General features: G+C 37.2%; 2 protein-coding genes across 5 annotated transcripts; both read left to right on the plus strand.

The window, feature by feature from the left end:
- The first annotated feature begins 29,301 nt into the window (after positions 1 to 29,301).
- Positions 29,302 to 54,576, plus strand: LOC148846642 (centrosomal protein). Its single transcript, XM_088954492.1, has 2 exons — positions 29,302 to 29,558; positions 54,175 to 54,576. Exons 1-2 carry the CDS (start codon positions 29,358 to 29,360, stop codon positions 54,358 to 54,360), a joined length of 387 nt encoding a protein of 128 aa, XP_088810618.1. The 5' UTR covers positions 29,302 to 29,357; the 3' UTR covers positions 54,361 to 54,576.
- A 3,940-nt stretch (positions 54,577 to 58,516) lies between these two features.
- On the plus strand, positions 58,517 to 120,260 carry LOC148846643 (Transducin/WD40 repeat-like superfamily protein). Of its 4 annotated transcripts, none has more exons than XR_016102244.1 (14): positions 58,517 to 58,944; positions 59,031 to 59,170; positions 62,076 to 62,228; positions 74,798 to 74,928; positions 90,614 to 90,847; positions 91,034 to 91,212; positions 104,886 to 104,986; positions 107,714 to 107,887; positions 118,001 to 118,056; positions 119,041 to 119,098; positions 119,180 to 119,300; positions 119,372 to 119,479; positions 119,581 to 119,786; positions 119,869 to 120,260. XR_016102244.1 is itself a non-coding variant. In XM_088955035.1 (13 exons), exons 1-13 carry the CDS (start codon positions 58,935 to 58,937, stop codon positions 119,625 to 119,627), a joined length of 1,512 nt encoding a protein of 503 aa, XP_088811161.1. In that variant the 5' UTR covers positions 58,520 to 58,934; the 3' UTR covers positions 119,628 to 120,260. The 4 variants fall into 4 exon arrangements, 2 of the variants coding, with proteins under 2 accessions (XP_088811161.1, XP_088811160.1); XR_016102243.1 differs by having other exon boundaries at positions 58,647 to 58,944; positions 62,058 to 62,228; XM_088955035.1 differs by having other exon boundaries at positions 58,520 to 58,944; positions 119,581 to 120,260.
- The last annotated feature ends 18,322 nt before the right edge of the window (positions 120,261 to 138,582 follow it).

The following is a 138,582-nucleotide window of genomic DNA, read 5'->3' on the forward strand; positions in this document are numbered from 1 at the left end:
TGTAATTAAATAGGTTGATGAGTTACTTTTGTTTTATGTTATTGATTTTGTTAAATGGGGTAGGAAGTTAGATGATGTAATCCCCATTTTAAATGAGGTAGGTAGAGATACAAAATTTGCAAGGCTGATGACTGCAAATGATGATAGAAGGAAAAAAAAAACTAAAAATTTTGTATTAAGTATGAGTGCAAATCATAATTACAATAAATAAACGGATGTTAAATTAAAATTAAAAGCAAAATTTATATCCATTCCAGATTTACATTGCAAACCAACAGAGCCTTAAGGATATCAAATCCTTCTTTCAGGCCCCTTTATGGAGGAATCATGCATGATGACATTCGTCCCCCAACTGAATGGATTGAGTAGCTTTTGTTTCTATTATATTTTAAGCTAGCTAGCTATATATTATTCTTTAAATAGTTAATGGTTACAAGTTATAATGATTCAATTAATGGAGCTAGTGGGAAAATTAGCAGAGACTAGAGAGGCTATTGAACTGAAACTTCTATATCTTTTCAATTAAAGGTGAGAATGTTTTTTCAGCCCTTCCAATTGAGTTTGGAGCTCCAAAGTACATTGGATATTTTCTTTTAAGTTTTTAAACCAATTGAGCTGAAGCAATGGGCAATATTTAAAGAAACAAATTTTTTTCAAGTCTTATTACCTAGAGATTACCTATGCTTTTTTAACCCCAGATTTTACTCTAGGTGGAGGGGTGGCCACTTTATAATTTTATTAACGTTATCAAAAAGATGAAAGAAAATTATAGAAAAGACACCATCCACGATACCCTAAAAATAATTAGTACAAATATCTCTCTTTTAAGCTCAATACTGGCCATTACAAACTAGAAATCAAAAAATAAACAAACTTAGGCTGCATTTGGCATTCCTTATTTTAAGGACTTATCTTCTTTTTTCCAGTTAAAATGTCCAACACTGAGTTTTTAACTGCAAAAATGAGATAAGTCCTTAAAATAAGGAATGCCAAATACAGCCTTAGATAAGCTTGAGATAGATCACCAACAAAGTTATGAGTTGAAATAGTGAAAACTTATGTGAGAGCCTATATGGATATGAGAGTGAATAGACAGGAATAACATAACAGAATTCATATACTGGCCCCCTATAGTTGGGATAAAGCTTAGATGATGAGAATGATGATGACAATGACGATGATCAACAATGATGACTGATATAATGTAGCAAAAAGTGTCAAAAGATGAAGAACAAATCGTCAAAATTAACCCATCAATAAAGTATGGCAAGAGGATCATTATCATTCAGCTTTCATTGCTAAATGATCCAACTGACCTAGTCCATCTATTGTAATGCCATGTTGGTGTATTCACCAATATATTCTCTTTATTACCCAAGATGAAATTCTAAAATGGACAAGAATGGGTAGAATGAGAAACCATTGCTATAAACCAAACACTTTTTTTACTTCTACTCTTGAGGTTCAGATTTTTCTTATTGTTATAGTTATTTGAAATGTTAATTTCCCTTCTTTCCAGATTTTTCAACTGCTAGACTTGCTAGTTTTTATTCTAGCTACTGCTTCCAAAACTATTCTACAGTAATTTGCATGAAAAAGAAAAAAAAAGAAAAACTGCTGAGTTAGATATAGATATCAAAGTGAAAACAAACTAACAATAATAACTATACCTGTTGGCATGACCATAGACTTATAATATACAAAATTGATAAAGAAAACAAACTGATCTAAGTTTAGTGTGTTCATATATATGTTTTTGACATGGCCTTGACCAAGACAAATTTAATAATGTAGTATGATATTTATGATATTTTTTTAATTAAAAATTTTTAATATATAAATTTAAATGAACAAAGTGCAACATATAGCCAGAGATAACGTAAACAAATAGATCTTCAGATTCAAGTTTTAAGTGCAGCCCTTTAAATCCAGCTCTGGTTCACTTACAGCAAACTGATCGAGCAGACAGCCTTACAAAGTATTTTTGGCTAGGGCCGCAATTCAAAAAGGATAGCTTCATATGAGGAGGTGCTTTATAGTTTAGACCAGCGGATTGGTTTCACATAGGGCTTGTGACAACATATATAGCTAGGGTAATGAACATGTGATTTAATCATATTCCATTCATTTAACAACAAAAACAATATCTCCTTATAAAACTTAATTGCTTTTTTTCTTTTTTGTATGATGAATAATTTCTAAACTAAAGTATAAAATTAGGGCAAGAATCGATCATAAGGTATTTGCTCATATAACTATCAATCAAAATTGTTCAATTTGTCATCAGCAGAAGGTACCCAAAAAGAAAATAATCCTAATTATACATGTATAATTAATTCCCTTATTCTTTAGATTTTCTACTCTCTAATAACTAGAAAGATTAATTGGGTACTAATATTCTGATTCTTATTATTTATTTATATATGTGACAATGGCATTGCATAATTAATCAGGATTTCCCAAGTGAGTTATGGCAAATTAAACCCCAATCATTTAATTTTCATAAAATGAAGTTATATATTAATGGTATGATGAGTTGGTGGGGCCACATGGAGGGCATATGTATATGTTTTGGGTGGGGTCCATCAAACTTTCCCCTTCTTTTCATTATTATATTCTAAGGATAGAAACACTTTATCATGGGGTTACAACTCGGTCGCCCCATCACCAACTGAGCAAGACTATCTGGCACACCGGCCCCTCCCCTCCCCTTCGTCTTTCTCTTTTTCATCATCTAACTTTTTCTTTACTGTTTTTTTGTTTACGAGTGCCCTTTATTTTTGCTTTGCTTTAAAATATCATTTTTACATATCGGTAAAGACACATTAAGCACTTTAATCATTACGATACAATCTTTGACCGGTCCTCAGCTCGCTCCCACACACACACAGCTCCGGTAGATCCTCTCCCTCACCTTCTCTCTATATACAAAATATAAACCAAACCCCTTACGTGGAAAGATAAGCATTTTCTGTTTCTCCTCTCCCTCAGACTCTAATCAAGAAAGATGCATTCAGACATGCATAAATCATGTGTTCCTACCAAAGTTATACATTTATATTATGTGAAAGACATGCCAACCTTTACTTGGTTCTCTCTAGCTTTGGTGGGCTCTCTACCTTTAGTGGGCCCCTTGAGTTTTAGAGTTTTACACCTCAAAACAGGAGAGAGAGAGAGAGAATTACACCTTAAAATAAAATAAAATCAATATGAATTATGAATGAATGAATGAGGGAAGGGGGGAGATGGAGCTTTTGCCGAAAGCCCCTTTTCACCTTTACCAACCGTCCTAGACATTATTTACTGCATCCACAACCATAAGGTTGTTTGTGGATTATGAAGAAGCTAGCTTTTCATTTTTGCATAAAGAGATTCCAATGGCATGCAACTTCTTTCTTTTAGGAATGAGAAGTGGTACTCAGTCATCTGTTACTAAAGAGACTTAACTTGAATCAGCAATAACAAGGCAACAGCGTTACTTTGATTATATTGCAGATGTTATGTGTTCTAGCCTCTAGGGGTGTGTGTGTGTGTGATGGCAGATGGACCATCGGTTGCTTCAAATTTTGCTTTCCTGAATCTTAATGAGTTTCAAAGACATGTTCCCTTTCCCACAGTCTTAGAGGATAAAGAGATGTCGATGGTAACATGGAGGTTGGCTAGAGCACCAGATTCTCAAATAATGGTCGGCTATGTGTTGCGTACAAAGACAAGTAAGCAGATTCTTCATGCATTGGCAGTATTAACTATGAGATGTAGTGTTCATGGGATGAGATGGAACCTGCTAAAAAGAGAGGATTGGATCTTCTTTTGTTTTTGTCCCTTTTTAGATCTTTCATATGCTGTTGTTGAATATGTCTTCTAGGTCACTAATCCAAAAGTTTTGGGCCTACGTTTTTTTGTGAAGTTATTAAACCAACAAATTTTGAGGTTACTTGATTGGATGTGAGGTTGCATTTAAATATTAGCAAGAACATAAACATGATTTGGTGTATGGATTTAACATTATAAGCTTTCTAAGGAAGCAATTAATAATCAGATTTTTGTTTCAAAGAAATAAGTGACTGATAAACATGTATGTGCATTGCACGTGGCAATTTCAAAGGATGAAGATGATGATAAAATTTTAGTGTATTTATCAAAATCCATGTAAGGAATGCAAGTAATTTAAGCATGATGTGTTCATAGATTTGTTGCCTTATTCAATGTTTTTGTTAGCCCCAAACTTTACTCCAGGTGGAGGGGCAGCCACCTTATATTTTATTAAGGCTCAGTTGGAAGGAGTACAAATGCAAATATGTAGAGTGCAAAACCGTATATTTTGCATTATTTTGTATGTATTTGCACAGTATATATTTGCATTTGTACTCTTTCCAAACTCAGCCTAACCATTACCAAAATGAAGGAAAACAAGAACCCACCTTGCCCCTAACCCAACAAGATACAAAAACTCCCTCACAAACTCAAATTCCCCTACAAGAGGAATAAAACAAATAATGAAAGGGAAATTAAGCCTCATTACATAAATGGATTCTTGGAATTTATAGATCTTGATTGTCTTGAACAATCAAAGTTATCATGTGGTCCGTTAAGTTAGAAAGATAATTGTAAATAGTCATAGAACATTTATCCACTCCCTCATTAGCAAGGCAATTGGAAACTCTGTTAGCTTCCCTGAAAGCATGATGAAATTTAATATTGAGACCAGTTGAGATTTCTTTTATTTGTTGTGTATAAGAGATTAAAGGAATGAGAGATCCATCATATGGATGGCCAAACCCTATAGGAAGGTTGGGCGAAATTTCAAAAATTTCTTCACTCCCATCCAGGAATCCTATTCTCAATTTAGAAAATTGCATTTTCAATGTTCATTCTTGTAACCAAACCAAACCAAATATAAAACCAAGATGAGGGGGGATATAGCTGATACTGAATCCACGCAAGAATGCTCCTCCCAACATAGGTGTTCACGCCCAAAGAGGGTACCAAATCCTCCATCCGCTGAAGATGACACAGCTTAGGGTAGGACAGGATCAATAGGTAGTTCTTCACCAAGAACTAGTGATTCTTCAGCAAAAATTGAATAGAATAGTGAACACAGCTTCTAGATTGTTTCTTCTCACAAGAAACAATATCAAGATCCAATCTTGATCTAATCCAAGACTTAGAGTTCGAACAGGGTGGGGTGGCAAAAGCAGGAAGAAATAGAGCAGAAGGCAAGAGCAGTCTAACTGTGTTGACTTCTCTTTGTATTCAGCGAATGTGTCTGTGGAGTTTTGCCCTACTCTCTTATTTATAGCCTTAAATAGAAAACTTCCTAATCCCATTAGTTTCCTAATCCAAATCTTTAATTTGGATCTGGACACTTTAAGTGATAAGGATAATCCCTTATTTTATTTGTAGATAAAGATCAACCTTCCTAATCAAATTAGGAGTTACTTTGATCCAAATCTTTATTTGGATCTGGACTCTTTAAGTGGATAAGAATAATCCCTTATCTTATCTGCAGATCCAAATCCCAGATCCACCCCTATTTAATTAATCTAATTAACCTAGTTCAAAATGGGCATTTAGGCACATTAAGCTTTTAGGCTCACTTCCACTTTAATGATGGCTAGTTTGACTCTCTTTGTATGGCGAGGGACCCTATCATTGATTTACACATCAGCCACATGTGTTCAGCCTATCCTTTGTTACAAGGCTTGGCCGAATTCACTATTGAATACAGTGAACCCCTAAGTCCATCACTATGGGCTCTTAATGGGCACAACATATCTCCAAGGTGCAGGGCAATATTGAAATTTTGGTTTGGTTCAAGGTTTCAAGAAAACCCACACTGCATGTACCTCAGGTCTCACCCTGACAGTTGAGACAAGCCACCCCAACCAACTTGGCAGTACACCAGTGTCAGCCTTAGCAGGATAGATCTCCCCAGATCTATCCAACGGCTGTGAAGATTCTAAACTAACACGAGTCTCATATGTGTCCAGTTTAAGAGTATTACACAAAAATACACCATAATAACATGAATCAAATATGTACTTTATTCATTTACAATAAATGTCATAATGTACATCATGCTGATTGGAGCTAAGGGCATACACTGCTAACATGAGTAGAGAGTGTGGCACTACATCTTGCAGCCGAGGAAGAGGTCATCTCTTGTCGGGCAGTGTTTGATCATTATGGGTTGAGAGGTTAAGTGTAAGACCATTGAGGGTAATCCCTAATGGGCTAATCTTGCATATGCCATAGTCCTTGGGTTTTCATAAGGTGACTGGACCCAAAGACCATTTAATGTAAATGTTGGGCCCATTAAGAGCCCATGGTGATGGACTCAGGGGTTCACTGTCTCCTATAGTGAATTCGGCCAGGCCTTGTAACAAAGGCTAGGTTGAACCCATGTGGCTAATGTGTAGATCAATGTTTGGGTCTCATGCCATACAAGGATATCCAATTGGGCAGCAGGTTAAGAGGGATAGTGAGCATATAGACCTAATGGGCCTAAAGTCCATTCGAACTGACTTAATAAGATTAATTAAATAAGGGGCGGTTCTGGAATTTGGATCAGCTGATAGGATAAGAGATTATCCCTATCCACTCAAAGAGTCCAGATCCAAATAAAGATTTGGATCAGGAAACTCCTAATTTGATTAGGAAGACTGATCTTTATCTGTAGATAAAGGGATTATCATTATCTCTTAAAGAGAGTCCAGATCCAAATATAAGATTTGGATTAGGAAACTCCTAATAGGATTAGGAAAACCTCCTTTTATGGCTATAAATAGGAGAGCAGGGCAGACCTCCAAACACACTCACTGCCTGCTGAATTAAGAGAGAAGACAACACACAGTTCAATTGCTCTTGTCTTCTGCTATTTTCTTCTTGTTCTTGCCACCGCTACCCAGTTCGATCTCCACCTGTGGGAGTGATCAAGAACCATTTTTGATATTGCTTCTTGCTAGAAGAGGCAATCTGAAGTTGTGCTCACCAGCCCCCCACTACATTCTTGCTGAAGAATTTAATTCTTGCTGAAGAGTCGTCCTACTGATTCTGCTTCACCTTACACTATGTCATCTTCAATGGGAGCAAATTTTGGTTTTCTCTTTGGGCATGAACACCTTCGTTGGGAGTTACTGTTACTCCATATCAAGTATATCCCTCTCCTCCCTTTTGGTTTCATATATGGTCCGGTTTGTTTCAAGATTAATCCTTGAAAATGTAGTTTTCTAAAATAGAGAATGTGATTCCCAGATGGAAAAGAGATAAATTTTTGAAATTTCACCCAACCTTCCTGCATGGTTCGGTCATCCATATGATGGATCACTCATGCCTTCAATAGATACATTTTCAACCAATTGCTTTTACCTTAGGGGGCAGATCTACTAGAGTCTAGACTCCATTGGTCTCCATTGAGTCCATCTCAACTCTCATGGCATCTACCCACTTCAAGGAATCTATGTCCAATAAGTCATGGGATCCTCCTCACTAGTCATGGCTTCCACCAAGTAACCTTCTTGGTCATAGTCGTAACGAACTAGAGGCCTGGATTCCCGGGTATATCTCCTAGTTTGGTTATTAACTGGAGCTTGTGGGATGTCTCCCACTACTCCTGAGCTCTCTTCATCAAGAACAACTTCTTGATAATGATTGTTCAAAATGTAATCTTCCTCCAAGAAATGGGCATTTTGAATACAAAACACCTTATGTTCTCCTGGATCATAGAATAAATACCCTACAAAGCCTTTTGGGTAATCTACAACTAGGCAACGGATAGTCTTAGATTCCAATTTGTCAGCACTTGTTCTTTTAACATGTATTGGACAACCCCAAATCTTCAAGTGTCTTACACTTGGTTTCTTATTGATCCAAAGCTCATAGGGAGTCTTCGGAATGGATTTGATTGGACCCCTGTTTAGCACGTATATCGCAGTCTTTAATGCATAACCCCAAAAGGATGTGGGTAATTCTGAGTGTACGAGAAGTGATTGGACCATATCCAATACTATCCCATTTTCCTTTAAGTTGTCCTTGAATTCATCAGAGAGATATTCACCTCATTGATCTGATCGAAGGGCCTTAATGTGTCTCCCCAATTGTTTTTCGACCTCTTGCCTGTATTCTTTGAACTTTTCAAAAGATTCTAACTTATGTCTCATTAAGTACACGTTACCATACCGAAAGTGATCATCGGTAAATGTTATGAAATAAATGTATTGATTACATGTCCTAACATTCATAGGACCACATACATAATAATAATAATAATAATAATAACAACAACAACAACAACAACAACAACAATAATAATAATAATAATAATAATAATAATAATAATAATAATAATGATGATGATGATGATGATAATGATGATGGTGGTGGTGGTGGTGGTGGTGGTGGTGTTCTTATCAAAACCTATGGAGCGTTATCCAATAATGGGTGAACTGGTTTAGCACTTGATTTTTGACTGCTCCAAGAATTCTATATTGTCACTAAATTTGCTAAAATGATAGAAAATCAGTTAGAATACCAACCTATGCCAAGATCAATCAAGTTGGTTGTCATTTCTTAGATAAGTAATGGTTGGTTACTATCTATAATCATTTATCCTTACTCTAGCCTAGATTATTACAATTATCAATTTGATCAACACAAGTGAAGACTAGAGTAAGGATTCTACTTTGTCTACTTTAGAATGGAGATTATAAAACAAGAAAACCAAACATACAATGGAATGTAGAACACATAAAGATCTATAGTGGTTTGATCTTCCTAACCTACATCCACTCCCCAACCCCTTGAGAATTTCAACTAATTGATCAATTTCACCATCACCAATCAAACCCTACATCATATTAGCTTTCAAAGAGCTAATCATCACACCTAACCAAATTACATAGGGCCTACTCACACCCAATAACCAAATTTCATTGGAGCAGGCCACACCATGATTAGACTTTTTTGGTGTTAATCAAACCATTAGGAATGGCAATGGGGCAGGTTCGAGGTGGGGATCATATTCCTCGTATCGAACCCTGATTCTGAAATTAACCCCCACCCCCATCCCTAATCCCTGTCGAGAATAAAATTTGTCCTCCATCCTCATTCCCCAATGGGGATGGGTTCCCCACGAGGACCCAAATCCTCGAAATTTGTTTAGATAATAGTATTTTTTTTTTGAAAAATAAATTTATTTAAAATAAATAAAAATTTTAAATTATCAATAATGTTTCAAATATATATATATATTGATATATAATATAAATAATATATATAATTGGGGTCGGGGTGGGGTGGGGTGGGGACCTTAATCCCCATCCCCATCCCCACCTTGCCAAAACAATCGCCATTGCTGACCCCATCGGGTTGGGGAAGTCAGTCCCCGTCAGGGATGAGGAAAATTGCCATCCCTGTAAATTATCACTGCACGGTGTTGGCCACACCACATACAGACATATTTTACAATTAAGCACACACAAATAAATGACTCTTTATGGTTCAATATGCAAATTAAAACCCATTCAACTCATATGCATATAAGTTAGGATTCCAAACCATGCCTTTACAATTACCAAGTTCTACGTATAGCTTGAGGAGTCCCTTCTTGTGGTGAACCTTCCTCATTTCATTTTAACTCTTCTAGCAGAAAGGTTGGAATTCCTTTTGGATGATTTAATCTGCTAAAAGTTGTTAAACTCATAAAAGGAATTCCACTTTATAGATTCTAGCAATTGATTACTTTTCTACATGATCTTCCATATCATTATCCTTCAAGAGAAAAATCGATTAAAGTCTTTGTCTCAAAGGAAGGATTGAGAGAGAGAGAGAGGGAAGATTTTCTCCTCAAATGCTTGGTTGTCAGTTTCACCAAAGAGTGCCTTGATATTAGAGAGGTTGAAACTTGGGCAGCTCAGTCTTCGTGGAATGTAACTAAACCAAGCATTTGATGAGAGAAAACTATATTAAAGTTTGTCTTAGAGGAAGGCTTGAGAGAGAGGGGAGATTTTCTCCTTAAATGCTTGGTTGTCGGTTTCACCAAAGATTTCCTTGATATTAGAGAGATTGAAACTTGGGCAGATCAGTCTTGGTAGAATGTAACTAAATCGAAAGTAAGAATTTTGGGAGAGAATAAAGCTCTTCTTGTGTTTTATTCTAAGGTTGAAGTTATTGGAGCTCTTTACTCCAAGATAACCTGGTTCAACAATTAATGTGTGTGCCTTTCTTGGCAGAGTCCAATGAGATGTCCTAATAGATAGAGTTTTGGTTTTGCCTAATGGTGGATGCGAGCTTTTGGGATTCCTCTCCATGTGTGGTTCCCATCTACTTTTAAAAAAGTTGAGAATGCATTGGGAGGCTTTGTTGCAAATAGACTTATTCATGGGCTAGGCTCAGGCTTGGCTTTTGTCAAAATTTGAATGGGGCCTACCCAAAGCCTGAGCCCAACATAGTGTAATGTCAAGCTCGAAGCTCAACTTGTGAACATGTCTAGTTCCAGCTGACCCAACCAATTGGTCGTGGAGTTCTATTGATTCCATGCAATTGCTTATTTGGAGTAGACCAATGAAATACATCCCCAAATTTCTTAAGGTTGTAGTCAAGGGAGTGAGATACATCTTGTGAATTGTTGTAGAAGATGCTATCCTTCAAAAAACCCTTCTACTTTGTAGCTTGACATCGATGATGGAAAAGATCGAAAGAGTGGAGGTTGACAGTACTGGCAAGATAAATTTTAATGAACCATTAAACAGGGGCACAACCAATGGGATATGTTGCAGATGTTGTCCTCAAAGAAGGAGGAGAAGAACCTATGCCCCCAATGTCGTGTGTCATGATGACATACCAATGGAGATTATTGATAATGGTTCGAATCCACTAGCACATGGGAAGTTGAACAATTTTGAAATCGTCCCTTTTTCCTCCCCACTAAGAGATAATTTTTAGTGCGTGGATCAAATTTTGAACAAGTGCCTTTTTAGATCTCCACTCAAGTGAGTCTGACGGTGCATCCCATGGGTTTGGTTTTTTTTCAACTCCAACCCGCCACCCATTTATATAACTGGTTTCTAGTTTGTGCCCCTCTCCACTTTCTCAATGCTTAATTCTTGTGAGTAATATTTGGAACAGAATTAAGATTGACACTCTACCCAAGCGTAATGGATGGTCAACCTTTTGGGCAAACTCAGGTTTTAAGAAAGGAAGCTACTTCAACATTAGACACTGAATGAAAGGAGTTTTCTAATTTGGGTGCTAAGGATTCATCTCCTCTATGCCCTTAGGTTGTTCCTTCTACTAACATTGAAATTCCGAATGACGGTAGTAGCTTGAAGAAACATGTGGAATAGGCTATGGTTTTGGAAAATTTTTTGGAGTGACATTTGTAGATAATTAGGAAGATCATGCCCAAGACTGGATCAAAGATGAGAAACTTGCAGTCAGGAAGCCTCATTCTCAAAGTCTAGTTTGTAGCTCAAACTCAAGTTCTAATTCAAAGTCGGATAGTTTCCTGTCGAATTGCTCCTCTAATCTTTTGGGTTATCTCTCTAGTTGTATAAAATCCAAATCATTAGCTAATTTTCACATGGACATGGTGGTGAATCCTTATAATTGAGGAGGTCGTAGTATAAGGAGGAAGGGGAAGGAGAAGAAGAGGAAAAGGGTAACTCTCATTCTATTGGGTTTCTAGTCTTGGATGTCCTTTTGTCAACTCTTATGTGTTTTTTGGTTGAGCATATTGCTTGAGGCAAGTCTATAATTAGGCTTGTAGGTTTAATCTTGGACTGTTTTTTTGGTTTTGTTTCATGTAGCTTGGGTCTTTATTTTGTCAATTCTATTTTGTTTTCTTGGGCCTAATCCAAACGGGTTAGGATCTGGTTGTTCAAAGCCCTTGGCCTTGGGTGTTCTGTTAGAGGTCCATTAATTCTTTTTCTCTTTTTTTGCTCTTGTATACACCTTTTATACCTTATTTTCTTTATAATACATTACCTTTTATAGAAAAAGAGAGAGAGAGAGAGAGAGAAATCAGTTCCCTTGGAGTTTTTTACCTCAACCTTCTTCTACCCATCCTAAATTTGCTTGATCCTCTTTTCTTAACTTACTCCTTTTTTATATACAAGGTACCATCCTTCTTAGGAATCAAGGTTTTGGTTTTTATATTAAGACCTTAAGAGAATTTTTGTCAAATTTTCACTTATTTTACAGCTAGTTTTCTTGTAAAAGTTTACAAAGGGATTCCTTTTTCAACCATTGTAAATGGAAAAGCAAATAATGTTATGGTAGTGTATTTAATGTTAACTAACTCCACTCAAGGGTCATCCTGTTGAGGTTGAGCTCTTTATCCCCGTCATAATTCAAACGTGAAACGACTCCTTTTTCCATAGGTTGACTATTGATAGTCATGAGTTGACTCTTATGCTCATAAGTTTACTCATAAAGTCTACAAGTTGGCTCATAAGGCTCAGTTTGAAAAGAGTACAAATACATACAAAATAAAAGGTTTTGCACTCTACATATTTGTATGTATACTCCTTTCAAAATGAGCCTAAAATTTGTAAGTTGACTCTCAAATCCTAGAGGTATTTCTTTTCTTAAGCCTTTGACTAAGGAAGACTTAAAAAGTATCCAATAAAGTTAAGGGTCGGAGTCCAAGGCCTAAAGGTTGTATTTAATCTCCTAAGTCTTGGTATCCCTCTTTTGTCCATATGAATCATTTCACACAAACTAACCCTAAAAGGTTAAATATGGCATTAAAGCCAAATTGCATCAGTTATTAGCTTCAATGAGTTGATACTTAAGCAATGACATTCCTTCTTTATCATGAACTACTTAGCCAAAGTAAATCACATCTTTGAAATACAAGTAGTAGGTTTTCTTCTTTTCCTTTTAACACGTGATCAACAAGTAATCTTCTTTTCCTTTTTAATTGTCTTGCTTATTTGACTTGATTATAGCATAAGCAACATAGCTTCCTTTTGAAACATCTAGTGTCATTAACTTCTATGCCACTTCAAGATTTAAGTAGATTGTTGATTTCTTAAAATTAAATAACTAATTAAATATTAGATTGTACAATGATGAGAGTAGAATTTATCACATTTTTATCCCCAAATATTCTGCCTTTCATAATTAATTAGCACTAGTTATCAAATAGTATAAAAATATCGTTTCCACGGGGATTTAACAAAATAAGTATTAGAACTACAGTCTTTCCTAATTATTTGGACAATAGAAATTCAGATTTAAGAGTAATAACTATTGAAAATAAAAATAGAAAAAGAAAATAAAAGCAAAGGCAATCAATAACCGAATATGCAATGAGTGAAATCGCTAGGACCAGTATTCCACCTAACCATTCTAATGAATATTAATGGATGCAATTAACCAAGATCACTTGCCATTCCCATAAGCTGAAGTTTTCCCAATTTTATTTAATATTCTTTCCCAAGATATATTAAACCTATTTCTATCAAGTAACCCCTCAATCCCTCGACTAGAGTTCTCAATTATAGGAATGCATTAAGTTCAAATGAATCATGTGTATATATCCCTATATACCATTCAATTCACACCATGAATTATGTGGTCGAATATATAAATTCCTCTCCCGATTCATTCATATAAATTGAATCAATTAAGAGATGGCCACTCCTAATCGCATTAATCAAATAATTCATAGACTATATAGAAATCACGATCATGGATAAATCATAATGATAAAAATATATTCATTATCATAGTTAGGCTTTCCACAACCCTAGCTAAAAACAAATAAGTTCATGATAAATAAAATAAAGCAAACAAGAGGAAAGAAAGAACTCATGAATTCGCCCATGGTGCTGAGATCTCCTCTTCTTCTTGTCGCCACCTCCTTCTTGAAACTTTCTTGAATTCTTGACCCTTTCTTGACTGATTGCTCCTTGCTTCTTGATTCAATCCCCAAGATTGAGTGATGCCTCAAGCTATTCCACCCCCCCCCTTCCCTTTATATAGCTTAAAGGGGAGGGGGTGGTCTCTTACTTCCTCTTGAAGTTTATCTTACAAGAATAAAAAGTCATATTCTAATCCTACTCTTATCTCTTTATCTTTCTAAGATTACATCAAGAATTTAGATCTGAAAGGACTCCTCTCAGTTTCTTGTTCTTGGATTCGTATTAAACCTCCTCTGCGAATTGGGCTTCAGCCAGGCTTTTCTGCAAGTTGGGCTTCAACTACAGATTGGGCCTTCCTATGAAATTTCAGTGACTTTGGGCCGGATTTGACTTCGATTCAAGCCGAATCTGCAAAAGCCCAAAACATGAAAGTTGTGGCTTTTTCTCTTATCTTTCCAATGGATCTTGAATCAGCCCATTCGGAGTTCAGATATGCGAGTTAGGCCCAGATTACTGAACGATATTGAAACCGTAAAAAAAAATCATCTGATTTGTCTTTCTTTGCTCCTGATGCCTTTCTTTCATGCCCTGAACCGAAATATAATAAATATGAGTCTAATTAAGTACTAATTCAGTATAAAAGACATAATATTAGGGGATAAAATATATGATAGATTTTATTCCCATCATACAACCATCTTCTCCACTTGTAGGCCTCTTTGGAAATATTACACTTGAAAAACAAACTTTTAAACATTCAACTATATAAAGCACATTTGATAGTACAAGATTCAAGAATTAGTATCAAACTTGATGCATTTGCTGTCATCAAAAACACATTTGGCTTCTACACAACAATTGAAACATGGTTTTTTGGTGCATGTATTGCATTTTAACTAAAGACCTAGCTTAACATCTTCTGGCTTGTAATTTATATCAATGTTTCTAGTTTTGCATTTGAGTTAGACAACTAGGTTGATATTAACCTATCACCCTAACAAATTTTTTAGTATGTTTCAATTGAAATTTCTTTATTGAAAACTTGTAATAGGTTATAGATAAGACATTAGTTTTCTTTTTTCCTTTTTTTGGTATTTTATCCATTTCCATCATTTATAAAAATAATTCTCATTTCTTACACATTTTAATATGAAAGATATATAATATTAAAGATATGCTCAAATTTTATAATATTTTTATATTGTTATTTTTATTGTTTAATTTATGATATCACAAGTGACTTGTTTGACTAAGAGGAGAATGTTGTTTCAATCATTTGTTAAAACATTGGATTTTTATCAATGTTTTTATACAATAGTCAAATCAATTGATTAGATTAATTGACCTAACATGTAACTAGACCAAGATTTTGGGTCCACCTACCACCAAGTTACTGATTGCTTAATTGTAAAAAAACAATGACTTAGTTAACAACATGGTGGAGTATTCCCATGTTAAACTAGGTAGTTGTGGCATCATAAGGTAACACATTTGACCTAGTATATGTTTGCATCAAAGCTTCAGATATAGAAAACGGTGTTGCTGATGTATGGGTTGGAATCACCATTTTCTAAGAAAATTATGTATTTTTTTTTGTTTGGAAATGTTGATGCCAAGTAGGACGTTTCCTGGAGCAACAACAATGTTTTTGTTTGGTACCAATGCTCCAAGAAATGTTTTCAACACTAGTATCTATTATCCAGTGCTTCTACTATGCATATATTATCTTAGATCCAATAGTGGAAAAAAAAAACACATATTTCATCCTATGGTTCCAGTTGTTTAATAGACTATAAAAAAGAAGAAATTTGGAAAATCGTGAGGAAAATGGAAAAAAAAGTAGAAAATTTACATGGAAAAAATAAAATAAAAAATCATACATTAATATAGAAAAATTCTAGGCAAATGGAAAAAAATAGAGCAAAGTATGAAAATTAGAAAATTGAATGAAATTGCACGGAAAAAATAGAATATATATATATATATATATAAACATAAATATAAATATAAATATATATTTATATATTCTATTTTTCATATATAAATATATATTTATATATTCTAATTTTCATGTATAAATATATATATATATATATATATCATGCAATTTTATTTAATTTTCTAATTTTTATATTTTGTTTATATTTATATATACATAAATATAAATATAAATACAATTGTAAACACAATTAAAACACAAATATTGTTCCATCGATGTGAGTATCAGATATGGAAAAAATGAAGATCAAACTGTAATTAGGTTTGATTGTTTCAAATCAACTTGAAACAATTCCAAACTAAAGTCTCATTTGTTCTCAAAATTGATGTCAATTCAAAGATATTCTTAATTATTTTACTTATAGTAAAAAAATTAAGAAGAGCAAACTAAAAAAATAAAAAAACTAAAAAAGTCTCCTCTATTTAAAAATTATGAATTTATATATACTAAAATTAGATAAACAGAAAAAAAAAACAATGATGAAAGAGCAAACTGAAGTCTCCTCTGTTTAAAACATGGCGTTTATAATGATAGAATGGTGAAGGAAACACGGATCTGTTTTTCCAAGTGATGAAAGAGGAAAGGAACTTGAAGAACACAAAATTCTAGTGAAAGAAAAAGTATGGTGACCAAACAGACGGTAGAACTTATCTCAAGCGTTCTGTTTGATTCTTTAGTATACAGGTACACCTCTATTGACTGATTGTGCAGGTGACCTCTAGTGACTGGCTGCACTCGATCTCTAATGGTTGAAAAAAATGAAAAAGAGGGTTAGGGTTCATTAAAAGAAGAGGAGAAGCATTTACGATATGCACCATATAAATTCAAATAATGACCACATTGGGTGCCACGTCACTACCATCTCATGTCCCCATTGGTAACGGCAAGTTGCAGCTCTAGGAAACGCCAAATTTGGCATTGCTCTAAACTACACCTACTCGAAAGAGGCGTTGCTCTTATTTTCATACTTATTTTTGTTTAATATAATAATATATAATAATTGAGATATGCTCAAAATAATCTATAAATTTTCTTTGTTTTTGTTTATTATCTATGTTAAATTTTAGTATTTAATTATGGCATCTTATGTTAACCTATTTGACCCAAAAGAATGAATTGCTTACTCGCCATTTCAAAAACTAGTTTCATTTTATAAGTTGATTTAAAAATATAGGTTTTTTATACTTTTAAATTATTGTTCATATATTTAATTAGTGAAATTTAATGTTAAAAAACATACAATTTAATGAGAGAAAATGAGACATTATTTTTTGTTAAAAACTAATATTTTAATATTCATTTTTATATTATCTTATTCATCCGTCTCAAGTAAAACAAATATGATTTGTGAGGAGAAATAAATGTGGATTATGTTTTGTCAATAAAATATTGTTTCGATATTTCACAAAAAAAAAAATAGCACTTTTGTCAAAAATATCATATTCCATGTTTTATATAGTTTTGAACACAGTAAAATCAATGAAGAGATTAAGATGGTTTTTTGTTTCATTGTCAATTATTTAAAATTAATACCATCTCATTACCATATAAGCATTTATTCTAAAATTTTGTATGATAAATCATTTGTTAAATAAATATTTGCCTTATTTGTGTAAAAATCAACCATTGGGAGAAACTTTATTTTAATGTTTCCCCTAACACCAACGTATTTTTTTTATTATTTAGCTTATAAGACACCTAATTAATAATGCCTAATGGCATCTAATGATAATTAACTGTCTAACAACATCAAAAAAAAATTATCAACTACTTTTTATTATTCAAGATAAATCTTGTACAAAATGTTTATTAAATAAATACCCATAATACTAATAACCTCTAAATAAAATAGGATGGTCTTCCAAATGTAAAAAATCACAAAGGTAATAACTTACCTTATAAAAACAGTAATATAGAGGTACATTTTATTAAAAACTATTATTTTTGTCAAAATATTATAAACTATGTTATAAATGGTTTTAAACACGATAAAAAATGATAACCTTACAAATGTAAAAAAAAAAAAAAACACACAAAAATAATAATTTACTTAAAAAAATGAATGTGTAAAATGTAGTGAAAAATGTCACATATAGGAGAAACCGATGCGATTCAAATAAAAACTTCAACTATATGTAACTTTAAAACTTCAATTATCTTTAACCTAAAAAATTGAGTTTAAAATCACACATAGTATTTAAACAGCTAAACATATAACTAAATAAAACATAAACTTTTAAGTTTGACTATTATAGTTCTTTAATTTCAATCATATCAATTCTCTTCAATAAATATCAAAATTTAAATTATCTATAACATAAAAAATAACTATGTTAAATACCATATGTTTAAAAACTAAATAAAAAATTAAGGTTATATTTGATACCATTGCCACTTGTACTTGTAATGTTTTATGTTGTTCAATACAAATTTATGAGAAAGCATATTATCACATCACATCAAATAACCACTTCCACTAAAAAAATATAAGCATTAGATTAAGTGATAACGTTTATAGTAAAAACACCAACTTTGTATTGATCAACTTATAATATTGCAAGTAGAAAGGGCAATGGTATCAAATGAAATATAAATAAGACAAAACTCTCTTGCATTTCTTCTTCTAAAGTTTTGGATGGTAGATGTGTAATGGTTCCTCCTAAAAATTTAAGATTCCTCATACAAGTAATACGGTATTATCATCTATAAAAATAGTCAAGATTTTTTAAAAAATATAGTGTGATAAGAGTTCTAATGAATTGGAGAATGATGTTTAAAGTACAAATTAATATTAAAAGATGAGATTTATAATGACAAATAGATGGAAAAAGAAAATAGCTCTTGCATGATTGGTGTTTTACAAAATGACATGGAATTATAAAAATAGAAAATTCACAAAACGAGAAAATTATGACGGAAATTTTGAAATGTGATAATTATTTATAAATTATTTATATATCATTTATAAAAATATACACTTTATATATGTGATATATGTGTATAATATAAAATGCATTATAAATGTAACATACACGCATGCATGTTTTAAGAAATGCCAATGGATTTAGTTGATTTGATAAATGATTAGTCATGGAGATACAAAAAGTAGTATTGAAATTATTTTGAATTAGTTGAAGGTGTATTTTAGTATTGCCATTTTAATTACTTTATAGATATATTAAAATTATTTTGCTATCATTTTTTCATTAATATATACACAAGTGACTTATCTAGGCAAATGTTTTTTGAGTAAAAATTTCTTCAATAATAAACTTGGTTACAACATTCTTATACGATATAACTTACGTAGGTAAAAATAAAAATAGAATAGAGAAATCAATATCAACGTGTTGTTAAGCAATTTACCCACCCTTAATGAAGGTATTGGTTATCTAAGTAACTGATACTCTTTAAAATCTTTGTTTATCAAAAGACTCAATATAACGATATATATAAACATAAATATAGTGATTAATTACCTAGTTAATCAATTTACCTTCCATGAAATACTAGCAAATAAACAAGACTCTAGTAAATAACTATTTCTTTAGTAAATTGTATTAACAATTAAATATTTACTTCTAAATGAAGTCTTGAATTACCCCAAAAATTAGTTTTGGAATATAGAGAATTGTTAAAAATAAGATTTCAATAAACACTAATATTTAAAATATAGGTATTTCTCTTTGTTTAAAATATATTCTATAAAGTTTAAATATTAAAATCGTTGAATTATCACTTTATTGATAATATTTTTTTCAAAATATATAGGTCTAATATATCTTTGTCGCATTCTTATTGTCGCTCTTATTATTAAAGAAATTTGTCTTCAGTGTATCGGACATTAGAAAATCATTTTTTAATCTCGAAAAAAATAATAGGACTGAATTATTGGTTATTTTTTAATTAGTTTTATTTAAAAAATTTGGATGAGGAGTTTAAATAAATGATGAAATGAAGTTTTTTAGTATAAGTAAAGTTATTATAATGGTGTTCAATTAGTTGATTTGAACTAATTAAGGCATCCAACTAATAATTAAATATTCTTTAGTTGAAAATAATAGATTACTATCTTTGGAAATAAATTTTTTAGTCATAAAAAGAAAAAAAAAATTGTAGTTAATTTATCCTGTGCAAGATAATGAAAAATGGGTATTTATACAAATAGTGTGTAAAATAATAGCAAAAAATTATAGTTAATTTATTATGATGGAGGGAGGTTGTACCTTGTGCCTCTCTAATTCTTAATTTGTATATTTTTTAACTAAATAATTTGTAATTGCATGTGTATTTTGTTTATTATATTAAGTTTTCAACAATCTTTTATTAATTTTATTTTATTAACAAGTGGTTTATATATGCATTATGGAACAAAAATTACTTAGGACCTAAATATTCCTTCATTTTATATGCTTAAGGTAGTCATACATCTAAAGAAAAATTACAAGCAAAAGAAATAAAAAATAATTAATTTAATAATTAAATAAAACACATAAACCAATAATCATATAATATATACTCATTTATTATTTTTTATAAAAAGGGAAATGTCAAAATGAATTGATCATAAAAAAACTTTAATTATGTAGGTTATTAAAAATGAAAATATGAAGAATATCATTAAATAAAGTGGCTTAACCAGCATTTAGTTAATGCACTTATTGGCAGAAGAAGAAAATAATACTAATATTTTCATATATATGCCTTAGTATGAAATGATAAACACATTACGTGATATAGGGTATATCACTAACCATTAAGGCCTCGTTCAATTATTGCTATGTTAGGGTGGGTAAATTGGTCAACAGGAAAGTATGTTCTTTTGTAAATTCATGTGGGGCCAATGGAAAATATAGATTCCCTTGGATAACTTAAAGGTCATTTACTTAGAAAAATCTTACCCACCTCAAATATGGGTAAATTACTTTCCCATCATGGGGTGATTTTTTTCAGTCAAAAATACTCCTATTAACAAGCTTAGGGCAAACCCCAAACCTCCTGTTCAATAAGAACATCCACCACTAGAGAGAGCCCCATACATTTGCGATTTGTAGAGAGGCTTCTATTGAGTCGATCGGTAAGTCTTTTTACTCCCCATTTTTTTTCTTACAAAGATTTGTAAGTTACGATATAATTCTCCAACCACCACTCATACTCATGTTTATAAAACAAAACCTCCAAAATTTTTCATTTAGGCCAAAAGGGTATTATTAGCAATATTGTAATATATGAGCCTCTTATTCAGGAAAGTTGGTGAAACAAAAGAACTTGGGTAAGTTGGAGTGCCTCATTTACTTGTATAAATTTCAACAAAAAGAACATAGATAAATAAACTTACTTGGGTAAATTTTACTTGAAAAACACTTACCTAGGTAAGTGAATTTATCTAGATAAGTAAAGTAGTGGTAAACAAATAAGGCCTAAGTTTCTAGTATTGTAGTATCAAGTTTTAACATTAAGGTAAAAAAATTATATTTAAAATACTTAAGAATGAATCACATTAGAGCTTATTTGCTAAAAAATCTCAATTAAAATGATTATCGTATATCATACTAGAGTTTTTGTTATATTTGTTAGAATGTATCATTTTCTCTAATAGTACCAAGTTTTTTGTCAATCCTATTTATCTTTAGTTCTTTGAAAATATTACAAAAACAATGAAATATTCATTGAGTCTTAAAACTCTTGCATACCTTTAAAGGTTATTGTCAAATGCTATATCTCTTACTTGTAGAAATTTTTATGGATATCTGATACTATTCTAAATATGTTTTTTATGTTATTTTATATTTTTTTAATTTATAGACTATTATATTAAATTAATATTACCTACTATCGTTGGGCACATGAACGTCTATTATTTGGTTGTCCTGAACCATTCATCTTTAGTTATTGTAAAAATGTACCATTTACAAAGTGTTAGGTGCATAATTTTAGAATAAGTCATCATAATAGCATTTTGTTTTATCATTAAGAACTGAACTTGTTTTATATAGAGCATGTAAATAGTTAATACTAGTAATGGTTTTCTCTTATTTTTTATATACGTGTATTTATAATCATTTTGGTAGGGGTGGAAGTGACCTTCAATTGGGAATAATCATGTAATGGCTTCAGAAATATCCACAACCCTACTTACAAACTGCATTTCTGACCAAGAAATCCACCTTCATGCATGAACCCCTAAGCTAACATCGGTTTTAAGGGAGTTGTCTAGGGTGGAGAAATCACTTCGAGTCACCATGAAAGCATAAGGGAAAAACTAATAGGTATCAATCTATACGCATAAAAAACCACATGCCGCGCTAGGATGAACTACATTAGAAAAAACATACTCGAGTTCCACCACATGTACAATAGAAGGAAATCTAGCAACCCTACTTGGTAGGGCCATCATCTTTATTCGTTACATCTATATGCCCATCTTATTAATCAGTGGGCCCCAAGTCCCACCATCCAAAAGTAACATGGCACCAAAGAGATTGTGCGTGTCTTATCTGAGTTCTAAGTGTTTTGCCCCAAATTGCATGTGTCTTATCCAAAGTTCTAGGTATCCTACATCACTCTAACATGTTTTATTTGACACAAGCGACCCTTATATGAAGGCTAATTGAGCATTCATTACACATTTTTGGCCTCATTAATTGCTAGTTTTAGCACCTCGAACAACTTTGCAAAATACTAATTTGCTCATTGGAGTCCTTAGCCCAAGACCTCAAATCGGGCCCTCTGACATCGTCATTCTTACAAATACCCCACTGACCTCCAAGTTCTTGTAAACACTTATAATCTTCATCAATTTGAATGAGGAAAAAATCGTACCAAAGATAGAGAATTTATGACTATGAATTAACATAACTAATGTGTTTTAATATCGTAGAATAACACTTTCCAAAAGATGTATAATGTAATTTGGGGTAAATAAATCCATACCTATTGATGTACTTAAATGGAAAATGTTTAATTTATACAAAACAAAATATTAGATTGCGAAGATGAAATATCAAATAAACATATGAAACAATTTGGCGAGTGGCATTAATCATTGTGTATTGCAGCATACTATAAAATTGATAATGGACAATTTAATTAGCCCTATCAATCCAATTATCCACATAATGGTAAGCCCATATGTATTAGTCTTTTTATAAAATATCTTGAAATGTTCTTTCAATTTAATTACTTATTCATTTAAAACCTCATCATAATCTCATAAGATATAAATTTCATTACATATTAGTCTTTGCAAGTGCTATTTTTACACTATGTCTATAGTCCTTGTCATAATATTCAAGTTTTTTTTGTAAAACATACATTACTATTTCTTTGCATATATCTATCAATCTCTTATATGTTAGGAGTGTCTCTACTTGAAAATTTTTTGAGGATCTTAATTCTTTTTTAATATTTCTTTAATGTTCTTTGTACATAACAAATTATTTTTACGTTTAAACATTAATACTTGTGATGAAACATTACTCTTGATACTTTCTTTAAATTGTTGCATTTATTTTTCTTCTTATTGTATTACTTGTGATGCATGTCTTTGCATATAATATACTATTTGTTCTACATCATCATCATCATTATCATCTATGTTAAAATGCTCAGGTATTATTTTTATGTCTTCCTTCTTTTTCTCTTCCTTATTATCATCCTTAGGTCTTAATATTTTTTTATTATTTTTTATCATTTTATTGTTGTTTTTTAACAACTTTTTTTTGAAATATTTTTGTATTGCTTTAAAAATCTCAATTTAGTACTTGGGGAAATTAATAATATTTGAATATCTTTTGCTAAATGATGTTTCAAACGGGTAACACTGTTACTCATGATAACTAGCTCATGAAAGTTAAATTTTGTATGAAGTTGATTTCTATCAATCCTGATGCCATATCTCCAACCAATATCTTATTCTTGTTGACTTTTAGGTATCATGTCAATAACTTAAATGACTAAATTCAAAATTCCAAGTCTTAAGCTATTATAATTCATATGCATTAAAATTAATTAAAATTTTAAAATTACAAGATAATAACTAACAAAATGATTCATAAGTTATAAATAATAAATCTAAAAAGTAATTAAGAAACACTTAAAAATTATAAAATATCATATTAACATTTACTTTGTAAATCCAAGTGTCTATCATGTTAATATGAATCATATCCACATTCAATTATTAAATAAACTATTTAATTTCAACTTTCAATTGTTACTAAACAATTAAATTAGATTTCATACCTATAATTTTTGCAATTTTCAAGTGATATTAAAAATCCTTTTTTTAAATGTTGTAAACATTTTTTGAAATGCTATATGATCTAATTAAACAATAATTTAATCAAGCAATTGTGTAATATTTTTAATCTAGTTATATAACAATTATTTAATCAAACCTTTTTATAATTTTTTAAACAATTATTTATTTCTTATTCAAATTATTATTTTGTATTTTTATATAAAAAATTATAACAAAAATAAAAAAATAAATATGTAACAAAAAATTTAGTAACTCTATGAATATAATAGGTCACCCATAGTTGCAACATAGTAAATATTTATGGTTAGTTCACAATAACACATCAGAAAAGAATAAATATTTTCTATTTTAAAAAGTACAAAAAAATAAAAATTAAATATTTCATAATAAATTTAAAAAGATCTATGAATATAGTAGATCATCCATAGATCTACAACATAGTAAATATTTATGGTTAATCACACAAAAATTAGAAAATAATAAATATTTTATAAGAAATTTTAATAAATCAATGGATATGGTAAATAATTCATCCATCTATATCACAATCATTCTTCATAGGCATATTACTCCAAAAATATATCTTTTTTGGCATTTGATATTTTTTGAATTTTCTTCAAAAAATTATATAAACTTACTTAAAGCATCAATAGGTATAGGATTTTTAACACAAGAAGAGTAATATAAAAGCATTTCAAATGGTAGGATAAAGGAGACATTTCAGACATGTTAGCATCCCACTTTGTTGATTTCCCACGAAATTCTCAAGGAAAAAGCCTAAGAAATATAGGAAAAAACAAAGAGGAAAAGGTAGGGGCAGGAGACAAACCCTATACGAATTGATCAATAAAGAATGGAAAGCAAACCCATATAACGCCGGAAGAAAATCTCCCTTTTATTGATCAGTTTGCCAATTACTAATTTCCTCATTTTATTTGAAAAGTAAGTTTCATTATTAATATGAAAAGCCCAAGGAAAATTCACCCCTAGCTAAATTTTGTAGTTTAACCTTAACCATCTTGAGTTAAAGCAATGTGACATGAACTGATTTAAATCCTAGTGCCACAGACCTACTCTCCTCTAGCGTTTCGGCACTTGGGCAATAGTCCATTGCTCCACAAGTCAACCTTCCCTACTTAGAGCACTCTCCTGGCTCTTAGGACTAAGTAGCTCACTAACTCGTCCCTCACACTAAGGCACACACTTAGGCAACAAATGCATAAAGCACACAAGGAAAGAGAGGTTGAAAACTCAAAAGAACTCATTGTATTGTTCAAAAGAGGAATACAACACTTGAATTCTCAATGAATGCAAATAAGGGAGGAGGTCCCCTTTTATAGGCACTTCCACCTCCTTATAGGATTTCTCTAGAATATGAATATTCTAAGCATGCTTCTAGGCTTCTCCTTCTTCTAGATTTATCTTAATTTCCTTATGTATATACAAGAAAGATCTAAAATAGTGTACAAGTATCTATAATGTCCAATGATCCTCATGAGTCTTTTAGAATGCTTCTAAAATATCCTTAAACTCTCTTAAAACGTCTTAGGGTTTTAGGAAGCTTCTAGGATGTTCTTGAAACCTCTTCCATCAGCCCTCTTCATTGAGTCAGGTCACATAGCTTCAATATTGGTACCTCGTGGCATCCTCCCCCACCACCTAATCTGGTGATGTCATTGTTGCTTTCTCATAGTGTTGAATCAAGTGTTCAAACTTCCAAAGGTCTCCCGCACGTTCCCAACTTTCTTTACTATCTAGCAAGTCCTTCCACTTGATGAAGTACTCCTTGTAAGGTGGCACACTACATCTTCTCACTATCTAACCTGTTAGGATACATTCAACCTCTTTGTCAAATGATGTAACCACGGTCGTGGGCGCTCTCTTAGAGACACTTCGAGTAGGGTCCTCCATGTATCTATGATATGGCTTGAGGTAGCTCATATGGAAGACGGGATGTATCTTGAGCCTGGAGGGTAGTTGAACTTGGTATGACACCTTGCCCACCTTCTTGACAATGGGAAATGGTCATTCATATCTTCTAACTAACCCCTTGTGCACCTTCCTTAGGGACTTGAATTATTGAGAGAGTAGTTTGACAAGCACCAAGTCCCCAATGTTGAATTCCACGTACCATCTCTTTTGGTCAGCCCACTTTTTCATCTTCTTTGCGGCCTTGGCCAAGTAGGATCGAGCGAAGTTCGCCTGTTCCTCCCAACTGTGGGCAGCACGGTAAGCTATTGGACTACTTTCTATGTAACCAACCGCAAGCGCCTGTGGTGTCATTGGTTGTTGTCCTATAGTAAAATCAAAGGGGCTTTGGTTGGTCAACCCAATCCTCTATAAGTTGTAAAAGAACTATGCAATGTCCAACTTTTTAGCCCAATCCTTTTGATTGGCACTTACATAGTGCCTCAAGTATAGCTCTAGTATGGCATTAACTTGCTCGGTATAGCGCAACTTTGAACTTAAGAGTTTGAACAACTCCGTCCAAAACTTGTATGCGAATCGAGGGTCATTGTCACTAATGGCACTCTTAGGTACACCCCAATACTTCACTATGTTCCTCACGAATAGGCAGTCAGTCTCCTCCATTGTACAATCAGTCAAGGTAGCTATAAATGTAGCATACTTAGAAAATCTGTCCACCATGACCATGACAGACCCACACCCTTCTAACTCGGGCAATGCAGAGATAAAGTCCATGGAAACACTCTTCTATGGGCACTCAGGTGTGGGCAAAGGCTTCAATCCACCAAGTGCCTGTTGTTCGATCCACATTGTCCTGTGGGCACACAAGGCATGTCTGAACATAGGCCTCTACATTATATAACATGTGAGGCCAATAGTAAGCTACTTCAACCAAGGCTAAGTTGCAACGTTGACCGGGATGTCCAACCCATGGAGTGTCGCGACACTCTCGTAATATCTCTTTTTGTAGGTTTCCCCATTTTGGCACATAGGGCTTGTTCCCCTTGGTATAGAATAGTCCATCTTGCACCCAACCCTTCTTGGGTTGCCTTGAGTAGCTCTTTGGCTAGCACATCTTGCTCCAACCCTTCTCGTATGCGGTCTAGGAGAGGGCTCTTTGGGACATTGATGGCCGCTAATCCCTATAATGAGGCCATCTCAGCCTTTCTACTCAATGCATTAGCTACTTGGTTGGTCCACCCAAATTTATAGGCAAACTCTATGCCAAACTAGACCATGAAGTTTTGCCAACAGGCTTGCTTGGGACTCAGCTTCTTTTGGGTTTGGAAGTAGTTGGTAGCAATGTTGTCCATCTTTACTGTGGACCTACCCCCAAGCAAGTAGTGTCACCAAGTTCTAAGACAATGGACAATGGTATAGGATGCCCATCTTCGATAAGTACCCCACCTACGACATAGTTTGAGGCATCTATTTGTACCTCAAAGCTCTTGGTAAGTTCAGACAAGTGCAACACTGGCTTCTCTATCACAACCTTCTTCAGTTGCTCAAAAGCAAGTTGACACCACTCAGTCCAATGCAACTTAACATTCTTCTTCAACAAGTCAGTCAATGGGGTGACTATCCTTGAGTATCCTTGGATAAATTGCCTATAAGAATTTTCTAAGCCAAAGAAATACCGTAGCTCTATGACTTTGGTTGGTGGCTCTTAATCCAAGATGGCCTTGACCTTGGCTTGGTCCATGCTCAGCTACCCTTAGCTAATCTTGTAGCCAAGAAATGCTACCTTTGTCTAGGCAAATAAACATTTCTCCCTCTTTAGATAGAGTCGGTTTTTCCTCCGTAACTAGAAAACCTTTCTTAGGTGGCCCACATTCTCCTCCATAGTTTTTCTATAGACCACTATGTCATCTAGATAGACCACCACAAATTGATCCAAGTAGGGGCAGAATATCTTGTTCGTCAATGGACAAAATGTGGTAAGAGCATTGGTTAAGCCAAATGGCATTACCAAGAACTTATAGGAGCCATACCTAGTCAGACATGTAGTCTTTGGCTCGTCCCCTTCAGCTATGCGGACTTAGTAGTACCTTGAACGAAGGTCCAACTTGGAGAAGTATTTGACTCCCCCAAGTTGGTCGAATAGGTTAGCAATAAGTGGGATGGGATACTTGTTCTTGATTGCCACTTTGTTCAGCCCTCGATAGTTTATGCACAACTTGAGGGACCCATCATGCTTCTTCTAGAACAACACATGGGTTTTATATGGGGCTTTTGAGGGTTGGATGTAGTCAGCATCTAGCAATTCCTTCAATTGTTTCTTCAACTCTTTCAACTCGGGTGGTGCCATTCGATATGAGGCCTTAACTGGTGTGATAGCCTCAAGCTCTAGCTCAATCTTGTGCTCCACCTCCCACCTAAACAGTAGCTTCTTGGGTAACTCGTCTGGCATTGCATCTTTGAATCCTGCCAGCACATTCTCAATTTCCTTAGGCAACTCTTCCTTTCTCTTCTTGGGCCTCTTCACCCACCATAACTGCTAGATAAGACTCTTCGCCCTTCTTCGAGCCTTTTACTAGTTGTAAGGTTGATAGCATTCTTGGGCTTGTGCCTAAGCCACGGGTAGCAAGGACCATGCATGGGGCGCTTTTCTCCATGATGCACATTGAGTTGGCATGTGGCATGGGCACAACCTTCAGTTTATCAAGGAAGTCCAAGCCAAAGACAACTTTGAAGTCGTCCATAGGTGTTGACATCTTGCCCTTTCATGATCCGACTTGCAAGTCGACCACTAGGCACACACTTAGGCAACATGGGAACAAATCACACAAGGAAAGAGAGGTTGAAAACTCAAAGAAACTCATTGTATTGCTCAATAGAGGAATACAATACTTGAATGTTCAATGAATGCAAATGAAGAAAGGGTCCCCTTTAATTGGCACTTCCACTTCCTTACAGGATTTCTACAGAGTATGAATGTTTTAGACATGCTTTTAGACTTCTCCTCCTTCTAGACTTATCTTAGTTCCCTTATGTATGTACAAGAAAGCTCTAGAATAGTGCCGGGCCGGGCCATGGGGCCACCTAGCCCATGAAGAGGTTTATTGCTGAGTTTTGCGCTCTATGGACAAAGCCCAGGCACCACCACAACACATGAATTTTGCTAAATGGACAAAGCCCATTGGGCCCAGTACGCATAGTTTACCGGACAGATAGCCCCAATTTATTTTTGTGCCCTTTAGAGAGTTGAATAGTTGAGAGATACAAAACGAAGGAAAGAACAGGGTGAGCATCTGCGAAGGGGATGTCAGTACTGTGGGAGAAGAGCGAGACGTGGCGATGGATCGTTCGGATGACGCGGGATTCGAAGCCGTTCTTCCTAGCGTTCGCTACGTTGTGCGGCGTCGTCCCTGGTGTCATCGGCTACGGCGTCATGCAACTCACCAACTCCCGCAACGGACAGCTCGAAGCTGAGCTCCGCAAAAACTCTCGGCCCGAGTCCCTGGTAATAACCAATCGGATTTTCTTTTAACGCTCCTTTTAGGGTTTTGAATTTTTCCGAACGAAATTATTTAACATCGATTCCTGGCTTCTTGTTTCGACAAATTTTGAAGATTGACTGCAAAATTGTTCAAGTAATTTATTCTGTTCGAATCCCTCTACTTAATACTTATGTTATTGAACTTAATCAGGGAATAAGACTTCTATGGATGGATTCATTATTCATGTGTTGAATTACTTTATATATCGAAGAGTCAACTTTGTGGGCTTACTAACTCATGCCGATGAGCTTGGCAAATTAACCTTGAAAGTTTAAACGTTAGTTGTTTTTATTAATTATGAAGTAGTTAGAGAGTTAGTAGGTTGATGGGATACTACATTTGTTAGAGAATTGTAACCAAATATGGCCTTACTTGTTTCACTTTCTTGGATGCTATAAATTCATTCTGTCAGTGAGTTGAGTCATGAATGAAGAAAGATTTTATTTTGGAGGCCAAACATCTTCGAAGTGTTTAAGGAGGTCGGACACCCTCAAACTGGTCTTCTCCCCCATTTTCCCTAAATTTCCCATTTTTTTCTAGTAGTTTAAGAAAGCATATATAGTTAACGTCTAATTGTGAGAGGACCAAGACAATGGTAGCCAGTTGAACCCTGTAAGTTGGATCTACTCTGGCTGCATCTGAAACTCAGAATGAAAAGAGACCAACAGTGCTGGATGGAAGTTACACGAAGGAAGGTGCAAATAACTTTTGTTGGAATCTCTTCAATTTTTTAGTATTGAATGTACAAATTACTGATCTAGAAGTTTTTAAGTAAAGAATTTAACAAGAAAAAGAATTTTAATTGCCCCTCGATTAACATGGATTCATGCTCTTTAGTGTAATGATATTGGAGTTACGGTCTTCCATAAAATCTCTGAATGGTACAACATGCCTGCTGTATTGAAATTACTATTGCCTTTTTTTTTGGGGGGGGGGGGTTATATTCTGGATCTAGTTCATGTAAACCATTTATCTGAAAATGGGTTTGATATGATTTGCATCAAGAACTTGGAGCAATAGAAAATGGTTGAAAAAATGAAAGTAGTAAATATCATCTGCATCTCCTCCTCTTCCCTCTTCCCTCCTTTGTAAAAAAAACCAAAAAAAAAAATGAGAAAGCTATAATATAGAGTGGCATTTCAAGTGTCATATCTCACTCAACTCAGCCCTAAATCCCAACTATTTTGGGTCAGTTATATGAATCCTCTCCCGCCATTATGTTCTATCAAGAGCCATGTTTTCTGTCAAATTGAAGTCTTTAAATAATTTTTTACCACTTAAGATCACATTTTCTTTGGTCTTTCCATAGTTCTTTTAGAGCCTTATACTTGCAACAATTCATCATGTGTCATACAACTGATGTTTATTAGTCTTCTTTATTCCCCTATAACACATAAAAGATAAGCAGAAGATTTCTCCCGTGGATTATGAAGAATTTCTTCTTCTAGAGTTATTCCTTCACTTTCCGGATTATAACTAGAGTGGATATGACTATGTTTAAAATGTCGTTGTCAGTGGAAATGCCGGTCATCCAAATTTAAGAAACATGTTGGAAATATCATATGGAAATATTGTATGCAAAATATAGAATGATATTTTATGAAATGATAAAGAAGCATAGGCACACCTTTTTAAATTATTATCTTGTTCCAAATCATTAAACAAAGACAAGAAACTAAGGTTATTGACAAAAGAATGCACTTTGAAGTTGCCCTATAAACCTTAAGATTCATAGCTTCGTGATAGAATGAGTTAAAGCAAAATTTAAACTCGTAGAAAATGTAAATGGTTGTAATAGATTAACCAAATAATTTGTTACACAATAAAAACTAATACTTGCCTTCATGTTCGAAATGAATATTGAGCTAGCTCAGAGTGGTAATCACGTAAGTTAGGTGGGTAATAACATTATCACCAACTTATGTTATAATATTTTCTCTTGTACTCTACATAATGCTAGTAGTGTTCACTGGGGAATATGTTGATTCCAGTAAAATTTCATGTTGCTACCCATGAAAGTGAAAATGGAAACATGTTGTGGAAACTATTTCTTGTACTCCACATAGTGCTGGTAGAGTTCATTGGGGATTATGTCAATTCCGGTAAAATTTCGTGTCGCTACCCATGGAATTGGAAGTATGTTGTGGAAATGTTTGGGAAATTAGGGGCATTTTAAACCATGGATATGACATAAATTCAATTAGTTGTCTATCCAAAGCTTGGTCTATGAAATACAGAAACTAGTTGTTGCATGTTCTCAGACGATGTTAGTGCCGTGGACGTTTGAGTGCAAGGCACTTGACTACTATGATGCTCTTTCCTTGTATTGTCTGATAGTCAATACATGCTTCTGGTGCTTCCATCCATGGCTATTGGGAAAAAAAATCCAATATCCCATACCCCAACCAACAACAACAAACCTACCACAACAAATCCAGGAACACAATTAATCACTAATGACACAATTTGTGGCGCAAACAGATAGACATGTAGAAAAAGTACAGATGTAGCGGGGATCTCCAGCTTTGAACAAACTAAAGTTGAACTTCGATGGCAGTTCGTTGGGCAATCCAGGAAGAGCAGGCATAGGGGGTGTATTCAGAAATCCAATTGGCTTTGGAGATTCAGTTCGGGCTGAAACATGGGCTCTGCTACAAGGAATGAGACTTGCAATATAACTTGAAATTAGGGAATTGAAAATCAATTCAGCTCCTTGGAAATACAGATAGTGTGATAGGCTTTCGGGGAACTTGATATCCTAGAAAAAATGTTCAATTCTACTTTCAGCTAGGTAAGGACTACCAATGGGATGGCAGATGTATTAGCAAAACAAGGAGCTGATAGGCCTCTTCTATTTTGGGAAAAGTTGTAATATGATGTAATTTGAGATGGGAAAATGCTTTCATGATGCCAATAAAAAATGCTTTAATGACTGTACTAAATTTTATGAATTATTAATGAAATCCTTTTACTGATGAAAAAATGACACATTTTGTGGCTTTAACCCAAAACAAAACCAAATCAAACAACATTAACCAATAAGGATTCTCTTAGTTTGGTTATTCCTAGATTTACAAATTACAATGCCTAAAAGTGGAAAGATCCAACAACAGGCACCCTTAAGTATGATGGTAGCAAGTATTTCTTGGAATGGTGACAACTGACAGCACAGGAAGCTGTGTAATTGTTTGTTCCACCAAGAACCTCCAAAATTGTCAAGTGGAGATATCTCCAAATAATCCAAAGAAGAGTTAGTAGTTTAGCAACAACCATGATGTTTATATTATGGATTAGTTGATTATTCTATTCAAGCTTAGTAGTTCACATGTTACGAGAATGTTACTGACACCTTTGGAAGAATATAGAGAAGAGTGGTTGCATGCCAGCATCTGATACACCAAAGTTGACTTCCAACTTTTTTGCATGAGATAATTATCAGTGGGAGTGTAGCACAAATATAGCACTCTCAAGGTGGAGAGGCATTTTAAACCAAACAAAGCCACCTAGGTGAAGCATCAATTCTAGCTGATTATCGTTGCTTAGTTTTATTTTCCTTTGTAAAATATATGATCAATGCAATTTTTGATAAAAGTTAGCCACTTGTTTTTTGGGCATCATGGCTTCGTGGTTGGAGAGTGGATCATGGCAACTGTGCTAAAACCTACACCATTTCAGAGGGATGGTAAGTTAATTTTAATTATAGAAAAGATTGTAAAAGAATTAGTTGGGATTATGTCAGATTTCCTAAGTCAACCTTCTCACCTTCCAGGGTTGAATTGGAACTTTAGCTTTAATAGGAACCTTAGAGAGTCTGAACTTCTTGCAGTGTCCGCTGTTAGGCTTGCTGAATTCGTGTTCTTGGGAGAAGGTGGGTCAGATTCTACGATTTGGGGTCCTAATTTTGATGGGTTTTTATTTTGTAAATCTTTCCTACACCCATTAGTTGCCACCTCCTCCTCTCATCCTTTCCCAGTCAAAGAAATTTGGTACCCTCCCATTCCCCCTAAAATCAATGCCTTTTTTTTTTGTTTTTTGATCAGTAAAATGTCTTAACTTTAAGTACAATGGGGGAGGTAAAATGTCTTAACTCTCCACCAACAGAATACAATGGAAGAAAGTCAAAAGTTAGCCCAAAATATAGATTCCCTATTCACCCTTGCTTGGCTGACCCATCAACAAAGGTTGGACTCTCCTGGCTAACGAGCTTTACCAGAGACTTGTTATTAATGAGTCTGGGGCGGTAAAGTTACAGGAAATTAGGGTAGAAGGAGGGTTGGAGAAGGAGGAGATGAAAGAAAGAAGGAAAAAGTTGGAATCATTGGGCCTAGAAGAAGTTGCTGAAAGCCAAGACCAGCCGGTGGTGGCTCTCACAGTATCAGAACCAAAGATCTCACTGGTAAGAGAGAAAGGAGATTGAGAGAATAAAGTAGTCCTTGCTGCAAAAAAAGATATTAAAGATTAGAAAAGGGTATTAGAGGAGGTGACTGTGAAACTTGGGATCCTTCGAACGGTCATTTTAATCCCCTTTAACGACAAGAAAGCAATAATGGATGTAGGGGGGGGGGGGGGAAGAAATCAACTTCACCAGGGTGGAAACAAAGGAAGGAACCATCACAGTCGAAAAATGGTGCCCCTCGTCCAACACAGTAACACCGGACGACGGGAGCTTCAAACTGAAGCTACTGGGCTTACCATTTCATCTGTGGAAGAAATATTTCCTTGAAAAAAATAGTGAAGGCGATGGGTGGTGTTCTTCTTTCCTTCAAGACTTTAGATTTGAGAGCAGTTAACCTACAGATTGCTGGTGTTAAGCCTGAAGCAGTGCCAAGAACTATCAACATATGCGTAGAAGGGTACTGGTACAAGGTATGGATTGCCTCAGAAGTGGAAGTGTCATTCTGGAAGATGATGATGACCTGGCAAGGTGGGTGACACTTGGCAGGGACAAGAAAACCTTAAGTGGAAACGTAAACAGTCTTGCGGAGGAAGCTTCACATAGAAAAAAGAAATTTCCAGCTTCAGAAGTCGAACAGACAAGCTCCAAAAGTCAATTGGTTTTTAAGGAATTTTTTTCAAATATTTTTGAAATGAAAAAGAGTGTTGTTAGCGGCCAGAATTTTGCAGAAAAAGTTAGAGGGGGGACTCAGTCATAGCAGGGGTGGGGCCCACTTGGAGTTGGGAAAGAAAATCATTTTACCCTATCTGACCCAACCGGCCTAAAATTGGATCAGTCAGGGTTGAACCAAAAGGTGGTCCACGCTGAATTAAACGAGTCATGTGACTCTTTAAGTGGTCACGTGGGTCGGGTATCAAGGGGGCCTTTGGGGGACCATTTTGATGGTCTATCATCTTCTCCACAGATTCAGAAAACCTGTTAAGGCCAAAAGTTTCCAGTAGTTCAGAACTACCTGAAACAAGACTTATGATGGATCCCAGTAGCAAAATCAAAAGATGGGATCCAAAGGAGATTGGGAGAAGATCGCCCAAACCCAAGATATGCTAGGAGCAGAAGAGAGGATGCTGAAGAGGAAGATGATGGATGGATTAACTACGACTCCTCAGAAGACGACTTTGATTCAGGGTCGGAAACAGAAGAGGAGATTCCAGGGGAGGATACAGAGCTAAAGGGGGAGACAGAAGACACTTTCAATGCTGCCTTTCTTTTTTCTGAGGATCAGAAAGAGGTTACTTCTGTGCCAAGACCGTCTTTTGAGAGCGGATTGTTAAATGAGGCTCAACGCTTGTATGATAAGGGGGAAAACCGAACCTTGGAAAGAGGAGCACCAAGCCAGAACTTGAACATTGGGCAGGGGATCAATTTGACGAAAGTGGTCATTCACCAGTCTTCAAACCAGGATACTTTAGGAGGGGAAAAACGACAGAGCTCCAGAAGTATTAGTGAGTGTGAATCAAGCCTAGGTTGCTCCTTGCAAAACCCCACTATGTTGTAGAATTGTGAAACCCAACTGTTTGTCGAGTCTCCTTCTTCTTCAGTTCCTGATACGCTTGTGCTTTCAGTTTTTGGTACTAACCTTTGCTCTGCCCCTGATGCTTGTCTTCCAGGTCCTAGTCATACATCCTCGCTGCTTGCCCATGGTTCTGAAGGTGACAGAGTAGGTAGTACAAGGGAATCACAGGAGGAAGTTGAGAGAGAGGAAAGGGTATGGAAAATAATAATGGAAGAGTGGAATGAATTGGCTGGAGTAGAACTAGGGAAGGAAAAGGAGAATCAGAACAAGGAAAGCTGGTTTAAGTAGCTGAAGAAGAGGTGGAGCATGAGATGTTGAGGGAGAGGCCCGGAGAGGAGAACTGAGTAGAAGATCAAGACTGTAATCAGTCTTGAATCCTAATAGGTTTTAGGTTTACAAAACAGAAGAAAAGTGAGAAGAAGGAGAAAGAAAAGAAGAGAAACAGGAGAACACAAGGGGTTGAAAGGAGGGACAGATTCTAATAGATCTGCCGCCGCCACTCTCTTATTATTTGTAGGTTATGTTCAGTACAAGAGGGAAAGGACACATCTGCCCTTAGTACTTATGTGATAAAAAAAGTAAATAAAAGCTGAAATAAATAACAACTGAATTGACAAACTGACTCAAATTGACACTACTATAACTGAGATAAGTAACTGCACATGCTGTCCTACGAACACAGTGGGGCCCACATCAGTGTTTTCTACACTCCCCCTCAAGTTGGGAGTAGATATCTATCATTCCCAACTTGGATAGGTCTGTCTCTAACTTCTTCCTTGGTACAACCTTGGTGAGGATATCTGCGAACTGCATATTAGATGTGATGTACGGAAGACACACTTCTTGTGATGTAACCCTCTCTCGCACAAAATGTCGATCAACTTCGATATGTTTAGTTCTGTCATGCTGCACTGGGTTGTGGGCTATATTAATAGCTGTCTGATTATCACAATACAACATTAAGGGCTTTTCATAGCCAATACCCAACTCCTCAAGTAGTGACCTCAGCCATAAGATTTCAGCCACTCCGTTAGCCATTGACCTGTATTCCGCTTCAGCACTGGAGCGGGAAACAACACTTTGCTTCTTACTCCTCCAAGAGACACGGTTACCTTTCACAAGGGCACAATATCGAGAGGTAGACCTTCTGTCATCAACACTCCCAGCGCAATCGACATTTGTATAGACTTCCACCCTCATGTGATTATTGTTCTTGAGCATTATACCTCTACCCGGGCATCTCTTCAAGTATGCTAATTTTCTCTCTGCCGCAAGAAGATGAGAAGTTCTAGGGGAGTGCATGTACTAGCTAACAACACTAACTGCATAGTTGATATCTGGCCGAATGAGGTAGAGATATAGGAGCTTTCCAACCAACCGTTGGAACATAACTTTGTCTTCAAGAGGCTCCCTGCCCTCTGCACTAATCTTGTGATTTTGTTCGATGGGTGTATCAGTTGGCTTTACACCCAACTTTCCAGTTTCCACCAACAGATCTAGAACATATTTTCTTTGAGAAATAAAAATCCCCTATTTGGATCTAGCAACCTCAATACCCAAAAAGTACCGTAGTGCACCAAGATCTTTCACTTCAAACTCTTGATGAAGGAGTTGTTTGAGGGACTCAATCTCATGGCTGTCATTTCCTGTCACCACAATATCATCAACATATACTGCAAGTAGTGTCAGAGAGGACTCTACCCTCTTGATGAATAGTGTATGATCTGACTGGGCTTGTATATAACCAAACTTTCCAAGGGCTAATCTGAACCTATCAAATTAGGCTCTAGGTGACTGCTTCAAACCATACAATGCCTTGTTCAGTCGGCAAACCTTCTTACCTGTCTCTGTATCATAGAATCCAAGAGGCAACTACATGTAGACCTCTTCCTGTAAGTCTCCATTCAGAAAGGCATTTTTAACATCCATCTGAAACAAGGGCCAAGAATGATTTGCTGCAAGGGATAACAGAACTCGGATGGTGGTCATCTTGGCTACTGGGGCAAAGGTCTCCAAGTAGTCTATACCATAAGTCTGAGTGAAACCCTTTGCAACCAGCCGAGCTTTGTACCTTTCAATAGAGCCATCAGCATTATGCTTCACAGTGAACACCCATCTGCATCCCACCAGTTTCTTTCCTTTTGGTGGGTCAACCAGTGCCCAAGTATTATTCTTCAACAGGGCATTCATTTCGACTTGCATTGCATCATTCCATTTTGGAACTAATAAGGCTTCTTGCGCTGTTCTTGGAATCGGGACATAGGCAATGGAAGCGAGATAGGACCGGTAAGATGGAGATAGACGATCATAGGATAAGAACTGTGAGATGCTGTGAGTTGTAGAAGTGGTGCAATGTCGTTTCCCTTTGTGAATGGCAATAGGGAGATCAAGGTCATCCACAAGAGGGGAAATGGCAACAGTGGGAGGTGTCTCAGTAGGCTCTGGATCTGGAGCCGCAGAAGGAACTGGAGCTGGCTGGGACTGCCGATGACTAGGATCAACTTGCTTGCATCGTTTGTGATAGACTCTCAACTCCGGCTCCCTCTGACCACCCTCACCACTACAACCTTCATTATCCAGTGTATTAGGTAAAGGAACAACCCCACTTCTACCAGCCCCACTTCCACTCTCACTGCTCTCCCCCTGAGGAGAAACCCTAGGATAATAGGGTGTCTCCTCAAAGAAGGTGACATCCATGGAGACACCGTTTCCCTGAAACCGGATCATAGCAACAATAACCCTTTTGAGTTTGTGCATAATCGAGGAAAATGCATTTGGAGGCCTTAGGTTCAAACTTGGAATGATGAGGCCCGAGAAGCTGAATGAAACAGGTACAACCAAAGGTTTTAAGAGGAACAATGAGCAACTCCTCGTCTGGGTATAGAAGGGAAAAGGGGTTCTCATATCAAGAACCCGGGAAGGAACTCGATTAATGAGATAAACTGCCGTGAGGATAGCATCACCCCATAAGCGAATAGGTACATTGGAGGTAAACATAATGCTTCTAGCCACCTCCAAGATATGCCTATTATTCCTTTCGGCAACGCTGTTCTGCTGTGGGACCAAGTGAGGATGTAACTTCCAACAAGTATCTTTTGTGTGCTTGGGTTTCTTGCAATGTTCACATACTAGATCCCATTTATCTTCCTTCTTTCAGTCCCTTTCTGAATCACCCCCTAGCTTAGGTTTAATAGCTGTCAAGGCTGGGAAAGGGGGCTGAGGCTGCATCATGACTTTCCTCCTGGTCTCTTCACTATGCACCATGGAGTATGCTTGAGAAAGGGTCACATTATCTCTTGTCAATATCTGTTGTCGCACAATGTCATATTCTGAATTCAAACCAGCCAAAAACTCAAATACCTTATTCGTCTCGACTTGCTTTCTTTGAGTCTGTGCATCTTTGGGACTCTCCCACTCAAGGGTTTCTAGATGGTCAATCTCATGCCACAAGGATTTCAAGGTAGAGAAGTAGACAGAAACTGACTTCTCTCATTGTTTAAGGCTGTTCACCTCACGCTTCAGTTCATAGGCTCTGGCAACATTAAGGGGTTGGGAATAGGTTTCTTTCACAACATCCTATATCTCTTTGGTTGTCTTTGCCCACAAGTAATTTCGGTTGATATGTGGCTGCATAGAATTACATAGCCATGCCATAACCAAATAGTTCTCTTGAACCCACTTGGTGTATGTTGGGTCCTCCTTGGAAGGTTCTTTCACATCTCCCAAGAGGTAACCCAGTTTTTCCCTTCCTCCAATAGCCATCATGACTGATTGAGCCCACTCCAAGTAATTTGACCCATCAAATCTCATAGTTGTAATCTGAAACCCGGTTTCAGATACATTACCATAACTGTTGTTTCCAAAACTACTTTCTCCCTAACCCTTAAACTCCATATCTGATCAAGAATCAGTGGCTACAAACTGTTAGAGCCACTATACCAGAAAACAGAGTAAAACAAGCAGGTCTGAAATCTGATCTGAAACCAACACAAATCTGATCTGAAATCTGATATGATCTGAAATCTGATCTGATCCGAAATCTGATCTGAAATCAATCGCCTATCACAGTATATGCAAGAAATCAACTCAAATCTGATCTGAAATCAATCGGCATGCATAGTACCAGGCAACCTATCAATCTGAGATGCTATTTTCTGAAATCACTACTATGGGGCCCACTGTTGCGAGAGCAAAACTAGGGTTTCAACTATAGGTTTGAAATAAGTGCTCAGCTGCACTTCCCAAACAGTCCGCACAAGTGGGACTTGTCGTAGGGCAATATGAAACCCTAAAAACTAATCACCTCTGAGAGGGGGGGGGGGTTCGGCCCAACAGTCAAACCCTAGAAACAAACTTAAAAACAGTTCAACCTCTCCTTCTAGATAGGCCCAACCTATCTCGACTGACTGCAATCTCTGAAACTCAATAATAAAAAACTTACTTATGGATTTCGGTTTACTGCCTTCCAGGGTTACCTGAACCCTAACCTTCGCTGCTTCTTCCTGATTACCAATTCTCTGCAAGCCGCAGCAAGTCTTCAACTGCTGCGAACCTCTCCTGGTGATCTCCAAGATTTAGCCACCGAATACTTCTTCATAAGCTTCCAGCCCTAGCTAGTCCTCATGTGGTCGGCTGGACTAGACACACATGAGAAGCCCTAGATAGGCTCTGATACCAAGTAGAAGATCAAGACTGTAATCAGTCTTGAATCCTAATAGGTTTTAGGTTTACAAAACAAAAGAAAAGTGAGAGGAAGGAGAAAGAAAAGAAGAGAAACAGGAGAACACAAGGGGTTGAAAGGAGGGACAGATTTTAACAGATCTGCTGCCGCCAGTCTCTTATTATTTATAGGTTATGTTCAGTACAAGAGGGAAAAGACACATTTGCCCTTAGTACTTACATGATAAAAAAAGTAAATAAAAGCTGAAATAAATAACAACTGAATTAACAAACTGACTCAAACTGACACTACTATAACTGAGATAAATAACTACACATGCTGTCCTACGAACACAGTGGGGACCACTGCAGTGGGGCCCACATCAGTGTTCTCTACAAACTGGAGAGGAAAATAGAGAGGAAACAGAAGTAGAAGAAAAAGAAGAATCTCTAGCTGAGTTTGTAGGAAAGCTAGGGTGTAAATTAAAAAATCTGAATGAGTTGAAGGGGTACTTGAAGCCCAAAAAAGAAGAGGGGAAGATGGGAAAAGGAAAGTTAAGTGAAGCTGAGAGGTTGAAATTGGATGTAGAAGGGGATAAAGAGTTTAGTGAAAGGAAGGGTAGGGGAAGAAGAGGAGGAAGATAGGGCAGAAGGTCTTAGGGGTATGGGGGCAACTTAATTTGAAGTAATGAAGATTGTAAGTTGGAATGTGAGAGGCTTGGGGAACACAAGAAAGAGAGCGTTAATAAAGGAGGTACTAAGGAGAGAAAATCCAAATATTTTCTTAATCCAGGAATCTAAGCTCATGACCTTTGGCAGGAGGTGGGCTAAAAATGTGTGGAGAGCAAATGGCCTAAGATGGGCAATGAGCCCCTCTTGGGGCTCCTCCGGAGGGATAGTTACTTTGTGGAAGGATGAAGTTGTGGAGGGGGTTGAAGAGTTAATCGGCAGATTCTCAGTTTCTATCAATTTCAAACAAGTGGAAGATGGGTTTAAATGGGTCCTAACTAATGCCCTAATGGTTACAGACAGAGGACAGAGTTTTGGGAAGAACTGGGAGCCATTAGAGGACTGTGGGAAGGGCCCTGGTGTGTAGGAGGGGATTTTAATGTAATTAGATTCAGTGAGGAATGCAACAAGGTGTGCCAAAGAAATACCATTAGTATGAGGAAGTTTAATGAATTTATTAGTGCTTTTGAGCTCAAGGAACTGAATCTCTTACATAATTGTTTCACCTGGTCTAATCTCCAAGCTGAACCAATATGCTCAAAACTAGACAGATTCCTTTTCACTGCAGATTGGGAAGAGTATTGGGGTTCTTCATTTTGGGAGGTTAGAAGAAAGAAAACAACAGTTGATAAACCAGATTGAGGATTTGGATGCAAAGGAAGAATTAGGATCTTTCGGAGAAAGTGATAAAGAACTAAGGTAGGAGTTGAGGAAAAATTTGGAGGACATACTCTTCAAAGAAGAAATTAGCTGGAGGCAAAAGTCTAGACATAAGTGGGTGAAGGAAGGAGGCTTGAATACAAAATTCTTCCATGCCATAGCTAATGGCAGGAGGAGAAAGAACTCCATTTTTAGGTTGGTGGTTGATGGTACAACTTTAACTCAACAGATTGAGATTGAAGGGGCTTTCGTGGAACACTTCAAATCTATTTTTAGAAGACCCTTGAATAACAAGCTACAAATTGAAGGTTTGGATTGGCCTAGGCTCCCTAAAGAGTTGAAGGTGGGGTTGGAAAGAGAGTTTGAGATGGAAGAAATAAGGGCTTCCATCTTCGCTATGGATAGATCTAAAGCTCTGGGTCTCAATGGTTTTACGATGGCCTTTTATCAAGATTGTTGGGAGATACTTAAGGAGGATATCCAAAGAGTTTTCTCCGAATTTTTCGATAGAAGGGTGATTAATCCAGGTCTGAACTCTACTTTTCTTGCATTAATTCCAAAAAAGGAAGGAGCTTGCCACCCAAAAGAGTTTAGACCCATCAGTTTGGTGAATAGTCTCTATAAAATCATCGCCAAGGTCTTATCTCAAAGAATTAGAGAGGTTCTCCCCGCAATCATTTCTCCTAATCAAGGTGCTTTTGTGAAGAATAGACAAATCGTGGACCAAATCTTAATAGCAAATGAAAGTGTGGAAGATTTAAAAAGAAGCGGGAAGAAAGGGCTGGTGTGTAAATTGGACCTAGAAAAGGCTTATGACTTGGTAGATTGGTCCTGTTTCTTGGAAGTCCTTGAGTGCTTTGGTTTTGGACAAAGGTGGTGTAAGTGGGTAAAAGGGTGTATAAGGACTTTCCATTACTCCATTCTGGTGAATGGTAAGGTGATAGACCACTTTCCAGCTACTAGGGGCATTAGGTAAGGGGACCCCCTTTCCCCCTTCCTATTTACTTTGATTGCTGAAGTCTTGGGAAGAATCATTGAAAGGGCATATTCTAGGAGCTTGGTGAGAGGTTGGAGAATTGGAAGGGATAATGTGCCAATCACACACTTACAATTTGCGGATGATACAATTCTTTTTTGTGGTGGGGACGGGATTAGGTGGGTCAGTAATCTCAAGCAGGTGATCAAGGTGTTTGAACAAGTGACTAACCTTAAAGTGAATCTTGATAAAAGTTGTGTGATTGGTATCAATATGAGTTTGAGAGAAGTGGAAGAAAGGGCTCAACTTTTGGGGTGTGAGATAGCACAATGGTCATTAAAGTATTTGGGGCTTCCACTATGGGTAATCCAACCAAAAGGAGCTTTTGGAATCCAGTGATTGATAGATTCACAAAAGGGTTAGCGTCTTGGAAGAAAAACTACCTATCCTTGGGTGGTAGGATAACTCTGATTAAGTCCACATTGGCTAATCTCCCAGTTTACTTCTTGTCTGTGTTTAAAATCCTTATGGGAGTGTGCGAAGTTTTGGAAAAATTAATGAAGGACTTCCTATGGGAACTAGGGGAGGAAAAAATGGATCATAGAGTTAGGTGGGGTATTGTTACCAAGGCCAAAAGTGATGGAGGGCTCGGGTTGGGTAATCTACAAAAAAATAATGAAGCTTTATTTGGGAAATGGCTATGGAGATTGACAAACAAAAGGGATAATATGCGGGCTCAAGCAATTCTAAGTATCCATGGGCAAACAGTGGACGGCTGGGATGTGGGAGTCTCATCTAGGGCTACAAGAGCGTCCCCTCGGAAGTCCATCCATGCTATTTTACCTTCATTCCTTCCACTCATCAGGTATGACGTTTGTTTTGGTAATTTTGGGAAATTTTGGGAACACACTTGGGTAGGAAACTCACCTCTGAAAGAGCAATTTCCAGCTTTGTTCTCCCTATCAAGTTTTAAAAATGAGCTTGTTTCCACCTTTCTATCCCCTACTTTGTCTGCTCCTGTTTGGAACTTGGGTTTTAGAAAGGCTCTAAGAGATTCTGAGTTGAACACCATTTCTGATTTGCTTAAGATCCCAGATGAGGTGGTTATTGATCCCTCTAGAAGGGATAATAGGATTTGGGTTCCTTCCTCCTCGGGTGTATTTACTTGCTCTTCCTTTTTCAAAGAATTAACCCAGTCTCAACCGGATTTCGGACACCCTTTCCCAGTCTTGGAAATTTGGGGTAGACCAATTCCTCCCAGAGTGGGTGCTTTCTGCTGGGAAGCATTCTTGGAAAAGTGTAACACTTGCAACATACTTCAAAGGAAAAGGCCAAATTGGTGTTTGTCCCTGCGCTGGTGTATCCTATGTAAGGAGAATGGTGAGAGCTGCTATCACTTAATGGTTTCCTGTCCTTTTGTATCAGAAATCTGGTGCTGGTTTTTTTCTCTCTTCAGTTGCAGGTGGTCCTCTCCTCCAAGTGTGCAAAGCTTGTTTAACATTTCGTTAGTGAGGGTTAAAAAAGAGAGGTAACTTTTTGTGGAGATGTGTAAGAGCAGCAATATGTTGGACAGTGTGGGAGGAAAGAAATCAAAGAATATTCCTTGAGAAAGAAAGAAATAAGGAAGCTATCATTGAAGTAGTTTCCATTAGGGTGGCTCATTGGGTTAAGACCTTGAAGCTCTTTGAAGATTACACAGCAGGAGATATCAGTTTGTGGAAATACCTAAATGAGAAAAAGAGAATTAAACATTTGATTCAAAACATGAAAGTTCAGTTTCAGTGGACTAAAAGGTGTGCCAATTCCTTGGCAGATTCTTTCGCTAAGCAAGGGGTGGGAAGAGCTATTCTTTTCTGGGCAACTTTGTAATCTGAAGTAAACTTTTGGGAGGGTTAAGAGATTTTACCCCTCCCTCCTGTTGTATCCTCCTTTTTAATCTCTTTATTAATAAAATTTTCTGTTATTTATATAAAAAAAAAGAGTTAGCAGTCCTCTTCACCCAGCTGTAATGCAACACAATATCCCTATTCAGCCATTTGAATTTTTTCTTCTCATTGTTATAACTCCACAAACCGCTGTCTTCTTCCTTTAGCCACCTAATCACCACCTCCGAGTTACCTTTAAGGACCAAACATCTGATGTTCAAATCTCTTGCTCTTTGGATACCTTCCAGGGCTGCAAGAATCTCAGCCCTAAGAGAGTCTCCTCCAATTGGGCCTGAGAACATGGCAGTGATAACCCCATCCTCATTCTTGAACACTCCTCCAATCCTGGAAGGCCCTGGATTCCTAAAGCAAATACCATCAAAATTCAGTTTTATAAACCCAGAGGGAGGAGGGGACCAAGAAGGACTATGAGTCCTCTTACATTAAAAAATCAATGCTTTTTGTTGGAAGTATTTCATGGTTGCATTAATACCTTTGGTGTACTTCAAAGAAAAAGACCAAATTAGTGTTTGTCCCCCAGTTGGTGTGTCCTATGTAAGTTGAATGGTGAGACTGCTTTCAACCTTCTAATATCTTGTCCTTTTGTCAGTTTTATATGGAATTGGTTTGCTTCCCTTTTTGGGTGCGGGTGGTCTTCTCCTAACAGATTGGAGGGTTTGTTCTGCCCTATTGGTATTACGAAAAGGAAGGGTAGGATCCTATGGAGGTATATCGGAGCAGCACTATTTTGGACTCTTTGGGAGGAAAGAAATGCAAGAATATTTGAAGGAAAAGAAAAATGTAAGGAAATGGTCGAAACAATACCATTGAGGATGGCACATTGAGCAAAAAGCTTGAAGTTGTTTTCAGTTTTTAAGGTCGAAGACTTTTTTAGGGTTTGGGGACTTATTGCTGCCTCTTCATCTACAAGGCAACAATTTTTTGCAGCATGGTCTCCTCCAACAGATGGCTGGAAGAAGCTGAAACTTTGATGGAGTTGTGTGGGTAATCTAGGCCCCTCGGATATTGGGGGGGCATTAGAGATGAAGATGGAAACATCATTGCTCTGTACTCCGGTCCTGTGGAGTAGGGTGATGTGGCAAGGGCAGAGTTTCCAGCTACAACATATGGGTAGAGAAAGCTAAAGAGTTGGGTATTAATAGACTGATCATCAAGGGAGACTCAAAAACTGTGATAAAATGGTTGCAGAAAGGGGAAGGGGTGACATGGCAGCTTAAGAATGAATTCCGAAGATTTAAATGGTTGTCAAGGGACATGTCAATCCAGGTGTGATGAGTGAGGAGATCTGGCAACAGTTTGGTAGATAGCTAGCAAAGCAAGGGGTTCAAAGAACACATGTTTTGGGCACATTTTTAATTCTGTCTTGGGTCAGCTTACTAAAGCTAGTTTCTTTCACAACTTCTTGTTGTATCCATAATTTTTCTAATTAATGAAATCTTTTCAGAGTTACTAATAAAAAAAAGAATTAGTTGGGATTAGAGTGAAAGGAAGAAAAAGGGTGTGGAAAAAAAATTAAATGTCCTAATAATGCAATTTTTTTGGGGAAAATGACAATTTTTTAAGAAGATTGTTGAGCAAGGGCAAGAGAAGAGAGGAGAGGAGAGGAGAAAAGAGAGGAGAGTCGAGTGGACTAAAAACCTTCCTGAATTCTGGGGGTGAGTGTAAGAGTTATTATTTATACTGGCCCAGTCGTATAATATAAATAAGAGAGAAATTACAACAGTACCCTTGTGGTACTAAACCTGAGTACACAAAACAACTGTCAACACTCCCCCTCAAGTTGGAGCATAGATATTAATCATGCCCAACTTGTCACAAAGATCATGATGTCTGGAAAGGTTTAAACCCTTTGTAAAGATGTTTGCAAGCTGGTTCGTAGAATTAACATAGGGAGTACACACTTCTCCTGTAATAACTTTCTCTCTGATAAAATGCTTGTCAACTTCGATGTGTTTTGTTCTATCATGTAGCACCGGATTGGTAGCAATGCTTATAGCTGCTTTGTTATCACATAATAGAGTTATAGGCTTGGCCACTGGGAAACCCAACTCACCCAACAAATTCTTTATCCACATGCCTTCAGCAACCCCGTGGGCCATAGCACGATATTCAGCTTCAGCACTGGATCTAGCCACCACATTTTGCTTTTTACTCCTCCATGTAACAAGGTTCCCTCCTATAAAGGTGCAGTAGCCACTGGTAGACTTTCTGTCACTTTGGGATCCATCCCAATCTGCATCTGTATAAACTTCAGCTTTTAAATGTCCGTGTTTTTGAAATAACAAGCCAGTACCCGGATACTTCTTTAGATATCGGAGGATTCTCTCTGTTGCTTCAAGATGAGAGGACCTAGGAGCATGCATGAACTGACTGAGGACACCAACAACATATGCAATGTCTGGGCGAGTCATAAAAAGGTATAACAATCTCCCTACAAGCCTCTGAAACTGTTTCACATCCTTGAGAGGTTCACCACGGCTGTCACCTAATTTATGGTTGGGGTCAATGGGAGAGTCAACTAGCTTCACCTCCATCTTCCCAGTGTCCTGAAATAATTCTAGGACATATTTCCTTTGAGAAATGAAGATACCCTTCTTTGATCGGGCGACTTCAATTCCAAGGAAGTACCTGGCAGGTCCTAGATCCTTCACTTCAAACTGAGTGGCAAGGAAAAAATTCAACCTCTGAATTTCATCATCCCAGTCACCAGTAACAATTATGTCATCCACATATACAATTAGAGCAGCAATTTTACCTTCTCCTCTTTTCACAAATAGTGTGTGATCTAATTGACATTGCCTGTATCCTTTCTGTTGAACTGCCACATGGAATCTACTGAACCAAGCTCTTTGTGATTGTTTCATCCCGTATAAGGACTTCTTCAACTTGCACACTTTATGTTCATTGCCTTGAGCCAGAAAACCAGGAGGTTGAATCATGTAAACTTCCTCTTCAAGGTCACCATTCAAGAATGCATTCTTGATGTCAAGCTGGTGTAGATCCCAATCCAGATTAGCCGCAAGAGAGAAAATGACTCTAATGGAGTTCATCTTGGCAACAGGGGCAAAAGTTTCTGCATAATCAACTCCATACACTTGAGTAAATCCCTTTGCCAATAAGCGAGCTTTATACCTTTCCACTATTCCATCAGCCTTATGCTTGACTGTGAACACCCATTTACATCCAACTGGAACCTTTCCCTTAGGAAGATCAACAGGTTCCCATGTGCCATTTTTGTGAAGGGCATTAATCTCTTCCTTCATGGCATTTGTCCATTCAGGAACTGAAAGAGCTTCTGTCACATTCTTAGGGATAGGGACACGTTAATAGAGGTAAGGAAAGCACGAAATGAGGATTAAATGTTCTCATAGGAGACAAAGTTGGAAATTGGATGTTTAGTGGTGCACAATCTAACACCCTTCCTGTGAGCAATAGGACGGTCAAGATCATTATCAGTAGAGGAATCATTTTCAATAGATTCAAGGACATCATTGGGAGCCAAAATACCTGAGTGAGTATGATCCTTCCCCGAGGAGTCTGGTGGCACTGGAGGTACAGCTTCCGGATTCTCCACAACTCTTGAATTTGGTTGGCATTTGCGACGACGAGAAAAAACACGAAAAGGCAGAGGGTCAGGGAGAGAGGAAAGCTGAACCAGTTTCTCCTCATGCCTACACTCCCCCTGAGGAGAAACAGGAAAGAAAGGTTCATCTTCAAAGAAAGAAACATCCATGGAGACATAAAACTTCCAAGAAACAGGATCAAAACAATGGTATCCCTTTTGAGTGAAGGAGTAACCAATAAATATGCAAGAGATAGCACGAGAATTCAATTTCCCACGGGTGAGTGACAGATTTTGGACAAAACACCGGCAACCAAAGACACAAGGAGGAATAGAGAGAAGAGGAGCCTTAGGAAAGAGAAGTTGATGTGGGGCTTTGTACTCTAACCAAAGAGAGGGCATACGGTTTATAAGGTAAGTGGAACAAAGAACAGCTTCAAGCCAAAAACGTTTGGGAACATTCATATGAAGAAGTAAACCCCGAGCCACTTCAAGGAGATGTTGGTTCCGTTCCGTTCGGCCACACCATTTTGTTGTGGCGTGCGTGCACGAGCCTACGGTGAAGGGAACCACGCGAAGCAAAAAACTCCGTGAGGTCACTATGAAAAAATTCTTTTGCATTGTCTGATTGAAAATTTTGAATTTCAGTTTGAAATTAGGTGAAGACCATCCGTTGGAAATCTTGAATGATTTTTGGTACTTCTTCCCTGGTTCGCATCGGGTATACCCAAGTATATCTAGAATAATCATCAGTGAGGGTAATGAAATACTTGTAGCCACTCTCAGATGGTAAAGTAATAGGGCCCCATACATCATAATGAACAATGTGAAAAGGAGATTCAGATTTACTATTTCTTTGAAGAAAATGAGTTCTACAATGTTTACTTAATTGACACGTTTGATAAGAAAAATCAGAAACAGACATTGACTTAAACAGTTCTGGGAATACAACTTTCAAAGATTCAAAAGACAAATGACCGAGACGAAAATGCCATAAATAGACTTTCTTCTTACAGGACTGACTCATAGACTCTGTAACATGAAGACCAGCCTTATTCTCCAGCATGTAAAGTTCATCAACCATACGTCCCCTACCAATCGTCCTCCTCGAGGCCAGATCCTGAATCACACAATGAGAAGGGAAAAAAGTCACTGAGAAATTCAAGGAATTAGTAACACTACTAACAGAGAACAAATTCATGGGAAATTTTGGAACATGAAGGACATCAGAAAGGGTAAGACCAAGAGGAAGAGAGAGAGTTCCTTGACCAGCTATGGAAGTGTATGATTCATCGGCTAGTCTCACCTTGTCTCTTCCAGAAAGAGGGTGATAGGTTTGAAAGTAAGAGGACGTACCAGTCATGTGTTTTGACGCTCCAGAATCAATGATCCATGGAGAGTCAGGGGTGTGAGAAGCAACATGGAAAGCTGTGGCAGGGTTACCTGACGTAGATGCAAATGAGGTTGAGGGAGGAGCATCCATTTGACGAATTGCTCTACCATAGATCTCTAAATGGTCATGGAAGGAATTCATAATATCCTCCCTTGGGTCAGATCCGGTGAGATGTGTCTGAGTCACAGTAGAAATGGGGGGCTGATTCTCTCGAGTAACTATGTTGGCCATGTGATGTTTCTTTGTACCTTGCTGTCCGGACCTCTTATTCACCTCTGAACCTTGCTTCTTAGTCAGATCTTGAGCCCATTTTGGTTTCCCATGAAGATCCCAACAGGTACCTTTGGTGTGTCGGGGTTTCTGGCAATGAGTGCACCATAGTTTGTCCTTATCTTCTGTTTTTTTTTTTTTTCTAGAGATCTCCTTTCCTGGAAGAAGATCCCACACCAGTAGAGACACCCCCCTTTTGCTACCAACACAACAGCATCCCCACTAGGGTTGTTCATCAAATTTCTTCTACTTTCTTCAGATTGTACAAGAGCATAGACTTCCTAAACAGATGGGAGATCCTTAGAGCTGAGAATCTGAAACCTGATAGATTCATACATAGGATTCAAACCATGTAAGAATGCAAACACCCTTTGTTGGGAGACAAGTTGCTTGTACCTTTTGGCATCCTCATCACACTTTCAATCTACACTCTGGTAATGATCCAACTCCTTCCAGACAGAGGTCAAGTCAGAGTAATAAACTGATAAACACCTCTCCCCCTGTCTACAAGTAGATGATGCTACCTGCAGTTGATAAATTTTGGCATAGTGTCACAATTCTGAATATGTAGATTTTGCTTGTTCCAGATTTCATTTGCAATTTCAGCCCACATGAAATTCTTCCTTATTTGAGGTTGCATGGAAACCGAGAGCCAAAACATAACAATACTGTTCTCCTGATTCCATCTATCATATTCAGCACTCTCAGAGGATGGTTCTTTTATCCTCCCATTAATATTAGCCTATCTTCCTCCTTGCAGTGATGTATAATTTGATCCCTCTTGACCACTCTAGATAATTTAAACCATCAAGAGGGACAACATCCATAGGAAAGGATAGGTCACCTCCACCCATTCCATTCAGCATTGAGGAAACTCCAGATGTGGCTGAATCTTCACTGCCCATGATATCAAAATAAAAAAGAAACAACAACCAAATGAGTATTGCCGTACAAGGCTATTGCAGAAACAAGTCCTTCTGACCTCCAGTTTCACTGGGAGCAAAATCTGAACACTGCTATTGCAGTATTGGAACAGGTCCTTCTGACCTACGGTTTCATTGAGAACAAAGTCTAAACACTGCTGTTGCGGTATTGGAACAGGTCCTTTTGACCTACGGTTTCACTGAGAACAAAATCTGAACACTGCTGTTGCAGTACAAGAATAGGTCTGTATGACCTATGATTTTGTAGGAATCAAAAAAAAAAAAACACTGCAATTGCAATACATCACTAGGTCTGAATGACCTACAATTGAACAGAAGTCATATGACCTCCCAACAGAGTGACAAAAAAGGGTGAAGTTTACCACACACCTAATCAGTAGGCCTGATAGTCAACCAGTCAATGAGATCAACAGGGTAGCCGAACAGTCAATCAATAGGATTAATACAATATCAGCTTCAGGGCATCAACAATCCATAATACCAAAAAAAAAAACAGCTGAATACAGTTACTTTGTTAAGGAATACAGTCAATCAACAATCCATCAATCGGCTGAACAGTCAATCAGTAGGGCAGCCGAACAGAAGATGACCAGTACCTCTTTTAACATCAGATGATAGTCTCTCTGTAAACCAGAACTCCCTCTACGAACCTCAAACAATAGCCTCTCTACAGTCGAGCAGACAAGGGGTACAACTTCTGGGCTAGAAGACGAAATGACTCTGTAACTTCTGGGTCGAACTGAATACAACAGCTTAGCATTTCGAGGGATGCAGCTCTAGGAGATGGAGAGACCATCTGCACGACATTGAACAGCAGGTTTGCTTGACACCACCCTTCAGGCCTGGATGACTTGCTTTGAGACCATGTTGAGCAAGGGCAAGAGAAGAGAGGAGAGGAGAGTGGACTGAAAACCCTCCTGAATTCTGGGGGCGAGTGTAAGTTATACTGGCCCAGTCGTACAATATAAACAAGAGAGAAATTACAACAGTACCCTTGTGGTACTAAACCTGAGTACACAAAACAACTGTCAACAAAGACTATGATTATGAAATTGATAATAACACCATGATGAAATATGAAGATAGAAGGTAGATTGGCAATGAGTTTTTGGCAAGCCTGAGAAAAGAGATCAATCCACCTTTCATTGCTCATTCATGTGAAGATCCTAGAAAGAATTAGATGTTTGGAACAAATAAAAGCTAACAAATGTTAGGGTCACTAGATTCTTTTTCATTATTTTTTCTTTATCTTCTTTTGGCTAAAGACCATGAGCTCAGACTTGATGCTGCATAAATAGAAAACTAGAAACTGTAAAGCCATGCCATTTTGAAGAAGATTTCTACACCAAGAAGCCACCTTGTTTTGCACGTGTGCAGGGGTGTGGGGAAGGGGATGGCCCATTCACCTCACTGATTAAAGAGAGATCGAAAGGTTTTACTGTGAATTTGCCACTAGCATGTGCATTCTACATTTTCCTATCATCCCTAGTGTTGGATAGGGCTATAGCCTTATAGGATAAAGCCAGAGATCAGACCAACTAAGGACTCAACTACTGCAAAATTTGCAGTCCCCTGGTGTCAACTCGCAACCATTAAATGTTCTCCTGCTGATCAAAAAGTAAACATAACCATTTTTCTGATCCAATATTGAAGAAATCTTCAATGTGAATATTACATAATTTTCTGTTTTCATCTGGTCTTAGACTTCCTGTCTTACATTTCTTGAGGTCACCAGCAAATATATGCCTTTACTAGATTTTACTCATCTTTAAATTATTTTTAACCTCTATCTAGTATTTGGACTATACAGCTAGTTTCTAATGATAAAAATGTTTAACCTCTCACATACTCAAAAAGAGTTTATTGTTGAAAGAAAAAGAGTACACATTTTCACCCTTCAGTGTAGGGAGAAAGACCAATAACACTAATGGATAACCATAATACAAAGAGATACAAGAAAAACCTAGCATTCCCAAACCCCAGTACAGGGCTTCCTATCCTACTCTACTCTACTCTATCTCTAGCTAGACTGTCAGCAACAGAAAGGGTCTTGCTTCCAATGATCAAATCTCTCTAATGCTGTGACTTTAGTGTCCAAGGACCATTATTACAGATTCACGTGCATTGTACTTTATTACCATTTACCACCAATGGAGTCCCCCACCACTGAGAGCCTCTCTAACCGGAATTTCTAAGCCTTGCAAAAGAGCTAGAATTTAGTGCTGCTGTACTTTCAGTCTTTCACCAACTGGACCTTTATGGCAATCCTCTCACCTATTACACCTCTAAAAACGTTTCCTGCCTTCAGTCTGGTTTGCCAATAGAACATCCATCAATGTTTACCTTCATACTTACTAAATTTTACTTTATCATTTTCTTGAAAAAGAAAATATTTACCTTTAACCAGACTTGGGGAGGGTAGGAGGAACCCATTCTTGTCATACCACCACAAAGAAAGCTTTTGTTTCCCTTTTTCTCCTTTGGTTTGTCCTCTAGCTAGGATTAATTCCTTCCCATCCTTGTGGACAGACAGCTAATGGAATGCAGTAATGCACTCCATATGTGAGGACTTGTCTCTCTTCTTTCACCATTACAAATGAAAGCATCCATGGGATGCTTTACTTGTAAACAATGATTTGGGCATAAATAATTGACCCTGATTTATGCATTGAATTTCTATTGGTTTAGGTAGTATAGTAAAGGTGCTGAAGCAAATACACATATTAGAGTTTATTAGCAATTACCTGTCTATGGTATGTTGCTGGTGTGTTTCCACTTGTGTTCATGTGCTACAAGGTAGTTGGAAGATACTTCAAGTTTAATTCCTCATCTGGGTCTAATTAGAAGATGTTAAGAAATGCCGAGATTTCTCAATATATTAGGGGAATGATGCAGTTTGCAGTTTTACAGCATAATTACAGTCTTTAGTCAAAGAAAATGGCTTGGCTATAACATTTTTTTTATATATTTATAGCTATAACATTTACAAGCTAAAACAAGGAAAGAAGAAAGGGGGGGGGGATCCATGCCAAACAAATGGTGCAACTTATCTGCTACAGATGCATAATCTCTCAACATAGTTTCATGCTTTAGATGAGTTTCATTCGAGGAATCCAAATTCCAAACTTTTGTGATTTGTCAATTGCCATCAGGATGTGTTGCATTTGCATGGGAAGACCAGGATACATCTTATAAATAAAGACCAGACGTACCATTATCCTCATGTTTATTTCTTCCTTTGAGATAATGTAAGTTGAAGCTTACCAGTGAAATTGAACATCTTCTGCCACATAAGCATACAACCATTATCGTTGTTCTTAAGCAGACAGTTGATATATTCTTGTTTTACAACGTAAATAAGAGATTCAAGCTGTTTAAAAATGTTCTGGCTGTTTTACTTGCTCATGTTTGTAAATACATTGCACCTTTAAACTTGAGCTTATGGTTTTGTTTGCATTCACTTGTGGATAGATGATGGGGAAGGTCAATCGAGAGAGGCTGGCAGAATACCTGGGTGAGATTCAGCGGAAAGAAGACACAAATGACCGATATGTAGCTGCACTAAGAGGAGAGACATTGACTAGAAACCCCTATGTGAGGATTCAACCAATCCCGAAGCCAACCAACGATGAAGCTCCCAAGGAATCAAAGCCATGATATGATTGATAGATAGGTGATCAAGGTTTGAATGTCGTCTCCTGGTGTATGATCTTATAATCTTTGTATTACTGACAACAAATCGAATAACTTGTTGGATTAACGCTCATTGGTGACGTCAATTTTACCTTAAAAGTGTCGCAAATTCATGGTTGGATCTTTGGGACGAAGAACTATATATTTTTTCTTCCAGAAGTTGGTTCAACTTTGGTGATATACCGTTTTGGTAGTTTTTTGTTTTTGTATTTTTTTTTAATTTTTTTGGCACCGTGAAAAGGAGAAATTATATAAGTAAAAGGAATTAAGAATACGATCTGGAGCATTCTCCTTCAAAATACCCAAATCATGAGAACAAACCACGAGATGTGGTTTCAAACCCCGCCACTGCTCTCATCACGCTTTTGAGAAGAATTGTTAGATTTTTGCTGAAAAAGTGTTATATTATACCAAAAAAAGAAAATGAAATATGGCCCCCCATACGGGCACAAGGTGATGATTCAATGCATACCACTGCAAAACATGTATTTTGGTAGGTGTTTGGCATCAGTGCTGCAAATATTGCACTATTTTCTTGTAAAAATGGTGTTGACATGTGGAGTTGTTAGTATCATTTTGGTGTTTTTTGAGAAAACAGCATTGGTTTTATTTGGTATCAATGCTGGTAGCAATGTTTTCAACATTGATCTATATTATCCAACGTCTAAAATGATGCTACATCATTGCACTGTTGCAACAACGTGCCTTTTTCTCAGAAAACATTGAATTTGAAGTTTTTCCAATCCATACTTTCTTGGATTTCCAAGGCGTGGTCTAGAACTCTAGAAAAACTGTACCAAACAACAAGGCATTATTTGAAACATTGCTTTCTCCAATGTGGTGCCTACATGGCACCGCTTTCTCATCGGATTCTTTCAATTGCTTTAGCAATCTCCGTATCAAACAACGACTCTAGCAACTTCCAATTCCAGCCCAGTCCGGATTTACTCCTCAGAGTGCATTTCACACCAATTTCACAATACTTGCCGTCACACTTTGGGAACATCTCTCTACTTGTATTGTCATTCATGGAGAGATATAAGGTATGTGTAATGTATAACTGCAATATGATGTGAGGTTGGCATTAGACGTGTTATGTGAGGAGCAAATCTGAATTCAATTCCACCACCCACAATCATCACCCCTGAGCAGGTTGTGAACAAAATACACCCCTTACATTAAACATCAGGCTTACACCCCTTCCAATACACCAACAAATACCCTTCTTTAATGATGGAATACTTTTACAAATGCCCTTCCAAATTCATTTCCAATACCCCTGTACGACGTGAATTAGACACAAGGTTCAAAGTATCCAAAACATAAATCTATATCTATACTATTATTAAAAGAGTGAATGATAATGTGAAAATTTTACTTGACTAAAATACGCCAATTTTTTAATTTGATCCCTCTCTAATTGTAAGGATAAAAATGTAATTTGAACTATTACATTTTTCATCATTTAAATCCCTCTCATTAATTCTTATATTTAGGAAATTAATTCCAATTCTTTCATTGAATCCTATATTAATTAACCATATTAAAGGAAGGATAAATTACTTAAACTCCCTTTGAAGTTTTTGACTATTGCTGAAATCTCGCCAAAAGTTTGGTAATGGCAATCACCTCCCCTGTACTTTCTGACACAATTACGAGTAGACCCCCTTAGAATCCTCTAGTAAGAGGCACAAAAATGCAGTTGCTTTTTACCAAAAATGTTTACTTTCCTAATTTTCTCTTCATATCAATCTGCACAAGCCCTTTCAATCTCTTTTCTGAACATGATTTATGTTTCACTCTCATCATATCAATTGTTCAAAGGTAAAGCCATAGCTTTAAACTCTCTTTTTTAGTTGTTCATAAAGTTTGTATTGTTTTTTTTTTCTATAAAAATCAACCTTAATAGTAATTGTAGGGCATTTTGGATATTTTTGCACCCTTTGTTAGAAGATTTTAACAGAGGGGGTCTACTTGCAACTGTGTTAGAAAGTTTGGGGGAGGTGATGCAATTACCAAATTTCAAACAATGTTTCAATGGTCAAAAACTTCAAGGGTGGTTTTGACAATTTATCCTAAAGAAAGGCCTACTTGGTTTGTGGGAATAGGGGAATGGAATTAGAATCAAAATGGGTCATTCCAATCTTAACTGTTTGGTTGGGTAGAATCACAATCCTGTAATCCCATTCCCATTCTTGGTGAAATGGCATTCCCCCATTGGAGGGAATGAACCAAACACACTATGGGAATAGACCATTCCGATTCTGGTTCTAACAGATTTTGATTTCAATTTTGTCTATGAAACAAACAAACTCTAAGTGTAACAAAGAATTATTAATTTCATTGATGATAGGTGTTAAATACAAATTTAAAAACCAACACAAAAATGGAGTTGTTTTTGTATTCAAGGGTGAGCCAACAATTCAACCTTTTGGGTCAAATGTATCAACACTAACACTATATATCTTAATTAAATAATAATAAAAATAAAAATAAAAAGGTGAAAACACACAAAAGTGTAAAAAATATAGAATCTCTCTCTCTTTTTTTTTTTTTAAACAACCCTTAGGCTAAATACATTGCACCAAATCTTCTTCCAGTACAGGAATAAGAAAATTAGGAGGTAAGGACCAAGTAGTGATCCTATACACATGATAAGCAAAATTTGCATTTACATGGGCAGCCCTATTACTTGTACGAGGGATAAAGGAGATTAAAACATAACGAAATTCTTGCAAAAGATTTATGCGATCAGCAATAACTATATGAAGTTGCCAAGAGACATCTTAAGCGGCATCCAACAGGATATTTGTTATCTTTTGCGCATCTCCTTCAATGTGAATATGAGAGAAGTGGAGTTCCTTTGCCATTTGGAGTCCAGCTCTGAAAGCTTACGCCTCAGTAATGTCAAGATCTGTCATTTCCATACAAATGACTCTACTAAATACAAAACTTCCAGTGTGATCTTTCAAGATAATGCCAAGCCCAGGAAAAGAATATGTATTTCACCATCGACATTAGTCTTTAAGAATCTGTATTTGAAGAAAACATATTATTATCATGAAAAATTGACATATTAAAAGTTGTACAATATTTTGAAAATATATTATTTGATATCATTATTATCATGAAAAATTGACATATGCATGCTTACTAGTAGTATCTAAAATGTAAATTCCAAGGAAATACATGGATATAGTAATGAAACTCAAATAAATTCTAAATGATAAATAATACTAAACGTAAGTTTTAGATGACTATAAATGAGTTATACACACCTGATAAATACATATCTCTATGGTTTTTATTAGCTTATGTGAAGTGTAAACCATGGGACAGTTGGTAAATGTTGAAATTTGATCAAAAAATTGAAATATGTATATATAATCTTAGTTTTCAAACAATCACTATAATTTGTGTTAATATTTAAAAATATACAGATTTTAATAATCAATTTTTATCATTTACTAATGATCATTCATTAAGGAGATAACTAATGAATTCTCATAATTTTCACTACTGAAGTTTTTAAACTGAAAACATCAAGTGGTTGGCACATCACTTTAGCCACATACAGGACAATCATTATATAATCAAATTTAATTATCATAACTTTCATCAAAATTAAAACAAGTATCCACTTTATGGAGAGTGATTGGCATTACTCAGAAATTGTTATGAGTAATGCTATAATTCGAGACAGATGGGCTCCACGACACGGAAGATGTTCCCAATGCATGGGGCGGGGGATGAGCTGTGAGGTTTTTTCATAGCTTGAATTGGGATCTGTTTCTCACAAAGCGCGTCTCACACTGATTTCACAATCACTTCCTACATGAGAGCATCTCCCCATACAAATACTGGAGATATTCTTTATGTGTGGCTAGAATATGCCTGTCCACAGGATTTTCCATTAATTCTTAATGTTGACAGCTGTCTTGAATCACCTTCCAATAAAATATATTCCAACCCTACCCACATAATCTTACACCGCACATCTCATACATGATGGATCCCACATACATAATAGGTCCCGTCTCATGAGATGTGCGATGTTAGATCAAATTAGTAGAAGATCTCGACTCCTACTAGGGTGGCTAACAGAAAGCCTGTTGAAAGCACAAACTGTCAGATGTGAACAGGCAAAGTTTTCTCGTTGAGCCATGTGGCTTGAGAGACGCTCCAACCATAACGCAGGCTGGATCTGCTCCTTACTCAAGCCGCCTCACAAACATCCTATCATGCACATCCTACACGACTCACACAGACCGGATGTGCCTGTGAGGCGCCCCTGTATGAGGAGCAGATTCCGTTCCTTACCAGACATATTATTGCAACTTTTTGCCGCGATTCATTCTCTGGCTTCGTTTCGTTTGAACAGCTTATTGCCGCGAAACGCTTAGGGTTGTGTTTTTAATCCGACTATATTTCTAGCCCTAAAATCTCCCCCTTCCTCTCTCTCTCTCTCCCTCTCTCTCTCTCTCTCTGCGCAACCTGACATTGAAAGTTCGAAGACAAGCTTTTGTCATCGTTCAGAGATGCCTCAAGGTTATCAATTTTATTAGTTTGAAGTTGAAAGAGTAGTTTCTTTACTTTTTTTTTGTATTCATTAAGTGTATTTGATTACTCTGCAGAGCTTCCTGGTTTCTATTATGACCCGGAGAAAAACAGATACTTCCCTATCAAAGGTCCTATACCTGGTTCCAGTCGTTATTCATCCTCATCATCAACAACAATATCGATTTCTCAAATACCATCTTCCAAGTCCAACGAGGTAAGCTCACGACACTGTTCTCATCCTCCTTAACGAGGTAAGCTTGGATGAATCAAGGAAAATTGTCCAAATTCCATTTAATAGGCAATCAGGAGTTAATAGGGGACCCATCTTCATTTTAAAAGAACGTAACATGATACATGTATGCCATTACATAATTAGATTGGCTTTTTGCAACTGGTCCCTGATTAATTGAGTGTTACTGGTAAGTGGTAACTCAATTAGTTTGGTTGTGTCTTAATGGTTAAGATGAAGAATTAAAAGTTAGGAGGGAGAATTACCCTAATAAGAGCTACCTTGACTAACTTACTTACCTATTTTTTGTCTGTTTTTAGGATACCAGTTAGGGAAGCTAGAAAACTGGAGAAGTTGATGAGAGATTTCTTATGGGAGTCGGGACAAGAAAAAATGATCACTTGGTTAATTGGGAAATTATGTGCATAAGTAAAGAAGATGGGGGTTTGGGACTTGGGAGGGTAACTAGAAAAAATCAAGTTTTGTTAGGGAAATGGTTGTGGCAATGGCCATTGGAAAGAGAGAGATTGTGGCATGAGGTGGTGGGAAGTATTCATGGGAGGTCAGAGAATGGATGGGATGCTGGTATATCAAGGCAAGCTAACTTAGCAGCACTTTGGAAGGCCATTCACAACACCCTTCCTCAATTCCTCAATTTTATCAGGTATGAAGTTTGTTCTGGCAACACTGGTCATTTTTGGGAGGATATTTGGGTAGGAGACACACTTTTAAAGGATCTGTTCCCTTCGCTATTTTCTGTTTCTTTGTACAAAAAAGAGGTAGTTTCAAAATTTGTCTCACCTTTGAGAACACCCTTAGATCCTACTTGGGATTTTGGGTTTCATAGAGGACTTAGGGATGATGAAATTGAATCTCTTTTTGTTTTGCTTGGTTGTCTTAATTAGGTTTGTTTGGATCCCTCCAAACCGGATAAGAGGGTATGGATTCCTTGACCCAATGAAACTTTCACTTGTGCTTATTTCTTCAAGTTCATTTCTCAACTTTCTACTCACTAACCCTTTCCGTCAAAAGAAATTTGGTGCAGGCTAGTTCCCCAAAAAATTATGGCATTTTGTTGAGAAGTATTCCATGGGAAAGTAAACACTCTAGATAACCTACAAAAGAGAAGACCTTTCCTCTGTATCTCTCCTAATTGGTGTATCTTCTGTAGAGCTCACAGTGAGGATTGTTACCACTTATTAATATCTTGTCCCTTTTCTGTCTCACCTTTGGGCTTGGCTACTTTCGTTGTTTGGGAGTAATTGGAGTTTACTAGCAGAAGTTCACATGCTCTTTAACCATTCTACCTTTTATTGGCCTACAACAATAGGGAGAATTATGTGGAGATGTGCTCGTGCTGCCTTGACTTGGATTCTTTGGGAAGAAAGGAATATTAGGATTTTTCAAGAGAAGGAAATGAGTAGTTAGGAATTGAAAGACTGTGTGTTAAATAGGGCAATACCTTGGCTGAAGACCTTGAAAATCTTTCATCAATTCTCCTTTAATGACCTTTGGAGAAATTGGTCAGCAATAGCGAGGTGTTCATTTCTAAAGGACAAATCAATTATAAGCTAGTCTTTTCCATCCGAAGGCTCACTGAAGTTGAACTTTGATGGAAGTAGTATGGGTAATCCAGGATTATCCGGAATGGGGGGTGTTTTGAGAAACGAGAAGGGAGATATTTTGTTGCTCTACTCAGGTCCCTTGGGAATTGGGGACTCCATCAGGGCAGAACTTTTAGCTGCTGTATAAGGGGTGCAATTTGCAAACCAGTTGGGGGTACAACACCTAACAATCAGGGGGGATTCCAAAGTGGTGGTGGGTTGGTTGAAAAATCCTGAAGAGGCTATGTGGCGTTACAAGAATGAAATGAAGAAATTTAGTTGGTTGACAAGGAATATGTTGGTCACTGTACAGTGGGTGGGGAGATCAGCAAATACTTTGTCAGATGTGTTATCTAAGCAAGGGGTAAATAGGGAAGAGTCGTTTTGGGCTCAGTTGTGATTCTTGCTTTTCTTTCCTAGTTTACTTGTAAGATTCAAGGAGGGGCTGTAGCTCGCGCCTTTCCCTGGGATGTTGTATGAACTCACTCTAAATCTGCTTCTCAATTAATAAATTTATTATCATTCATCAAAAAAGAATGAAAAGTTGTATTGTCAGCTATCTTTTTCTGGAGAATTTCTCCCTCCATTATGATAGCTAATGTACATGGCAACATTGGCACACATTAAAGGAAACTAAATGGATTACAAGGGATCTGGTGGACTCCTTTCATTGGGTTTATAGATCGGCAAACAACATGACAGGTTCATTAGCTAAGCATGGGGTAAACGGGGGGCAGTTCTTTTGGGGGACTGCCAACTGATGTATATCCAAAAGACTGTATGAGGGTGGAAATGAGGATAGCCCAACAAAAAGGGCCAGCTATCTTCATAGATAACATTCTTCTGTCACAACCAATAAAGTATCAACATTAACAATAAAAGAGAGATAGATATGCTTTTGTCCACTCAACTTTCTCCCAAACCTCTCCACCATTGGGTCCTTTATAGGTTCTTTAATGTTGTGTTTGGTACTATTGCTGTTTCTACGTGAAGTGTTTTGAGTTGATCCATATAATTTGGTGAGAGAGAGATTTTTTCTATGTGAAACATCTTGGGTTGATCAATACACATTGTTGTTTCTACCTAAAACATCAATTTGACGCTTAACTATTGACTCAATGAATACATGCATTTTTTCTAGATGGAGTGACAGAGTCTTATATATGATGTGACAACATATATTTCTTCATTTCTTTTTTTTTTTTGTAAAACAACAACAACATATATTTCTTTATTTTTCTTCTCATGCAACTATAATTTGCACCTAGTTGCCAATTCTTTTGCAGGCAATTGAAAAGTTAAACACATTAAAGAGAAAGAGAATCAGAATTGCAAAGCTGCTTCAAGTTAGGGAATTGCATGGTAAAGTGTTTAATTTCAATCAGTTGAGGTGTAATTTTCAACAGGAATACCAAATGATGCAAGCTTCTCATTCTGTGGTATGTTCACTTAATGATCAGGCTAATTGTTTTAAATGCATACTTTTCCCATCATGTCTAATAATTGCTTTGAAATGATGATGCTTACACTGAAATTCAATTTAGATTATAACAAATTAAGTTTTTACATTGACACTGATACTGTTCCAAATAATCTTTTCCAAATCTTCAAAGCCTGCAACCATATAGGAAATATTTACATGTTTAATTGTCAGACCAACATGGCTTTTGCAATGCCACAAAACAGATACAACCTATGTATTTCAGATGCCACTGTTTAGGCATTTTTTTGCTCTGATTGATAACAATTCACCTTATTAAATTATGGTAAAAATTGTCTAACACCCCCTCAATCTAGAGCATTATGCCATTAAGGATTTTCTCTCTCTTTCTTTCTGTTACGAAATTATAGGCTGTAAATATGTAGTATTAGCCCAATTAGGAATAGCTTGATTATAGGAATTATTCTTTCTATTTTAGTATTTACAAGGCTGTATGATTTTTTTCCTTTTTTGTATCTGCAAGGCTGTATGATTTTCTTCATTTTTTGTATCTGCAAGGCTGTATGATTTTCTTTCTTTTTAGTATCTACAAGGTTGTATATATATGTACTTTCTCAATAGAAAGACATCAATTTCTTCTAATTCTTGTTCTATCACATGGTATCAGAGCTGGAGACACCAATTCTAGTCTGAAACTAATTTCTGGTTTTCTTTCCTCTGCTGCCCAAGTGAGCAGTTTTGAATTTTTTACGTTGCCCAAGTGAGCAGCAACTGCGATCTCTAGGTCACCCATTCCGAGTGAAATCTGCATCTCATCGCCCCTACCAGTGGAAGCGGAATCCCAGATCGGCCTACCCACCTTCACCCATCTCTTCTTCACTTCGATCGAGAGAGGGCTTTCAAGTCTGCAATAGGTCGGAGAGTAGCACAACAACCTCGGTGTTACTCTTGTGGTGTTTGTTTGCCCATCAGGAAAGTCTTTCTTCTCTGTTCTTTTTATACAGTTGATATTTCGGTGCTACCAGTTGTGGTTTCTTGCTATTTGGGTGTTGCATCTGCTGCCGATTCTGTTTTATTGGCTTTGCTGGTTAAAAGTTTATTTTCCTGTGTTTATGATGGCGGTTGAACAAAAGAACTTGGCTATGCCTAGTGTTATCCCCATTCTGTCTAAGATAACTGAACAAAAACTAAATGAAACTAATTATTTAGACTGGAGTAAGACTGTTTGTTTGTATTTACGGAGTATCTCTAAGGACAACCATCTGACTAAGGACCCTCTTACTGATGAGACCCGCACTGAGTGGCTAAGGATTGACGCTCAATTGTTTTTGCAAATCCGCAATTCTATTGAGAATGAGTACGTCGGTCATGTCTCTCATTGTGAGTTTGTAAAAGAACTAATGGAATATTTGGCTTTTCTGTTCTCTGGTAAAGAAAATATTTCCCGTATTTTTGATGTTTGCAAGACATTTTATCGGGCTGAACAACAGGATCAGTCTCTTCAGACATATTTCATGAATTTCAAGCGCACTTATGAAGAATTGAACGCCTTGTTACCTTTCAGTACTGATATCAAAGTTCAGTAGACTCAACGTGAACAGATGGCTATTATGAGTTTTCTGGCTGGCCTTAATCCTCAATTTGATGGTGCTAAGTCACAGATTTTGTCTAATCCTGAGATTACCTCTTTAAAAGAGGTCTTTATTAGGGTCCTTCGTACAGATACTGGTTCCTATACCTCACCTGTACAACAACCTAGTGGACTTGTCAGTCAGAATAGTGGATCAACTGGCCGGTCTCATTCTCAGAATAGTAGCAGAGGTGGCAGTGATAGTGGTTGGAATGCTGGAACTCAAGCCACAGGGGGAGTAGTTTGCTACTATTGTCATGAACCAGGATGCACTAAAAGGACTTGCTAGAAATTGCTAAAGAAAAACCAGAAGTCTTCTAGGTCTCAGTTAGCTCATGTTGTAACTACGAGTGATGTTCCTCATCCATCGTCAAATCAGACCATTACAATTTCTGCAGATGAATATGCGAAATTTACCCAGTATCAAGAGGCATTAAAGAACTCCTCTCAGTCCATCACTGCCCTTGTTGAGTTAGGTAAAACCAATACATGTCTTCTTTCTTCTTCCTCTCAGTGGGTCATTGATTCTGGTGCAACAAATCATATGACATGTAATCTTAGTCTCTTTTCCACTTTCCAATCACATACTTTTCCTTCTTCAATCACCTTAGCAGATGGTTCTATTTCTTCTGTCATTGGTTCTGGCACTATCAATCCCATACCAACACTTTCTTTGTCATCTGTATTGAGTTTACCAAAATTTTCTTTTAATTTGGTATCTGTTAGCAAACTCACTCGTACTCTTAACTGTTGTATCTCATTCTTTTCTGATCATTGTCTGTTTCAGGATCTTATGACGAAGAGGATTATTAGTAAAGGACGAGAATCAGGAGGCCTTGACATTTTGGATACCTAGGAACCTCAGACCATTGCCTGTTCCAGTACTTTATCTCCTTTTGAAGCTCATTGTCGGTTGGGGCATCCATCTTTACCTTTGTTAAAGAAGTTATCTCCTCAGTTTCATGATGTATCTTCTTTAGATTATGAGTCTTGTCAGTTTGCAAAACATCATCGTCTATCGTCTGTTTCTCGAGTTAATAAAAGGGCTAGTCATGCTTTTGAGTTAGTACATTCAGATGTTTGGGGACCTTGTCCTATTATGTCTAAGACTGGATTTTGATATTTTGTTACCTTTGTGGATGATTTTTCTCGTATGACTTGGCTTTATTTAATGAAATCTCGTTCTGAGTTGCTTTCACATTTTAAAACCTTTTGTGCTGAAATAAAAACCCAGTTTGATGTGTCTATACAAACATTGCAAAGTGATAATGCCAAAGAATATTTCTCTGATTCCTTCCAGACTTACATGACTCAGAATGGAATTCTCCATCAATCATCTTGTGTTGATACTCCATCTCAAAATGGAGTGGCTGAGAGAAAAAATAGACATTTTCTTGAAACTGCCAGGGCTCTTTTATTTCAAACACATGTTCCTAAACATTTTTGGGCTGATGCTGTTTCTACAGTATGTTTTTTGATTAATCGCATGCCTTCCACTGTTCTAAATGATCAGATCCCTTATAAGATTCTGTTTCCTAATAAATCTGTGTTTCCTGTTGAACCTCGTATCTTTGGATGTTCTTGTTTTGTTCGTGATGTTCGTCCGCAGGTTTCCAAATTGGACCCCAAGTCATTAAAATGTGTCTTCCTAGGATACTCTCGTCTCCAAAAAGGGTACATGTGTTTTTTTACTCTCTTGAATAGGTACCTTGTGTCAGCTGATGTTACATTTCATGAACATCTTCCTTTCTTTACTGCTCCATCTACACCTGTGTGTCCACAAGAGGATGATGATCTACTAGTGTATCATGTCATCGGTCCAGACGCTAGTGTTGTTCCAATTCCCCCACCACCACATTCTCAACCAAAACTACCTATTACTCAAGTCTATTCTCGACGACCTAATCCTCTTGTGAGAAGTCCGGCACCGGTCTCTTCTTCGTCATCAGATCCAATGCCCAGTGATATTGATCTACCTATTGCTCTTCGGAAAGGTAAACGTCAATGTACTTATCCAATTTCCTCTTATATTACCTATGATCGTTTGTCCTCTACTTGTTTGTTTGTTGCCTTTCTTGATTCTGTAGGGATTCCCAAAACTGTTCACCAGGCTTTATCCCATCCTGGGTGGCATGATGCCATGCTTGAGGAAATGAATGCCTTAACTGAGAATGGTACTTGGGATCTGGTCGATTTACCTGCTGGTAAGAAAGCGGTTGGATGCAAGTGGGTCTTTGCAGTCAAATTTAATTCTGATGGATCAGTGGCTCGTCTGGTGGCCAAAGGCTATGCACAGACATATGGAGTGGACTATTCTGATACTTTCTCCCCTGTGGCAAAATTGACTTCAGTTCGATTATTTATTTTTCTGGCAGCTACATATGATTGGCCACTTTACCAACTTGATATTAAAAATGCTTTTCTGCATGGAGTTCTTCAAGAGGAGGTTTATATGGAGCAACCACCTGGGTTTGTTACTCAGGGGGAGTCTGGGAAAGTTTGTCGTCTTCGGAAATCGCTGTATGGACTAAAACAGAGTCATCGAGCTTGGTTTGGAAAATTCAGTCAGGCAGTAGAGAGGTTTGGGATGAGGAAGTGCAAATCTGACCATACTGCTTTCTATAAGCAGTCCACATTTGGCATCATTCTACTTGTTGTATATGTAGACGATATTGTTATCACTGGGAGTGACACGAAGGGAATCTCATCCTTGAAATCCTTCTTGTAGAGTTAGTTCAATACTAAAGATTTGGGGCACCTAAAATACTTTTTGGGGATTGAGGTGGCAAGGAGTAAAAGAGGCATTTTCCTGTCTCAGAGGAAGTATGTTTTGGACCTGTTAACAGAAACTGGGAAACTGGGAGTCAAACCATGCAGTACTCCAATGCTTCCTAACCAGCAACTCACAAAGGATGGAGATGCTTTTGATGATCCTGAACGATATAGAAGATTAGTTGGAAAGTTGAACTATCTCACAGTGACTCGTCTAGACATTGCTTACTCAGTTAGTATTATAAGTCAATTTATGTCATCTCCCACAGTGCATCATTGGGCAACCTTAGAACAAATCTTGTGTTACTTGAAAGGAGCTCCTGGACGGGGATACTGTATCGGAATCGTGGTCACAGTAACATTGAGTGTTTTTCTGATGCGAACTGGGCAAGTTCCAAGATTGATCGAAGGTCCACTATTGGCTATTGTGTTTTCGTTGGTGGTAATCTAGTTTCGTGGAAGAGTAAGAAGCAAAATGTGGTGTCGCGATCTAGTGCAAAATCTGAGTATAGAGCAATGGCACAAGCTTCGTGTGAGGTTATGTGGGTTTTTCAACTCTTGATTGAGGTCGGTCTTAAAGTCTTAGTTCTAGCGAAGCTATGGTGCGATAATCAAGCTGCGATTCATATTGTTTCGAATCCAGTTTTTCATGAACGAACTAAACATATCGAGATAGACTGTCATTTCGTTCGTGAGAAAATTCAACAAAACTTGATCTCTACAACATATGTGAAGACTGGAGAGCAGTTAGGAGATATCTTTACAAAAGCTCTTAATTGAGCTCGGATTTCTTATATTTGTAACAAACTGGGCATGATTGACATCTATGCTCCATCTTGAGGGGGAGTGTTACGAAATTATAGGCTGTAAATATGTAGTATTAGCCCAATTATGAATGGCTTGATTATAGGAATTATTCTTTCTTTGATTTTCTTCCTATTTTAGTATCTACAAGGATGTATGATTTTCTTCCTTTTTTGTATCTGCAAGGCTGTATGATTTTCTTCCTTTTTTGTATTTGCAAGGTTGTATGATTTTCTTCCTTTTTAGTATCTACAAGGTTGTATATATATGTACTACTTTCTCAATAGAAAAACATCAATTTCTTCTAATTCTTGTTCTATCACATTTTCTTTCTCTCTTTCTCACAAAATTGAAGAAAACCTTAATGTGTTTTGTCCTTTCATGAAAAGCTGAATTAGATGCAACCTGATTATCATGAAACAATTTTATGGCTGCTATTATTGGAGATTTCATCTCTTTGAGTAGATTGAAGAGGATGTCATGTAAAGAACTAGAGCAAGTTGGGCAAAATGGTGGGGTGCATCTGGATTTTTGTGTAATAGGTGAATACCACTTAGATTAGAAGTAAAATTCCATAGAATAGTTGTAAGGACAGCTATGTTGTATGGAGCAGAGTGTTGGGCAGTCAAGAAACATGTCCAGAAAATGAATGTGGCATAATTGTGAATTCTAAGATGGATGAGTAGAAAAACTAGAAAGGATAGGATCAAGAATGAAGTCATCCATAAAAACCTAGGAGTAGCTCCAATAGGTGATAAAATGAAAGAGTAGACTAAGATACTGTTATGGACGAATTCCTCGGAAAGACGTACCATCGCCGCCGGCAGCAACAGGAACCTGACCCACCGCCAGATTAGATTAGATCATCTTACTTGTTCTTATCTTATTCTATTGCTCTTATCTTATCTTGTTAGTAAGTTATCAAATTAGGATTAGTTTATCTTATTATCAGATTAGGATTAGCTTATCTTATCCTTAGCAAGATAGAATTGGAAGTCTCCCTATTCAGCAAGGAGACTCCTTAAGATTAGGACTCTTGTAATCTCCTATTTAAGGAGACACCATTATTGAATGAGGATATCGAATATTCAGTCAAGAAAGAGAGTAAAGGAGAGTTAGGTGATCTCTTGAACAAATCACCATTAGGGTGCCTAGATAGGTTCATCAAGAGTAGGGAGGAACAAGGGAAAACAAAGGGTTTCCCCCATGGACCAACCCGTGACGAGATCCTATTCGCGGGCCCATAACATTCTGGTATCAGAGCTAGGTTGTCATGGGAGATCTGCAGCAGCTATCATCCAGGGTCCACGAACTGGAGCATAGGCTCGTAGAAACCAGAAAGGAGGTTCGTGAGGTCAAAGACGATGTTCGGGAGCTGCAATGCTTGTTGGAATCGTATTTCTCTAACAGGGAGAGGAATCCAGAAGGGGCTGTAACCACAAACAGCCTCCGACCAGACTTGACGGAGCCGTCCGGCAAACAACAGCAGCAGCAGCAGCAGACTCTTCTTGGTCCACAGCAGCAGCAACACCCTCAGCCACAGCAACCAGACAACCAACAACAGCAACAACTGCAGCAGCAAAAGCAACAATATGATCAACAACAGCAACAACAGCTTCTCCGAGCAGCTATTACTAGTCCTAGTATAGTTGCCCCGAAACTGGGCCCTAAGTCCTATGGGCCCTTCAAGGTTCTACGACAGATTGGCAGTGTGGCCTACCAGCTAGAACTGCCAGAGACTAGTCGGGTTCATGATGTCTTCCACATCGCCTTGCTGACACCATTTACGAGTGTTCCTCCGGACCAAGTCCCCTCCCTACCACCCCTGCAAGATGGCAAACTGATTCCCCAACCTAAAGCTGTCATCCGCTCTCGTTTCAATCAAGGAGTTCTTGAAGTCTTGGTGAAATGGTGTAGCTTACCATCGGCCGAAGCCACATGGATCCCATTGACAGAGTTCCAAGCCACATATCCGGAGTTCGAGCTTGAGGACAAGCTCGTAGTCCAAGAGGGGAGTAATGTTATGGACGAATTCCTCGAAAAGACGTACCATCGCCGCCGGCAGCAACAGGAACCTGACCCACTGCCAGATTAGATTAGATCATCTTACTTGTTCTTATCTTATTCTATTGCTCTTATCTTATCTTGTTAGTAAGTTATCAGATTAGGATTAGTTTATCTTATTTAGGATTAGTTTATCTTATTATCAGATTAGGATTAGCTTATCTTATCCTTAGCAAGATAGAATTGGAAGTCTCCCTATTCAGCAAGGAGACTCCCTAAGATTAGGACTCTTGTAATCTCCTATTTAAGGAGACACCATTATTGAATGAGGATATCGAATATTCAGTCAAGAAAGAGAGTAAATGAGAGTTAGGTGATATCTTGAACAAATCACCATTAGGATGCCTAGATAGGTTCATCAAGAGCAGGGAGGAACAAGGGAAAACAGAGGGTTTCCCCCGTGGACCGACCCGTGACGAGATCCTATTCGCGGGCCCATAACAGATACATAGTTGTCAAGTCGCCTAGGCAATGGAATTTGAAAATATAAAATCTATAGATTTCTTCCCCTCCTAAGCTAGTTTATTAGTTTTATATATCAGTTAACAAACTGGTACATTAACTATTGGCAACAAAATCTTCCATATAAGTATAAATTTCATGTAAAAAGATAAAATTTCATCATATATTCATCATTTAAATATATTAATTTTGATAACAAATTTAAATATATTAATTTCAATATTTAACTAAGAATTTAATAAAGCAAATAAGAAGAAACTAATTACTAGGCAAAGCCGAGAGAAGAAGAAGGCCATGTTTCAAGCTAGTAAAAAGGAGAAATGGAGGAATGCCGAATGCAACAGAAAAAAAGAGAGAAATGTAAGTGGGAGCACCTGTTTCAGAAAAAAGAAATAAGGGAGTGGAGCCCCTGTTTCACACCCCAAAACATTTCTTACAAAAAATAAGAAAATAAAACACATGGGTGATAGAACAACTTGGACTGTTTAAGAAGAAGAAAATAAAATATAAGAGTAACAGGATGACTTGGATTGTTGAAGGGGGTGGAGCCCTTGTTTCATTCCCAAAAGTATTTCTTAAAGAATAAGAAAATAAAATATAGGAGTAGAGTAACAAGATGACTTGGACAATTTAAGAAGATGAAGAACGTTTGGTTTGACTTACCTAGAGGTCTTGGATTGAAACAATGGAGACTTCTCAGTCTTCTCTTCTCTAATTGGTTTAGACCCCAAACCTTGGACAAGGGAAGAAACTTTTGTACTTTTATTTTGCTGAATTCTACTAATAAAAACTTATAATATGCAATGGGGTGTATTCTAATAAAATAAAGCTAACCATTAAAAAAATCATATAATATGTGTGGACCAACTAACAATCTGAATAGGCAATCTAGGTGCCCACCTCATCACCTAGGCATGTGCCTAATTATCTGGGTGAGCACCTAATAGGAAAATTGTCTGGAATTTGGGCGAGGCAACCCATGAAAACCACCTAGTTGCCCACCTAGGTGTTGCCTTGACAACTATGCTAAGATGGTTTGATTACGTGCATAGAAGACCACCAACACCACCTAGGCATGCACCTAATTATCTAGGCGAGCACCTAATAGGAAAATTGTTTGGCGTTTGGGCGACTCATGAAAACCGCCTAGCCGGCCACCTAGGCGTTGGCTTGACAACTATGCTAAGATGGTTTTGTCACATGCATGGAAGACCACCAACATCTCTAGTTAGAAGAAGTGCCTTTTTACAAGTGGAAGGGGCTAGATGAGTTAGGGGTAGACCAAAAAGGACATGGGTAGAAGTAGTAAGAAATGATTTAAGCACTAATAATTTAAATTGAACGAATTGGCGAAACAAGATTCATGTAGCTGACCCCATATAGTTAATTCACATGAATATGAGCCTTGTTACAAGCTTCTTGCTACTACACTATTTCTTATTCTTCTAAATGACAGAGTTTCCTCCCAAGAATGCGCAACACCTAGTAGTAGACCTCCTATTAGATGATAATCCATCTCAGTCCATATTTTGCTACTTGCAAATGATCACCATCCTTGTATGATAGTTCACATCTCAATGCAACTTTCAGATATTGCAAAACCCATTGCATCTCGGTGAGAGATCTGATGAGTCCATTTGAACTAACTTAACACACCCACAACAAATGAGGTATCGGGTCTTATAATGGTCAAACAGTTTAACTTTCCAACTAGTTGCATGCATCTCCTTGGGTTTTCAAACAATTCACCTTGATCATTTTTTTTTTTTTGATAATTGTTCACCTTGATCATTACTCAGTCTCATATTAAGATCCATTGGCATGTTTATAAGATTTTCCTTTAACAATTGTCTCTTAAGGCACATCAACAACATACTTTCTCTGAGACAAGTTAATACCACATTATAATAAAATCATCTCAATATCCAAGAAGCATTTCAACTAGCCAAATAGGATGTTTTGCTGGGAAGTGTTTCTAGAAAGAATTAACACATGATTTACTTGAAAGAAAAAGACCTAGTGTTGCCTATTCCCCCATTGTTGTTCTCTTTGTAAGACTTAGGGTGAGATTTGTTATCACTTATTAATCTCCTTCCCCTTTACCTTTCTTAATTCGAGAATGGTTCCTTTCTTTGTTTGGGTGTAGGTGGAACCCCCCACCAAATGTACAGCCTATTTGCCTCTAGCTTTGTTAGTTGACTGAAGAAGAGGGGAAGAACTCTCTGGAGGTGTAGAAGGGCAGCTGTGTGCTGGACAATTTAGGAAGAGAGGAATCGAAGAACCTTTTCAAGGATTGAGAGGAGTAGGGGTTCCTTATTTGAAGTCATTACCATTAGAGTGGTCCACTGGGTGAAGTCCCTGAAACTCTTTAAGGACATTCCTGCTGATGACTTGATAAGGAAGTAGTTTGAACTTTGAAGTAGCTAACTCTACTTCTCTCAGGGCTGTTATTAAACCATCTTGGTCCCCATCTGGCTTCATAAAGCTGAATTTTGATGGTAGTGAAGGTAATCCTCTCTTGTGTATTTCTTCCAACTGGTGTGTTCCTTGTAGAGCTCATGGGGAGAATTGCTATCACTTATTGATTTCCTGTCCGGTCTTGGAAGAGTTATGGGTTTGGATCCTCTCGTTGTTTGGGGGTGTAATTGGAACTTACCAGCAGATGTACGCATGATTTTTGACCACTCTACCTTCCCTTGGCCCAAATAAAGAGGGAGAGTCATGTGGAGATGTGCTCAGGCAGCTTTCCTTTGGACCTTATGGGAGGAAAGAAATGCAAGAATCCTCCAAGAAAAGGAGAGGAGCAGCCTAGATTTGAAGGATCGTGTTCCGAATAGGGCAATACACTGGATAAAAACCATGGAGCTTTTTCAGAAATTCTCCTTTAGTGATCTTTGGAGTTCTCCTCTAAGATCAGAGAAGCTATGAGGTGGATTCCCCTGTCTGCAGGATCTGTGAAGCTGAACTTTGATGGGAACAGCCTAGGCATTCCAGGACCTTCTGGAATGGGGGGAGTGTTGAGGAAATCAGAGTGGAGAGGTGGTCCTTCTGTACTCTGGTCCTCTAGGACATGGAGATTCTGTTAGGGCAGAATCTCTAGCAGCTGTACAAGGGGTTCTTTTTGCAAACCAGATGGGGGTGGAGCAATTGATTATTGAAGGGGATTCTAAGGTAGTGGTGGGTTGGCTGAATAACCCCCTGAACTCTGCTTGGTGCTACAAAACTGAAATCAAGAAGTTCAAACTGCTGGCAAGGAATATGTATACTTCTACACAATGGGTGGGGAGATCAGCAAATGCTTTGGCGGATGTGTTAGCCAAGCAAGGGGCAAACAGGGAAGACCTTTTCTGGGCTCAATTGTGATCTGTGTTGTTTTTTCCTTGTAATTTGTTGGGGGAGGCTGCAACTCATGCCTCCCCGAGGGTTGTATGAGCTTTCATTCTCAAACCTTTTTATGATCTAATAAAATTTCATCACTTATAAAAAAAAAAAAAAGAATCACCGCTCTATACTCAGGGCCAGTCGGTATGGGTGATTCTTTGAGGGCTGAAGAAATGGTGGTCTCAGGAGTTCAAAATGCCAAGGAACTGAATATCCATAAATTGATAATTGAAGGGGATTCAAAGCTTGTTATAAATTGGCTGCAAAAGGAGAAGGATGCTGGTTGGTGGGGCTACGTTTATGAAAGGAGAATCAGATGGATTGTACAAGGAGTGGAGATTAATCTACAATTGGTGAAAAGAGATGCCAACTCCTTTGCTAATGCATTGGCTAAGCAATGGGTGGGAAGGAACTAACTGTTTTGGGCCTTCTTGTAATAATTTCTTTTTATTGAGGGAGAGCTAAGAGAGTTTTATCTCTCCCTTTCCTCATCTTTATACTTCATTGACTTAATTAATGACATTGTTTCAGTTATTGATAAAAAATGCTTTTGTAAAGTATCTTTAAGCCCTTCTATGCTACTAGTATTGCTGCTTGTAATGACAATATAAGTAACATAAACCACTAGAACAATCTTCCATGCTGTAGTATCATGACTAATCATGAACTGATGAAGTCCTACACAACCCCACTATATCTATCAAATCATGCTCGGGGAGACTTCTTTTCCTATTATGCCTTTCTTTATCTTGAGAACCTTCATAGACTCCCCTTGAGCAATGAACCCTGGAGTTTGCTTCATATAGACCTCATACAAATCGCCATGAAGGAATGTATTGTTAATGTCAAGCTGAAGGAAAGGCCAACCCAAAATGGCAACAAGTGATATAATAATATGAATAAGATAAATTTTAGTGATTGGAGAAAATGTCTCAAAATAGTCCACTTCACTCTGCTCTGTCCCTCTCCTTGTCACATCACACTTAGAACTTCATGATCAGTAGTAGAGTAAGATTAAGTTAAAAGGAACATAAGCTAAACCTTCTAAGCTGGAAGGCCAGAAATCATTGCCTGGAAGCCAATGTCAAAACCACAGGACACACTCTTATTCCCAAGGAGAAACCACACAATTAGTCCAAAAGAATAATAATTCAATATAGCTCCCTCCTATCTATACTCTCCCTAATCAAGCTGTCATCTAGGCAGTTAGCCAATATATTGATCCAATGGAACAGAATGTTCCCCTTACCTGCCAAAATATCATACCTAATAAAATTTATCTGAAGCCAAGGATCCTCCTTCATAAAACGCAGTATGCCATTTAATTGGTTAGGTTGTAACCCTTTTGGTTGGCATCCAAAAATTGGTTTCAAAATCTTTGACATTAAGTTAACATAGTATCTCTTACTTTTTTGTTGGTACTCTGGTTTAATGGGTTTTTCCATGCATTACAGATATGGAAGTACCAGAGCACTGATAGGATTGCTGATAGTGCTCTGGAACAATTACATGTTGACATCCAAACAGCACAGGGACAAAGTGAAACAGACGTGTTATTAATGGGCAACATGAATGGCTCTTTGAGGTATGGCTAAGGTTGTACCCAACTAGGTATTTCGTATTTCTTAATCCTCTTATTTTTCACAGTTGTTTATATTGTTTATCCATGCCAAGCCAATTCAATTATTTTCAGTTGAGCAATGTAAAATTTACCCTTGCTTAGAACAAGTTCTGCATTTGATTTGGAATATTTGACAGAAAGTAAATACTAATCTAGATGGTATGCATATATGTACATATTCTTGTACATACAGTACTGTTAAGACTTAAGACAGCTCGTTTATATCTTATACATTTACTAATTGTTGTAATGTTGTGTCTAATACTGTCTTGTGTAATTTAAGTGCACCTGGGGGCATACTTGTCTTTTACCCATCTTTTTTTTGATTGGTTAAAATCAAATATTTTATTAATAAAAATACAGAAACAGTTTTTACAGAAGAAAGGTTGTATACCACCATTTGCTGTCTATCCCAAGGTGATTCTTACATTGTTTTTTCCCTTGAAACAACAGCCCAAAACATTTCAGATCTATTTATTTACCCCTTTCCTTGTATAAGCTGACCAACAAATGAGTAAAGGGTTGAAGAGGAGACAAGAGAGGAAGAAGAGAAAGAGGAGAAGAGAGAAAGAAAGATGAATTGAATAGGGTGTGTCGCCTTAGGATTGGCACACCCTTTACTATTTATATTAATGTGTTTAAAAAGTAAGAAATTACAAATATGCCCTTCACATTTGAAATTAGACATTCCTACACTCCACCTTAAGTAGGCATAGATGTCAATCATGCTCAACTTGTCTACTACAAAATCAAGTTTCTTATTTATTAGACCCTTTGTAAAAAAATCAACAAGTTGGTCTTCTTGATAAATGGGAAGCAAATCTCATTTCTATAAATATTTCCTTTATAAAATGTTTGTCAACTTCTACATGCTTAGTTTGGTCATGTTGCATAAGATTATGAGTTATATTAATGGCTTCTTTATTATCACAATCAAGGATTAAGGTATCTGTATGATACGTTTGATACGGGGTGTATTGTATTGGTATTAGAAGGCACTGATACTGGACACACTACGACTAGAAGTGTATCCTTCTAGTCTTGCGTATAGTATAGTATTGACCGATACGAACCCAAGACATCCACACCTAGTAATTAAACACGCCCTTAACCACTAAGCCAACACTCATTTTATGATAATAAGTGAAACACATTAACATTTATTCAATTTAACGTCCATAACCAATTCAAATAAATAACATATATTATGTTCAACCACCCCAACTATAAATTAAAAAGAATGATATTTAAGATTAATATTTTATAAACTATTAGAACAAATAATCTATCAAACCCAAGTTTATATCAAAAATGATTTTTAACCTCAAGAAATTTATACAATTAAAATATTAATAATAAAATAATTATTTTAGTGCTTAAAATATATAAATTTGCACATGATATGTATCTTAAAAATTTTATAAATTATTAATGAATATTTTAATTTCTGTTATTTAATGTATTTATTATTTACAAATTATTTGAGAATATAATATAAATGAATCTACATTTATATAAAAAATTGATAATTTAAAGAAATAAAAATATTAATAATGTAATAATTATTTTAGTAATTAAAATTATGAATTTACATATGATATGTATCTTCGAAGTTTTAATAGCTTTGATATATTTTAAAATTATATATTTTTTCAAATTATTAATTGATATTTTAATTAACAATTAATAATAACACATTTATTGTTTACAAAAATACAAATATTATTTACCAAATATTTGAGAATTAAAATTTTAGTTGACCTTTTTTGTAAATGTTAAAAATTAAAAAGTAAATATAAAATAATTAATATAAAAATTCAAATATAATAGTTGCATATGTTTTTTATGCCTTGGACTTTGGCTGTGTATGCATTAATTTGTAAAGATCTATATAATATATGTCTTGGACTCTTGATTAATGTATTATCAATAAAGTTGTACGATTATGCATCTTAGTATAATAATTATAATGCATTTCTTCATATATACCATAAAAATATATTTATACACTATTTGTGATTATTTTGACATTAAATTTAGTGGTATTAATATACTAATGGAATTTGTATGCATTTTCCCAACATATCCAAGCGTTTCCATATTTTCGTCCATATCCATGCGTTTCCAAAGTGTATCTGTATCCGTATCCAAGCTATCCGATATGATACCCAATACTGATACTTTAATCCTTGACCACAATACAACTTCATCAAAACCAAGCTCCTTCAAAAGCATTTTTAGCTACAACCACCCTGGTATTCCATCTTCCATAAAATGGAGTTTTATTTCTGCATTAGACCGAGCCACTGACATTTTGTTGTTTGCTCCTCCAAGTAACTAAGGCTCCATTTAGGAAGAGTTAAATACAAATATTTTCATTGCAAATAAAAATATGCAGGTTCATGTAAATGAGAGCATTTGCATTTGCACTCTTCCCAAATAGAGCCTAAGTTAGACCTTCTATCATCCAATGACCCAGCTCAATTTGCATCAGTGTATACCTCCAATTGAAGATGCCTTTATTAGAGAATTAAAGTCCTCTTTCAGGAGAAGCCTTCAAATATATGAGAATCCTCTCAGCGGCTTCAAGATGGGGAACCCGAAAAGCATGCATATACTGACTTATTACTCCAACTACATAGGTAATGTTTGGCCTTGCTAAGGACAAATAAAGAAGTCTTCCCTCCGATCTCTGAAACTTTCCTTTATCCTCAAGAAATTCTCCATCAATCCCATTCAGGTGACGATGAGAGTCAATGGGAGTGCCAATAGGCTTAGCACCCATCTTCCTTGTTTCTTCTAGAAGATCAAGAGTGCACTTCCTTTGAGGTACAAATATTGCCCTCTTGGACCTTGTCACCTCAAAGCCCAAGAAATATTTGAGATCCTCTAGATCTTTAATTTCAAATTCAGAGGCCAGAAAAGCCTTTAGTTTCCCAATCTCCTCCTGATGATCACCAATCACATCAATATCATCAACATATATGATAAGAGTAGAAATAAGACCTTTCTCAATTTTAACAAGCAAAGTATGATTTGCCTAGCTTTGTGTGTACCTAAATTTCTTTATAGCAGTACTGAATTTGTCCAACCAAGCCCTTGGAGATCGTTTCAGTTCATAAATAGACTTATTTAACCTATAAACCCTCCCTAAAGGTATCACAACACCTGGAGGAGGAAGCATGTATACTTATTCTTTCAATTCATCATAGAGGAAAGCATTTTTTACATCTAAATGATGTAGGGGCCAAGATTTATGAGCAACTAGTTTCATTTTTAATTAGAGCTTCCATTTCACAGTTTTCACTATCCATGGAAGCTTTCCATTCAGATTAGAGAAGGGCTTCAGATACACTCTTTGGAATGATGATGGTGGATATGGAAACGAGAAAGGTTTTATAGGACTGGGATAAACAAGAACAAAAAACAAAATTTGACATAGGATGTAAGGTACACTTCCTAACCCTTTTTCTCTAGGCAATGGGAAGATCAGGATCATCAAAATTAGGTTCAACATGAATAGGAGAAGAACCATCAACAGGAACAATGAGTAAAGAATCAACAATGATAGGTGAAGAGCCCGAATTATCTGGACTTGAATCTGGATGGCAGGAGAAGACTCAACTAAACTTTCACCAGTAGTTGCAATATCTTTCCTCTTACCCAGTGGCCTTGAGTAGACTTTCAAAGGAGAAGATGGAGATGGAAGGGAAACAAGAGTAGGAAGAGGCAATAGTCTATCTTCAATAGAATTAGTATTCTCCCCTTAAAAAAGAAACATGAGGATAGAATGGAGTATCCTTAAAAATGGTAATATCTATGCTAACTATCTCTTACCAGAGACAAAACCAAAGCACTTATAACCCTTTTGAGTAGACGAGTACCAGAAGAAAATACCTTTGACTGACCATTTTAATTGCTTTACAAGTTAATGCTTGTACAGATATTACCTACTTTGTTTTTTCTTTTTCTTTTCTTTCTTTTTTGATGGGTAACTTAGATCTTTATCAACTGTCATAAAGAATATTAACTTTACAATTTTCATCTTGTTGAGGAGAGTAGATTTCTTGTATTTGGGGCAGTAGGATGGCTTAGTCTTTCTTTTATTAAGTGTACTCCTGTCCATATTCCATAATTTATCATAAGTAGGGGTATTTATGTAATCACATCTTTATTTACATTAATAGAAGTAGTGGGTTGACTGGTTAAGAGGGATAGATCCTTCTAATCTATTCTCTAACCAGTTCGACTGGGTTCTCTTCACCCAAGCCCCCTTTTTCTCCTTTCTCCTTTCTCTTTCTCTTCTTTCTCTTCTCTTCTCTCTTCTCTTCTCTTTTCTTTCTGGTTTGCTGCTTTTTATTACTGTTCAACTGTGATTACTATGTTTTCATGGTATCAGAGCAGGTGAAGTGATTAGGGTTTTTTTTCTCCTTTTCTTCCTAATTGGTTTGATTTTTTTTTTCTCTTCTGAGTGTTCCACAACTGTTATTGGTCATTGGAGTTGAACCCAGATAGATTTCTGGGTGATTTGTGATGGTTTATACCATCACAGCTTCTGTGAAAGGTAACTGGTGATGTGTGTGACCATCTAGTGGACTTGAACCAAGAGGGAAATTATTATTTTATGGAAAAACTCAATCTGGACTGTGTACAAACTGTGAGGTGACTGAATGATGATGCTAAGACAAGTATTTCAAATTGTGAAGTGAAAGGTGCGTTTTGTGATTGTGAGAGTGACAAGGTTGGTATCTTCCATCCTCTATTTGCTTTCAGCAGTATTGTTGGGTGAAGATAACCTTTGGAAGTGTGTGTAGCTTTGATTGAAGTTAAGTGCAGCATAATGGAGTCCGATGCAACTGTCATTATACCTACAAACTTTATGTTTTTTTGGTAAATAGCCTACAAACTTTATGTTAACCACCATTAAGTTGAATGGAAGTGGAAACTATGCTATTTGGGCCAAATCTGTAGAAGTATTTCTTACAGCCAATGGAGAACTTAAGTATCTTACTAATAAGATAAGAAGCCAGGGACTAGAAGTTAAATAGAGGTTGAAGGAAGAGATCAGGTTAGGAAATTTTACCTAGGCCATGAGTATGGGGAGAGGAGGAAGGCAGTCTGTTCGATGAAGGGTTAGGTTGGCGGTTCTGCTGGATTCTCTATGGGCTTGGGGAAATAATAGATAAGGTACTGGAAAATGGAGGGCGAGAGGGGATTCAGAGTCGTAGGAAGATGGAGGTCTGAGTTGTCTATCGAAGCCAAGACTTTCAAGTTTGAAGAGGAATGGACCAAAGGTAAGGATGCACTGAAAATCAGAGAGAATAATAGGGCGATAGTACCGGTAACAAAGGAGGTCATCGTATGGATGAAAGACTTTGTAGATGGGGCTATCAACTCTGGCAAGGTGAATGGCTGGAAAAACTCCATGTCAGTTCCAGGTAAGCAATATGCAATAGAATTGAAAAGAAACAGTAAGGGGTGGTTCATCACTGTGGCGGAGTTTTTTGGAGCAAATGGAAAACAAATACTGTGTGCTGGAAGGGAGAATGCAGAAAGGGTGGATGGTTTTTGTGAAGGTGTTGCAGTCTTTCCAAAGACCAGGGTAGAAAAATTCAGGAGGCAGTTTCGATTGGAACTACTGGGAGTGTTAAAGTGCAAAGCCCTCTGATTCCTGGTTTGGTGGTTGCTTGCTCTTCTATTCATTGAAGAATATTGGTAGGAGTGGGGACAGATGATTGGAAGAAAAGAATGGTGTTAGTGGCTGATAAAGGAGTGACAGATTGGAAGAAGGTTTTGAATACAGTAGCAGGAGACATAGGATTGGAAATGAAGCAATGTTGTTTCCATTTGCAGAGATGAAAGCTGTTCTTGATGTAGGCGACCAGGAGCTAAGTTTCAAAGAAGTCGTGGTGGATGGAGGTCTTATACAGGTCCAGAACTGGAGCCCAATCTGTAATGAAGTCACAGTTCAAGGTGGGTGCGTTTGGCTGAAGCTAGTAGGCGTTCCCTTTCACCTCTAGCGGGACCCTGTTCTTGGCACATAGTGCAGAGCCTGGGAGGCGTTTTGGTGAAAGCTGATAAATGAAACTTGGGTGCCGTTGAGTTACAGGTGGCTGGTATTAAACATGAGAACCTGCCTAGGTTCTTTGAAATTTGTTCGGATGATGCCTGGTACAAGGTGTGGGTGGTATCAGAAGTCGAACAGTTGTGGTGGGGAAGAGGTTCTAAGGTTGAAGATGATGAGATGGCAGGTGGTGGACACGTGGAGGGAAGAGAGTGGGCAGTGAAAAGGTGGTGCAGGCGAAAGCTAATTTAGGGATTAATGTGTTGGCTGGGGAAAACAAAATGACAAACTATCAAGTTAAGGAAATTAATTCAAATGTTTTTGAATTAAATAAAGTAAGGGCGGGCTCTTCATCCTTTGCTGATGTGGCGAAGAAATTAAATGGTCCAGGGCGCCGAATGGCTTGGTCCGAGCTGATTGAGATTTTGGGTGGCTTGGGCGGGTTGAAGACTAAACCGGGGCACTCTTTTAAGGACCCATTTGACAACTTACAAGGTCACGTGGGTGGGTCGGGCGGGTCGAATACTGAACCACGACACTCTTTCAAGGACCCACGTGACAACTTAAAAGGTCATGTGGGTGGGTTGGGCGGGTCTAATACTGAAACGCGGCACTCTTTTAATGACCCACATGACAACTTAAAAGGTCACGTGGGTCGGGGCAAGGGGATGATCCAAAGACCGACTCTAGACAATAGTAACGGTCTATCACCGTCCCAGATGGCGAGGAAGGTTGGGGACTGTTCGCAGCAGCGGAAAACAGAAATATAGGGGAACTTACAGTGGGTCCCTCGTCGAAACCTTGAGGAGTTTAGCTCCCTACGACGCTTCTCAAAGAGGCCAAACCCAAGATACGCAAGGGAGAGAGCCGAAGAGAGGGAGGAGACGGATGAAGGCTGGGTGCGATGTAGTGTAGGAGATGAAGAATCGGATGATTGCTTAGATGATGGTACCAGCATTGGCAGTGTAAACGACGAAGGTGGCTACGGTGTAGGTGACATGTGTGGGTGGAACATTGCAAGCCTATTTCAGGGTGACATAGAGGAAACATGTAGGCATGAAACTGGTGGCCAGAAGGGTCAGACAGAGGAAGGAAGAAGTCCTGGACTTCCTGGAACAAGTAGGGCTGAAGGCTTTAACCGGAAAAACTCATTGCCAAGACTACAGAATGTACAAGGCACAAAAGAAGGGGTAAATCGGGAGAACCTGAAGCAGAGCAGGAACACACCATCTACGGGTGAACCGGGGGTAGAGAGGAAAGATCGCCATGGTGACCAAAGGACAAAAGTACTTTCCAACCAACTCAGGGAGATAGACATTTACCAACTCTAGAACAAGAAAGGGAGGCTAGGAACAGTCCTATTCCAACCTTTCTATCAAACCCAGGTAACCAAGTGAATTCGGTTTGTGCTACTAATGTGTTTTCTGTGTCCTTTATTCCAGATTCCGTTCCTACTCCATGTCTTGCAGCCCATGTATGTGCAACCAATCAAGATGGTGGGTTTTCTGGGGTTGTGGAGAGGGGAATGAAGGACAATGGGGAGGTGCGGGAAGGGAGGTATAGAAATGAAAAAGTGTGGGAAATTATTGAATGAGTATTTAATGAAGTGGAAGGAAATTTGATGTGGAGGAGGGATGGAGAGGAGAGAAGAGTGAGGGATCAGTGGAGAGGAGGGAAGGAAAGGAGGGCAGAGTTCGAAAGAATATGTGGAAAGAACAGTGAAGGAGGGAGGTAATAAGATAGGGAGGGATCAGAGGAGAGGAGGGAAGGAAAGGTGGGCAGAGGTGGAGGGGGATATGTAGAAAGTACAGTGGTGGAGGAATCTATGAAAGAGGACATGATAGCAGAATTTGTGGGGAAGTTGGGATGTAGGTTGGAAGATTTGAATGTGCTGAAAGAAGGTTTACAGAAGAGGAAGGAGATTAGAACAAAGAAGAGAAAATTGAGTGAGGTTGAGAGACTGAAAAGAGATGTGGAAGGTGACAAGAAGTTTGTGGTAAAAGGAGATAGAAGGAAAGGGGGAAAGTAGTGGGTAGGTGAAGAAGGGAATTAAGAAAGAAGTGAGAATGAAGATACTTAGTTGGAATGTGAGGTGAATAGGAAGTGCGAGGAGAAGAATGACAATAAAAGAGGTAATAAAGAGGTATGACCCATATATTGTACTATTATAGGACTTCAAGAGAATGGAGTTTAATAATAGATGGGCCAGGAGTGTATGGAAAGCCAGGGGGATTAGTTGGGTGGCTGCTCCCTCGTGGGGTGCTTCAGGGGGGATAGTAACAATGTGGAAGAGGGATGTGGTTGAAGGCTTGGAGGAGTTGATTGGAAAATATTCAATTTCCATGAAGTTTAAGCAGCAAGAGGATGGTTATGTTTGGGTGCTTACAAATGTCTACGGACCAAATGACTACAGAGAGAGAAAGGAATTGGTTGATGTTGGAGGGTTGTGGGATGGGCCTTGGTGTGTGGGTGGGGATTTCAATGTGATCGGATACTCGGAGGAAACCAATAAGACTAATCAGAGGGTGACAGCTAGCATGAGGAAGTTTAATAGGTTTGTGGATACCTTTGAGCTTAAGGAGACACTTCTAGCCCACAAGACATTTACATGGTCAAATCTCCAATCCAGGCCCATCTACTCCAAGTTGGATAGGCTCCTGTTCTCTTTGGACTGAGAAGAACATTGGGGGAACTTGGCTTCTAGAGCTCACCCTAGGGTGACCTCTGATCATTAGCCCATAGTGATAGTCAAGGAGCAAAGGAGTGGAGGACCTGCCTCTTTTAGATTTGAAAATATGTGGTTACTCCATCCTGGGTTTACCAATAGAGTAAGGGAGTGGTGGTATGAATGTAACCCAATGGTGGAATGGGAGGGGATGAGATTCCATAAGAAATTACAATTTTTGAAAGCAAAGATCAAGGAGTGGAATCTTTTGGAGTTTGGGAGGATGGAAGAAAGAAAGAGAGTTTTGATAGACCAACTTGAAAGCCTTGGCTCTAAAGAAGAAAGTGGAGAATTTGGAGAGGAAGACAATGAACTTAGAAGATGTTTGAGAAGACAGTTAGAGGAATGCCTACATAAGGAGGAAATAAGCTGGAGGCAAAAATCTCGGTGTAAATGGTTGCAAGAGGGAGATAGAAACACTAGGTATTTTCATTCTTTGGTAGATGGAAGGAGGAGGAACTTTATTTCAAAATTGGTAGTAGATGGAGTTGAGTTAATACAATAAGAGGAGATAGCCGGGGCATGTGTAGAGCACTTTAAATTCATTCTAAGAAGGCCTGTAAGTAGAGGGGTGTGGGTAGAAGGATTGGATTGGCCAGATGTAGGGGTGGATAGTAGGAGAAGGTTGGAAAGAAGGTTTGAATTGGAAGAGATCAAGGAGATTGTATTTTCTATGGATAAAACAAAAGCTCCAGGGCTGGATGGGTTCACAATGGCTTTTTATCAGGACTGTTGGGATATCTTGAAAGATAACCTTCTGTTGGTTTTTGAGGAGTTTCATTGGAGAGGAATTGTTAAATAGGGTGTGAACTCCACCTTTATAGCTTTGATTCCAAAAAAGAAAGATGCTTCCCACCCAAAGGACTTTAGGCCAGTCAGTTTGGTAAATAACTTATATAAGATTTTTGCAAAGGTGTTGTCTTTGAGATTGAAGGAGGTATTGCCAGATATCATTGCACAAAATCAAGGAGCTTTTGTGAGTGGAAGATAGATAGATTACTGATCAAATCCTCATTTCTAATGAGAGTGTGGAGAACTTCAAGAAGGATAAAAAGAAGGGAGTGGTCTAAAGTTGGATTTGGAAAAGGCTTATGACTTGGTGGACTGGGAATTTTTGAAGAAAGTTATGACCAAATTTGGGTTTGGGGCTAGATGGTGCAAATGGATCATGGGTTGTGTTCGGAATTGTCATTATTCAGTGCTAGTGAATGGGACGGCGGTAGATTTCTTTCCAGCCATTAAGGGTATAAGACAAGGAGACCCCCTATCTCCTTTCTTGTTCATACTAATTGCCGATGTTCTGGGGAAATTGATTCACAGAGCAGACTCTAGGAGTTTCATTAGAGGTTGGAGAGTTGGAAGGGAGGAAACCTCCCTCACTCACTGTTTGCTAATGATACAAATCTGTTTTGTGAGGGGGGTAACGTGAGTTTCATTAGGAACATGAAATTGGTGATGCAACTCTTTGAGCAAATGTCAAACTTGAAGTTGAACTTTGGGAAAAGCTATGTAGTGGGTGTGAATATGGAGGAGGGAGAGATTAGGAAGAGTGCAAAAATGCTAGGGTGTGAAGTTTCAGGTTGGCCATTGAACTATCTAGGGTTGCCATTAGGTGATAACCCTAAGAGAGAGAGCTTTCAGAACCCGGTGGTGGAAAGATTTGAAAAAATACTTGTCTCTTGGAAAAAGAATTGCCTTTCTCTTGGTGGAAGGACTGCACTGATTAAGGCCACGCTAGCAAACTTACCCATTTATTTCCTGTCAGTGTTCAAAATCCCAGTGAAGGTTTTTAGCAGATTGGAGAGGATGATGAGAGATTTCCTTTGGGAGCCGAAAGAGGAGAAGGGGGATCATAGAGTTAGTTGGGAGGTGGTGACCAGGAGTAAAAACTGTGGTGGCTTGTAGCTTGGGAACATTAGAAAAAAGGAATATGGCTCTTCTGGGGAAGTGGTCGTGGAGGTTCCCATTGGAGCAGGAGAAGCTATGGGATAGAATAGTGTCAAGCATACATGGGCTGGACCACAATGGATGGGATGCTGTAATCAGAGTTAGGACCACAAGCATTTCACCTTGGAAAGCCATTCATGATCTGCTACCAGTATTCTCCCCTCTTATCAGGTATGATTTGAATTCAGGTAACTCCATAAAATTTTGGGAACAAACTTGGGTGTGGAAGCCCCTCTAAAGGACCAGTTTCCTTCTTTGTATGCTCTATCTGATTTTAAAAATGAGCTAGTTTCTTCTTTCATCACCCCTTCCTCTTCCAATTTTGGACTGAACCTGGGTCTGAGAAGGGCTGTGAGAGACTCAGACCTCAACAGTATTTCGAGCCTCCTCGAACTTCTTGATAATGATTTCTTAGACCCCACCAAGGTGGACTCTAGAATTTGGACCCCTACCCCCACTGGCTTCTTTTCTTGTGCTTCGTTCTTCAAAGTCTTAAGCCAGTTCACCAATCCTGTAACCCCCCTTTCCCTGTTAATGAGGTTTGGTGTAGACCAATTCCTCGTAGGGTTGGTAGTTTTTGTTGGGAAGCCTATTTGAAAAGATTCAACACTGGTGATCTGCTCCAAAAGAAGAGACCCAATACTTGCTTGTCACCTCATTGGTGTGTTCTATGCAAAGCAGATGGGGAGACTGGTTTTCACCTACTGGTGTCTTGCCAATTTGCGAAGTCAATTTGGGAGTGGGCTTTTTCTCTCTTTGGATGTAGTTGGAACCCTCCATCAGACATGCATAGCCTTTTCTCCCCTTCTTTTTTTAGGTGGCGTATGAAAAGGGGAAGGACTATGTGGAGAGGATTGAGGGCTGCAGTATGCTGGTCATTATGGGAAGAAAGAAATTCCAGGATCTTCTCAGAAGTTGAGAGAGGGGCGGAAGAATTGAGGGCTATAATCCATATTAGGGCTGTATAGTGGCTGAAATCCTTGGAGCTATTCACAGATTACACAGTGGATGACATATTGAGGAAGTGGGTGAGATTGCAAACTACACATAGACCAATTCAGTAATGAGTGTGTCTTGGACCCCCCCCCCACCCCCACCTGCTGGATTCTTAAAACTAAACTTTGATGGGAGTAGTAGGGGGAATCCTGGACAATCAGGGATTGGGGGTGTTTTTAGGGATGAGAATGGGGTCATTTCTGCCTTGTTCTCAGGCCCAATTGGAGTGGGTGACTCCCTTAGAGCTGAGATCTTTGTAGTTATGGAAGGAGTCCAGAAAACTCATAATTGAAGGGGATTCAGAGGTGGTGATAAGGTGGCTGAATAAAGACAACAATGGCTTATGGAATTACAGCAATGAGAGGAGGAAATTTAAGTGGCTTGTGCAGGAGATGGAAGTTAAGATGAGCTGGGTTAAAAGATCAGCTAATTCCTTAGCTGATGGATTAGCTAAACAAGGGGTAGAAAGGGATTCAATGTTTTGGGCTAAGCTGTAATTTTATTGTTTCTTCCAATATTCCTGTTCTTTTTCTTTTCTTTCTTGAGGGCCCAAGTTGTATTTGGAAGATAAGAGTGTTTGTCTTCCTTTTTGTAATTATTCTTATGTTGAATTAATGAAATTGTTATTGAAAAAAAAAAAAGAGAAGCTAGGGACTGAAAATTCGAAGTACTCAGAGTGGATAGAAGAAGATGCATAGATTTAGAGTTGGTTGTGGAATTCTATGGAGACCAAAATCAGCAGCACACTTATTTTTCTAGGCACATCTAAACAGATTTGGGATCAAGCGAAGAGGATGTATTCGGGTAGCAATTATATCACTCAAATATATCAGTTGTTTCAATCAATTTCTAGTGTACAGTAGGGAGATAAGTCTCTTGAAGGCTATTATTCTGATATGGTGAATCTTTGTGAAGAATTAAACATTTACCAACCTGTTGCTCGTGATGTTACAGTTATGGAAAAGTAGAGGAAAAAGCTATATGTTGCTAACTTTCAAGTATCAAACCTGAATATGAATCAGTAAGAGCCCAAATTCTTGGGAGTACAGAGTTACCTGATCTGAAGGATGTGTTCTCTAGACTTCTAAGGGATAAGTTATTTGAATCTACTCCTTTATTAGATCAAGCTGCCGTTGTTACTTGTGGAAGCGGTAGTCGAGGTGTATATGGTGGAGCATGTGGAAGTGGTGGACGTGGTCGGCCTGAATCATATGGTGGTAGAGGTGATATTGGAGGTAAAGGTGGTCATGGTCGTGGAAGCAATACAACTACCAAATTTTGCAGTCACTATGGGTTAGAAGGTCATACCATTGGAACTTTAGACTTGTGTGGAGTTCGGTTTTGTTCACATTGCTATTGTGAGGGCCATATAGTCGAGTATTGCCATTTGTTGAAGAAAACAAGGAGTTATGCAAATCAAACCACTTATCATGATGGAATGGACAATACGTCTTTATAGACTATTGCTACAGATAATCAACGAAAAGGGGAAACTATAACCATCTAGAAGGAAGAATATAATCGATTGATTATAGCTACATCTTCATGCATTGCTACTCTTCCTCAGACATTAGGCACTGGCTCCACCTGCCTTCTTTCTACCACATCTCCATGGGTCATTGACTTAGGAGCTATCAACCACATCATAGGTACTCCATCTGCTTTTACCCAACTTCGTTCTTCACCTTCTATCCAACATGTTACCCTTGCTAATGGATGTACATCTTCAGTTAATGGAATTGAAAGTATTAGTCCAACTCCACAACTTCCTTTAGCATCTATACTTTATGTTCCTCAATTTCCTTTTAATCTTATGTTTGTGAGTTAATTGACCAAGGCACTAAATTTCTCTATCACCTTTTTTTCTTCCTATTGTGTGTTTCAGGACCTTTAGACGAAGAAACAGATTGGTGGAGGACATGGGTCCGGTGGTCTCTACTACCTACAGGGTGGCTTAGGCAACACCGCTCTTCAATCATCATCTTCAGATGTGTCACCTTTCCAGTAGAGTCTTCGTGTTCTATTTCCTTCAATACCAGCCAAAATTAGCTTTTAGTGTGATGCATGTCAGCTTAGCAAGCTTCATTTGGCTACTTTTTCCTCCTTGAGCCATTAGTCGTATGTCTTAACTTTTCAATTAGTTCATTTAAATGTTTGGGGTCTGTGTCCTACTGTGTCATATTTGGGGTTTAGGTACTTTGTTACTTTTGTTGATGATTTCTCTAGAGTCTCTAGGTTATTTTTGTTAAAGGAAAGATCTGAGTTATTTTTTGTATTCAAATCTTTCTTTATGGAAATAAGAACTCAGTTTGGATTTAATATATTTGCTATTCAATTTGATAATGCAAAGGAATATATGTCTTTTCCCTTTATTGATTTCTATAATGAGCATGGTATTCGACATCAAACCTCTTGTGTTAATACACCTCAACAAAACAGTGTTGCTGAATGCAAGAACCACCATTTATTAGAAGTGACTCGAGCACTTCTCATCTAAATGAATGTTCCCAAAACTTACTGGAGTGATGTTTTGCTTACTACTTGCTATCTTATTAATTGGATGCCCTCATCAGTTTTACATATATATATATATATATATATATTTTGATCAGTAAGAGAAAAGATTTTATTATTATCAATTTCAAGTATTACATTGGATTTACTTGAGGAGGCGGGTGTGTTGGGGTGTAACTGGTGGCTACACCAATGAATCCAAACACTAAACTTACATCAGATCAGGGGGAGATGGTTGAAGATCCTGGATAATATAGGAGATTGGTTGGGAAGCTGAATTATTTGACTATTATTCTTCTAGATATTTGTTTTGTTGTTGGGGTGGTAATCTAGTTCTTGAGCTCTCCCCGTGTTCCTCACCTTGAAGCAATGTTTAGAATGATAATATATCTCAAGGGTTCACTTGGTATGGGAATTGTTTATAGAGATAATGGTCACTTGACTGTATTAGGTTTCATGGATGTAAACTGGGTTGGAGATCACTGACTGATAGGAGATCAACAGCAGGGTATTGTACTTTCCTAGGTGGAAACTTAATCTCCTGGAAAAGCAAGAATGAGAATGTTGTTGCAAAGTCAAGTGCTGAAGCTGAGTATAAGGCTATGAGTCAAGCAAGTGGGGAGTTGGCGTGGCTTAAAAGTCTTCTTCGTGAAATTGGGATACCTGTTAAACTGCCTATGCATTTACATTGTGATAATCAAGCAGCAATCTATATGGCCTTAAACCTTGTTTTTCATGAGAGGACAAACCATATAGAGGTGGATTGTGATTTTATTAGAAAGAATGTTCAAAGTTGTGATATCAACACCCCTTTTGTGAAAACTGGATACCAGTTGGCTGATTTGTGGACTAAAGCTTTAAATTGATCTTGTATTGATTTCATTACTAGCAAGCTTGGTCTATATGACATATACACGCCAGCTTGAGGGGGAGTGTTGAGGAGAGTAGATTTCTTGTATTTGGGGCAGTGGGATGGCTTAGTCTTTCCTTTCTTTTACTAAGGGTACTCCTGTCCAGAATTTATCATAAACAGGGGTATTTATGTAAACACATCATTATTTATATTAATCTAAGTAGTGGGCCAACTGGTTAAGAGGGCTAGATCCTTCTAATCTACTCTCTAATCAGTTTGACTGGGTTCTCTTCTCTCAAGCCTTTTTTTTCTTCTTTTTCTTTCTCTTCCTTTTCTTCTCTCTCCTCTTTTCTTTTCTTTCTGGTTTGGTGCCTTTTATTACTGTTTGACTGTGGTTACCGTGTTTTCACATCTTTTTTTTTTTTTTTCCTTTTTCATCAATATCTTATGATATTCTGTCTCTATGAAGTTGCATAGAAATGCACATATGGGACTTTTTTTTGTTGAGAACACTACAATCTGTTTTTATTAAAGGATCATACTTTTGCAGTCTTTTTGAATTTGGAAGAGCTGGACAACTTTTTGACTATGGAGTAAAATGCATGCCAGATTGTGTCTGGCCTCTCACTATGGAGAACCAATCAGATTGCAGTGAAGCACCAGGACATCTTTGGAGACCAACAGGTGCTTTGACTCTTATGCCGTCATGTATATCTTGTATAAAGAGGAGTGGAAAGCATTACATGGATACAGCTGATGACAATTCAGTCATCCAGAATGCTTTGTATCCAGGAACAACACATGCATTTTATGAACTGTGATTTCTCTATTCCTTTGCAGCTGTACTTCCATACATATTTAATTAGGTAATAGGCATTATAACATCTTTCTGGCTGTTTCTTATACTTGACAATTTTCATTTGCTTTCTTTCATTTTATTGCAATTGCAAAACTTGACATCAAGAAATAGGATAACCACTTTGGGATCGGAAACATCTGGTGGATCCATCTTTGTCCTGAATCTTAGTGAACCATTAGAGTTAAGTCCAAGTATTCCTGTTCTAAGGAGAAGGCTTTTTGAGGTTGCTTCATTGAATTGTACAATTTGGACTGCTGATTGCAACTCCAATGGGACTGAAGCAATAGTAGGTAAGTTCTATAGCTAATAGTTTTTATCTGATTATGTGTTATTTACCTTAAAATATTATCTTATTTAGGATATTTTCTCTTCTCGTGTGATAATTGTTGCAAATTTTACCTTTTTCTTTCCAAGCAGTAATTAACATCTGTACCCATGTTGGAAGAAAACCAGATTCAACCCCTCTTACCATTCTCTAGTGTTTTCTATCATTTTATAACTCATGCATGTGCTGTTTTTGTGTCAAGCAACACTTCTAATAACATGGGTATCACAAAGATCAGATTTGAAGTGTAGTAGTGGGAAAATGAGAAGGGATAGTGGATAGAATGAGGTAAAAGTGGATTAAGATGGTCTGCAAATGTGCATAGTGAGAGGAAATAAACTGTCAAGTCAATTGAGGTACTTCATCTCTGGTGTTCAGGTATAACAAAGAAAAATGGAATAATCATAAAAAATAATAAAAAAATATGGATATTCACCAATAGGAGCTATGTGATATGATCTTCACACATGAATACGAACAAGCTCAAAGGGAACAATAGAACTTTTTTTATTAAAAGAAACATGTTTCCACAATATTTGACTAATCGGCAATTTTCACAATGTAAATTAGACATCCTAATAGAAGCAAATAAAGAAGGAAACGACTAACTCAAAGTATAGAATGACAAATGATCCAGTCGAGCATGTTAAAGCATAACCTGATGACAACATTGGTTCTTATGCTCAAGTTCTGAATTTACTCTTTATTCTTCCTCACTTAAAAACTTGAGGATGGCATTTACTTTTTTGAACCAGAGGAGAATGATGCAGATATGGAAGCAAGGAAAAAAGCAAGAGAATTAAGTTAGCTTTTCTATTCCTATACCGATTGCAGAATTTTTGGGTTATAGGATATTGGCACTGTTTAAGTTTTTGTATTTATTTTCTACTTGTGGGTGTCTCGACGATAGATTTTTGTTTTTTTTTTCGAAATTACAATTTATGATAACTTTGGTAACTTTTGGACTTACCATTTATGGTAGTTCTCTTAATTATTATTTTTATTAAACTTGTAGTTTACTGTTTTCGGTAATTTCTGGTGTCTTTAAATTAAAGTAGTTTTAGAAAAATGTTATTAGAGTTGTTTAGGAGTTGGAGTCCTTTTTAAGTGTCCTAATGGGTTACTTGTGGATATGTCTTGGTTTTAAATCAATTAGGAGTTCTTGTGGATGACTGCAAAAGAAAAATGTCTTACCAAGGAAATGGTGATAAGGAGGGATTTCAGCCTATCAGATGTGATTTGTCCTTTGTGTAACATGGTGCCAGAATCAGCAAATCATCTTTTCATCCACTGCAGCTTCTCGTCAGTGGTGTGGCAGCACTTTCTTAGAGCGATAAATCTGAGTTGGTGCTGGCCAGAATCAATCCCCTCTGTTCTTCAAGGGTGGAGAGTCCAAGGAATGTCCAAAGAAGGGAAGCTAGTGTGGTCTGCTATTCCAGCTGCAGTTTTGTGGGCAATCTGGTTAGAAAGGAACAACAGGATATTTGAACAGAAACCCAAGTCTGAGGCTGGGGTGATTTACTGTGTAGTGGAAGAGCTGTGGAGCTGGTTGTCTATTTCTGATGTGTTTTAAGATGTGTTTTGCACCGATTCTTTTTTGAGGGTGAATTTCTTTGGGGTGCTTTAATGCTGTTTGTATAGCCTCTTGTACAGAACTTATACTGTTTGGTACTCAATACAATACTTTACCTTTAAAAAAAAAAGCAGTTTGTTTCGGGTCAGTTTCCTAGTCCAAATCAGAGCCTGTAAAGGGACATCCGAGTTAGTGTCTTTAAATTGAGTCAATGTAATTGGAGACTTGGAGTTTGAGGAGAGTTATTTGATGAAAGAAAGATTGGTTTAGTGAATTTTGGTTGTTTCCAGAGGTTTGTTCTCTTTTTTTCCTCTCTCTCATTTCTTCTTTTAAGCAACTTGTTTCTTGGCTGTTTACCCTAACAGCAAGAGTTCTTCTCTTTCTTCTAATTTCTTTCTCATTCTTTTGGTAACAATAAGCACTCCAATTGTTTCTCCATTCATATCCTTCATCTCTCACCCACAACTTTCATTCGCCCCCCACAGAGTGCACAACCAGATCCTAAGTTGGTAGGACCCCTTCCCTTCTTACATCTACTCCTTCGAACCTATCAAGCCATGCTCTAGGTGACTACTTTAAGCCATATAATGTTTTCCTCCACCAATATCACTATAGAACCCTATTGGCAGATCCATATATACCTCTTCTTACAAATCCCCATTAAGGAAGGTGTTCTTAACATCAAGTTGAAAAAGTGGCCAAGGATATATAGCAGCTAAGGAGAGGACACAAAGAGAGCTCATCTTAGTTACAAGAGCAAAAGTCTCCAAATAATCAACCTTATAGGTTTGTGTATATCCTTTTGCAACTAACCTTGCCTTGTACCTTTCTATACTACCATCAACTTTATACTTCGTAGTATATACCCATCTACACCCCATAGTCTCCTTGTCAACAAAAAAATTAGTGATCTTCCAAGTCTGATTCTTAATCAAGGCCTCCATATCGTCCTCTATAGCTTTCTCCCATTCAAGTTTAAAGAGAGCCTCACTAACAGCCTTGGGAGACATAGAAGTGAGGGGTCAAGAAAGCACAATATGATGGTGAAAGAGAACTGTATGAGAGATAATGGGAGATGCAATGTGCAGTGGTGGTGGTACACTGTCTCTTACCCTTATGGAGTGCAATGGGGAGGTCTAGGTCATTAGGTACAAGTGTATCATTGACAACTATAGAGGTAGGATCATCAAAAGGGATAATAGGCATACTTGGATCCATGTTTGGAGAACCAAAGTCTCAGGAGCAACAGAGAGTGGTGTAGGTTCTCCGGGAACATTATTGGGCTCTCTTGGAGCATCAGAATCACCCCTTCTGAACTAGAACACTATGAAGAGGCATGAAGAGGTAATGCCAAAGGAACATGAGAAAGGAAAGGAGTAGGAAGAGGAAGAGGGACAACACTCTCATCACCAAAACACTCCCCTTGAGGGGAAACACTAGAAATGAAAGGACTGGACTTGTAAAAGGTAATATCCATAGTGCTGATAAAATAATAAGGTAACATCCATGGTAATATATCGATTCCTAAACATTAGATCATAACAGCAATAATCCTTCTAATTTGGACATACCCAAGGAATACACATTTCTTGGCTTTAGGATCAAACTCAGAGTGGTGAGGTCAAAGAATATGAACAAAGCAAGTACACCCAAAAACCTACAAAGGAATATGAATTATCTCCCCCTTAGGAAACAATACACCAAAAGGATCCTTAAAACCAAGGATATAAGAGGGCATACGGTCAATTAAAAACATTGAAATTACATCCTCCCAAAAATGAACATGGATGATGGTAGATACCAAAAGACTCTTGGCCACCTCTACAATATGTCCATTTTTTCTCTCAGCCACTCCATTTTGCTGAGATGTGTAAGCACAACTACTCTAGTGAACAACTCCATACACCAAAAGGTAGGATGCTAGTTTTTTTTTTTCTCAAAGGATTTTCTAGCATTGTCCAACTTGAAAAACCTTAATCTTCAACCCAAACTGTGTGAGAACCATCTAGTGAAACTGTTGAACCAAAGAGGGAACGTCATCACGAGAACACATCTACAATTCTAGGAATTGACAAATTCACACTCCAAACTAGGCATCTTAATTGACTCAAACAACTGAGGAAACAACAAACACAAGGAACTAAAAGACAAACGACCTAAACGATTATGCCGTAACATAATCTGATTAACTAACTTTGGTCCACTCTCTATTTCTCACATAATGGCTTTGGTAGCTGGGAAATGCATCTAGAAGGTAGGTCCCATTCACTTCACAACCATTCCAATCGTTTTTCTTGACTCTAGATTCCGGAAAACACAAGTAGGGAAAAAGGTTACAGTTCAACTTTTTTGTTAAATTACTCAGATGAGATTGTTATGCAATTTGGGGACATACAAAATAGAGTGTAGGGTAAAATAGTGTTAGATATTTACAGGGGAACCATTAGAAATGGAGACTTTGTCTCTATCAAAACACAACTGATAACACAATTGATATGAGGAAAAAGAGACAGTACACTAGTCACATGCTCAGAAGCTCCTCATTCTATTATCCAAGGAGATCCCTCCTTACCTAAAGTAGAAACATAGCTGGCTAGTGGCATGTGTATTACTTGTATGTGCAAAGGAAGTAGAGTGACCAACTGCAAAGTCCCCCTCCCCTACTCCAACTTGGCTCGAACTGCTGCTGCAGCAATAGACTCTAAGGAAGCAAAGGAAAGGGAACCAAAAGACTCATCTGTTACTACTACATTAGCATTCCCCATCTTATTTCTGAATTGGGCAGGAATGATATTAGGATGAAGCTTCCAACATGTATCTCTAGTGTGCTTGGGCTTTGTTAGAGTAGGATATAGAGGGGTAGTTTTGTCATTTTGCTTTATGTTAAGAGTGTGGTGTAATATCTGTTATACCCTGGGTTAAGTGTTGTGTCCCACACTTAAGTGGGGGCGCAATTGTCTTTATGTTTTAAATTAGAAACCTATAAATAACAATCTGTCTGACTAGAGAAACGCACCAACCTTTCTTTTTTACTTCTCTTCTGTTCCTTCTATTCTTTCTCTCTTTTTTCTTTTTCTCTGTTATTCTGGAACTAAAACTAGTTCATATCTGAATTTGGTCATGGTATCAGAGCCACTATAATCAGTTCATATCTACCCAGATTTTTTTTTTCTTTTTCAGCGCCATTTACCCTAGGTTTCTGCAGATTTCTCATCTATCACTTGGAGGTTGGCAGAATGGCTGAAAAGGAGTGATAGTTTTCTTCCTTTGGAGGTTTCCATGCCTCTGGTTGCTGGTGCAGTGGTTGGTAGAAAATCCTCTAATTGATGGATTGAAGAAGGCTGTTTAAGTAGTGTAGTGGACTGACAAGTGCAGGTCTGATTTGTGTGATTCAAATAGGTGGGTTGAATGGGTATTACAGTGTTGCAGACCTAGTGCTATGTGTGTGAAGTGTATTTGGGTGGGTTTGTGGTGTTGAAAGTGAAGAACAACAGTGACTATTATTGCTGAAACCTGTGACAGTAGATGTTTCAATAATAACCAGCCATTAGTGTGCAATGTGGTGATTGTGAGGTGGTGTGACATATTAGATTTTTTTTTTTTTTTTATGGCAGCAATGGGAGACAACAATGAACACAAGGCTAGTGTTATGATTCCCCCTGATTACCTGAGTGTGCATATGACATCTATTAAATTGAATGGTGAGAATTATGTGCCTTGGGCTAAAATCTGTTGAAGTTTTTCTAAGAGCTAAGAAAAAGGTGAAGCATGTGAAAGAGGAAAAACCCTCAGTTGATTCTTAGGGGTATAGTGAGTGGGAACAAGAAGATGCACGGATTGTTACATGGTTATGGAATATCATGGAACCCAAGATTAGTATGAACTTTATGTTCTTAGATACAACCAAGGAGATTTGGGACCATGCAAAGAAGCTTTACTTTGGACAAGACAATACTACTAGAGTATTCCAGATTTACCAAGAGTATTTTAATCTACAGTAGGATAATCGAAGTCTTGAGGAGTATTATGCTAGCATGAGGAATCTTCGTAAATGTGTATCATCACCATACATTTGATGTTAAAATTCAGCAACAACAGAGAGTAACAACTTGATGTAACCAGATTTTTAGTAGGGTTGAAATCTAAATATGAACCGATGAGAGTACAAATACTTGGTGGGTCTGTCCTTCCCTCTCCTGAAGAGGTGTTTGCCCATCTTTGGAGGATTTCTGTTGGACCTACAAAGAACTTTACCATATTTGACAGCTCTGCTTTTGTAATGACAAGAGGGGGAGGTCGCAGAGGTAGAGGAGGAGCTTGGGGAATTTAGCCAGGTGGTGGTGGTGGTTCCATGTATAATCATGGTGGTGGGTGTATTGGAGGTCGAGATTCAGGGGGAGCCTGTGGTAGAGGATGTAGTAGTGGTCCAAGGAAGTATACACACTGTGCAATGGAGGGACACACTATCAACTTTTGTTATGATCTACATGGCCCACCTTCAACCTGGGCAAATCATGCAGTGGCTAATGGTGGTGGTACGAGACAGGAAATTCAGCAAGTTGATCAAATACCTTCTACATCTACAAATGCCTCCGGGAAAGAAATGATGAGTGTTCCACGTGATGAGTGTGAGTGGTTCCTCTAGGCTACTTCTCAATAGAATACAACTACTCTTGCTCACTTAGGTATAGTTTGTTTGGCATCCAAACCTTCCCATTGGATTATTGAATCTTGAGCTTTTGATCATATGACTGAGACCCCAATTGTGTTTTCTTCCTTTTCTTAGTCTTCTACTTCATACATTGTTACCCTTGCTAGTAGCTCCACCTCTTCCATATGTGGTATTGGTAATGTTGACATAGATTCATTATCCTTGTCTTTAGTTTTTTATGTTCCAAAATTCTCTTTTAAAAATCTCAAGATGGGGATGAAGATTGGTGGAGGGCATGAAGCCGATGGACTATATTACCTTGACGGTGGTGGTTCATCAACAACTTTTTAATCGTTTCTTTCTCCTCTATAGTGTCACTTCAGGCTTGGTCATCCGTTCCTTAAGGCACTTAAGCATAGTTTTCAAGGCGCCAAGGCAAGGCTGGGCATCAGGGGGGTGCCTTGTCGCCTAGTTGCCTAGGCGGGTGCCTAGGTAATGGATTTTTTTTAATATAGAAAACATAGATCCTAGGATAGTTTCCTAAGTACCATAGTTTTATTTCCTTAACAATTATTCATAATTTTCATAAGAAAAGTATAGAGTTCATGTTAAAGTATAGAAAATCAACATATTTATGAGAAGAAAAAATAAGGAAAAGAAAATTCAAAAAATATAGGGGCTGTACCCTTATTTTTGTTATAGAAAATGTGTTGATTAGACAAAATTTTAAGTTCTTCCTTGCTTATTGATTAAATCCTAACAAATAAGAAAATAATAAAAACAAATTAGTATATAAACACACAAAATGAATATTTTAGTTTAATAGTGCCTACTTTATAATTATAATGTCAAAAAATAAAGAATAAAAAAGTATTTTACAATACATAGTACAAACTTGGCGATTAGGCGAGCCGAGCCTCAAAGGGCGCGTTGTTGCCTTGACAACTATTGCACTTTAGTTACTTGTTCCGTGATTAAGTTGTCTTTCTACTATGGATTATGAGTCACATTAATATGAGAAACACCATTGTGTTCGTTTGAGTCCTAAGGTTGATATTCATATGTTGAGTCCTTTTTCTTTGGTCCATGCAGACATTTGGGGTCCTAATAAAATAGTGTCATACAATGGTTACAAATACTTTGTAATTTTTGTCAATGATTATTCAAGGATGATGTGGCTTGAAGGGATGGGAGATCCATCATATGGATGGCCGAACCCTGCAGGAGGGTTTTAAAAAATTTCTTTACTCCCATCCGGGAATCCTATTCTCAATTTAGAAAACTGCATTTTCAAGGTTCGTTCTTGTAACCAAGCCAAACTAAATCTGAAACCAAATTAAGGGAGGGATATACTTGATACGGAATCCACGCAAGAATGCTCCTCCCAACGTAGGTGTTCACGCCCAAAGAGAGTATCAAATCCTCCCTCCACTGAAGATGATACAACTTAGGGCGAGGTAGGATCAACAGGTAGTTCTTCACCAAGAACTAGTGATTCTTCAGCAAGAAACGAATAGGACAGTGAGCACAACTTCTAGATTGTTTCTTCTCGCAAGAAGCAATATCAAGATCCAATCTTGATCGAATCCAAAAACTGGAGATCGAATAGGGTGGGGTGGCAAGAGCAGGAAGAAAAAGAGCAGAAGGCATGAGCAGTCTAACTGTGTTGTCCTCTCTGTATTTAGCGAATGTGTCTTTGGAGGTTTGCCATGCTCTCTTATTTATAGCCTTAAAGAGAAAATTTCCTAATCTCATTAGGAGTTTCTTAATCCAAATCTTTTATTTGGATCTGGACGCTTTAAGTGATAAGGATAATCCCTTATCTTATCTGCAGATAAAGATCAACCTTCCTAATCAAATTATGAGTTCCTTTGATCCAAATCTTTATTTGGATCTGGACTCTTTAAGTGGATAAGGATAATCCCTTATCTTATCTGCTGATCCAAATCCTAGATCCGCCCCTATTTAATTGATCTAATTAACCTAGTTCGAAATGGGCTTTTAGGCCCATTAAGCTTTCAGGCTCACTTCCACTTTAATGCTGGCTAGCTTGGCTCTCTTTGTATGGTATGAAACCCTATCATTGATCTACACATCAGCCACATGGGTTCAGCCTAGCCTCTGTTACAAGACCTGGCCGAATTCACTACTGAATACAGTGAACCCCTAAGTCCATCACTATGGGCTCTCAATGGGCCCAACATTTACACTAAATGGTCATTGGGTCCAACCATCTTATGAAGGCCCAAGGACTGTGGGAAGATGCAAGATTAGCCCATTAGGTATAACCCTCAATGGTCTTACACTTAACCTCTTAGCCCATAATGATCAAACACTGCCCGACAAGAGGGGACCTCTCCCTTGGCTGTAAGGTGCAGTGCTGCACTCTCTACTCACATGGATCCCGAGAATTAAAACCTTTTGCAAACATTTTGAAACCATAATATATATATATATATATATATATATATATATATATATATATGTATGTATGTATGTATGTATATCTCTATATAAATATATTTTGCAAAACAAATTTCAACGGTTGAAATCAACTGCCGGCAGTGTAGGTTTTCATCAGAGAGTGCATCCCCGATCATTCACTTTGTTCGACAAAAGAGTTGATGCTGTCACTATGATCACCCACTCAGATGAATTCTTGGACTGTCCCAACATACCCAGGTTTTGACCCCCTCTATGGATCTCACTAATTGGCATATCAAAGACAGCCCAATCCGACACCTAGTGCAGCATCATAATCGAGTCTAGGGGTCAGGTGTAACATTTCAGTTTTGCCCATCTATCTCCAAGGTCCAGGGCAATACTGGAATTTTGGTCCGGTTCAGGGTTTCAAGAAAACCCACATTGCATGTACTTCAGGTCTCACCTTGACAGCTGAGACAAGCCACCCCAACCAACTTGGCGGCACATTAGTGTCAGCCTTGGTAGGATAAATCTCCCCAGATCTATCCAATGGCTGTGAAGATTCTAAACTAACACGAGTCTCATATGTGTCCAGTTTAAGGGTATTACGCAAAAACACACCATAATAACATGAATCAAATATGTAATTTATTCATTTACAATAAATGTCATAATGTACATCATGCTGATTGGAGCTAAGGGCATAAACTGTCTAACATGGCTTTATCTTGTGAAGGAAAGGAGTGAATTGTTTTCTCTTTTCCAAAAGTTCCATGCCGAAATTCACACTCAGTTTGCATGCACATTAAGATTCTTCATTTTGATAATGGATGCGAATATTTTTATACCCCTTTCTGGGAATATTTGGAACAACATGGCATTATCCATCAAACCTCGTGTACTTACACTCCTTAGCAAAATGAGGTGGTTGAGAAAGAACCACCATCTTTTTGAGACTACTCGGTCCCTTTTGTACCATATGAGTGTACCCAAACGTTTTAGGAGTGATGTTGTGCTTACATCTTGCTTCCTTATTAATCGGATGCCCATGTCTATTCTTGAAGGTCATTCTTCCTTCTGTGTTTTGTTCCCTACCTTGTTTCCTTTCCCTCTCACTCCCAGGTTTTTTGGGTGTGTGTGTTTTGTCTATAATCTTGGACCTAGATTGGACAAATTAGATGCACAATTTACTAAGTGTGTCTTCCTTGGCTATTCTAGGACCCAAAAAGGGTATAAGTGTTATAATCCAGTTTCCAATGTTCTTTTGTGTGTTCCGATGTTATGTTCTTTGAGTTTGTTTCGTTTTTCTTTAGGTCCAATGTCTCTCCTCTTTCTCCACCTCCACTTCCAATTCCTATCAAGCCTAAAGTGCAAGAAGTTGTTGATGAACCAGTGGTAGCAATTGGAGGTGGTGACATGGAAGAGCAAGAAGTGGACAGTGGTAACAAAAAGCAGTGCAGAAGCTGAATTTAGAGCCATGACACACCATGTGAACTAGTGTGGTTGAGAAACCTCTTACAGGAGATGGAGTACTCGATTGATACTCCTATGAAGTTATATTATGACAACCAAACTTCAGCCACATTTCTTCCTATCTAGTTTTTCATGAGAGAACAAAACATATAGAAGTTGATTGTCATTTTGGGAGAGAGAAGGTTGAGTTAGGGAAGAGTGGATTACATATGTAACAAGCTGGGGCTATATGACATATACTCACCAGCTTGTGGGGGAGTGTTAGAGTCTACTGTAGAGGGGTAGTTTGGTCATTTTGCTTTATGTTAAGAGTGTGGTGTAATATCTGTTATATCCCGGGTTAAGTGTTGGGTCCCACACTTAAGTAGGGGCATAGCTGTCTTTATGTTTTAAATTAGAAACCTATAAATAACAATCTGGCCGACTAGGGAAAGTTCTCTTCTCTAGTTTGAACCAGCCTTTCTTTTCTACTTCTCTTCTCTTATCTTCCTTCTATTCTTTCTCTCCTCTCTTTTTCTCTGTTATTCTGGATCTAAAACTAGTACAGATCTGAATTTTATCAGGCTTCTTGCAGTGATCACATATAACATCCTTTTTATCCTCCTTTTTGTTTTCACTACTACTATCCTTATCTCCACTAGGTTGAGGTTTTGTAGTACTAGCCAAAGCCAAAGTCTCAATAGCAGGATGCCTTAGCATAACATTCCCCGTACTCTCCTCCTAGACATAAGGGCATATGCTTGTGAGAGAGCCACACTATCACGTGATAGAGTATGTAACAATATCATATTCAGGTTTGAATCCAATTAAGAACTCAAAAACCCTGTTCTTCTCCACCAATTTTCGATAGCTTGTAACATCTTTAGTTCTTTCCCATTTGACCATCTCCAGATGGTCTATCTCCTACTACAAAGTCTTCAAGGTAAAGAAGAAAACTAGGAATTGGACTCAAAAACCCTGTTCTTCTCCACCAATTTTCGATAGCTTGTAACATCTTTAGTTCTTTCCCATTTGACCATCTCCAGATGGTCTATCTCCTACCACAAAGTCTTCAAGGTAAAGAAGCAAACTGGGAGAGGCTCATCTCCTTGTTTTGTAGTGGTCATCTTATTTCTTTAATTGGTAAACTTGGGCCACATATTGATTCTGTGAATAGGATTTTGTACCTCCATCCTAGATCTCCTTAGCAGTATTTGCCCACAGAAAGTTTCTACAAACATGGGGCAACATGGAACTGCACAGCCAAGTAATTACCAATTACCATATAATTCTCCTAAACCCATCATGCACGAGATGAATCAGTAGTCTCTGGCTTCTTCGTCTCACCCGTAATATACCCCAGTTTACCTCTTGCATTGAGTAGATTGGGACAACTCTAGGTAATTCATACCATTAAACTTTACAGTGGTAATTTGAATCCTGGCCATCTCTCCCATTCTTCCTAGGGACATACCAAACTCTCCCCCTGCCTTCTGTTCACTTCTAGACCCTTTCATTGATTTCAAACAATTTCAAGCAATAAATCCTTAAGGCGGAAAGAAATAAGAGACTTTCAGAGGGGTAAACAAGGCACAAAGGAACCATCATCTTTGGTCAAAAGGCTCCAAACAAAGAAGAAAGGCAACTGATTCTCAAGAAGGTTACTAATAACTTTCCAGCAACTATAGATCACCTTTAGCAAGTAGAAAATATCTTTAAAAGGAAAGAGCTAATAAAGACTGTCCAAGTAGGTCAGAGATCACTTATCTTGAACCTGCGAGAAAGAGAAAATAGGAGATTTGCGAATCCATCTCTCCAGGAACTCCAGAAATCTTTCTTGATGAAATCATCCTCTTTAGAAATCAAGAACAAAGGGAAGAAAAGCTCCAGAAATCTTTCTTGATGAAATAGCCACTTTAGATGATTGTTTACGAACCAGATTCCACCAAGAATCATAAATTTTTCTATCTAATCTTTCTTGACTTTGTTCTTTTGTCCAATATCTTCAACTGACTAGCAGCAGATCACCAAAATCTCCAAGGATTAGGCTTTTAACAGCAAACCAATTAGCCCTTTCTAAGCTCCCATGCAGTTGGCTGATCTCAAGACTGCATTAGAGAGCAATTCGAGAAGCCTTAGGAAGGCTCTGATACCAAGTAGGTGATTAAGAGCAAGAAAATATAAAAGGACTGAAAGAAATGTTTTTGGAGGAGAAGAGAGAAGAAGAAAGAAGGGAGAAGAAGAGGGGAGCCAAAAGTATCCTGGCGACCCCAATTAATTGTTATTTATACTTAACAATAAAAGAATGTACAAAGTATGCCCCTAGTAGGGCAACTAGTGCTAGCAACAATAGAAAACTAAACTAAAAACATAAGAGGGCCATATGGGCCAAGGCCCAATAACAATAAAGAAATAAAAACAATAATTTAAAGCAAGCAACTATCAACGTTCTATATGCATAGATTGGGATGTGAACAAATTGAGTTGATTGAGCATTCCCTATCTTAGCTTGGTCTCCCAGACCACAGTTGTCAAGACGACTAGGTGAGGCTAGGCGACCATGGGGCGCTCAGGCGCCTAGGCGATGGAAATTTGGAAAAGGGAGGACTGAGGAGATGATGATGATGATGAGTGGAGAATGGGAAGACTGAGGAGTATAGGGGTGGAGCCCCTGTTTTTTCGAAGAGAAAGAAAGGGAGGACCGGCAGGGCCCCTGTTTTTTCGAAGAGAAAGAAAGGGAGGACCGGCAGGGCCCCTGTTTTTTCGACTGAAATTTGGAAAAGAGGAAGAAGAAGAAGAAGAAGAAGAGTGCAGACTACAGAAAGGGAGGACTGGCGGACTGTTTTTTTTTTAAAAAAAAAGGAAAAAAATGTCTGAAGTCTGGAAAAGAAGAAAGAACTTACCTGCCGCTGCCGGAGTTGAGGTGCGATGGAGTTGGGCTGGGGCTTGAGCTTGAAGTGTTCGGTTTTCCTCCCTCTCCAATTGAACGAAGAAATGGAGATCAGATTAGTTGTATACTTGTCTTAATATTAAAATGATACCATGTAGCAGATTTATTTTAAAAGAATACAACGACCAATAAAATATCAAAACAATAGATTAAAAAAATAGTTTAATATATGTATGTAGGCACCCGCTTAAGTCTCTGGGCGGGCGCCTAGTATGCAATACCTGGGGCGTTTGGGCGAGGCGGCCAAGAAAAACCGCCTAATCGCCTGGGCGTTGCTTGACAACTATGTCCCAGACCATTGGCTCCACTTTTGCCTATAACATGGATAAAAGTTAGCACTAAGTTTTTTTGTTTTATTTTTCTTATAGAGTAGTCTGACCCATTAAAGCAAAAATGGTCTATCTCATGATTTTCAAGTTGTGTTGGTTGGTTTTGGCTAAGTAGTTGACAAAGAGTTTATTAGAACCCTTTTTCTTAATAATAAAGTGCACATGGAGGATAGATTTCTTATTTATTTGTGTAGATTTTTGTATTTATATTGAACTGTTACTCTTTATTTTATTATTTGTTTATTCATTCTGGGTGTAGGTACCAGTCTGGGAGCAGCCTTGGTAAATTTAGAGACTGGGGTGCCATCATGGGTATGCCGGAGCAAAAGTGATGTCTTCTCCCAACAATTTGATCAATCGGTAACATGGAGTAGTATTGAACATTCCTAGAGATGCATCTCTGTTTTGAAATTTTTTTTATTTTTATGGGTGATGCATTTTGTAAAACAATTTCTTTCTAAGTAACAGAAACAATGTTATGTTACAGAGTTCAAGTCATATACATGTTAATTACAGATAATGATAAAAACAAATACTGTATTTTCATGCAATTCTGATCCAAGCAGGGAAAAACTTGAGAATATCTTCATAGTTAATCAGCTTTTCATCTCTAGATGTGGCATTTATTAGGTGAATATTCATATCTTAGCAAATCTTCTTTTTTCTTTTACTATAAAAGAAGAAAATTTCTTCATGTTAAGTGCTATTAGGAGAGGAATCTGCAAAATAATGTATTTCATGGAGGCTCATCTATGTAGGGATGAAGATTATTTTAAGTTTGAAAAGCATGGAAATTAGACCTGCAAAGGTATAAAGGAATAGAAAAGAAGGAGAGAGAGAGAGAGAGGATAGTGGAGAAGAGAATATTTTGGAGAAAGAATCTTATAGTGACTGGTGGCACCTGCTCCTTTTATTATACTAGGGTGACATAATAAAGTAAAATGACTACAATACTCCTGTGCCTAAATGTATACATATTACCACACTCCCTGTCTCCCCCTCAGGTTGGGTTATAAACTTCAATCATCCCCAACTTGTTACGTAATTTAGTATGGCGCAGATAGTTCATACCCTTTGTGAATACATCAGCCAACTGATCTCTGGAGTTTACATATGCTGTACAAACTTCTGCCTTTTCAATCTTCTCCCTCATGAAGTGCTTGTCAATCTCTATGTGCTTATTTCGATCATGCAAGACAGGATTGGCAGCTATATTAATACTACCTTGTTGTAATGGTAGAGAGACATGGGGTCATCCACACCAAATCCTTACTCTTCCAAAAGGTTCTTGATCTACAACACCTCAGCTACACCATAGGCCATGGCACAATACTCAACCTCGACACTAAATTTTGCTATCTACCATTGAATGCTTCTTATTCCTCCATGTTATCAAGTTACCCCTAACAAAAGTACAATAACTTATAGTAGACCTATGACCATTTATTAATCTACCCTAATCAGCATTAATGTAAACTTCAGCTCTCATACGACCATGTTTAGAAAAAAAGGATATTTCTACCAAGATGTTTCCTTAATTTCCTAAGAACCGTTTCTACAGCAAGCAAGGTTTAGCTGAACGCGATGGCTGTTCAGCAGGCTGTGGAACCAATGATAAGGTTCCTAGTGATTTAAAAGGCGCACTAGGTGCACAGGCGAGGCACATTTTATGGTAGGTGCCCTGCCCAGGTCCAAGGTGCAGCCCATTCAAAAGGTGCATGCCTGGTGCGCCTTGCGCCTTAGCTTAGGCATGTGTCGAAGCTTCGAGAACCCCCTATTTGGTAATGCTGTCCATTCATTCATCTAATAAAATATCTTCTTAAAAGCAATTAAAACTATAAAATCATTATTTTTTGTGTGAATACTAAGAATTTAAGACCCTAACATGGACTTGTTTGGGCTTGCCTCGAGGGATGTGGCACAAAGGCGGCTCGTAGAATTAGGATTGTAATATGTCACATTAGGTACTTGATGTAATTGAGAAGAAAAAGAGATTGTGGGTTTTATATGCTTGAAAATGTCTTATATGTTTGATTTCATTTTTAAATTCTCATTTGAATATGCTTTACATATTATGTTTATGTATTTTAATTTTAGAGAATAGGATTTTTAAAACATTTATTTTAAAACTTAAGTTTATATGTTTATTAATATTAAGTTTTATAACTTTTTGATTTTTTTTTGCATTTCTTTGATTTTTTTGGCTTTTTTTTGAAATTTTGACTTTTTTTTTTTTATTTTTTAGCTTTTTTTTTTACATTGTGCGCCTTGCCTCAAAAAGGCGTGTGCCTCGCCTTGCGCCTCAGGAACAAAATGGCCCTTGTGCCTTTCTCTTTTAAAACACTAAAGGTTCCACACCAGTAATAAAATACATGGGACCCACACCTAGTGTAGATATCTTGTTCAATTACTAATCAAATTGGAGTCGGTATTTTTAGATCAAATGTTGGGAACACTAAGGTTTGGATAGCTTCTCCTAATGGCTTGTTCATTTGTGCCTCCTTTTTCAATAACCTTACTTTTTATAATACTTTAGGGGTAGTCTACTTGATGAAAGAGGTTTTGGAGTAAGCCTATTCTACCTAAGATTCAAGACATTTTTTTGGGAAATTTTATAAATATCTGTGATATGCTATAGAAAAGAAGGCCCAACAAATGACTTTCTCCTCATATGCGCAAGGAGCGTATGTAAAAATGTTTTGCAATGAGATGGTGAAATATTAATTTATTGAATATTTAGTGCAAGCATTGTAATCGAGAGTTGTAACCAATGGGAGGTCTCAAGAAGGGGGATGAGAGTTCTAATCACGATAGGGTTTACACCAGGGGTTGTCAGTTGGTCCATATTTGCAATTTTGTGGATTCACTGACTAGAGATTTTACAAGAAGAGGTCCCATCACCAATAGTGTAAGTTTGTTAATGATATGATACTGATTGATAAGAACAAAGCATAGTTTTTGAGGTGCCAAGGTGAAGCTATGTGACAGGGCACCTTGTTGCCTAGTTACCTAGTACATTCTACAAAGCACTAGGTAACAAAATGCATCATGTCAAATGGGGCTCATTCTATTTGCCTCTTATTGTAGGGAAATGTTGTTGTATGTGGACTTAGAAATGGAGCAATTGTGACAGTTGATGTTCGTCAAAGACAAGAAGCATTTTCTGCTAGACTTCCTAGACATCGAGTACCTTATTGTGCGGATAAAGGTTCTGAGGCTTCAAGTAGGAACTTCAAGAATGCAACTAAACAATGGTTTGAGGTATTTTAACCATGTCTCTTTATGGTTGCAGATATCTGAAATATCACTTTGACTTTGTTTTCCTTTTTCAATAGAAGGACCATTTTGAAAATGAATCTCTAGTCTAACATTTTTTTTTGTTTCTAATGGTAATGATATTAGGCATTCAAGTCCTTTGTTTTTTTCTTAGTGATAATACAAATTTTCTGAATTTCTGGCAATATTTTACAGATATTGACCACCTATCATTGCAAAGTATGGAGATACTGTTTCTATTCGTTTTGTTCATTGTCTTCTCGAGTGTGAATTTTTCATGCTCAATTAACATCATATAACCATGTATTATTGTTGAGGAGTATAGAAACAAGCTGTCATGAACAACCTCAATTTAATTTGGTGAGATTCAAGATATTCCTATATTTCTCATATAGCCATGTATTAGTATTGTTAAATCTGAATATTTTTCTTTGTCTAAGTTAAGGTAATACCATCTTATGGAAAGTTTTAACATGAGGTATCTTATCTTTAGATCTCTTCATGTATAACCAATTATAAAAGAAAAAATCATGAACAAATAAGATAAAGTATTAAAAGCTACCATCAGCAGGAATAGGGTATGGTCGCCATGTATTAGTATGCATAATATGGAATAAAGAACTTTTATTACTTGGTGCATGAATTGATAATTTGATATACAATATTTAGCCAACTAACATACTTAATACTAAAGATCTAAAATCAAAACAAACTTAAACAAATGAAGGGGCATAATTTTCAAGGACATGAATAACAAATGACCTAGACAAACATATTTGCCCTATTTTGAGACTTGCTACAAGTGATGAAAGACTGTAGAGATAGTTGTTAGTTGAGAAGAAAAACATCATTTTGAAAAGAAATGACTGTTTAAAAAGTTGCAGAAAATCAAAAGGAAGTAGCAGAAATCAGGTTTCAAGAAGAGAGAAGAAGAAGAAGGTGGCGGCAACTAGGGTTCAGAGAGAGAGATTTTCAAACATAACTTTCTCTCTTACACCCCTAATTCCATTTCATTAAGTTAAACTTTAATAATTTACAAAGAGGCCCCTAGTTGGGTAGAAAAATAAAAAACATAACACAAGAAAGAATAAAGCCCAATTTAAGGCCCATTACAACAAAGAACATAAAAATAAAAAGGATAAATAGCCTATGGGCCATTTGGCCCATCTTCTCTACACTCCCCCTCAAGCTGGGCATAGATGTCAATCATGCCAAGCTTGTTAGTATCATGCTGAAGTTTGGCCTTGTGAATGCCCTTGGTGAGGAAATCAGCTAACTGTCGTTCAGAAGTGATGAAAGGTAAACACACCTCTCTAGAAGCCACTCTTTCTCGAATGAAGTGTCTGCCAACTTCAATATGTTTAGTTCTGTCATGTTACACTGGATTGTGAGCAATGTTGATGGCAGCCCGATTATCACAGTATAACACCATTGGCTTATCATGCTCAATACCTAGTTCCTCCATTAAGGATTTAAGCCACAATAGTTCAGAAACTCCATGAGCCATGGCTTTGTATTCAACTTCGGTTGAAGATCAGGCAACAACTGATGTTTCTTGCTTCTCCAAGAGACAATATTACCTGCCACCAAGCTACAGTACCCAGAGGTAGAATTCCCTTTCCAAAGGAACCCTTCAAATAACATAGAATCCACTCTACTACTGCCATGTGAGTATCCCTGGAAGCATGCATGAACTGACTAATGCAACTGACAGCATATGCAATGTCTGGTCGAGTCATGCATGGATAGAGAAGTTTTCCAAGTAGTCTCTAGAAGACTCTCTTATCTTTCAACAATATTCCATCTGAAGCAGAGAATTTATGACTCGTATCAATAGGACTAGCAACTGGTCTAGCACTCATCTTCCCTGTTTCAGAGAGCAAATCAAGTACATACTTTCTCTGAGAGATAAGGATCCCATCATTGGATCTAGCAACTTCTATGCCAAGAAAGTATCTCAATTCCCATAGATCTTTGATCTCAAACTCTGTATGAATGAAAGATTTGAGATCATTAATCCCTAATATATCATTACCAGTCACAACAATATCATCAACATGCACAATCAGGTAAACGACCAAGGATCCTCTCCTCTTCACAAAGAGGGTATGATTAGACTGTGTTCGTATATAGCCAAAGCTAACAAGAGCAGCCCTAAACCTTTCAAACCATGTTCTAGGGGACTATTTGAGTCTATAAAGAGATTTCTTTAGCCTGTAGACCTTCCCTTTCATATCTGTTTCATACATCCCTGGAGGAAGAGACATATAAACCTCATGTAACTCTCCATTCAGAAATGCATTCTTTACATCTAGCTGATAAAGTGATTAGTCTGAGTGTGCAACCAGAGATAGCATAACTCTCACAGAAGTCATCTTTGCAACAAGAGCAAAAGGTCTCCAGATAATCAATCCCATATGTCTGTGTATAACCTTTTGCAACCAGCCTAGCCTTGTACCTTTCAATGGTGCCATCAACATGATATTTGATAGTAAAAACCCACTTACAGCCTATTGGATCCTTCCCTTTAGGCAAATCAACCACTTTCCAAGTGTCATTCTTGTGCAGGGCATCAATTTCTGTTCTCATAGCATCCCTCCATTCTGGAATAGTAAGAGCTTTTGACATAGACCTGGGAATTGGGTTAGAAGCAACAGAAGAAAGGTAGGCAAAATATGAAGGAGAGAGCAAACTATAAGAAAGGTGTTTGGAAATGCAATGTGCAGTACACTTCCTTTTTCCTTTCCTAATAGCAATAGTGATATCAAGGTTTGGAAAGAATGACTCCAAAGGGGATGTATCAGTACTTGTTGTCTCTTTTGTGACTGGAAGTGTGGGAGGCTCATTTGTTGAAGGGGAAACAATCTGCTCACTTCTGGTTCTCTGTCGTTGGTACAACCTGGGATTAAAAAGAGGACGAGGAGGTAAAGGAGGAGGGATAAGAACACTGAATGAGAATGAAATGACTGATCCTCCCTTGACTCATTTGAAGGAGGAAGAGTCTCAATAGAAGACTCAACTGGGACAGGAAGGGAAAGAGCAAACAACTATGACAAATTCTCTCCCTTTGGACAATGCCTCTCCTGAGAAGAATCATAAAAGGAAGAGAGCTCATCAAAGTTGACATCCATTGAGACATACCGAGTGCCAATCTTTAGATCAAAACAACAATAACCCTTTTGTGTGGGGGAATTGTTGGAAAACGTGGGGTTACTGGTTCAGATCTGAAAATAGAATTGTATATATTCCTAGGATTGTGGAAGGATTGATTTAGAAAGTTTTTCTTTCTATTTCTTTCTTTCTATTTTTGTACTTTCTATTTTTTCTTCTTTCTATTTTCTTTTCTTTCTATTCTTCTTTCTTTCTATTTATTGCAGCAACTTACTGTATAAATATGCAAATTGGCAATAGAATGAAACATATCAGTATTCTACCATTCCAAAACATGGTATCATAGCTCTAGGTTTGTCAACCTTGAAATTTTTTTTTCGGCCTTCATTGCTAGTTTTTTGTGTTTTTCTCTTCTGGCCTTCAGTGTTGATTTGTAACCAGAAGTGTTCCTTTATTCTCCTTTCCTGTTGGCCTTATTTTTCCTCCATTAACAATGTTCGACATGACTGCAACAAGTGCTCCCGTCCAAACCGATGAAGGAGCAATCCTCACACTGGTAATTTGTAGAATATTCAGGCAACATATAGACTGAATGGCCAGAATTACTTGAAGTGGTCACAACTAGTGCGTACCTATTTGAAGGGAAAAGGAAAAATTAGTCACCTCCTTGGAACAGGACCAAGGTTGGGCGAGCCAAATTTTGATGCTTGGGACAAAGAGGACTCCATGATTATGTCATGGTTGTGGAGTTCAATGACACCCGAGATCAGGATACTTGTATGTTTCTTCCCTCTGCAAAGGCTATTTGGGATGCTATTCGACATACCTATTCCAAAGCCCATGACGCTGCTCGTGTCTATGAGGTCAAAGTGAAGATTGTGGCGGCCAAACAAGGGAGCAGGAGTGTTACAGAGTATGCAAATCTGTTGCAAAATTTATGGCATGAGCTTGATCATTATTGGGTTCTTGAGACAAAGTGTGCAAATGATGCATTGATCTTGAAGAATTTTATTGAAAGAGATAGGGTGTATGATTTTTTGGTCGGACTGAATGCTGAATTTGATCAGGTCCGAATACAAATTCTTGGCAAAGAACAAGTGCCTCCATTGAATGAAGTCATAGCCCTTATCAGAGCTAAGGAAAGCCGCCGTGGAATCATGCTTGAGCCTAAAGATCCCGAAGGCTCAGCCATGGTGGCAAGGGGAGGAAGTTACAGTGGTTCAAAGGGTGAGAACAATCACAACTTGGCTCATGACACAACCACCCGTGACTCTAACGATAACCTCTGGTGCACCTATTGCAAGAAGCCCAGACACACGAAAGATCGGTGCTGAAAACTTCATGGGAAACCTCCCACATCCAGCAAGGAATTGGGAAATCGAGGAGTTTCAAAAGGAGTTCAATAGGCCCATAATGTCTCCACAACCCCGCAGCAAGAACACTCTAGTCAGGGACCATTTAATGATGAAGAAATTGAAAGGCTAAGGTGCTTCCTGAAATCCTTGAAACCAGGAAGTGGTTCTACCTCTCTTGCTTTCTCAGGTGAGTCTTTATCTCTAGGATTACATGCCTCGGCTAGTGTTTTTCCATGGATTCTTGATTCTGGAGCTACTGACCACATGACACCCTCTTCATTACATTTTCTCACCTATACACCCTGTCCTAGTAATAGAAAAATTTCTATTGCTGATGGTTCTTTCACCACAGTGGCAGGGATTGGGAATATTCAAATTAATCCATCCCTATTACTTAAAAATGTGCTTCATGTTCCTAAGTTATCCACTAGCCTTATCTCTATACATAAACTCACCCAGGATGTGAACTGCAATGTTGTGTTCTTCCCTTCTTACTGTGTATTTCAGGACCAGGATTCGGGGAAGAAGATTGGACTTGCTAAGGAAAGAGATGGACTCTACTACCTTGAAGCAACCGGCAAATCATCTCACACTGTTATGCATGTCACACACGAGTCATTCTTATCTACCTCCAATAAAGATTTAATTTGGTGTCATCATTTCTGTTTTGGTCATCCTTCATTTCCTATTTTAAAAACAATGCTTCTTTCCTTGTTTAAAGGAATTGATGTTGAAACCTTTCATTGTGATGTTTGTGAACTTGCTAAGCACAAAAGGGTTTTTTTCCCAATCAACAATAAAAGATCTTCAACTCCTTTTTATTTGATTCATTCAGATATATGGGACCCTTCTCAAATTCCCAACATTACTGGTTCCAAATGGTTCGTCACCTTTATTGATGATTGCACTAGGGTCACATGGATTTTTTCTTCTTAAGTCTAAAGCTGATGTGGGTACGATTCTTCCCAACTTTCATAACATGGTCCAAACTCAGTTTGGTGTGAGAATTAAAAGGTTTCGATCTGATAATGCTACATATTATTTTAATCAGAATTTGTCCCATTTTTTTCAGAAAGAAGGCATAGTGCATGAATCCTCCTGTGTTAACACTCCCCAATAGAATGGGGTGGCTGAGAGAAAAAATGGCCATCTTTTGCAAACCACCCGAGCCTTTCTCTTTTAAAATCAGGTTCCAAAACAATATCGGGGGGAAGCTGTCCTTACTGCTGCCTACACCATAAATAGACTACCATCTAAAGTTCTTGACAACCAAAGCCCAATACAAGTCCTTTCTCAATTTTACCCTGATATTCGAGCCTCAAATAATCTCACACCAAGAATTTTTGGCTGCACTGCCTTTGTTCATGTCCATAATAAGGGAAAATTAGACCCACGAGCAATCAGGTGTCTTCTTGGGATATTCCCCAACTCAAAAAGGTTATAAATGTTATCATCCAGCCACCAGAAAATTCTACACCTCCATCGATGTCACATTTGAGGAAGGAAAATCTTTTTTCACTCAACCTTTTCTTCAGGGGGGGCCCTCATTAATGGAAGATAAGGCCTCGGATCTACTCTCCCTAGATGTATTACCCTCCTCACAGACATTAAATCGTCAAGAATCACATCCCTCTGAGTCACATTCCCGAGTCTCAACAAGAGTCAAACAACCCGACCATTGAACCAAATTCGGACACTGTTAACCCCACGAATGATGTGCATGATAATGTGAGATATATGCATGTTTACTCTAGGAGGAAAAATCCAGATCCTCAACCTGTGCAAGTCCAAGATTCAACTCCTAATCCTGGAACTGAGGGATGCTTAGAACCTGAACCTACACCTTCACAGTCTAAGTATGAGTATGACCTACCTATTGCACTTAGGAAAGGAACCAGAGAATGTACCAAACACCCATTGTACCCTTTAGCCAAATCTGAACCTACACCCATTGTACCCTTTATCTTCTTGATCAGTCTCCAACGCTAGGGTTAATGTGTTAGTTTGAGTCTTGTCATTATGAGAAACTAAGTTGAAATTATGGCATTATTGTCTTGGGCATATGTGTTTTGGTTCACTAAAGTTTTTGCTTCCTAGTCTGTTTGAGTCTATGTCTAGTTATGGTCTATAGTGTGAAGTTTGTTGACTATCAAAGCAATGTAGCATATATTGCAAGTAGCAAAAGAAGTAATATTGCTTTTCATTTAATACATTTTGATGTTTGAGGACCTTATTCTACTCCTTGTATGGGTGGCTACAAACACTAAATTCTCAAATCTGACAATGCCAAGGAATGCTTCAAGAAGCACTTGCAAGCTTTCCTTGAAGAGAAAGGGGTAATTCACCAGAGTTCATATCCTCAAACTCCCCAACAAAATGGGGTATTTTACAAAGAAAAAATAGACGTGGTTGAAGTGGCCAGAAGATTGTTATTCCAGATGCATGTTCCAACTTGATTTTGGGGGGATGTTGCCTAAACAATTGTATATCTTATTAATGGACTTCCCTCATTGGCCCTTCATCTCCAATCTTTTCACCAACTTCTTTTTATTGAAGAAAATGCCTTCCACCTCTCTTTCAAGGTCTTTGGGTGTGTCTGTTTTGTCCATGACATGAGTCCTTCTAGGTTGAAATTTGACCTAAAGTCTATCAACCGTGTTTGCTTGGGATATTCTTTAGTTCAAAAAGGGTACCACTGCTATGATCCTTGTTCTAGTAAGAGATATGTGTCCAAAGATGTCACTTTCTTTGAGTCTACTTCCTTCTCCTTCTCTCGCGTCCTTCTCTTCAGGGGGCTAATGTTAATGAAGATCAGACTCCTTTTTACATGCCTATTCCTGTGTCAGCTACAACTGATACTGTTGGTCCCTCTTCTTCTCCTCCTTCCTGTAGTAGTGCTCATCCTTTGCCTCCTCCTATTCCTTATTTTTGGCACTAGTGGTTTGTTAGACCAGAAAAGAGGATGACTTTGGAGATTGAATGTCCATTATAGTCTAACTCCCCAGACATCGACAATTTGGAACCTAGACCTCTTCTTGTTTCTGATGCTTGTGTTGAATTTGTTACTAAGCCTCCTAATGTGAATTATGACATTGACCTCCCTATTACAGTTTGTTAAGTGAAAAGGACATGCGCTAAATATTCTATATCAAATTATGTCTCTTATGATACCTTATCACCTTCTTATTGTGTCTCTGTCTTTGCCATTTCTTCTGTTTTAATCCCTTACAATCTCATCAGGGCAGTATAGTTTCCTCATTGGAAAGATGCTATGAATTAAGAGATGAAGGCCCTTGGAAAAAAACCAAACATGGCAAATTATTTCTCCTAGAAGGTTAAGTTCCTTTTAGATTTAAGTGGGTATTACACTATGAAGCATAAAGTTGATGGCTTAATTTAAAGGTGTAAAGCTTGGCCCTTGTATCAAATGGATGTTAAGAATGCCTTCCTTAATGGCAACCTTTAGGAAGAGGTTTACATGGATCTTTTCTCCAAGAGTGAACATCTCAGGAAGTGAAGGAAAGGTATCCCGCTTGAAGAAATCCCTTTATGGCCTTAAACGATCACCCAGAGCTTGGTTTGACAGATTTGGAAAGGCAGTCTTGAAAATCAGCTTCATACAATCTCAAGATGACCATACCTTGTTCATAAGGAGAGTTAATAGCCATGTGATTATGTTGATAATATATGTCAATGATATTGTTATCATAGGGGATGTGTCTCAAGTATTGCTGAATTGAAGTCTTTCATTGCTACTGAATTTGAAATTAAGGATCTTGAACTTCATGGGGATTGAGGTTGCAAGGTCAAAAGGGGCATTTATATTTCTCAAAGGAAGTATGTTCATGATTTGCTTCAAGAAATAGGAAGATTGGATTGTAAGCCAGCTAAAACTCTAGTTGATTCCAATCATAAGTTGGGAGGTGATGATGGAGATGTTCTTCCTAACAAAGGTATGTATCAAAGACTTGTTTGTCGCATTCTCTACTTATGTTTGACTAGACCTTATATATCATATGATGTGAGTGCGGTTAGTTAATATATGAATAAGCCCAAATATTCTCACATGCAAGTAGTGAATCAAATATTTGCCTATTTGAAAGGGTGTCCAGGAAAAGTATTGTTGTATTCTTATCATGGGCATCTCAAGATTGAGGCCTACTTTGGTGCTGACTGGGTAGGTTCTATTGATGATAGGCACTATACTTTTGGTTATTGTACCTTGGTAGGTGGTAACGTTGTATCTTGGAGAAGAAGCAATCTGTTGTGGCCCGATCAAGTGTAGAGGCAGAGTACAAAGCCATGGATCATTGAGTTTCTGAATCGTTATGGTTGAAACTTTGTTGATAGAGATGAGAGTACAAATTGATACTCCAATGATATTATATTGTGATAGTCAAGCTGCCATAAACATAGCCTGAAATCCTATTCAACATGATCGTACAAAGCATATAGAGGTTGACAGACACTTCATTAGACAAAGAATTGCAAGTGGAGAGATTTGTTTACCTTTTGTGAGGTTTGAAGGTCAACTAGCCGATTGAGGGGGAAGCTGGGAAAGTTGGGCATGATAAATATATATGCTCAGCTTGAGGGGGAATGTTGAGTGTAAGGGAATTTTCGTCTTTCTATATGTTTTTGTATCAGGGTGTCTAGTTATGGGCTTTTTTGTAATTTGATTATTATGTTCAGATACCATGTTTCTGGGTGTGAATAGTAACAAACCTCTTCTTCTCCTCCTCTTCTTTTGTTTTCTTCTTTTCTTTCTTTCTTTAATCTTTATGACAATATTTTGTAAATATACCCATTAGAGAACCAAGTCCTGCAACTTTCTTGGATTCTTGACTAGTCTCAAGGAAATCATCTCCCATAATAATAAAGATTTAAAACACCCAAAGATTTTCTACCTGATTCTTCACTAACAAGCTCTCTGCTCACACAACTCCTGTAGAGTAAAGAGGGCAAACACTAACTTGACAACATTGCCGACAGGCCAAATCGACATAAACAGCCACCACAGAACTAACACAATCATTGGTGCATTCATCATATTTTATATATTAAATACTGGATTGACCATACTGCTTTTGATACTCATACATTACATAGTGTCAACAAATGGTACTTCTCTTTCTAGTAAAGTTCACCACTTTATTCATTCCTAATTTTGATCTAATATTTGGTTCTTCTAGTTAAACTGTTCCTTGGACATACACAATCCATTTAGCAGCCAATAGCCCAGGCTTCAGACACTTTTAAATTCCTTTATTGCAGGCCATCCAAATTTCAGATAATTATGCCTGTAGTGTAGACCAAGGCTACGTCTAGTTTTTGAATAATGAGTTTTGAGCTATTCTTTTTTGAAGATAAATTTTTAGCTCCAAAGAATCAATTCTTAGAATGAGTTTTAAGCCCGCAAAAAGGAATTGGTTCCAGCAATTTCTGTACATCCAAACTAAAAAATAATTCTTAAAATCGCGAAGTTCGTCAGAATGAATTCTCTGAAAACATGCCAAATGCTTGCCTAAATTGTCGATTATATTTGATTTATCACAAAAATACCTGCTCGGAGCAGTTCTTATTACTGAAATCTTGCGTACAAATGAGTATATCTGAATTTTGTGCTGTGCAGCTCAAAGGAAATATACATCCATCATGCACCATTTTCATGCCTTCATCTATTTCCAGGTCAGTAGAATGTCACTTAAGTTACATTTCTATTTTGTCTGCACATTTTTAGGAGAAAAATGTCTAGTGGTGATAATTTATTGTTGTTTAATCATCATCATCATCATCATATAAGCCTTGTCCTAACTATATAGGTCCACTACATGAATCTTGTTTCACCAGTTGATTCTGTTTAGTGTCATATTCTTTGGTCTGCGCCTCTAGCCCCCTCAACTTGTAACATATCACTTCCTCTTACAGGTTTTGTAGGCAGTTTGCTCTGCATTTGATCAAACCATCTTGGTTTACTTCCCTCATTTATCACCTATTGGAGCCACTCCTAGGTTCCCTCATGGTTCAAAGTATCGATATGCCTCTGTGTATCAGCAGAGGCGTATCAGTACTTTGAACCACGCGGAAATATGATTTTTTTTTTATTTTGTTTTCAAATTTTGGTTTTTGGGGAGTTTTTAACCTATATTTTTCATTAAAAAATAATGGGGTCCTGAAACACCTGTAAGCAGGCATATCGGGACCCAAAAGACATGATACGATATGCCCGATGGCCGATATGGGGCATATCGTATCGATTTTTTGAACCTTGGGTTCCCTTGAATAAGTTAATTTCTCAACATTCAAATGTGTGCCCCACTCATTTTTTGGACATGTTGGTTCTTGGCTGCCCAACACTCTTCTCCATATAGCACTTCTGGCCTTACAACTGCTTTAAAGAATTTTCCTTATAGCTTAAGTGGTATTCGCCTGTCACATACGACTCTAGATATACCCATCCATTTTGCCCATCCTATTCTAATTCTACCATCCTCATCAATGTCTCCCTTATAATGGATTATTGAACCAAGGTAACGGAAGAAGTCACATAGAGGTATTTCTTTGTATCCAATCCTAAGGGCCCCACGATTTACTCCTATTATTATTAAATTTTGTTGCTTTGATTTATTGTTGTTTTGTATACATTAACTAAATTTAAGTTTTGACTTGTAGTTTGGTATCACTTCAATCCTATGATCAATACTTCTTAGCAAGCTCTATGGATGGATCGGTGAGCTTTCATCTCAATATATTTGTTTATAACCGATGTGAAGTTTACATGTTTATTGAATCCTTCTTGCTACATTTGCAGATCAACCTCTATGATCACCGCCTTCTCAAGAGAGGAGCCATTCAATCTTATGAAGGGCATGTAAATTCGCATACACGTATACAACTTGGAGTGGATCCATCTGAGAGGCTTGTCTTATCAGGTGCATAACATTGATTGTAATCAATACGTTTTCCATTTTTCTAAAAGCTTAGATTCTAAAATACTTGTTAGGTGGAGAGGATGGTAATTTACGTATCTGGAGCATCAAGACTGGTGAGATGCTATTTAGGAATAAGATCTCTAATTTGGTTCCTTCAACAGTGTGCTGGACAGGATCTGGTACAGCCTCTTACTGGTCTCTTGTGCTTAGCTTTTTATGGTTGGTGTTTGTTGCTGTCCATTTTTTCTTAATGTTTAACTTTTCAACTATTTTTGTATAGGGGCATGGCTTGGATCACATGAAGGAATAGTTTTCATGCAAGGGTAACTTTGAAATATGAATGCTAATGCAAAGTGAATAGCCAGTGATGACCTGCTATTACAAGGTAAAGTTTCTCGTCGAAATGAATGAGCAGCATCTCTTCTGTTATCTGAATGGAAGAATCCAAACCCCTACTGCAGAGGCCCATGTGGGTTAATTCATTAGGTAACTTCTGGCTCTTAATTTTGTCATAACAAAGAAATGGGGGTTACCTTTGAATGCTCCAATATTCTCCTGTTTTCTGTAGCTCCATCATAGTTGCTTCATGACATTACCAAGGCTCTTCTAGTTTCCAAGATAGAAAGCCCATGTTTGTTTGCAATCTGAATCTTAAAGGGCTTTCCTTGCAATGTGAGATGGACCTTCCTAAATGAAGAAAGTTTCCATGGCATACATCCGTTGATTTCTCAGACACCAAACAGATTCTTGAGGGGACACTTCCATATATGACTTTTTTCCCCTTATTTGTGACATAAACGAGCATCTGATGTAAATAATGAATTCCATCTTTTCTTATTGAATGTTGTGTGATAAAGATAAAACTTTTAGATTTGGTTATGCAATCTTCTACTTGTATATGATATAACTTACATGATACATAATTTTTTCAATAGTAAGTGCAATTTTGGTTGACCTCAGATCCAAGACACATTTTATGTCTTCTTGCCAAGTCAGACTCCTGGACGCATCAGATTCCAACTGCTGTCTCGGTTTCCATGCTATACTATTTCTTCTTATGTCTTCTGATGGTGGAAGCAGTCCTCTAACCAGTTGCATTTTTCTTTTTCTAGTTCTGAGTTTTATTGGAAAATGAAAACAGGATTTATCTGGCCACATCCCAATTTTTTATAATCCAGGCACATCCCAGTGAAAATCAAAAGATAACCTGTTTATTATTATAAAATTAATTAACAAGGGTACACTTCGCTCTATATGAAAAATGTGGGATGTGGCAAAATCAGTACCTAATAAAAAAGACCTATTCCTTTAGCTGAGTCTTTTCTTGTGATTCTTTCACTTTTTCATCCCAAGGTATTATGTTGAAAAACCTACAGAGTTACATTTGGGTTTTGAAGTTCCTACATTGCAGTTGATAATTAGAAATTTAGAACATTGTAGAAAGATAAATGAAAATATATTTTCCAATAAGTATCAGGGAAAAAAAGTAATTTTTGTGAAAATCAATATGAAATATTTTCCAGAACAAGTCTTACTCCTACTGGTGCAGTTGTGCCCTGTGCCCGTCATTTATTAGGCCATGGGCCATGAATACAAGAATAATCCTAAGTTCCTTAATTGAAAGGTTTGGAATTCTACAAAAGAAAAAAAAAAAGAAAAGAAAAAATCAAAGGTTTGGAGTTCGTTCTAACTTCTGAAGTTGGAGGTCCTTTTACAAATACTGATCCTATGACTTGACCTATTTCGTTTCCCATCCACCTACCATGTACAATTGAAATAGGGAGGAAGCGTGGAACTTAGGGGCAACCTATGATGGGATTGCATTCTAGTTACTTATTTTGACTTTGATTTCCCGTAGTCAGGATTATATGCTAGGTCTCTGCATTATAGAGATGTGCCTGTAAGAATTTTTCATCAATCATCCATGGCTATTCAAGCACGTGAAACTTAGTTAGTCATATATGAGAAAGCTTTTGGTCCACAGCTTGAAAGTGGTCGTTGAGGTCTGCTCAAATTAGCCAGGTCATGGCTCGATTTGCTGTGTAAAAGTTCACAGTAAGACATGAAAAACACCCGGATATGTTGATAATGCATGCCCATAATTAACATGTAAAATTAGATATTTGTATGGATTTTGTTCCTGACATCTCTTACTTTCTAAAAAGCATTTACAAGCGAGACCAAACTAGATTTTGTCGATTTCATATTTACTGTCTTTAGTTGTGATCTTGTCACTCTTTGCCCAGTATACAAAGAAATGTTGAAGAGCCGGGGTTAAGCTTTTGATGGTGAAGCATCATTCTGTACTCCTTTGTTTAGTGAATTTTAAACTTTAGAAACTTTTGTAACAAAGAATCAACCTTCCTGCCCCAAGGAGAACTGTAGCTATCAATCAAAGATGACCCCATTTTCAGTCCTAGTCATTTAAAAAAAAGAGACTATGTTGCGTCCTTGGTAAAGTAATAATAATCTAATTCATTGCTTTCCCGGTAGACCATCCATTTTAACTTTTGCTAATCTTCAAATCAAAAGTGAACTAAAGTGTATGTGATTAGTTTCTTTTTATCATCATTTTCTAAATAACAGATACAATAAAAGGCATATATAAGGAGGGTCCCATTATATTTGTGATTTGTGGGGATGTATTAGCTTCTAAAATCATTAACTATGCAATTTCTTTTCCCCCAAAAATAATTGATAATTCTACTTTTTAACACTGAAAGCGGTGGAAAACATAGGATGGTTGAGATGATCCAGTCACATTCATGTCTGTTTTGTTATCCCAGAGGTGGGTCCATGAACGGACGTTCTTGATTGCCTGCATTTCTACCATGTATATCCTCATAACGTGCTTGTACAATCCAAATTTATCCGAGGTGACTTGCAGGTAGAATTGTATTGACTATGTGACAGAACACATCTCGATTAACACCAAAACAAGGATTGGATGGTACAAGACTGGTAGCTGGCCACGTTGCAATTGTCACATATAAGGACCACTTTGCAGAGGGCTTCATCTTTGGATTCAGAAATTCAGAAGCTTTTCTCTTTGAGTTCAGGCATCAGTGGCTTTTTCCTCTTTGAATTCAGAAATCAGAAGCTTTTCTTTTTTTTTTTTTTTTCCTTTTTTTCCTTAATTCTCAATTCTCAATTCTCGTGAGGCTTCAATGGGACTCCAACTATTCTATCGTAATTGTGAGAGTGTGACACTATCACTTACCATGGATGTTACCCAAGTACCCAACAATGGATCAATCCATATCGTCCATGTGGTGGACCCTGGCTGTTAGAATTGAATAGCAAATAATGCACTGAGCAATGACAGATGACCAGATCTACGGCGTTGGAACTCCAAGGCCATTTAATTTGGCTAGTCACGATCCATTTGGAGTTTTCTTTTTGTTTGAAGGAGATGGGTGTGAGAGGAGAGCCCTGCAGATAATAGTCACCTCAGCTGGGTGGCAGACAGGCAAAGTCTTTGCATGAAAGTGGATGAAAGCCAATCGGGCTCATTGCACCCTTTACACAGTAATGATGAGATGTGAATTGGATTTGAAGCTATGATCCTGTCCACACTGTTCATATCTCAACTTTTCTTTATAATCATATTCATTCTTTTCCTTTTGGAAAGCTATTACGTATAAATATATGAAGCTCTCTATCTAGTCTTTCAAAGCTTGAAGCTTGCATTGCAGTTTTAGGGATTTCTCTCAGTCCCTGACTACCAAAGGAATTGAAGACCAGAGAGGGCAGGGCGATGTGTTGTGTGCCCTCTGCATCTTTTTTATGCTTAACCAATTCCTAGAAATCATGTAAAACCTGGATTGGGAGATTGTTTTGTCTAATTAATAAAGCTTTCTAGCTTTTCCTATGTAGACATTTTGAATACAACATACATATTTTTTACCTCTCGGTTGAAGTGGACCATCTACATCTCGTCGGTGGTGGCCGGAGTTCTTTGCTTTTGTGTCATAGACTCATGGATTAGCCTAAAATCTTTAAAATTATCAGATTTAAAAATGAAATGTCGGTAGATTTGAAACAACTTTCTGGCTCCAGATGTGGTCAAAGCATCAAACATGGTTCAAATTCAGAATTTTAAATGCCTCGCAAGTGGGGAAGCTTGGCCACTGAGCCACTGAGCGTGTGGTGGCTGTGTGAGCTGTCCTGTTGGATGCATATGACACAGATATTTATCAGGAAGGATGGATTCTGAGTTTAGATGATTGGTTGCATCGATTTTTTCTCTTGATAGACGATTGATTGCACCAATTAGATGCATTTTTTTTAAGATCTACCCGCTCAGTTCTTACCAGATTTAGGAATTATGCTGACAGGACTAATATAAGTTTTTTCTCCTTCACAAGACGGGGAAAGAGAGAGCCAACGAGAGAATATAAAAAAAAAAATCATGCAATGACAGATGAGGACGGAAAGAACCCTTTTATAATGATTCAACTTTTGTAGAAAAAAAGAGGGCATTACTGTATTTCCCAGACACCAACGAGGGTCATTACGGGAATTCGGTGAATGAAAGTGACCGTTCACTTCCTACTTTGGATGCCTGGCCACAGCTTTTCACGCAGAACAAGGGTTTTACCCTCCTTTTCATGATTGCATGCGGTCTCGTCTTAAACAAGAGTCCAAACCCAGTTGTTTAAATTTAATGATGATGTCTCTTGGTTTTGTTAGTTTAGTTGTTCAGTAGTACTTCTTCATTCATCTCTGCTCTGCTACTATTATACTCATGACACTATTCAGACGATGAGAAGATTAATCCCCGTCCTCTCTATTACATGAATTTTGATGGGAAATCATCCAAAATCAATACTTTTATATCAATCATACAAACACCCAACCCATGAGAGGAAAGAGAGACAAAATCAAGTAACAAACAGGAAAACCCATCATCGATTCAAGAAAGCAAAAAAAAAAAAAAAGGGAAAACAGCTAATAAGATGTAAAGATGATTTACTTGAATCTCATATACACTCTCAAAGTTTCAAGATTATATGATTGACTACTGGGGTGTGTTTGTAGGACAATGATAACATGAACAAAAATATGACAATGTTGTTCTGGCACTGCCGGAGGTGTAATTATGTAGAGAGAGGAGGACAGAAAGAAGAGAAGATGATGAAGAGAGACGGCTTTGACGTTTTGATTCCTTTGCTTGCTTACCTATTGGAGATGGGATTTGGACCACTTGGGACTTCATGTGCACTGGCATTGAAGACCCTCTGTCGTCGCCGCGCCGACGATCGATATGATGCTGGATATGGCCTGCTGCTGCTCCTCGTCCGACCAGGAGGAGGAACTGGGTGGGCTTGGGCCTTCAAATTATCACCATTGATTTCTCTCCTTGTATCAAGTGTTGATGTAGAGAGGTTTTGTTCTTTCTTGGCGGTGGTGCAAACAAGAATGAGAAGAAAGAAGAAAAGGATCACCAGAGCTGTATGGGGAGAGACCGAGACCACAACCGAGGTCTTCTTACCAGTGGTAATTCCATCACTAGCCATACAAAGTGAGCTAAACAAACCATCCAAGAGCCCTCAAGAGAGACCAACAACTTCCATATATTAACTCAAGGGTTGGTAACTTGAGAGCTTTGAACACAATAAGGAAACAAAAGATAGCTGTTGTCTATTAGACTTTAAAGAAGACGACCAGGTATAAATGACCATATAAGATAATAAAGATTAGAGAGAGAGAGAGAGAGAATCTTGAAAGGTAAAGTAATGAGGAAAGTAGAGATGGGCTACTTTTAAGTATGTTGTGGTGGTGGTGGAGGTCAGAGTAGAAGAAAGAGGGTGAAAGAGGAAATTTTGAGAGCTTCGTTTTGAGTTTTGACATTTGACAGCGGGGAATGGGGAGCGCTTGGGAGCAACAACGCATCGTTAACAATAACAATGGTCTCCAGTAAGGAAGACTGGAAGACCCAAATGGACCCCACAAATGACCCTTTGGGCGAAGTAACATAGAAAACGTCCCAAGCAGAACCCAAGGCCCATGCAAATTTGGACTTACATATACCACCACAGTAAGCGATAAACATAAACAGACAACAAAATAAGTTAGGTGCTTTCACCTTTTTTTCCTGGATTTTAATGTAAAAAAAGAAAAAAAAAATCCATAATTCACCATTCTCATTTCTCACCAAATTAGTTAAAACAAAATTTAATATATTAGTCCAGAGTATGGATCAAATCATCTCTGCACTGCACATTTATTATTGTTGTCTTTTTATTATTAAGAAACAGGCTTGTTAATTGAAAAAATTCCACGTGGCAGAAGCAGAATGGTTCAAGGACCCACAGGGAAATAGGTCAAGTGGTCTAGGTAGACCCGACGAAATTAACAGTGCAGGAGTTGAGTTCTATTCCAACTTCTTCAGAGGCTGGAGCCCGGGTTTGGCCGATTGGTCATATCAGCTCTATGTCTTATGGACCAGGCTGCCGTCCTCTGCTATTGGAATTGGATCCCTTCAAAATAGTGTCATAGATGGGATAGTTAATAATGGCATCATCTAATCAACGAGAATCTTTTGATGGGGTAGTGGGGCTTCCATGCAGGACCTCTGGATAATGGCTCGCATCAACGTGGGAATTCAAACTCTCATGGACTGAATCGGGCCTGATCATGTGCTCAGCTCAGTCAGTACCAGAGATGGACAATTTCGGGTTGTTCTGTATCTTGGAAAATGAATTTTGGGCTGTGGACACACCACACTAATGAATCTATATCACATCGGCCATTACAAGGAATTGTTCTGATTGTTGTAACATGAACAAAATAAAAAATATTCAGAAGTTGGAGTTCAAGTTTGACTCATGTATCTAACATGCAAAGAAAACAATACTTAACCAACCAGTATGTTAGAGTTCAAGTTTGATTCTTGATTAAACAATGAAATTAATGGAAAAAAACCTTAAACATTGAGGTATATAATTTCTAAAAAGAACATCACAGTACCAAAGTTTAAAGTATCGATATGTATTGGTTCATATTGGTCAATACATATCGTATCGGAAGCTTTTCGATATGTTCCTATAGAAGGTGTATTGGGATTTTAACTGGTTCAAGGGATGAACAGACATTAAACTGGCCCTTCTAAATCAAATTTAAAAAAAAAAATTAAAAACAAAAAACTAAAACAAAACTACCAATACAGCCCAATATACCTCTACCGATATATCAACTATTTAGGTTGTTCATAGTATACAACACCATTGGATTTAGCCAAACCCAACTTTAATGAGGCCATGGGAACTGGGGCATTTGATTTGTAGGGTTGTTATATGTAAGAGAGAACAAATTGAAACAATGGGTTATGAAGCTTTTGTCCAAAGGGTCTCTCTTACGAGGTTTTTGCTATTGAACTGTCATGTCAAGTTTTTTACTCTCTAACCGTGCACCGTGCTGGCTTCCACAACTCTTACCATATTGACAATGTAATTAAGATGCCTTTTGAAAATGGTCTATATCAAAACTCATCTCCAAAATTTAATCGTTTAGCTATAATCTGGTAAAAATATATAAGTACATTCTAAGGATTTTCATCCCATCAATATAGTCCTGTCTCTCGAACAGCTCCATCAAGAAATGGTGGCCTTCTATAGACGCGCTTTTTTCCTTTCCATTTCTTTGACATTTGCTTTATGAGTTGACAAATCTAAAGGTGGGTTTGAACTTTGAATCCTTTACCAGTTCACGGGTTGTGAATTTGATGGACCCAAACGAAATTTTTTCTTTTTGTTTTTTTTTTTAATTTTCCTTTAATGAATACCAGCTGATTTTAATTTGATAATTTTGATGGGTTTTCCTTTTCTGAATAGATTTGATGAAATGAGAACCGTGAATTATGTGAGCCAAAATTTTGGTATTATATGCAGTACAGATTTTAATTTTATTTTATTTTTATCAAAAGAGAGCTTCTTTCTTTTTGGTCTGAAAACACAGGACGCATCTTGCCGCGTGGGGACACATAAATTGACGTATATATTGTTCAGAGGATCAGGACTGATCACTAAAGCAGTTTCACCCAAAAAATTTTGTTATAATAACTTTTTACCATTTGGAGAAATGTTCTATTCAAGCTGATGATTCACATAGTTATTATTATATAATAGCTAGGCCAAATTTCAGAGAACTTTGTTGTCTTCATTTGTTTCAAGACCATGGTTTTTAAAACCGAACTGGTCACGGGTCTAGTTGCCGGTTCAAATGGTTCGACTGTTTGACTCAAAAGGTTGGTTCATTCTAACAGAAAAATTTTAAAAATTAAAAAATTGAAAAATAGTTAACCGGCCAGTTCAACGATTTGCTGACCAAAATCAACGGTTTTGGGGAAAATGGAATCGATCAAGTGACCGTTTTCCGGTTTTTCGGTCCAACCGTCTGGTCCAGTCCGGTTTTGAAAACCATGCTCAAGACTCCCAGCTACTGAATTACATGAGTCGGTTATAAATTTCAGAAAACTTTGTCCATAATCATAAAATATCTCCTATAATAACAGAGCCCAACTCCATTTTCTAACTTATTATGAAACTACTTCACTTAAAATACCAAAATAAAAATAATATATTTAAACATTTTATTTGTTTTTATTTATTTTTTAAGTTGAAATCATCACCAGAAAAGTTTGCATTGTACATTCATCAAATATTCTAAAGGAAAAAATTCAATTAAAACATTAAATTTGTTAGTTAATTACAAATATAAATTGAAATGCATTATAGAGCTTCTAATCCTTGGTAAAGTTTGAGGGAGAAAGTAAGTTTATCCTAATAAAAGATGGCCTTTAGTTTATTGGGTACCAGTTCCGGAAGCACATCTTCTTGTGGGTAAATTTATGAGGTTGGAGAAGCGAAAATTCCACTTTAGTCATATCTTGAACTTTGGGGGTAGTGTTAAATTAGTATTCGAATTTTCAAACGTGTCAATGCATAGTACCTAAACTTTCGAAAAGTATCAAGTTGGTCACTGTCGTTAATTGACCGCCAATTATCTATTGAAAATGTCAAAACTACCCTTCAAAAGAAGACATTGTTCATTGTCTTCTACCATGAGATTGAATTGGTTATCTTCAAAGAAAAAGAGAGAAAAAACATGAAATATGATAGAGGAAAACAATAACTGAAAGCAAAGAAATAACTAGACAATAATGTGTTTCAGATCTAAAGGTAGAAGACAATGATTTCATTAGTCTAGAATCTCAAACACCTCAACTGGTTCAGTCTCAAGGTAGAAGACAATGAAAAGTGTCTTCTTTTGAAAGGTAGTTTTGACATTTTCAACAGATAACTGACGGTCGGTTAATGGCAGGGACCAACTTGACACTTTTTGAAAGTTTAGGTACTACAGTGACACGTTTGAAAGTTCGGGTACTAAGTTGACACTACCCCCAAAGTTCAAGATACTAAAGTGGAAATTTCCCAAAAAAATGATGTTGAACAAGGTATGACACCATAAGAGCTTTGACCAATCAATCAAGACCCCTGTGAATTTTGCTGAATACCAACTGATTGGCTACCACTTTTATCATACTGATCGGTTGGTTGGGATTGATAACTAAAAATAAAAGAGAGAATATGAAAGAAAATATACTTTTTTCTTATCGTTTATTCAGAACATTTGAAGCCTTTATATAGGCAAATACATAATTGAAATAACATCAAAATAGGCACTAATCATGCTAATCATGCTAATCATGCGAAGATGCTTCCTAAAAACTCGGTAACAAACCATGTTCTGTTGAAACAAAATAACCAAACTCCTAAAGACTAGGACAATCTTAGACTGACTCAACAAAGAAAACTTGTAGGACACTATTATTCAACAATCCCTCCCTTAAACTGAAAACTTTTATACTTCAGTTTAAACTATGCAACTCTTTTCTTCAAGTAGGATTCTCCAGAGTGCAAATTCCAAACAACCTTCTCAGATTTTAGAAACAAAGAGGTCTGAGAGGTTTAGTAAATATCTGTCTGTTGCTCTTCACTTTTGCAATACTTCAGATCAATTGTTCCATCATTGCTGAGATCTCTTAAAAAATAATACTTTACATCAATATGCTTGCTTCTTCCGTGTAGCACAGGATTTTTAGAGAGTTTGACGGCTGAGCTGCTGTCACAAAAAATTGTAGTAGCTCCAACTTGCTTGAAATGCAGCTCTTCAAGAATTTTCCTCAACCAGATAGCTTGACAAGCACAAGCTATTGCAGCAACAAATTCAGCTTCAATGGTTGAAAAAGTGACAACTGGTTGCTTCTTAGATGACCATGAAACAGCCCCTGTGCCAAGCATAAAAACATAACCCGATGTGCTCCTTCTATCATCTTGATCTCCTGCATAATCACTGTTAGTAAACCTGATCAAATCTGACATTTTACCTTTTCTGTAGAACAGTCCGAAATCTTTAGTTCCTTACAAGTAATAGAAGATTCTCCTAACAGCTAACAAATGCATGTTTGTTGGATTCTCCATATATCTGTTGCAGATATAATGCATTTTGTGAGTCTAATCAGTAGATATATGGAGAATCCAACAAATATGCATTTGTTAGCTATCAAGAGAATCTTCTGTTACTTGCAAGGAACTAAAGATTTTGAGTTGTTTTGCAAAAAAGGTAAAAAGTCAAATTTGATAGGGTTTACTAATAGCGATTATGCAGGAGATCAAGATGATAGAAGGAGAACATTGTGTTATGTTTTTATGCTTGGCACAGGGGCTGTTTCATGGTCATCTAAGAAGCAACCAATTGTCACTTTGTCAACCACTGAAGTTGAATTTGTTGTTGTAGGGGTTGCTTCTTTTCTTCTTCAACTTCATTATCAAAAATTATTGGAGTAGGCTACTGCCCATTCCAATTCCAAGTGTTCTCTTCATCAAAAACGACATCTCTGCTAGTCACAATCTTTTTAGTGAGTGGACTATATAGTTTATATGTTTGGACGCTTCACTTATACCAAGGAAGACACACTTTTCACATTATCGTCAAATTTCTTCCTTTTCTCATATGGGACATGTGCATAAGCAATGCAACCGAAAAGTTCTGAAGTGGTCTACAACTGGTCTCCGCCCACTCCAAGCCTCTTCTGGTGTCATGTTTTGAACAACAAAAGTAGGACTTCTATTCAAGACATGGATGCTCCAATTCACTGCTTCTAGCTAGAAACTCTTTGGAATGTTCCCTCTTGCAAACAAGCTTCTCACCATATTGAGGATGGTTCTATTTTACCTCTCCAATACACCATTCTATTGCAGTGTGTATGCAGCTGTAAGTTCCCTTCGAACACCATGATCATCACAAAAGCTTTCAAATTCGTTTGAGCAATATTCTCCACAACGATCAGTACAGAGAGTTTTAATGGTTCTTCCTATTTCATTTTCAACACGTGCCTTAAAGATTTTAAATGCACTAAAAGCTTCTGATTTCTCCTGCAAAAAATAAACCCAAGTTTTTCGAGTATGATCATCAATGAAGGTAATAAATATCTTTTACCTTCATTAGAAGATGGTTTTATTGGTCCACAAATATCGGAGTGAACCAGCTCTAGGACATTTTTTGCTCTCCACGACTTTCCTTGAGGGAATTGAGAACGATGTTGTTTTCCAACAACACATTCTTCATAGACTTGGGAATGAATGGCAATTTGAGGAAAACCAGTCACCATATTTTTCTATTAGAGAGTCTTTAGTCCACCGAAATTCAAGTGGTCATAGTGATAATGCCAAAGCCATTATGGGTTTTTCACTTCAGCCATCAAGCAACGTTAAGCATTTTTGATATTCAATGCAAAAACAACATGTTTGAACTCATCTGAACTACTGCAATAACTCCTCTAGAATGATCATATATTTCACAAGCACCCTTCTAAATAGTTATCACATAAACCTTTTCTAGCAATTGACAAGCACTTAACAAATTGCTTTTCAAGTCAGGGACATAAAAAACATTGGAAATTGTTTCTACAGAACCATTCTTCGTTCTTATATTAATATCACCCTTTCCCATTACCTCCACAGTAGAACAATCACCAAAACTTACAGAATGAGGCTTTGTTTAAGTAAGAGAAAGAAGACTTACTTCCACACATATGGTTGCTTCAACCTGTATCCACATACCATAAATCTGACTGAGGTTCCTCACTGCTAACTTGAACCACCATTAACAAAGTTTCTACTTCCTTCTTTTCTACAAAATTCGATTTCACTCCCTTTTCCTTGTCATTAGGCAGCTTAGTATGACATTCAGAATGATAATGACCAAATTTGTGACATCTAAAGCACTTTATCTTGGATTTGTCAAATTGTTGATCATGTCCTCTACCTTGAAATTGATCATCATCTACTTTGTAATGCCTGCTGCCATCTCTATTGCCTCGACCTCCCTTTCCTCTACCTCTACCTCTACCTCTACATCTTCCTTTAGAATTTGAGGAGGTAGAAACCTTTAAAGTTTGCTCCTCTGTAGTTGATCATCGATTCATCTTTTGTTCGTGGACCAACAAGGAACTATGGAGTTCATCGAAGGAGAGTGCATCTATGTCTTTGGGTTCTTCAATTAAGCAGATGACATAATCAAACTTAGGTGCCAAGGAATGCAATATCTTCTCAACAATAGCAACATCTTCCATCTTCTCTCCATGGAATCGCATGTTGTTGACTATCCCCATGGTCCTTGCACAATAGCTGGTCACAGATTCACCATCCTTCATTTGTAGAGTTTCAAAATCCCTTCTCAAGGCTTGAAGCTGTGCACACTTCACTCTAGAAGAGCCTTGGTATTTTTTCTTCATTGAATCCCAAATATCCTTGGAAGTTTCTTTGCGGAGAATGGTTTCTAGGATAGATCGATCAATATCCTGGAACAAGTAATTCTTTGCCTTAAAATCTTTCAACCTCAGCCCCTCCAACTCCTTTTGTTGTGCGTCTGTGAGTGTCACTCCATCATCAGATGTTGCTACACCTGATTCAACAATTTGCCATTACTCCTTATACCTCAAGAAGTTCTCCATCAGCATGCTCCCATGGTCATAATGACCATCAAAACGTGGAATGGCCGGCTGCACAAAATTCTCAGAAGCCATTTTGTGCATTGCTGTTCTTTTCTCTCTTGCTTTCTGTTTTGGAACTTTCACTAAATAAAAAACTCTCTTTTATTTTTAGTGTTCTGATACCACTGATAACTAAAAGTAAAGAGAGAATATGAAAGAAAAATACTTTTTTCTTATCGTTTATTCAAAACATTTGAAGCCTTTATATAGGCAAATACATAACTGAAATAACATCAAAATAGGCACTAATCATGCTAATCATGCGAAGATGCTTCCTATAAACTCGGTAACAAACCATATTCTGTTGAAATAGAATGACCAAACTCCTAAAGAGTAGGACAATCTTAGACTTACTCAACAAAGAAAATGTGCAGGACACTATTATTCAACCGGGATTTGTAAGATTGTTGTACTCTAATCTATTCTATATACTTAATTAAAATATAATTCTATACGTGATCTTATTCTCTCTCCCCCTCATATTGTTTTTCAATTCTTTAAAATTTTGTGGTTTTTTAAATTAAAAAATGAAAAAAAAAAATAAACATGGGCCATTGAGAAATTCACTCACAACCACTTCAAATCCTTTTTTGCTAAAAAAAAAGTATGTATTCACTCTTGTATAGAACATGGGCATCTTTTAACGCCAGCCCATGCATTGTATGTGAAGACATGTGATGCAAAGGTTATCGATCAACTCAATCCATGCATGACAGCCTACATAACCTTCATAATAAGTTTTATCCTCATATTGGGTGTTGTAATCTATTTAGGAGTTTGTTTCGTTGCCAAATTGTATGACTGTTTGCTTTCATTATCAAATTGTATGACAACACTATATATATGGCAGGGGGCAAGAGATGAGAGAGAATGGAGAATTGAAACTAGGCAAAATTTTCTGAAATGCATCTACATGTATCCTCCATCTAAAATCCAACCAAAAAGTTCAATTTGAAGTTTTTCTTAAGGTTAAGGTCATATAATATGAAGTTATATATGAACCCTATTTAACTTCAAGTTGAATTAAGATTGAGGCATTATCCAGTTTAATATGAAAATCCAATTCAAACAAATTGGATTGAAATAGGAAAAAAAAGAATGGATTATGTCAAAATTAGATTTGGGATTTCGTGAAATCAAATTAGGTCTGGATTGAGATAAATATTTAGTATTAATGTGGTGGTTGGGGTGAGTGGGGGGGATAACCCAACATGGTTGTGAGAATAGGGGATGGGCTACCCCTAGTTATGGGTATAGGGATGGGAAAGGTTTTGGGGGGGAAGACCCCCCACCCAATACCTTGGCTCTACTCTTCATTGTATGTATCATTAAAAAGATGAGAGGGCTTATTGTTTGTATACATAGCCCATCCTTCATTCTCAATTGTATAGGTTATTATAGTATTAGAGTTGCTTAGGCGTCTACAACATCTTTATTCTCACTTAGATCCTCTTCTTCGTCATTTTGCTTTCTCCTTCTTTGGTGATGTCTACCGTTTTGAATAACACCAACAATAAGGGTGTTTCATCCTCTTTATCTGGTGCAATTAATGTTGCTAACTAAGAGCTCACTTCATTCGACTTATTTCAATCAAACTCAACAAAATGAATTACGTTGTTTGGTGTTTTCAATTTGAAGAATGCTTTGCTCGGTCATGAATTGTGTGGTCACATCAATGGGATGAATCCATTCCCAAGTGCATAAAATGGACAAAACCCCTTTACTAGCTCAAGAAGTGAAACAAAATCAGTTTTTATTCAGCTGGTTGTTTGCCTCTCTTTGGAAAACTTCCCTTTCGCAAGTTGTATATGTTTTCTTATCTTTTGTTACCTTTTCCTTCAAACCATACATAGCCTAAGTGTCTCTATACTCTTTGCGGCATTGTTAATGCTGTACATCTTCCGAATGAACCAGGCAATCTCACTACAAGAAATATGACCTTTAGCTACGGATAAAACCGTGGTTACACATCAGAAAAACCTATAGCTACGGTTTAGCTATGGACAGAAAACTATAGCTTATGTTCGTGTGGCTATAGCTTACAACTACGATTCAACTAATCCGTTGCTATAACTCATCTATAGCTACGGTATCTGTCCATAGCTAAAGGATGGATGCAAACCATATGGACCTTTAGCCACGGGCTGAACCGTAGCAATATCCAAATCTATAACCATGGCTTTTATAAACCGTAACTAAAGTCTTCCATTTATAGTTACGGTTTATCGTAAAACCATAGCTAAATGTATCAACTTATAACCACGGTTTTTCAATTACTAAAACCAAAGTTAAATATTTTAACTTACAGCTACGGTTCTTTTTCTAAACCATGGCTAAAAGATACAATCTATAGCCACAATTTCTTGAAAAACCATAACTAGATATGCCAAGTTGTAACTACGGTTTTCTATAAAACCGAAGTTATATACATACGGTTTTTGAGAAACAATGGCTAAAAGCACCACAATTTCTTACAAAACCATAGCTAATTGTTTGAATCTAGAGAAAAATTGTGGCTACATTCTAAATAAAATAGTAAAATAACGACAATTGGAACTACCACATTAAAGCAACACCTGTTTTATTCATACATTACATGAAAATTATATAATAATTTTTAGCAAATGGTTATATTATTGTAATAATAAATTACATGCCATGTATAATTTGAATACATCTATTGTTTAAAATGTATTACAAATGTCAAATTTCCCTTAAAAAATAAAGTTCTAAGTATAAAAGTATTATCCCTTGTCTTTGGCCATGCTTTAAGAGTCGCTCATCGCATGTTTTACCTACAAAGAAAAACAAAAAGAAATTAAAACAAGGATTACTTTAATGATCTAATTAAATATGCAATATACGGTGAAAAATTTTAAAAGCTGATATTTTGTTAATGCAAGATAAATTTTGAATTTCTAATTAAATAGGCTTGGCGCACTTGTTTGACTATTTTCTTATGAAAAAGGAAAAAAGTAAATAACATCAAGGTTATGATAATGATTTCAAGTTTCTTAAATTTCAGAGTTGTGTTTTACTTAATATTGATATTTATTTACACGGTAAGACATTTTAAGAAGGATTACGTGCACAAGACTCAAATGAAGTGGAATGCAGAAGAATGTGGTTATGATAGAATAGGGAAAGGTAAAAGAATGAAAGATTTAGAAAAATCTATGGATGTGAAAGTCTAAGTTGAGGGTGAAGGGGAAAGGAGGGAGGGGTGTTAGAGGAAGGTAGAATTAAAGAAGTTTCAAGGGAAGATAGCACTGAAAATGGGAAGTGGATATTGATTGGCCTATGGGCAGGCAAGTGGCAATTGGGAAGTCTCTAGACTTTTCATTTTTTTTTGGGCGAATGGATAGTGAAAAAAATAGCTGGACATTTTGAAAAAATATAACAAAAGAATATAACAAAAGAAAAGCATTTGGGAAGATTCAACCACCTGGGTCAATAGGTCGTTGACTGATTTAATGTCTTTTATGGCTAGGGACCGGGTTTGGGGTAAAATGGAATCGGTTGCCTAGACGGTTCCCAGGTCGAACAGTTCAACCGTTCAAATCAACAACGGTTTAAAAACCATGATGTCAGTGATTCATCTATATAGATTGAATAGGTCAAACTAAGAGTGATCATTTCAACCTTGCTCGGCCCGACACCACACAACCCGACCCAAAAATTCTTGGCTTAGGCCTAAGTTTTGTGCCTAGGCCTGGCCCAGGCCTAAGCTCACATCAATCTCATAAATTTCAAGGTTGTGCCTAGGCCTTATGCTTTAACCCCGACCCGACCTACCTATATTTAAATATATGTATTTTATACATAAAGTGTGTATATATATGTTATGTTATATATTATATAAATAAATATTATAAAGGGACACTTAGAATATATATTATATGTAATATTCTATATTATATAATGAATAAGATAAATTTATATGCATACTTATGCTATTCAATATAAAATATTACTAGCAGGAAGCCCAAACTAAGCACAAGCAACATTTCATTAGATATAGGAGATGTACCCCCACGTGTTAGTAGCCAAAACATACCATCGCCAACTATAAGTATTAACTAAAAAAAGAGAAAAAGCCACATGATAAGATCGACCTCTCATCAGGACTCCACAATCACCCATTAGATTAGAATAGTCATATCACTAGGGGCTTGTTCGTTTTCTCTTAACTCTTAAGAGGAATATTTTAACTTTAAGAGAAAAATGGTTGTTCGTTTCCTCTTACCTCTTATCTCTTAAAGTGTAATCATACAACTTCTTGTTTTCCAATGATACCTTCAAAAAGACAAACAAAAACTCTTGTATATGGGGTCAAAATGGATATTTGATAATTTTCAGAATTCAGAATTCAAAACAACATTCTCTGCATTCAGAGTTTAAAGGAAATAAAAATTCACCAATACCAATATACCTCTTAATGTAATTATTGCACTTTCATATGTCAGACTTTAGAGCAAACGAATAGGCTTTAGGTTTCACTGTGATAGAAAAATATTGGTAAATTAAAATTTGCTTATAAGGTAAATAAAAAAAAAAGATTATCCTAATAAGTTGCCCAAAATTAAAAAAAAAAAAAAAAGAAGATCATCCCGATAGGACAACCAAATTGAAAGTTATGGCCTATACAAATTTGCATATAAGGTAAATTAAAATTGATAAAAAAAAATTGGTTGTTTATACATATATAATAGGACCGGCTCATTGATTCCCATGTTGGACTAGGTAGGTGGGCAGTTTTGGCCAATTGTTTGGAGTTAGGGGTATGATCGAACTGGCCAATGGTTGGTCAACAAGTTTTGACTTGTTATTGTATTCAGAACCATACATATATGACTTAAGGGTTAATTTGGTTGTGTTGAAATTAGCGCCAAATGCTAAAAAGTTAAAAAAAAAAAACTAAATAACCAAATATTCAATGGACTATCCACTAAATGCTAAGTTCCTATTGGTAGTTGTAAGATACTTTTTGCAATGGATTTGATTGGCTGTATAATTCTATAACTTCCCTTGATATGGTCTCCATAACATGACCATAATAATAATTTATTAATTAAGTATTAATTTATTAATTCAATACTTAATTGTAAAGTAATTAATACTTATTTATGAAATTATTAATAATTTAGTTTAATTATCATTAATTAATTAATTAGCAATGATGAATCATATATAAGTTATTATTAGTTAATTGTTTGTTGTTCATTAATAATTCATTTAAATAATTAAATTGATTTTTGATGATTAGTTTTTAATTAATTAAATAATAATTAAAATATTTATTTGTATATTTGAAATTATTATCTTTTTATTTATGCCTATATGAAATTGTTAATAATTTATTTTCTATTTTAATTATTATGAAATAGTAATCATTAATTATTATTGTTTTCATTAATGAGTTAATAATAATTTGTTATTTATTAATTATTGGTCATATTTATTTATTTTAGTAGTTTCTTAATTATTAATGGTAATTAATATATAATTAATATCTTTAATTAAAAATATATGATTATTACTTATTAGTTTTTCATACATTACATTATTATTTTTAACCATTCAAGTAAATATTTACTAGTTTACTAATTTTTATCAATTTATTAATTATTTAATATTTAACTAATTTGTAATATATTTATTATTTCTGAAATATTTTATACTATTTTATAATAAATCTATTAAATAGTTTCCAAATATATTTTGCTCCTCAAGGGTAGATTTGTCAAACATTTATGGTATCATATTTATATGACCTTATACTAAAATCCGTTTCTCTCTCTCTCTCTCTCTCTCTCTCTCTCTCTCTCTCTCTCTCTCTCTCTCTCTCTCTCTCTCTCTCTTTTCTCTCTATATATATATATATATATATATATATATATATATATATATATATAGCTTTTAGCCATGGGCAAAGTATTATTTAGGCACGAATAATATTGCTGTAGTTAAAGATCCAATTTCATAGTTATAACCACGGATAACTAAAATCCGTGGCTATAGTTATAAATAGCTTTTACAAAGTGGTATTTAGTGACGAACAAAATAACTGTAATTATAGGTCAGCTATGGACAAATTGTTTTTATTAGCTATGGACAAATTGTTTTTAACTACGAACTGAATCTAATGCTTAACTTTTAGCCACGGATAATAGATGTCCGTGATTATATCCCAACTTTTAGCTACGGTTTTTATATCCGTAATTA

This window comes from Nelumbo lutea, chromosome 7 (assembly GCF_056320005.1).
Source record: "Nelumbo lutea isolate HS-2025 chromosome 7, American lotus-T2T, whole genome shotgun sequence".
NCBI lineage: Eukaryota > Viridiplantae > Streptophyta > Magnoliopsida > Proteales > Nelumbonaceae > Nelumbo > Nelumbo lutea.

What these genes read in the sequence shown, in the direction of transcription:
- LOC148846643 (XM_088955034.1), top strand. An exon ending in CATCTTCCAAGTCCAACGAG is followed by an intron (nt 59,171 to 62,057) that starts GTAAGCTCACGA and finishes ATTTGCACCTAG; the next exon opens with TTGCCAATTCTTTTGCAGGC. An exon ending in CAACTAAACAATGGTTTGAG is followed by an intron (nt 107,888 to 118,000) that starts GTATTTTAACCA and finishes TGTGCTGTGCAG; the next exon opens with CTCAAAGGAAATATACATCC.
- LOC148846642 (XM_088954492.1), top strand. Translation starts at nt 29,358, where the DNA reads ATGTCAGTACTGTGGGAGAAGAGCGAGACGTGGCGATGGATCGTTCGG. An exon ending in ACTCTCGGCCCGAGTCCCTG is followed by an intron (nt 29,559 to 54,174) that starts GTAATAACCAAT and finishes ACTTGTGGATAG; the next exon opens with ATGATGGGGAAGGTCAATCG.